Here is a 144,179-nt window from a genome sequence, read left to right on the forward strand (position 1 = left end):
ATGGAGCTCACTGTCCTTTTTGAATAATAATGTGCTGATTTGAGCCTACAATGTATAAACATAAAAAAATATGTTGGCGTCCCAGAAATTCTTCTATGTTAGATTGGCTGCAATTCTGAATCGTGATCACAGTAAAGGGGTTCGCCTTTGACTGGGACAAACTGTGCTATTAGCATCAACAATATGTTGATAGTTTCTCAGAGTGTCGACTGGCATGGGGAATGTACACCGATCTTTTAGTGGTTCAGTGGTGTTGCAAATAGATTGAAGTTTGGTTCTAGTAAAGTCTTGATTTCATGAAATTATAGAAACCCAGAGAAGTGTTCACACTGCTAGAAAATAACGTGATTTCAACTGACTAGCAAAATTAGTTTCTTGAAATATTAAACCAGTTTACAGTACTTACTGGTACATGTATAAAGAAAACAAAACACACAAAGTTTCAGAGAAATTTTAATTTAATATAATAAATAAATAAATGACAAAACCAAAAATCCATCCAAAAGATTTTAAAAAAATGTCTACCACCTCTATAAACCAAGTTACACTACAAGAATTAATTGTTTTAAAAATTCACAAAATTGCACGGTTATGGAAATTTGTATGAAAAATAACAAAATAAATTTCAGATTTGACATTGAGGGCACGGTTTTTCTGCTACCAAAGCTGTATGTCTGTTACAGTCACACCTCTTGGAATTCTTATTTTCAAAACAAAAGTCAAAACTTTCCTGAGAAAATGTAATAGGCAGTTGCAGAATAAAATACCAGGATGTATGACCTTAAGGTCAAACTACCTTTAACAACTACTTAAAAGCTGATTAATACCAACACATTTTCTAGCAAGGATATTGCGCCCTCTATAAATACAACGTGGTTGGGACAGAATACCCAAAATGACACCAAAAAACATCTTTCAATTCAAATAAAAAAATTAAATTTTGAATACTTCAAGGTATGGAACATTGGATGGAAACATTTAAACTTATATTAAATATATTAATATGTTAAAATATGATAATATTTCAGAAGCTTTTACTAAATACTAATTTAAAATTAAAACATGCCTGGGTAAAATATAGCCCAAAATCCCAATTTTAGTGGTATCCACCAAAAATAATATATTGAAATATAATTTATAATTAAATATGCATCTAATATTACATTCAATTTAACATAAGATTTATAACAAGCTTATAAAAACAAAAGTTTTAAATTACTTGACATTAATGGCAGTAATACTTAAAAAGTACCAAAAATAATAAATGATGAAATAATTTGAGAAATATATGTATATGTTATTACTTAAACCTTCACAAAAGTCATGGCAGTTGAAAAACTTAAAGCTGAACCAAAAGCAGAAAATATGAAGACTGTGCCTTAAGGAAGAATGCTACTCATGCATTTGTATACATATGCACATACTTTCACACATATTGCAGTAACAATAATTTGTGTTCGAATCTGTCTATAACTATTTTTTTCCAGTATCAACAGTATAATGATTTTCTAGCTCACTGCCAATTTGTCAAAATATCCTAAAACAAATAAAACAAGCTATATTAATCAATTTTTTTACTTTTCTTCATCCTTATATTTGAGTAGCTTTCTACCATAAAGAACAAGTTATCATGCATCAAATTTTGTGTAAATGTATTTCACACACTATGTTCACATGGGACTCACTTAACATAGGTTAGATGTGTAAATGTATTTCACACACTATGTTCACATGGGACTCACTTAACATAGGTTGGATGTGTAAATGTATTTTACACACTATGTTCACATGGAACTAACATGACATAGGTTAGATGTGTAAATGTATTTCACACACTATGTTCACATGGGACTAACATGACATAGGTTAGATGTGTAAATGTATTTCACACACTATGTTCACATGGGACTCACTTAACATAGGTTGGATGTGTAAATGTATTTTACACACTATGTTCACATGGAACTAACATGACATAGGTTAGATGTGTAAATGTACTTTACACACTATGTTCACATGGGACTCACTGAACAGGTGAGATGTGTCAATGTATTTCACACAAGATATGTAAATGTACTTTACACACTATGTTCACATGGAACTCACATGACATAGGTTAGATGTGTAAATGTACTTTACACACTGTTCACATGGGACTCACATGACATAGGTTAGATATGTAATTGTTCTTTACACACTATGTTCACATGGAAATCACATGACATAGGTTAGATGTGTAAATGTACTTTACACACTGTTCACATGGAACTAACATGACATAGGTTAGATATGTAAATGTACTTTACACACTATGTTCACATGGAAATCACATGACATAGGTTAGATATGTAATTGTACTTTACACTATGTTCACATGGAAATCACATGACATAGGTTAGATGTGTAAATGTACTTTACACACTATGTTCACATGGAAATCACATGACATAGGTTAGATGTGTAAATGTACTTTACACACTATGTTCACATGGAAATCACATGACATAGGTTAGATATGTAATTGTACTTTACACACTATGTTCACATGGAAATCACATGACATAGGTTAGATGTGTAAATGTACTTTACACACTATGTTCACATGGAAATCACACGACGTAGGTTAGATATGTAATTGTACTTTATACACTATGTTCACATGGAAATCACATGACATAGGTTAGATGTGTAAATGTACTTTACACACTGTTCACATGGAACTAACATGACATAGGTTAGATATGTAATTGTACTTTACACACTATGTTCACATGGAAATCACATGACATAGGTTAGATGTGTAAATGTACTTTACACACTATGTTCACATGGAAATCACATGACATAGGTTAGATATGTAAATGTACTTTACACACTATGTTCACATGGAAATCACATGACATAGGTTAGATGTGTAAATGTACTTTACACACTATGTTCACATGGAAATCACATGACGTAGGTTAGATATGTAATTGTACTTTACACACTATGTTCACATGGAACTAACATGACATAGGTTAGATGTGTAAATGTACTTTACACACTATGTTCACATGGAAATCACATGACATAGGTTAGATATGTAATTGTACTTTACACACTATGTTCACATGGAACTAACATGACATAGGTTAGATGTGTAAATGTACTTTACACACTGTTCACATGGGACTCACATGAAATAGGTTAGATGTTTAAATGTACTTTACACACTATGTTCACATGGGACTCACTTAACATAGGTTGGATGTGTAAATGTACTTTACACACTGTTCACATGGGACTCACATGAAATAGGTTAGATGTGTAAATGTACTTTACACACTATGTTCACATGGGACTCACTTAACATAGGTTAGATGTGTAAATGTACTTTACACACTGTTCACATGGGACTCACATGAAATAGGTTAGATGTGTAAATGTACTTTACACACTATGTTCACATGGAAAAGAAACAAATAAATAATAACTTTTCCAGGGAAAAAACTGATATTAATAAATATAAATACATATTAAAATTTGTTTATTAATTTAAATTTGTCCTTAAATGAACTAATTGAATGTAGTATACATCTAAGCTATCCAAGATGCCCTTGATATACAGTTAAGAGTAAATATTTAGAGAAAATTCAAAATCAAGAAACATGATTACATTAAATATTAATATTACTCACATAGAACAAATTACACATAGTATATCAGGATAAAAAATTGCAAAAAAACCCAAACCAACAGATGTAAATTATTTTTTCACTCGACACTCTGGATTGTGTTCTGAGAAAGATATTTTTCATGACAGAAGGCCTTTATTGCTAATATCTCCAATATTCATGGCAGTATGTATGTACAAAAGTATTGTATAACTCATCAGTAGATAATAAAGGAATTACATGTGACATAAAATCAAACCTAGCAAACATTTCTTGAATGATATTCACTGTCAGCAAATGAAACAATATATATTTATTATAAATATTCTTAGAAGAATGTAATTTGCTATTTAGTATTTGATTGTATGAGATCCAGCTACTATTATTTAACCCACATAATTAGGGTATGGTGCAAACCCTATATTATGTACCCCTGATTCACTCAATTATAGCACCAGTCATGCAACCAGATTGGAAATTTGGCACCACATTTCAAAACATTTGAAATAAACCATTTTGAATAACATCAGCGCTTTGTTTACTCCGTTTTCTTTGCCTTTGGGGATTTTTCTGGTTCTTCAAACCTACTTGTCGGCCATGTTTTCGTTATCGGGGATGGTTCTTTCTTCTCTTTACTGCCATTTTTGGCGGTATCTTTTGTAGTGTCTTTTACACTCTGTGATGCCATGGCTTGTTCCATTTTCTGTGATCATGGAGAGTAGAAACCAATGAGTAAATTCTCCTTGACAACAATATTGCCATGGTTACATGGTTTTGATGCAGTGTGATATCATGCCATTGTGTCATGATGTGTATGTGCTTTGGGACAAATATGATGATATCTCAGCAGATTTTGTTATAAATTTCTCTTAGAACTTGGTGTCTGGCTAGAAGCATGCACTGAACATGTACACATAAACATGTGCACTCTTAGAACTTGGTGTGTGGCTAGAAGCATGCACTGAACATGTACACATAAACATGTGCATTCTTAGAACTTGGTGTCTGGCTAGAAGCATGCACTGAACATGTACACATAAACATGTGCACTCTTAGAACTTGGTGTGTGGCTAGAAGCATGCACTGAACATGTACACATAAATATGTGCACTCTTAGAACTTGGTGTCTGGCTAGAAGCATGCACTGAACATGTACACATAAACATGTGCACTCTTAGAACTTGGTGTCTGGCTAGAAGCATGCACTGAACATGTACACATAAACATGTGCACTCTTAGAACTTGGTGTCTGGCTAGAAGCATGCACTGAACATGTACACATAAACATGTGCACTCTTAGAACTTGGTGTGTGGCTAGAAGCATGCACTGAACATGTACACATAAATATGTGCACTCTTAGAACTTGGTGTCTGGCTAGAAGCATGCACTGAACATGTACACATAAACATGTGCACTCTTAGAACTTGGTGTCTGGCTAGAAGCATGCACTGAACATGTACACATAAACATGTGCACTCTTAGAACTTGGTGTCTGGCTAGAAGCATGCACTGAACATGTACACATAAACATGTGCACTCTTAGAACTTGGTGTCTGGCTAGAAGCATGCACTGAACATGTACACATAAACATGTGCACTCTTAGAACTTGGTGTCTGGCTAGAAGCATGCACTGAACATGTACACATAAACATGTGCACTCTTAGAACTTGGTGTCTGGCTAGAAGCATGCACTGAACATGTACACATAAACATGTGCACTCTTAGAACTTGGTGTCTGGCTAGAAGCATGCACTGAACATGTACACATAAACATGTGCACTCTTAGTCAAAGTTTGTGGAATACTTCATAATTGATATGGCAATCATGATATAATATACACTTATTGAAAATTAGTCATGCAATTTTGATTTTAGAATTAATTAAACTGGTTTTTCAGAGTAATACCTTCTGTCTGCACATTGATAAGCAGTTTGCACATACATGTACCTGTGCGATTAATGGAATGTCTGAGTGAAAGTGAATACAAAGTTATAACATTCCAAAAGTGATGTAGTAGTTTGTGCTGTTTAATTTTCAAATTCTGAAAACTGCTGGAATTAATGCTTGACTATATGGAAGGCCATTTAGATAATGCAAAGTACCCCAAATACACAGTTGATGATTAGTGATTATAAACAGTTATAAAAAAGCACTGAAATACGTACACCGTGGCCAACAAATATTGCAAATATGCAGCAACTTTCAATGAGTGGATATATGGTGTAACATTTTGTCTTTGAACTGACACTTTGTGGTAAAACTGTACCTTGAGTGCTGCTCTTCTGTTAAATTCTAGTTTAGCCATTTCAACTGAGACCCAGTGAGGTATGTCAGGAATGGCGTAGGCAACTGCAAACTTCATTGAAAGTATCAGATGCTGCAAACAAACAAACAATAAACAACTGTACTGTACTGACTCTGTGCATCTCAAATACAAATACACTGATTTTAGGCAAACCAAGCTTACACTGATTTTAGGCAAACTAAACTTACACTGATTTTAGGCAAACTAAACTTACACTGATTTCCGTTATTTTACGCTATCTAATATGGTACCTAAAATTCTTGTATTAAAATACACCCAAACCACCATCCTAATCATAACAATTTGTGATCCACAAGTATGTAACAAGTAACTAAAATTACAGCACAGCAATGAACAATGACTGAAGATCATTAAGTGACAGCATCCACATTGTTTTAGGTTGTAGATAAATTAATGCTTTCATTTTGTATCAACATTTTATCAAAATGTAAAGTCACAAGAAATAATGTTGTAAAATTAAAGTACAGTGAACCATTCAGGCCTTTAAAGATGTACTTACCGTACATGATGTGTAATAAAAAAAGTTTTGTAAGTTTAAATTAGATTCAATTTACTCACCTCCATTCCAACCACAAACAATATGATACCGGGAATAGTTATGTCAGGAAACCATCGTTGTACATGTCCAAAGACTCCTAGCAAACAGCAGTTTACAATAACAGCAACAACACCCATCAACTCCATACAGTCCTTCAAACAAAAAGATAATTATGTATTTGCTAATATTGAAATAAATAGTACATTATTTTGTGGAGAAAGAAGAAACTAAAATTCCAAAAGAAGTTCTTAACTTTGTAGCAGATTTATAATACTACATAAAGAGAGTATATGTGATATTCTGTAATATTACAGCTTGAAAACTTGTTCAAAGCTCAGCAATGGGATACGTTGTCATTGTCTCATGCATGCAAACAAATATGCCAAACAAATGTAATTTTTTCAGGATTTCACGGTGTTCAAATCAAACAAATTTCCTGCTATGCAAGTGATGTGATAAATAAATTATTTTTATAGTACATGTTAAAATATATATTAATTTTACAAGGCTTTCACATTTATTTCCCAGTCATAACAAATGATTTGCCAGAAGCATAATTATATCAAACTCCAGTATCAAAAGGACTCAAACATAGCTGAAATGAAAAAAGGAATTAATAGTGTGTTAGTATTGTTTGCATCAGAAACATTTTATTTCATGCTTAACTGTCAAACTCAAATCATGTGTACTTAGTGCAACAGCGCCCTCACACGAAAAGATACATACCTGCCATTTGCCAATGTCTTCAACTCTCTGTCCAAATGGACGTTGCATTCCCCAGCACAGTTTGAATGCATCACTTCGAATCTCAATCACATTATTAGCCAGTGCACACATGCCAGCCATTGGGAATGCAGATGAGAACAAGATGACGTAACCAAACTGAATGAACATCTCAAGATAATCTTCAAAAGTGCCCTATAGACACAGCAAAGTGTGGTTATTTCTAGTGTAAATGTTATTCTAACAAACATCTCATGCATGTGTTAATTTTTCAGCATGTGTGCATCATCACAGTGCAAAGCCACATATTCAGTGTCTTCCAAAAATGACAGTTTAAAACTATTTCTACTATTTAAAACACACCATACTGGATGAGAAATGTATTCCATGTGAGAGAGTGTGCCCAAACACATACAATTGAGTAAATCTAATTCAATATGGTACTGTGTGCATTTCATTGTTGCTTGTAAATGTGTTAGGTGTTTAATCCATTGTGATATCGCATATTATATATCTAAAATCTGACTGAGAAGTGCATGCATGAAACATGCAGACAACACACATAAATAAAAGTTTAGTTGATATAGACATGCTTTATGTGAAATGATTTTTTTAAAAATAATTTTGTAATTTATGCTTTTTGTTTTACATAACAAATACTGCAATACTGGAAGTGTTACATGGTATTTCATTACCTAATTTAATATTATAATGTGTTGCAGGTTCAGGGCCAATACCCTATTGACATTGAGCAATGACATCATTAAATATGGACAATGTTATTTTATTATATTAATTGTTTTAATAAATCATAACCAACAGTTTTCAGGAAATCAAATCTTTATTGTTATGATAACTTAATAATTCTCAAATTTATCAATTTGCCTTTGACAAAACGGCAACACTAGGAGATATTTGCATGCATTAGATTACATTTATTAAAATACTTACTTCATACTTCTTCATAGAGCTCTCTACTTCAGCCTGTGATAACACAGGAGTTGAGCTTGTCGACTGTTTTACATCTTGTACTTTACCATCTGGTGTAAAAAAAAAATATTACAAGAATACAGTATTGTCTAAATTAGAAGCATATCTACAATATATATTAGTATATGTAAAACAATTGTTGCATGTATTGTATACTGAATCTTTAAAATATGTAAGGAATAACCACCCTCAGAGGTGAGATTACCATGAGATTTGGACCACCCTCAGAGGTGAGAATACCATGAGATTTGGACCACTTTCAGGGGTGAGAATACCATGAGATTTGGACCACTCTCAGGGGTGAGAATACCATGAGATTTGGACCACTCTCAGAGGTGAGAATACCATGAGATTTGGACCACCCTCAGGGGTGAGAATACCATGAGATTTGGACCACTCTCAGGGGTGAGAATACCATGAGATTTGGACCACTCTCAGAGGTGAGAATACCATGAGATTTGGACCAATCTCAGGGGTGAGAATATCATGAGATTTGGACCACCCTCAGAGGTGAGAATATCATGAGATTTGGACCACTCTCAGGGGTGAGAATACCATGAGATTTGGACCACTCTCAGGGGTGAGAATACCATGAGATTTGGACCACTCTCAGGGGTGAGAATACCATGAGATTTGGACCACTCTCAGAGGTGAGAATACCATGAGATTTGGACCACTCTCAGGGGTGAGAATACCATGAGATTTGGACCACTCTCAGGGGTGAGAATACCATGAGATTTGGACCACCCTCAGAGGTGAGAATATCATGAGATTTGGACCACTCTCAGGGGTGAGAATACCATGAGATTTGGACCACTCTCAGGGGTGAGAATACCATGAGATTTGGACCACTCTCAGGGGTGAGAATACCATGAGATTTGGACCACTCTCAGAGGTGAGAATACCATGAGATTTGGACCACTCTCAGGGGTGAGAATACCATGAGATTTGGACCACTCTCAGGGGTGAGAATACCATGAGATTTGGACCACTCTCAGGGGTGAGAATACCATGAGATTTGGACCACTCTCAGAGGTGAGAATACCATGAGATTTGGACCACTCTCAGGGGTGAGAATACCATGAGATTTGGACCACTCTCAGAGGTGAGAATACCATGAGATTTGGACCACCCTCAGAGGTGAGAATACCATGAGATTTGAACCACCCTCAGGGCGGAGAATATCATGAGATTTGGACCACTCTCAGGGGTGAGAATACCATGAGATTTGGACCACTTTCAGGGGTGAGAATACCATGAGATTTGGACCACTCTCAGAGGTGAGAATACCATGAGATTTGGACCACCCTCAGGTCTGAGAATACCATGAGATTTGGACCACTTTCAGGGGTGAGAATATCATGAGATTTGGACCACTCTCAGGGGTGAGAATACCATGAGATTTGGACCACTCTCAGAGGTGAGAATACCATGAGATTTGGACCACCCTCAGGTCTGAGAATACCATGAGATTTGGACCACCCTCAGAGGTGAGAATATCATGAGATTTGAACCACCCTCAGAGGTGAGAATACCATGAGATTTGGACCACCCTCAGGTCTGAGAATACCATGAGATTTGGACCACCCTCAGAGGTGAGAATACCATGAGATTTGGACCACTCTCAGGGGTGAGAATACCATGAGATTTGGACCACTTTCAGGGGTGAGAATACCATGAGATTTGGACCACTCTCAGTGGTGAGAATACCATGAGATTTGGACCACTCTCAGAGGTGAGAATACCATGAGATTTGGACCACTCTCAGGGGTGAGAATACCATGAGATTTGGACCACTCTCAGAGGTGAGAATACCATGAGATTTGGACCACCCTCAGAGGTGAGAATACCATGAGATTTGAACCACCCTCAGGGCGGAGAATATCATGAGATTTGGACCACTCTCAGGGGTGAGAATACCATGAGATTTGGACCACTTTCAGGGGTGAGAATACCATGAGATTTGGACCACTTTCAGGGGTGAGATTACCATGAGATTTGGACCACTCTCAGGGGTGAGAATACCATGAGATTTGGACCACTCTCAGAGGTGAGAATACCATGAGATTTGGACCAATCTCAGGGGTGAGAATATCATGAGATTTGGACCACTCTCAGGGGTGAGAATACCATGCGATTTGGACCACTCTCAGGGGTGAGAATACCATGAGATTTGGACCATTTTCAGAGGTGAGAATACCATGAGATTTGGACCACCCTCAGGTCTGAGAATACCATGAGATTTGGACCACCCTCAGAGGTGAGAATATCATGAGATTTGAACCACCCTCAGAGGTGAGAATACCATGAGATTTGGACCACCCTCAGAGGTGAGAATACCATGAGATTTGAACCACCCTCAGGGCGGAGAATATCATGAGATTTGGACCACTCTCAGGGGTGAGAATACCATGAGATTTGGACCACTTTCAGGGGTGAGAATACCATGAGATTTGGACCACTCTCGGAGGTGAGAATACCATGAGATTTGGACCACTCTCAGGGGTGAGAATACCATGAGATTTGGACCACTCTCAGAGGTGAGAATACCATGAGATTTGGACCAATCTCAGGGGTGAGAATATCATGAGATTTGGACCACTCTCAGGGGTGAGAATACCATGCGATTTGGACCACTCTCAGGGGTGAGAATACCATGAGATTTGGACCATTTTCAGAGGTGAGAATACCATGAGATTTGGACCAATCTCAGGGGTGAGAATATCATGAGATTTGGACCACTCTCAGGGGTGAGAATACCATGAGATTTGGACCACTCTCAGAGGTGAGAATACCATGAGATTTGGACCACCCTCAGGTCTGAGAATACCATGAGATTTGGACCACCCTCAGAGGTGAGAATATCATGAGATTTGAACCACCCTCAGAGGTGAGAATACCATGAGATTTGGACCACCCTCAGGTCTGAGAATACCATGAGATTTGGACCACCCTCAGAGGTGAGAATACCATGAGATTTGGACCACTCTCAGGGGTGAGAATACCATGAGATTTGGACCACTCTCAGAGGTGAGAATACCATGAGATTTGGACCACCCTCAGGGGTGAGAATACCATGAGATTTGGACCACTCTCAGAGGTGAGAATACCATGAGATTTGGACCACCCTCAGAGGTGAGAATACCATGAGATTTGGACCACTCTCAGGGGTGAGAATACCATGAGATTTGGACCACTCTCAGAGGTGAGAATACCATGAGATTTGGACCACCCTCAGAGGTGAGAATACCATGAGATTTGAACCACCCTCAGGGCGGAGAATATCATGAGATTTGGACCACTCTCAGGGGTGAGAATACCATGAGATTTGGACCACTCTCAGTGGTGAGAATACCATGAGATTTGGACCACTCTCAGAGGTGAGAATACCATGAGATTTGGACCACTCTCAGGGGTGAGAATACCATGAGATTTGGACCACTCTCAGAGGTGAGAATACCATGAGATTTGGACCACCCTCAGAGGTGAGAATACCATGAGATTTGAACCACCCTCAGGGCGGAGAATATCATGAGATTTGGACCACTCTCAGGGGTGAGAATACCATGAGATTTGGACCACTTTCAGGGGTGAGAATACCATGAGATTTGGACCACTTTCAGGGGTGAGATTACCATGAGATTTGGACCACTCTCAGGGGTGAGAATACCATGAGATTTGGACCACTCTCAGAGGTGAGAATACCATGAGATTTGGACCAATCTCAGGGGTGAGAATATCATGAGATTTGGACCACTCTCAGGGGTGAGAATATCATGAGATTTGGACCACTCTCAGGGGTGAGAATACCATGAGATTTGGACCATTTTCAGAGGTGAGAATACCATGAGATTTGGACCACCCTCAGGTCTGAGAATACCATGAGATTTGGACCACCCTCAGAGGTGAGAATATCATGAGATTTGAACCACCCTCAGAGGTGAGAATACCATGAGATTTGGACCACCCTCAGAGGTGAGAATACCATGAGATTTGGACCACCCTCAGAGGTGAGAATACCATGAGATTTGGACCACTCTCATGGGTGAGAATACCATGAGATTTGGACCACTCTCAGGGGTGAGAATACCATGAGATTTGGACCACTCTCAGAGGTGAGAATACCATGAGATTTGGACCACCCTCAGAGGTGAGAATACCATGAGATTTGGACTACTCTCAGAGGTGAGAATACCATGAGATTTGGACCACTCTCAGGGGTGAGAATACCATGAGATTTGAACCACCCTCAGAGGTGAGAATACCATGAGATTTGGACCACTCTCAGAGATGAAAATACCATGAGATTCAGGTCTGTGTATTGTTTCAGGGTGCACATGTATCAAGTTTCATTATGTGATGATTAATCCTAAAATTTGTGGAAAGCCAAAAAGAAAATTAATAAGCAAATTAGATCATTATAATGGATGTATATAAACCCAAAACTGAAATTGAAATAAGGTGATAAGTACTTGAGATATTGATGTAAAAGTTGAAATTAATATGCAAATATTATTAACCTAAAACCAATCAGGTCTATGCATTGTCCTATGACATGTGTGGAAAAGTGGAAAAGCAGAAAATTTGACTGATCGTTAGGCAAATTAGGAAATTATTATGCATGGATTTTTACCCCAAAACTTAATCACATCTGTCCACAGCATCTATGTATCAAGTTTCATAAAAATCCAATGAGTGGTTCTTATGGTTCTTGAGATATCAGTGGAACAGACGTCTCAGACACACATACAAACACATACATACACACATGCAGACGCACTGATTGCAAAGTCAAAAACCAGCAATGATTTATGATTTTAAGTATATTTTCTATGTACACTCTCTGTTAATGCAATTTACAAACCAAATGACACTGCTACATAATTGAGTAAATGCTTCTGATCATTTCAAGTTTGCACTACTATACCTTTCCCATCACTATCTGCTACATTTTCCTCTGCTTCCTCCTTCTCCATATGTTCTTTTGCCAACTTATAGGTCATTCTGATTGTTTTTATTCTCTCTAAAGCATAAGGCAGCAGTGACTCTTTAACATTTCCTATCACCTGTCGTGTGATCAGTAATGCAGCAAGTTGCTGTAATAAATATAAAATTATAATATGTCACTCTTGTGTCTTATAATTCATAATACAGAACATTATAAATAAACAGATATTAGATATCAATATTAATTCTAATAATCTTATTGGTATTTACACTGATATTGATACTGATCATATTGATACTAATATTAGCAATACCATATTTTCTCTATCAGAAGCACATTTCTAATGAAAGCAAGTTGAAACAAAAGTTGCATATACTAAATAATTAAAACATGTCTTATTGTGACCATACATTCACCTCTGATAATACATATGTCATCATCTAAACATACCTGTCTAAGTCTAGCCATATCTTGTAGATAGAAAGCAATATAGAATAGAGCTAAGAAACCATTAACAAACTGACCCTGTAAAAGAAAAAATAACACTTTAATTATTTCATACATACAATAATAATGAATATATATGAAATATGAATCACATCAATTGCTGGTTCATGAAAACTTTTGTTGTTGATTTGAAAGACACAAACCAACCATGTTATTACCGTAAAATCTGTATTATAATAGAAGTCGCACCTATTATTTTTGAGTAATTGAGAACCAAAAATTCATCATTTCTCATATGTATAGATGCTCTAATAGAAGCTGCATCCCCTCTGTTACATTTTACCATTTTAATAGAAGCTGTGGCTACTAATACAGATATTACAGTAATTTTTACGCTGTCTGTTGAATCTTTCCAGATAAAATACAATAATATTAAAATAAGCTGATATGCTCAATTTTGATGAACTAAAAAATAAATTTTTGGCAAAGGAATAATTGTTAAAATGTAGCTACCACATTTGACTCTATTAGAGTATACATCTGACATACAGCATTAATGAAGATATGATTTATATTTTACATACACTTGAAATTCATAATGGAAATATTATGAGCTTATTACGAAAATACAAAGTATGGCAGTATGGCAATAATATTGACTGTGAATGTCGATGTATTTTTAAAACACTTTTGATTACAATATCATACACAAATTTACAGACAGATGAATTCTATATTTTTGAGGTATATTTCTAAGGAATGGCATCAGAACTGCACCTATGCTTCTTATACTATTCTCTGGTTAATTATCACAAAGAATTACGGCCACGCACAACAAATATCCTGATTTGTCAATTTGTTTTATTGACTAGTTTGCGGGGAAATGCACACCAAACTTTATAGCAATACTTCTAATACTGGTCACTATGACAACATTTAAATCATTAACACAGTAATAATGAGTGTTCCATGAAGGCATCTAAATCAGATCTCACTTACTAGCACTAGCTTGATAATTAACTGATTTTCATAATTTTCCTCAGTTCTGTAATTCTCCATATCATTGAGCCAATAAGCAACCTTCTTATATACATCCTCAGTCACTCCAATAATGACAGCCAATAAGATCTTTGGTAATGTCTTCATCCACCTGCTCATGAATAATTAGCATTGCAATGCATGATGTGATGGTTATATCAACTAAAAATAATGCTATAGACACATATATGTGAAGTGTGGACATCCAGATATCAGGTGAAGAGTGAAATGAAAAAAATTGAGAAATAAATAAATGTAAAAAGTGAAAATGATAGAAAATAAGATCATACCATGCTATCAATGTTGAGAATGGCAGATAGGAAAACCATCTGTGAAAATGAATGAATGAATGTGTCAAATTATATTAAGATGACATGCAAGAAGACAAAGAATAACAGTGATGAGGAATCTCTTCTCCACTTTCTATGAACTTGAATGTTGTGCAAAGAAAATACAAAAATGTTAGAGTTCTCACACACAACCCTGGATCAGCACAACCGTGGATCAGCACAACTGTGGATCAGTACAACCCTGGATTAAGACAACCCTAGATGAGCACAACCCTGGATGAGTACAACCCTGGATGAGTACAACCCTGGATCAGTACAACCCTGGATGAGTACAACCCTGGATCAGTACAACCCTGGATGAGTACAACCCTGGATCAGCACAACCCTGGATCAGTACAGCCCTGGATCAGTACAACCCTGGATCAGCACAACCCTGGATCAGCACAACCCTGGATCAGCACAACCCTGGATCAGCATCAAAAGCTTTTAACCTTTGAATGTAAATTTCAACTTCTGTCACCTTTCACAAAATAAACCTGCATAAGTGTTTTCATGTTTCCATGAAACTATGTTTATTTGGTCAAAAATTTACAATTTGTAGAAAAATCTATTAAAATGTATAAAATCCTGCACCTATATTTTGGCATAAAAAATGATGTGATATGTTGTGGTTTCTCAAAGCATGATTACAAAGTGTTATCAAGCAATAATTCCACCACTAACATACTTACCCTGGGAGATCATCATTTTCTATTGCTTTATTGATGTATTCTTGTAGCTCAAAACAAAACAGCATGCTGGCAAATATCACCAAAATACACAGACATATAACTGGTACTGTTATGCAGTAACGATATAGATTACGCTTTAATGGAGAGAAATGTGGCTCCAGACGACCAGTTATTTCACTTTGACGTAGTTCTCCCTGTACAATAAACAAAAGTTACAAAATTAAAAACTGATGCTCAACAGTGATTCTGCTGTTACAATCACTAAACACACTTTGCTTTGTTACATTGTCACCTATATTAAATCAATATTACAAATTATATTTTACATATAACAGTAAAATTGCCTATTGATTTCAACCTCATAGTATACAAAATTATTACTATTATAATCAAGAAACATGAGCATCTAGTTCAGGAATCCTCATAACCATCAAGATCTGGAATGGTAAGAAGACTGAGACCGGATTGAAATAATACTTATATCAATAAAACAATTGGTGTGGGAATGACACTTAATGAATTACTGTAAATTGCTTTAATTACATGACTTGGCTTAGTAGCGATTATAAATAAATACCTGAAATAATGGCCTAGGTTCGTCAATCAGTTCATCTTTTGTGTCCAGCGTCCCCCATTGATACGCAAGTTCTGCACTCTTCCGTTTCCATGTCTCCAGATACAATGTTGCCCAGACAATGTTAAAAAGAGCAAATATGGCAAAACTTCTATCTTGGCTTGTCTGTAAAAAGATATATTAAATTATGAATAATCATGGAATATCAGTGTTATATCTCAGTTGCTATAAGATTTTCTAAGTCAGTGGGGGTGACAGGGGTTATAGATTGACAGTGGTGGTGACAGGGGTTAAAGGTTGACAGTGGTGGTGACAGGGTTAAATGTTGACAGTGATGGTGACATGGGTTAAAGGTTGACAGTGGTGGTGACAGGGTTAAATGTTGACAGTGATGGGGACATGGGTTAAAAGTTGACAGTGGTGGTGACAGGGGTTAAATGTTGACAGTGATGGTGACATGGGTTAAAGGTTGACAGTGGTGGTGACAGGGGTTAAAAGTTGACAGTGGTGGTGACATGGGTTAAAGGTTGACAGTGATGGTGACATGGGTTAAAGGTTGACAGTGGTGGTGACATGGGTTAAAAGTTGACAGTGGTGGTGACATGGGTTAAAGGTTGACAATGGTGGTGACAGGGGTTAAAGGTTGACAGTGGTGGTGACTGGGGTTAAAAGTTGACAGTGGTGGTGACAGGGTTAAAAGTTGACAGTGGTGGTGACATGGGTTAAAGGTTGACAGTGATGGTGACATGGGTTAAAGGTTGACAGTGATGGTGACAGGGGTTAAAGGTTGACAGTGATGGTGACAGGGGTTAAAGGTTGACAGTGGTGGTGACAGGGGTTAAAGGTTGACAGTGGTGGTGACATGGGTTAAAGGTTGACAGTGATGGTGACATGGGTTAAAGGTTGACAGTGGTGGTGACATGGGTTGAAGGTTGACAGTGATGGTGACAGGGGTTAAAAGTTGACAGTGATGGTGACATGCGTTAAAGGTTGACAGTGATGGTGACAGGGGTTAAAAGTTGACAGTGATGGTGACAAGGGTTAAAAGTTGACAGTGGTGGTGACATGGGATAAAAGGTTGACAGTGGTGGTGACAGGGGTTAAAGATTTACAGTGATAGTGACAGGGATAAAAGGTTGACAGTGGTGGTGACAGGGGATAAAAGGTTGACAGTGGTGGTGACATGGGTTAAAAGGTTGACAGTGGTGGTGACAGGGGTTAAAGGTTGACAGTGGTGGTGACAGGGGTTAAAGATTGACAGTGATAGTGACAGGGATAAAAGGTTGACAGTGGTGGTGACAGGGGATAAAAGGTTGACAGTGGTGGTGACATGGGTTAAAAGGTTGACAGTGGTGGTGACAGGGGTTAAAAGTTGACAGTGATGGTGACAGGGGTTAAAGGTTGACAGTGGTGGTGACAGGGGTTAAAAGTTGACAGTGGTGGTGACATGGGATAAAAGGTTGACAGTGGTGGTGACAGGGGTTAAAAGGTTGACAGTGGTGGTGACATGGGTTAAAGGTTGACAGTGGTGGTGACAGGGGTTAAAGGTTGACAGTGGTGGTGGTGACAGGGGTTAAAGTTTGACAGTGGTGGTGACATGGGTTAAAGGTTGACAGTGGTGTTGTCATGGATTGAAGATTGACAGTGGTGGTGACAGGGGTTAAAGGTTGACAGTGGTGGTGACAGGGGTTAAAGGTTGACAATGGGGTGACGGGTTATGGGTTGACAATAGTGGTGACAGTGGTTAAAGGTTGACAATGGGGTGACAGGGGTTAAAGGTTGACAGTGGTGGTGACATGCGTTAAAGGTTGACAGTGGTGGTGACATACGTTAAAGGTTGACAGTGATGGTGACAGGCGTTAAAGGTTGACAGTGATGGTGACAGGGGTTAAAGGTTGACAGTGGTGGTGACATGGGTTAAAGGTTGACAATGGTGGTGACATGGGTTAAAGGTTGACAGTGGTGGTGGTGACAGGGGTTAAAGTTTGACAGTGATGGTGACAGGGGTTAAAGGTTGACAGTGATGGTGACATGGGTTAAAGGTTGACAGTGGTGGTGACATGGGTTGAAGATTGACAGTGGTGGTGACATGGGTTGAAGATTGACAGTGGTGGTTACAGTGGTTAAAGGTTGACAGTGGTGGTGACAGGGGTTAAAGGTTGACAATGGGGTGACGGGTTATGGGTTGACAATAGTGGTGACAGGGGTTAAAGGTTGACACTGGGGTGACGGGTTATGGGTTGACAATAGTGGTGACAGGGGTTAAAGGTTGACAATGGGGTGACAGGGGTTAAAGGTTGACAGTGGTGGTGACATGCGTTAAAGGTTGACAGTGGTGGTGACATGCGTTAAAAGGTTAACAGTGGTGGTGACAGGGGTTAAAGGTTGACAAAGGTATTTTCAACCGTTGTGTTATTTTGTTAGGTAACAAGATCATTTATGATGTGTAATCAAGGATTCAAATTAGTATAAAGTTGTAAAGAGTTGTAATCAGGTAAGACAAACACAATGATGAAAGTTTAATTTACAATAGGGGGAGTTGAAAGTATTCAACAAATATATACAAAAAATTCAAACACAAGTTATTCCAGCTAACTGTGGTCAAGTGGCAAAAGGTTAAAGGTCAACAATGGCAGTGAAAGGATTCAAGGTTGACAAAAGGGTGCAAGGTTGAAATTGACAATGTTGTTATATGTATAGAGAATACACAAAGATACTTACATCATCATTACCAGTGAATAGCCATAACAATAATCCAAAGAAAGCAGGAAGGAATAATGCAATGGTATAGTGACCTAGCCATGCAAAATACATGGCAATCTTGACACCAAAGTAATCACAGATATCATCTGTAAGAAAAAATCAATTATTCAAATTATGTTAATTGGCTGCAATGTACAAGCATTGCCATATATAGCTGTGATGTAACCATAGTACCATATGTTATTCACATTACCATATATGGCAGAAATGTTATTTTCATTACCATATAATGCAGCAATGTTATTCACATTACCATATATGGCAGAAATGTTATTTTCATTAAAATATAATGCAGCAATGTTATTCACATTACCATATATGGCTGTGATGTTATGCACATTACCATATATGACTGCAATGTTATTCACATTACCATATAAGGCTGTGATGTACAAACATTACCATATATATGACTGCAATGTTTTTCACATTATTATTAATTATTATTAATCCTTTATTTCAGGCCAAAAAAGTCCCATATTAAATACATAACAAACACGAACACTAATAAATACAACGTCTAAGATTAGTCCAAAATTTGGATAAGAAAAAACTGTCAGAGTTGACACAAGTACGAATTAAAGCATTATCGCTCGTAAGTAGACGCTGACTGAAGTTATATAATGCCTTGCGCTGAAGAGATTCAAAGTTGAAAATATTTCTACTCACGCAATTACCACTGGCGCTGCTAGCCCGTTTAAGGCTAAAGACCAATCTTATAGCGTTATTATAAGCCACTCGCACAGTATTCACAATTTGTGTACGATAATCACACCAAACATTCAAACAATATATACTGTATAAATACGTTCTAAATAACAAACACTTAACGTACTCTGAACTTTTTATAAATTTTCGTAAAATAAAATTTGCCCTAGCATAAATACACCGCAATTGTCGCTTCATATCAGCTTCATCCTTGCCATCTGATGACACCATATAACCCAGGTACTTTTTCACTGAGACGAAAACCAGAGGTTTACCATACAAGTACACGCTTGTACACACACATTACCATATATGGCTGTGATGTACAAACATTACCATATATATGGCTGCAATGTTATTTACATTACCATATATGGCTGCAATGTTATTCACATTACCATTATGGCTGTGTTGTATTCACATTACCATGTATGGCTGTGTTGTATTCACATTACCATGTATGGCTGTGTTGTATTCACATTACCATATATAGCTGCAATGTTTTTCACATTACCATATATGGCTGCAATGTTTTTCACATTACCATATATGGCTGCAATGTTATTCACATTACCATGTAAGGTTGCAATGTTATTCACATTACCAGATATGGCTGCAATGTTATTCACATTACCATGTAAGGTTGCAATGTTATTCACATTACCATATATGGCTGCAATGTTATTCACATTGCCATATATGGCTGCAATGTTATTCACATTGCCATATATGGATGTGATGTATTATTACCAAATATGGCTGTGATGTATTCATATTACCATATATGGCTACAATGTTATTCACATTACCATATATGGCTGCAATGTTATTCACAGTGCCATATATGGATGTGATGTATTATAACCAAATATGGCTGTGATGTATTCATATTACCGTATATGGCAGTGATGTACACACAGTATTATATATGGCTACAATGTTATTCACATTAACATATATGGCGGTGATGTGTTCACATTACCATATATGGCTGTGATTTACAAACATTACCATATATATGGCTGCAATGTTTTTCACACTGCCATATATGGCTGCAATGTAATTCACATTACCATGTATGGCTGTGATGTATTGTTACCAAATATGGCTGTGATGTATTCACATTACCATATATGGTTGTGATGTACAAACATTACCATATATGGCTGTGATGTACAAACATTACCATATATGGCTGCAATGTTATTCACATTACCATATACGGCTGCAATGTTATTCACATTACCATATATAGCTGCAATGTTATTCACATTACCATGTATGGCTGTGTTTTATTCACATTACCATGTATGGCTGTGTTGTATTCACATTACCATATATGGCTGTGTTGTATTCACATTGCCATGTATGGCTGTAATGTATTCACATTACCATATATAGCTGCAATGTTATTCACATTACCATGTATGGCTGTGTTGTATTCACATTACCATGTATGGCTGTGTTGTATTCACATTACCATATATGGCTGTGTTGTATTCAGATTAGCATGTATGGCTGTGTTGTATTCACATTGCCATGTATGGCTGTGTTGTATTCACATTACCATGTATGGCTGTGATGTATTCACATTACCATGTATGGCTGTGATGTATTCACATTACCATGTATGGCTGTGATGTATTCACATTGCCATGTATGGCTGTGTTGTATTCACATTACCATACATGTATATGGCTGTGTTGTATTCACATTACCATATATAGCTGCAATGCTTTTCACATTGCCATACATGGCTTTGTTGTATTCACATTACCATGCATGGCTGAAATGTTTTTCACATTGTCATATATGGCTGTGTTGTATTCACATTACCATATATAGCTGTGATGTATTCACATTACCATATATATGGCTGTGATGTATTCACATTACCATGTATGGCTGTGTTGTATTCACATTACCGTATATAGCTGTGATGTATTCACATAACCATGTATGGCTGTGTTGTATTCACATTGCCATATATGGCTGTGTTGTATTCACATTACCATATATAGCTGCAATGTTTTTCACATTGCCATATATGGCTGTGTTGTATTCACATTACCATATATAGCTGCAATGTTATTCACATTACCATGTATGGATGTGTTGTATTCACATTACCATATATAGCTGCAATGTTTTTCACATTGCCATATATGGCTGTGTTTTATTCACATTACCATATATAGCTGTAATGTTATTCACATTACCATGTATGGATGTGTTGTATTCACATTACCATATATAGCTGCAATGTTATTCACATTACCATGTATGGCTGTGTTGTATTCACATTACCATATATGGCTGTGTTGTATTCAGATTGCCATGTATGGCTGTGTTGTATTCACATTGCCATGTATGGCTGTGTTGTATTCACATTACCATGTATGGCTGTGATGTATTCACATTACCATGTATGGCTGTGATGTATTCACATTACCATGTATGGCTGTGATGTATTCACATTCCCATGTATGGCTGTGTTGTATTCACATTACCATACATGTATATGGCTGTGTTGTATTCACATTACCATATATAGCTGCAATGTTTTTCACATTGCCATACATGGCTTTGTTGTATTCACATTACCATGCATGGCTGAAATGTTTTTCACATTGTCATATATGGCTGTGTTGTATTCACATTACCATATATAGCTGTGATGTATTCACATTACCATGTATGGCTGTGTTGTATTCACATTACCATGTATGGCTGTGTTGTATTCACATTACCGTATATAGCTGTGATGTATTCACATAACCATGTATGGCTGTGTTGTATTCACATTGCCATATATGGCCGTGTTGTATTCACATTACCATATATAGCTGCAATGTTTTTCACATTGCCATATATGGCTGTGTTGTATTCACATTACCATATATAGCTGCAATGTTATTCACATTACCATGTATGGATGTGTTGTATTCACATTACCATATATAGCTGCAATGTTTTTCACATTGCCATATATGGCTGTGTTTTATTCACATTACCATATATAGCTGCAATGTTATTCACATTACCATGTATGGATGTGTTGTATTCACATTACCATATATAGCTGCAATGTTATTCACATTACCATGTATGGATGTGTTGTATTCACATTATAATATATAGCTGCAATGTTATTCACATTACCATGTATGGATGTGTTGTATTCACATTACCATATATAGCTGTGATGTATTCACATTACCATATATGGCTGTGTTGTATTCACATTACCATGTATGGCTGTGTTGTATTCACATTACCATGTATGGCTGTGATGTATTCACATTACCATATATAGCTGTGATGTATTCACATTACCATATATGGCTGTGTTGTATTCACATTACCATGTATGGCTGTGTTGTATTCACATTACCATGTATGGCTGTGATGTATTCACATTACCATATATGGCTGTGTTGTATTCATATTACCATGTATGGCTGTGTTGTATTCACATTACCATGTATGGCTGTGATGTATTCACATTACCATATATAGCTGTGATGTATTCACATTACCATATATAGCTGTGATGTATTCACATTACCATATATGGCTGTGTTGTATTCACATTACCATGTATGGCTGTGATGTATTCACATTACCATGTATAGCTGTGATGTATTCACATTACCATGTATGGCTGTGATGTATTCACATTACCATGTATGGCTGTGTTGTATTCACATTACAATATATAGCTGCAATGTTATTCACATTACCATGTATGGATGTGTTGTATTCACATTACCATATATAGCTGTGATGTATTCACATTACCATATATAGCTGTGTTGTATTCACATTACCATGTATGGCTGTGATGTATTCACATTACCATATATGGCTGTGTTGTATTCACATTACCATGTATGGCTGTGTTGTATTCACATTACCATGTATAGCTGTGATGTATTCACATTACCATATATGGCTGTGTTGTATTCACATTACCATGTATGGCTGTGATGTATTCACATTACCATTTTTGGCTGTGATGTATTCACATTACCATGTATGGCTGTGATGCATTCACATTACCATGTATGGCTGTGATGTATTCACATTACCATGTATGGCTGTGATGTATTCACATTACCATGTATGGCTGTGTTGTATTCACATTACAATATATAGCTGCAATGTTATTCACATTACCATGTATGGATGTGTTGTATTCACATTACCATATATAGCTGTGTTGTATTCACATTACCATGTATGGCTGTGATGTATTCACATTACCATATATGGCTGTGTTGTATTCACATTACCATGTATGGCTGTGTTGTATTCACATTACCATGTATAGCTGTGATGTATTCACATTACCATATATGGCTGTGTTGTATTCACATTACCATGTATGGCTGTGATGTATTCACATTACCATTTTTGGCTGTGATGTATTCACATTACCATGTATGGCTGTGATGCATTCACATTACCATGTATAGCTGTGATGTATTCACATTACCATATATGGCTGTGTTGTATTCACATTACCATGTATGGCTGTGATGTATTCACATTACCATTTTTGGCTGTGATGTATTCACATTACCATGTATGGCTGTGATGTATTCACATTACCATTTTTGGCTGTGATGTATTCACATTACCATGTATGGCTGTGATGCATTCACATTACCATTTTTGGCTGTGATGTATTCACATTACCATGTATGGCTGTGATGCATTCACATTACCATGTATGGCTGTGATGTATTCACATTACCATGTATGGCTGTGATGTATTCACATTACCATGTATGGCTGTGATGTATTCACATTACCATGTTTGGCTGTGATGTATTCACATTACCATGTATAGCTGTGATGTATTCACATTGCCATGTATGGCTGTGATGTATTCACATTACCGTATATAGCTGTGATGTATTCACATAACCATATATCGCTGTGATGTATTCACATTGCCATGTATGGCTGTGATGTATTCACATTGCCATGTATGACTGTGTTGTATTCCATGTATGTATGGGGTCTAAAAACTAACTCTACGACGTGATTCTGCGACTCGCCGAATGTCGATTATTGCACTCTGCGACAGGGTCGCAGTGTCACTCTGCAAAGAGCACGATTCCTATTGATTGGTGGGTTGAACAGCGCAAATCCAAATGGTCGATGTTCATCGCATGCCTTATAAAAAATTAAGTTTTAAATGGTAATCAAAGAAAGCTTAGAAAGAACTCCCATGTGCTGAGAGTATTGGAGACACATTAAATATAATTTGAAATTACTTAGCTGAAAACTAGTTATGCAAATCAGAAAATTAACGTGAACAGATTTGATTGTAAAACTAATGAGGTCTGCGCAATGTAACAAAAACTCTATGTACCAAGTTTAATTGAAATGTGATTAGAACCAAAAAATTATGAATTATTATGCTAATTAGGGAAATAATATGAACAGAGTTTTACCCCAAACTAATTAGGTTTGTACATTGTCCTAAAGCATCTTTGTACTAAGTTTCATTAAAATGGAAATTAGTACTTTAGATATCAGTGTGAAAGCTTAAAATTGGTTAATTATGCAAATTGGGTAATTAATATGTACAGATTTTAACCCACAATTATCCAGGTCTGTCTATTGTCCTACAGCATCCATGTATAAACATTCATTGATATGTGATGATTAGTACCTGAGATATCAGTGTGAAAGTTGGAAATTGGTTAATTATGCAAATTAGGTGATTAATATGCACAAATATTTACCAAAAACTAATTGGGTCTCTGCATAATTCTAGATTCATTGAAATGTGATGATTAGTACTTTTAGATATCAGTAGAAAAGCTGAAAATTAATTATGCAAATTAGGTAATTAGTATGCACAATTATTTATCCGAAACAATCAATCTCTGCATAGTCCTTGAGTATGTAAGTACCAAGTTTCATTGAAATGTAATGCTCACTACTTATATCAAAAGCTGAAAATTAATTAATTATGCAAATTAGGTAATTATATGTACTGATATTACCATAAAAACTATCAGGTCTGTGCAGCGTCATATGGCATCTATGTACCAAGTTTCATTGAAATGTGATGATTAGTACTTGAGATATCAGTGGAAAAACCGAAAATTGACTAATCATTATGCAAATTAGGTAATTAGTATCCACGGATTATTACCAAAAACTAATCAAAACCTAGCATTAGTTCAGAGCATCTATGTGCCAAGTTTCATCAAAATCCAATGAGTAGTTGTTTTGATATCAGTGGAACAGTCATGGAACCACTAAAAAATAGCTAATTATCATGCAAATTAGGTAATTAATATGCACGGATTTTTACCAAAAACCAATCAAATCTGCGCATATGTTCAGAGCATCTATGTACCAAGTTTCATCAAAATCCAATGAGTGGTTCTTTAGATATCAGTGGAACAGTCATAGAACAGCTAAAAATTAGCTAATTATCATGCAAATTAGGTAATTAACGAGCATGGATTTTTACCAAAACCTAATCAAAACCTAGCATTAGTTCAGAGCATCTATGTACCAAGTTTCATCAAAATCCAATGAGTGGTTGTTTAGATATCAGTGGAACAGTCATGGAACCACTAAAAAATAGCTAATTATCATGCAAATTAGGTAATTAATATGCACGGATTTTTACCAAAACTAATCAAATCTGCGCATATGTTCAGAGCATCTATGTACTAAGTTTCATTAAAATCCAATGAGTGGTTCTTTAGATATCAGTGGAACAGTCATAGAACAGCTAAAAATTAGCTAATTGTCATGCAAATTAGGTAATTAACGAGCATGGATTTTTACCAAAACCTAATCAAAACCTAGCATTAGTTCAGAGCATTTATGTACCAAGTTTCATCAAAATCCAATGAGTGGTTCTTTAGATATCAGTGGAACAGTCATAGAACAGCTAAAAATTAGCTAATTATCATGCAAATTAGGTAATTAACGAGTATGGATTTTTACCAATGCCTAATCAAATCTGCTCATTGGCCCAGAGCATCTATGCACCAAGTTTCATCAAAAACCGATGTATGGTTCTTGAGATAGCAGTGGAACAGTCGGACACACATACACACACACACACACACACACACACACACACACACACACACACATACAGACACACTAACTGCAAAGACTCCCATTTTGTGCTTCGCACATGGGAGTCAAAAATGGTACGGTAAAAAAAAATTATGTAAACACTATGTACCGGCGACATGCCGCACTGTTCGGTGATCGGCAAGCACATGGAAGACAAATTGTGGGACCAAACAAATGACACATGGTTTACGGTGATCAGACACATCACACCGCTGGCTAGAAAAATTAAATAGTGTAACGTGCATGTTAGTTTTGACTGCCTATTTATGGTGTAATGTTGTAAGGCTTCGTCCTGACGACTATGCTCATTAGCATAGGCGGCAGCTTTTAAGCAAGTGGAACGCGAAGTACTTTTCACGCGTTCTGAAACGAATGTTGTACGTCTGCTTTGACTTTGTTGAGTGCATCAATGAAAATAATTTGCATGCAGTGAAAGAAAATCATTCACGATGTGCAACGTTTTGCCATGACAGCAGTTGTTTGCAATCGTCTGCCTTCGTTTAGATCATAAACGGACTCCAAATCGATCGATTAGCTGGTATTTTAACCAGAAATGAAATACTTTGTAACAGTTGTGAAAAGTAAACAAAAACGGCGTTGTGGTATGAATGGAATTATTTTTGTATCATAATTTTCGAAGTCAGTATTACTGAAAATTACGGTTTATTTTTTTAAATGAACGCCAAATTTCGGTGGTCCATATTGATCTTAATGTAGCGGGAAGAGAAATTTTCTTTTTTTTTCTTGATTTTTCAATAATTGATAAAACGGTTACTTTGTACCTTGATTCGTCATCCCAGCTTTTCGAAACTTTGGAAAGACCAGTGCTCAAACGCTAACACTACTACCGTTTCGTTAATATTTGCATAATGTTTATAACATGTATATGTATACTACCGGTAATACTCTGTTGTTGACGATTCTGATAGAACAGGTGACAAGCTTCCTGTCGCAAACAATGCATATTAATCTAACGTCCATTGTCAGCATTATTATCAGTCAAAACTTCGTCTGAGAAATCGTTTTATTTTCTAAGTCTATATTCTATTTTAATAACACCATCTTACTAACACAATGACGATGTAAAGAAAGAAAGCAAAGACACCAATGACAGACGAGGCAAAGAAAAATCTGCAACTCGGGTCATATTTACTAATTTAGACATGCCTACAGTCTGTTATGATTACAGGACTTTCGCGTTAACCCCTTGTTTACGCAATTTATATTTATTTTTCAAGAATTTTTCATCTAGGTCATATTATGACTAACCTCGCGAGTGGTTTGAAAAGGACAATTAGGCTGAAATATTCGCATCAACGTGAAAGAGTTTCAACTACTTAACCGATGACGACACCGATACGTGAGGCCGTTGAGGGTCGGTGATCAGACGAGGAAGTGAGTACAGGAAATCTGTTGCTCGTCGACATCGGCCAAATAAACAAAGCCATCGTTTTCGTTTATGCAGAGAGCGTGCACCCATCTAATTTTCCGTTCACACTGCCATTTTAGTTTTCTATCTTCAGCAGTAGTTTCAATCCATTCACACAGCTTTACGTTTTTTTTCTCTTAATATTCTTAAACATAGTTGAACTCTGGTGACCTTGCCCTTTGTTATATAATATAATTCCCTTTATCATAGTTTGTTTCAATATTAATATGCATTGTCATAATTAATTTTGAATACAAACAAGTTTTGGGGTTGAACCAACAGTGGGGAATCAGTCTACCGAATGTCCTTGAAAGATGTAAATATCTTACAAAAACATTCAATTTGGTGCCTTATTTGTTTAATTATTTTAAGGAACATAATTTCCAGCTTTATTGAAAGTAATTGAGATATTTTAGAATAAAAACAAATGTCTCATTGCAAAAAAAAAGTGCTGCATTTAGATGTGAATAGATTCATAAAACATGCAAGATAACAGCAAATCTTAACTGGCTTTTGTCCAAGTATTTTGTACAGGTGTATGTCAAAAATGAATGATTCACTGAGACAAATATGAACTGCCTCATTGTGTGACTACTGTATTGTATGAAAAGTAAAAAAAACACCCTTTATGAATAGCTATCATGTTGCAAGCTCTGCTTTGTATGCAAATCAACTTAAATAGTTGGTGTCCAGTGGAGGGAGAAGTCAACAGTACTGTTGCCTCCTGAGAAACTACATCTTCAAACACTGCAGTCTTTGAAGTGCGTTTTTATACTAGTATTATAAAAACTCTATCATTCTGTTCTAATAGCTGAAACATATTCCTGTGAGTTTTCATTTGTCGAATGAACTGTTTGTCAAATACAGAATACATATATTTTAGAATAATTTTCTTTTTAAATTGTGGATGAAATGTTTTGCTTTTAATGTATTTTTTATGTATTGTTTTTGATTTGATAACTTTTGACTAAACAGATTTTCTATTAGCTTCAGATCTTGATCAAAGTTTGGCACCCAGTTCATAGCAGTGCTTATATTGATTTTCTGACATCTTGTTTTCTGTAAAGATTTTATTGGTAGGTTTGCAAATGTGTATCAGACTGTACAATCTCTCCATGAGTTGGTTTTGAAACCCAGTATGGGATTCTGAGATACATTACCAAGGATATTATTACAAGATAAATCACTTGCTTAATTGAACACATACAACAATGCATATTTCCACTGAGATCAGTGACCTTTGATGTGTATCACCAGTGATCAGTCAAGTAGAAACAGTCAAAATATTTTATCAGATTTTCTCAATTTTTGCATGATATTTTCATACAGGACATCTGTTGTTCAAACTCAGGGAAGACTTTATACTGATGAATAAGGTGACCAAGTTTGATAAAGTTTGGAATAGAATTAGTAAAGTTATTATGCACACAATAACAATTATTAACGACGACGACAACGACAACAACAACGACGACAACGCCGGACAAAACTTTTCCCTTAATATACCTTTCCCTTCCATCTTTGATGGTACGGGCAAGGTAATAAAACTATATTGATTGCCTAGAAACAGTTTGACCTGCTACACGCTTCTTTATTTGGGAATTCAAAGTGATGAATATAGTAGTAACAAATTATACTTGCTACTGGAAAAAAAAAAGAACGTAACATCGTGTGAAACGTACTTCGCGCTCTACTCGCTTTAAAGCTGCCGCCTATGGTAATGAGCATAGTTGCGGACGAAGCCTTACAACTTCAAGATGGCGTTAATGTTACCAGCTCCCTGATGTTACACCGTAATAAGGCAGCCAACACCAACGTGCATGTGTTTTGTAACTCTTTTCATCCCCTCCGGGGGATGTTATACATGTTAATTAATCAATGTTAAATACTTGCTGATTACCGAATCGTGCGGCATGTCGTCGGTAAATACTTGTTTACCGTAGTTCGCGAGCAGTCGGCGAAATAACCATTTAAAACTAAACATTTCTATAAGGCATGCTGTGTACCCTTACATCGATCGACCATTGAGATTCGCGCTTTTCAACCAACCAACTAATGGGAATCGTGCTCTTCGCAGTGTGACACTGCGATCCTGTCGCAGAGTGCAATAATCGACATTCGGCGAGTCGGACAATCGCGTCGCAGAGTTTGTTTTTAGACCCCCATACATACCTCTGTATTCACATTACCATATATGGCTGTGATGTATTCACATTACCATATATGGCTGTGATGTTAATCCCATTACCATATATAGCTATGTGTTTGCTGAAAGTGCCCAAGAGTGTCAGAATTTGTAGACTAATCCTGGTCAAAGAAGATTGTAGAAATGCATCAAAAAGTTATTGTGTTGTATGATTATTTTTGATGGAAAACAAATTATATTACATCTGTTAACCTACCGAGTGGCTGTTTCTTGATAAATGCCTGGACCCATGTCTTCCTCAGGACAGCAAGATCATCTGATTGATGAAGTGGGAACACTTGGGATATAATACCATTGGACAACAATTTAGGAACTGTAGACGAGATAAGATATATTGACCACTGAGTCTGTGTCTTTTATATTTTTGTTTTAATATTGAATGAGAAAGCTGAGAGATGTGCGATAAAAAATGATAGTTTCTGTGATGGTTGAGTTAGGATAAATTACTGCTTAGAAGTGGGCGTGGCACTATCCTTACAATACTCATATTTTGTCATTCAAAATATTAAATTCACTCTCAACTCAGGAAGGCATGTAATGTTTGTAAGATTAAAAATAATCAAAAACATAGACAAACCATAGATTGATAAGTACATGTATGTGTATGGTATGAAAAAGGAGACATGGTCACTGGGACACGGAGAATTTAAGATTTACAAATCTTCCCATATAAGTTGCATTTTTTACATAAAATAATAATGGATTTAATTTATTCCAACAAAGAACGAGCTTTCAACACTTTATTTGACATCGATAACTATATAATACAGAATGTAGAATTTGATAACATTCCTTGAAACATGACCTTTGACATATCTAATTAGCATACAAGCAGCTACGGTAATAAATACGCAGGTAGCGTGTAATCTACATCAACAACATCTTAAAATAAACATTTTTTATATAATTAGGTACTCATCTCCGGTATCTGCTGGTATTTACTGGAATTACAACTATTTAGTTTCCTTCTTGCCATATGTATTCATAAGTTGATTGTGCTAACAAACATTTAAATAAAATGTTTTGTAAATGAATTAAAATTAAAAGGTTATAATTGTCCAATTAGAAAAAAATAACAACAAACAAACAAAAGCAATTTATGATTATGTAGCAAAAGTGGTAAGGTGGAACTTCTACTCAGAATGTGCAGTGTGACACAAATAAAGTCAAATTATATATTTTTAATAATAAATTATCATATATCGAATATTGTACCCGAACTTATCAGAAAGTACAATGACGAAAGAATTTTTTAGTTATAAGTACAGTAATAAATACAGGTACACTCCCTGGCCCAACTATCGGACGCTTATCTGAAATTCACAAATTACGGGCAAATAACGACGGGCATTATGGCAAACACGGTATCACACAAAAGCAAAAACACTCTTCTTTCGAAATAACACCGTTTTTTTCCTCAGTGTCTAACGGTGGAAAGTCGGGAGAACGATTACCGTGACGTTGTACTTGCCCATTTGTCGGACATCTTGCCCAAACATCGGACGCTGTTTTTATTCGCCAATATTTGCTACTATTCTGCCGTTTTGAACAAGCGCACGCTCAAATATAATTCTGGGACACCAACTCTCACAAAGTCACACGCAATTTGCATCTACGGTCATTACAACCTCGTTCTAGGGCTCTATTTTTTAAAGACGAAAATAACAGTTTTAAATAAAATCGTTCAGCTAACAGACTAAATTATAATAATATGTACATTGTGTATGACAGAATAATATTAATTACTGTCGAATAAAAACAGCATCCGATGTTCGGGCCAACAAATAGGCAAGTACAACGTCACGGTACATCAGCTCATGGTACGAAAAAATACTTGTGCAACCTTGTTCAAGGACAGTTATTTCAGACTGACTCTTTAGCACCCATTGACACCTGTTAAAATTGACCATTTTGGGTATGGACAAACAAACGTTATTCAAATTATTTTGTAATCAATTTGGTCTCTTGGGCAAGGGTGAAGTCTGATATTCACCAGTTTGAAAAAAAAATCTTTCTATCAAAAGTTCTGTTAAATACAGACATCAATCCACAAGATGATAAGATTAATTTTTTATTAGCAAGAGAATTTGAGATACAGATTTTTCATGCAATTGGTACTCATTTATATCATTTCAGGAAGTGTCCTTGTGTATTTATTTGATAATTCAATGTATTTAGTACTTGCCATTTAAAACCACACTCACACACGCTAAAACACAATAATTTATTTGTATTTTCAATAAACATTAGTTTACGCAATACTACAACGGGTTGAAGAATAGTCAATGACAGATTCTTTAACCTCCTGTAGTAGTGTGTCAATTAATGGTTATTGTCTATGTATATTCTATATTTTTTAAAACTGATTTTTCTTCCAACATTTGAAATGGGCACATACGCATTGTTTTTGTACAGGGAAGGAGTCCATGATAGTGGGAAGGTTATGTTCCATATTTGGGTGCACTCACACACTTTCACTCACACATACAAGAACACAATTGCTGACATCAAATTTATTTATTAATGATTTACTAATGGTTATTGTTCTATGGATAAACTTTAATTTTCAAAACTGATTTTTCTTCCATTAATTCTATAATTTCAGAAATAATTGTTTTTGTTTCCTGAATCTCTGATGCAGGGTCCAGAGTCAGTGTATACGTTGCCGGCAGGACAACCCCTCCTCCTTCACTGTGTACAGGTGGCCATGGAGCGTAGCTTGGTACAGGATTACCTGTAACACAACTGAACATAACAATTTGTTAATGTATATTCATGTAAATACTACTGCAATTGTGGTGATATGTTTATTGAATCGTCTATGTTGATATTAGAGTTGACTTTCACTTAATTTATCTATCACAATCACACTTGATCTCATTTTATCATTGTTTAGGCAATTTAAATTTAATTACCATGTTATATACAATGCCAAGTGCTGTTTTAAGCATGTTGATAGTGCTTTACTGAGTATCATGGGGACATGGCCCATTGGCAAACCTGCCACCTGCCAAAGTTGCAGTTGTCTCTTCTCGTCAGTTATTATGTTATGATACTTAGATGGTATAGTATCAATCCTTGGTACCCATACCATCATGGCATCCTTATCTTTCTTATTGCCATATTCTTGAACCACATCCAGCTGTAATGTATTTGGTGCCCTGACCTGGTAAACATGGTACCTTCAACAAGTAAATATAAACAATTACAAAATCAATTCTGTTATTCTGTCAAATATATTGTAAAATATATGTGCAGCTTATTAACAGTGATCTTATGTGTCCCAGTTGGTTCAAATAAAGTTGGCTGTAGATTTTGGAAGTGATGTAACTTACCCTTTTATAACAGCATTTTCAATAACTATCTTAGACATCTTAATGGTGTTATGACTATGTGAAGATCTGATGAACAGGCACATTAATGTTAGTAAGCCACATATATCATGTAAAATATCAGTCATGTACATTATAACATTAATTATCAATCTACAGTATTATATTGCATTTTTTGAATAGGGAGATTACAGATAAACACACTACCAAGGATGGGATAGATTCAACCAAATATGATATTGTTATTATAAAATGCTAAGTATGAGATTGCATGTAACCAAATTACAAGTAATTTTAAGTTTTTTTAAATAATAATGTGATCAGGCAAAAGAACTGGTTTAAACCAGGGGAAACACCGTGATCAGTTTCCATTAAAGAATAAAAAAATACATTACATTACACATTGCCTGAGTGCAATGGCAATAAGTACACATTATATATACCTACCTATTACATTACTCATTTCATCAGGAGGTTAATGCCGTACAACAATAATCAAACAGAAAAAAACGCATGCGTTTAGTGACTAGACAGACACATGTTAAAACATTCAAATACACTCATGACATATAAAAGCTGAATTTCCTTCCAGAGCGCTTGTATCATGTGTGAGTGGAATGCATGACACATGCATCCACCCATCACAACCTCCTTCATCTTCCTGACACTGAACCCAAATTTGTTCTTTACTGTCCTCCCATGATTGCAGACAAATGGTACATAATGCGTCACTACCCTCTTCTACCACTTTACTATTAATTCGTTGTCGCTTGTTCTGCTCGCGCTTCGCTGCCTTTGCTCGCTTCATACGTTCTATTTCCTCCTTCTCCAACTCCCGCTGTCTCTTTTTTTCTGCTCTATCCTGTCTCTTTTTTTCCGCAGCTTCTACCTTCATCTGTTTTTGAACTGCTTGTTCTTTTAAACGCTGTTGTTTACTGGCTACATCTCTAAGGAATTGGAGGTGCTCTTCTTGTTGAATTTTTAGGGCAGTTGGTCCATTCACAAAATTTGGATATTTAGATGTTTTTTTCATGGGTGCATTTTTTTTTCGCGCTCCAGTAAGTGGATATGTCAGAATACTGGGGAGTGTTGATGCGTGTGACTGATGTGGTGGTGAGTGTCCTTGTGATATTGATGGCTGTTCGTGTGATGTTGATGGCTGCGGTGATGTTGATGGCTGTTTGTGTGATGTTGATGGTTGCAGTGGTGTTGATGGCTGTTTGTGTGATGTTGATGGTTGTTTGTGTGGTGTTGATGGCTGTTCGTGTGATGTTGATGGCTGCGGTGATGTTAATGGCTGTTCGTGTGATGTTGATGGTTGCGGTGGTGTTGATGGCTGTTCGTGTGATGTTGATGGCTGTGGTGATGTTAATGGCTGTTCGTGTGATGTTGATGGTTGCAGTGATGTTAATGGCTGTTCGTGCTGTTGTAGGTAACACTTCTTCCAAATTCTAAATGATGGACTTCCTGGCAAGTTGTATCCTTCTTCAATGCGCTTCCTATATTTTTCTTTTTCTGGTGTGGTAAAACTACTTTCAACAAATTCCAATAAGGAAGGGTCACTTGGGCGTGGTGTGATGGTGTGGTGTGTTGGTGTTATCTGTGTGTCAGTGTGGTCTTCAGTGTTTTCTGCTGCGAATGTCACTGAAGGCTTGAGGAGCGTGTCGCTTATCTTTGATCTATCAACGGGATAGATCCCGCTTCTCACGAAACCATCCGATATATTTTTGGGGCTGGCGCTTTTCATCCAAGCTTGTCGAAATATTCTTGTAAAATTCTTCTTCGTCACTTCTTCTCCAGGGTTGGTTGTCATATATTCCCTTACAGCATGCTCCCATGCTCTTTTCAGTGGAGAAAAGAAACTCACATCAAGAGGTTGCAGAAAGTGAGAAGCATTTGGGAGCAGTCTGTAAAGCAATATATTATGGTCTCGAGCTACTTTGAATGTTTCCATGTCAATGTGTGACTCGTGACCATCAAACAACAGAGCAACTGGTCTTGTGGGTGGTAAGTTTGGAATGAAGTGGTTGGCTAGCCAAGAATAGAATGCCTCCGAATCCATCCAACCGCTCTCTGTAAAATAGCAAGTTGATCCCTCTGTTGCACCTGCTAATGGGTTCCAGGATTTGGGGGGCTGCTTCATTGGGAAAAGGTAGTATGGTGGGATTGAACTACCAGCTGCATTCACTGTAATAAGAGCAGTTATTTGGCCTCGGTTACTTGACACAATCTGAGGAACAGCAAAATTACTCTTTGCTGGCCCCAGTACCTTGCCAGTCTTCACTCGAAGCGAAAAACCACTCTCATCACAGTTCCAAATACATGACGGTTTATCCAACAAATCATGGTCGGACAAAAACATCATGTAATCCCGGAACCAGGCATCAACTTGCTCCTTCGACACTTTCGCGCGCTTCATGTCCAATTTTCTGGTGTTGACCATCTTTACTCGAGGGTTGCGCTTGATGAATTGTCTGTACCATTTGTTGCCGGGTAGATTTGGTGGGTCCATCTTAATAAGAGGAGTTACCTTCTTACTAGTGTCGAGAATCTTTTTAACAGTGTATAGTAGTTGTTTTTTTGACACTCCAAAGCCTCTTTCTGCCATTCCAATAATCCAGTCAGCAACCTGAGTCTCTTCTTCTGTAGTAAGAAAAGGGGGTGGTCCACCGTGTTTGTCAAACTGTGTTCTTCCGGAAACACGGTCTCCAAGTGTGGATCTCTTTATTTCCCATTTTGCTGCTGCCTTCCTGATCGACATCTTCTTTTCGGTAACATCAATGAAGGCACTCTCTAATGCAGATCTAGACATTTTTGACTTACCGGTACTCTGGAATAACAATAAAAAGTCAGATATTAGGAATTGTGTTAATTTAATATCTGCTCATAACCTTTTCGCTGGGTTTAGTATAAATTGAAGAAAATACACAGCAAAGTAAACAAAGAAAAAAGGTGAGTTACATCAGAACCAGAAACTAATCTTTTCATTAGCCTAAAGAATGACCCTTATTGTATAATAATAGGGTTATCACAAAAATGACACAACGTATTAGGAGTTAGTTGATACAATTGCTGTCCTGCCTTAATGAACATTTTGGTATTCTTATAATAATATTAAAAAACAATTCTCACCTGGTGAAACACTTGAAAATACTTGATTGAAAATACTGAAAACAATAAAAACAGTTAATGAGCTTATGTAATTATAATCAGGAAGAGGTGGGTGAAAAATGATTTTGTTAAAGGGGAACAGCTCAATCCCATGGATTGCACCAAAGAATCATGGGACACTATTGTTTATGTTGTTTACAAAGTTGATCTATCTTTTGTTATCCATTGTAATTTTAACTAGAAAAGACATTTGTTTTGAAAGTGTCCATTTAAGACATAAGTGGGATTTTTGAAAGGGTACAGCAGTTTTCATAGCAACAAATATTTAATAGTAGAAAAAAAGTGAAATTTTTATTTGAATTAAAAATTACGACTGACAAAACTACTCACCTGATAAAAAAAACTTACTTGATACTTGATAAAAAAGATACTGAAAAACAATTAAAAGGTTAATTAGCCTATTTAATGACAACAAGATTTTGATTTGAATTTATAATACAAATGAACGAAAATTCTTACCTGAATAAAAAAATTGAAAATACTTTATGAACAAAAACTAGGAAATGGAAAATAAAAAAGGCATGCTGAAAATCAATAAGAAAGAGATTCTCACCTGAATTAAAGATGCTTCAGAATACTTGATAAAAAAAATATAAAAAAGTTACAAAAAATCTGAAAAACAATAATAAAAAATGTTATCAGCTTACGGGATTATAATAGGGGGATTGTTGAAAATTAGGTAATAAAATTTGTGCTCAGACATCTACAGCAGTTTCCATAGTACAAATGAAATGTAATAGAATTAGCAAAAAGTTATAATTCTGACAAACAGAAATTCTTACCTGAATAAAAAGGTTTCAGATAAAAAAATTAAAAAAAGATGCAAAAAATCTGAAAAACAATAATAAAAAATGTTATTAGCTTATGGGATTATAATAGGGGGATCGTTGGAAATTAGATAATAAATTTTGTGCTCAGACATCTACAGCAGTTTCCATAGCAACAAATGAAATGTAATAGAATTAGCAAAAACTTATAATTATGACAAACAGAAATTCTTACCTGAATAAAAAGGTTTCAGATAAAAAAAAACTTTAAAAAAAGATGCAAAAAATCTGAAAAACAATAATAAAAAATGTTATTAGCTTATGGGATTATAATGGGGGGAATCGTTGGAAATTAGGTAATAAAATTTGTGCTCAGACATCTACAGCAGTTTCCATAGCAACAAATGAAATGTAATAGAATTAGCAAAAAGTTATAATTCTGACAAATAGAAATTCTTACCTGAATAAAAGGCTTCAGAATACTTATAAAAAAAACTTGAAAAAAGAGAAAAATCTGAAAAACAATAAAAAATGTTATTACCTTACAGGATTATAATATAATAGACAATATAATCAGTTTCCATAGCCAACAAAATGTAATTGTACACTACAGAAGAAAAGTTATAATTCTGACAAATAGAAATACTCACCTGAATAAAAGGCTTCAGAATACTTATAAAAAAACTTGCAAAAATAGATGTTTGGATAATAATTTCTGAAAAACAAAACAAAAATAATCAACATTTGTCAGTAAATTCTAGATATGGAATGATAAATGCTCATAAACTTCATGTCGGAATAGTAAAAGATGAACTTCCAAATGCACAGCTTAAAATGCTAAGAAAATTCATAGATAAGGAAAGGAATGCAACAAATAACATTTTCTAATACATACTAATGTAAATATTACTAAATTTATCCTCAGAAATTTATAAATTTAAAAAAAAATTTTAGTTTACCAGATTTACCAAAGACAGAAAGCATACAGCAAGTAATAACGAAATGTGGCTTGACTTCTCAGAGAAAACATGTGATAAGAGTAACTAAATTACAAAGATCTCCAACAACTAACAATTATGTAATCTGTCCGACAACTGGGCAAGGACATCGATGCCACAGAGTTTCATATAAAAGTTGCTAAAGTGACTTTCATTTTTTTTTGCGCCAGGGAGTTGATGATGAACACGTAAACTAAATATTATCAATGAAAAAATCATCTAAATGTTGCCGCATTTTTTTTCACACAAACTGAAACTTTGATTTCAGATTTAGCGACCTTGAAAATTGCGACTTTGAGCGTAAGTGAAAAATCTTACCTATTTAGAAAGCTCGTTCAGCAGATGTACGTCTCGATTTAGCGCTAAATAGCAACTGAAACCAATTAGCCTCTTCCCCCAGAATGCCGTAGTGTGTATCATGTGACTATGGGTCACCTGATTTTAAAATAACAACGCAAGCAAGCGAGACCGTCCGATAGTTGGGCCGTCCGATAGTTGGGCCAGGGAGTGTATATGCATGATCACAACACAAAAAAATAAAAGTTTTTTTTTGTATTCTCAGAATGTTTGCTAAACAGACGTATAATAAACATACCGGACACTTTAGACATATATACTCCCTCAATAACCATATAATATACATTGCTACAAATTGGTCTATATTACAATTACTGTCAATTTACTTAATTTCCCCAGGGATGTGAAATTGTGAGTGAGGAATTTCATAAAACGTTGCATCATACACCATTGATACCCTGTCCCTGGGTGAATGTTTGGCACATTTTGTTATCACTGTTTTAATCCATTATAGCCTAAATACAGTAGTCATGTGTTGAACAGTATTGAATAAAAAGCATTTATTTATAGTCCAGAATATGCATCACAGCAAAGCATTGTGCTAACTAAAAATACTCAATGGGGGTCATTTAAAGGTCCATTCCTTTGTACATTACACCTATTACACTCCGTGTATGGTAATTCATGCAATGTAACATATGTGCAGTGTAAGCAGTCAATGGAGGTCATTTAAAGGTCCATTCCTTTGAACATTACACCTATTACACTCTGTGTGTGGTAATTCATGCAATATAACATATGTGCAGTGTAAGCGGTCAATGGAGGTCATTTAAAGGTCTATTCCTTTGTACATTACACCTATTACACTCTGTGTATGGTAATTCATGCAATGTAACATATGTGCAGTGTAAGCGGTCAATGGAGGTCATTTAAAGGTCCATTCCTTTGTACATTACACCTATTAAACTCTGTGTGTGGTAATTCATGCAATCTAACATATGTGCAGTGTAAGCGGTCAATGGAGGTCATTTAAAGGTCCATTCCTTTGTACATTACACCTATTACACTCCGTGTATGGTAATTCATGCAATGTAACATATGTGCAGTGTAAGCGGTCAATGGAGGTCATTTAAAGGTCCATTCCTTTGTACATTACACCTATTACACTCTGTGTGTGGTAATTAATGCAATCTAACATATGTGCAGTGTAAGCGGTCAATGGAGGTCATTTAAAGGTCCATTCCTTTGTACATTACACCTATTACACTCCGTGTATGGTAATTCATGCAATGTAACATATGTGCAGTGTAAGCAGTCAATGGAGGTCATTTAAAGGTCCATTCCTTTGTACATTACACCTATTACACTCTGTGTGTGGTAATTAATGCAATCTAACATATGTGCAGTGTAAGCGGTCAATGGAGGTCATTTAAAGGTCCATTCCTTTGTACATTACACCTATTACACTCCGTGTATGGTAATTCATGCAATGTAACATATGTGCAGTGTAAGCAGTCAATGGAGGTCATTTAAAGGTCCATTCCTTTGTACATTACACCTATTACACTCTGTGTGTGGTAATTCATGCAATATAACATATGTGCAGTGTAAGCGGTCAATGGAGGTCATTTAAAGGTCCATTCCTTTGTACATTACACCTATTACACTCTGTGTATGGTAATTCATGCAATGTAACATATGTGCAGTGTAAGCGGTCAATGGAGGTCATTTAAAGACCCTTTCCTTTGTACATTACACCTATTACACTCTGTGTATGGTAATTCATGCAATCTAACATATGTGCAGTGTAAGCGGGTCAATGGAGGTCATTTAAAAGTCCATTCCTTTGTACATTACACCTATTACCTACACTCCGTGTATGGTAATTCATGCAATCTAACATATGTGCAGTGTAAGCGGTCAATGGAGGTCATTTAAAGGTCCATTCCTTTGTACATTACACCTATTACCTACACTCCGTGTATGGTAATTCATGCAATCTAACATATACATGTATGCAGTGTAAGCGGTCAATGGAGGTCTTTTAAAGGTCCATTCCTTTGTACATTACACCTATTACACTCTGTGTATGGTAATTCATGCAATGTAACATATGTGCAGTGTAAGCAGGCAATGGAGGTCATTTAAAGATCCATTTTGTTGAACATTACACCTATTACACTCCGTGTATGCTATTTCATGCAATGTAACATATGTGCAGTGTAAGCGGTCAATGGAGGTCATTTAAAGATCCATTCCTTTGAACATTACACCTATTACACTCTGTGTATGGTAATTCATGCAATGTAACATATGTGCAGTGTAAGCGGTCAATGGAGGTCATTTAAAGGTCCATTCCTTTGTACATTACACCTATTACACTCTGTGTATGGTAATTCATGCAATCTAACATATGTGCTGTGTAAGTGGTCAATGGAGGTCATTTAAAGGTCTATTCCTTTGTATATTACACCTATTACACTCCGTGTATGGTAATTCATGCAATCTAACATATGTGCAGTGTAAGCGGTCAATGGAGGTCATTTAAAGATCCATTCCTTTGAACATTACACCTATTACACTCTGTGTATGGTAATTCATGCAATCTAACATATGTGCAGTGCAAGCGGTCAATGGAGGTCATTTAAAGGTCCATTCCTTTGTACATTACACCTATTACCTACACTCCGTGTATGGTAATTCATGCAATCTAACATACATGTATGTGCAGTGTAAGCGGTCAATGGAGGTCATTTAAAGATCCATTCCTTTGTACATTACACCTATTACCTACACTCCGTGTATGGTAATTCATGCAATCTAACATATGTGCAGTGTAAGCGGTCAATGGAGGTCATTTAAAGGTTCATTCCTTTGTACATTACACCTATTACACTCTGTGTGGTAATTCATGCAATGTAACATATATGCAGTGTAAGCGGTCAATGGAGGTCTTTTAAAGGTCCATTCCTTTGTACATTACACCTATTACACTCTGTGTATGGTAATTCATGCAATGTAACATATGTGCAGTGTAAGCGGTCAATGGAGGTCATTTAAAGATCCATTCCTTTGTACATTACACCTATTACACTCTGTGAATGGTAATTCATGCAATCTAACATATGTGCAGTGTAAGCGGTCAATGGAGGTCATTTAAAGGTCCATTCCTTTGTACATTACACCTATTACCTACACTCCGTGTATGGTAATTCATGCAATCTAACATATGTGCAGTGTAAGCGGTCAATGGAGGTCATTTAAAGGTCTATTCCTTTGTACATTACACCTATTACACTCTGTGTATGGTAATTCATGCAATGTAACATATGTGCAGTGTAAGCGGTCAATGGAGGTCATTTAAAGGTCCATTCCTTTGTACATTACACCTATTAAACTCTGTGTGTGGTAATTCATGCAATCTAACATATGTGCAGTGTAAGCGGTCAATGGAGGTCATTTAAAGGTCCATTCCTTTGTACATTACACCTATTACACTCCGTGTATGGTAATTCATGCAATGTAACATATGTGCAGTGTAAGCGGTCAATGGAGGTCATTTAAAGGTCCATTCCTTTGTACATTACACCTATTACACTCTGTGTGTGGTAATTAATGCAATCTAACATATGTGCAGTGTAAGCGGTCAATGGAGGTCATTTAAAGGTCCATTCCTTTGTACATTACACCTATTACACTCCGTGTATGGTAATTCATGCAATGTAACATATGTGCAGTGTAAGCAGTCAATGGAGGTCATTTAAAGGTCCATTCCTTTGTACATTACACCTATTACACTCTGTGTGTGGTAATTAATGCAATCTAACATATGTGCAGTGTAAGCGGTCAATGGAGGTCATTTAAAGGTCCATTCCTTTGTACATTACACCTATTACACTCCGTGTATGGTAATTCATGCAATGTAACATATGTGCAGTGTAAGCAGTCAATGGAGGTCATTTAAAGGTCCATTCCTTTGTACATTACACCTATTACACTCTGTGTGTGGTAATTCATGCAATATAACATATGTGCAGTGTAAGCGGTCAATGGAGGTCATTTAAAGGTCCATTCCTTTGTACATTACACCTATTACACTCTGTGTATGGTAATTCATGCAATGTAACATATGTGCAGTGTAAGCGGTCAATGGAGGTCATTTAAAGACCCTTTCCTTTGTACATTACACCTATTACACTCTGTGTATGGTAATTCATGCAATCTAACATATGTGCAGTGTAAGCGGGTCAATGGAGGTCATTTAAAAGTCCATTCCTTTGTACATTACACCTATTACCTACACTCCGTGTATGGTAATTCATGCAATCTAACATATGTGCAGTGTAAGCGGTCAATGGAGGTCTTTTAAAGGTCCATTCCTTTGTACATTACACCTATTACACTCTGTGTATGGTAATTCATGCAATGTAACATATGTGCAGTGTAAGCGGTCAATGGAGATCATTTAAAGATCCATTCCTTTGAACATTACACCTATTACACTCCGTGTATGGTAATTCATGCAATGTAACATATGTGCAGTGTAAGCGGTCAATGGAGGTCATTTAAAGGTCTATTCCTTTGTATATTACACCTATTACACTCCGTGTATGGTAATTCATGCAATCTAACATATGTGCAGTGTAAGCGGTCAATGGAGGTCATTTAAAGATCCATTCCTTTGAACATTACACCTATTACACTCTGTGTATGGTAATTCATGCAATCTAACATATGTGCAGTGTAAGCGGTCAATGGAGGTCATTTAAAGGTCCATTCCTTTGTACATTACACCTATTACCTACACTCCGTGTATGGTAATTCATGCAATCTAACATACATGTATGTGCAGTGTAAGCGGTCAATGGAGGTCATTTAAAGATCCATTCCTTTGTACATTACACCTATTACCTACACTCCGTGTATGGTAATTCATGCAATCTAACATATGTGCAGTGTAAGCGGTCAATGGAGGTCATTTAAAGGTTCATTCCTTTGTACATTACACCTATTACACTCTGTGTGGTAATTCATGCAATGTAACATATATGCAGTGTAAGCGGTCAATGGAGGTCTTTTAAAGGTCCATTCCTTTGTACATTACACCTATTACACTCTGTGTATGGTAATTCATGCAATGTAACATATGTGCAGTGTAAGCGGTCAATGGAGGTCATTTAAAGATCCATTCCTTTGTACATTACACCTATTACACTCTGTGTATGGTAATTCATGCAATCTAACATATGTGCAGTGTAAGCGGTCAATGGAGGTCATTTAAAGATCCATTCCTTTGTACATTACACCTATTACACTCTGTGTATGGTAATTCATGCAATCTAACATATGTGCAGTGTAAGCGGTCAATGGAGGTCATTTAAAGATCCATTCCTTTGTACATTACACCTATTACACTCTGTGTATGGTAATTCATGCAATCTAACATATGTGCAGTGTAAGCGGTCAATGGAGGTCATTTAAAGGTCCATTCCTTTGTACATTACACCTATTACACTCTGTATATGGTAATTCATGCAATGTAACATATGTGCAGTGTAAGCAGTCAATGGAGGTCATTTAAAGGTCCATTCCTTTGTACATTACACCTATTACACTCCGTGTATGGTAATTCATGCAATCTAACATATGTGCAGTGTAAGCGGTCAATGGAGGTCATTTAAAAGTCCATTCCTTTGTACATTACACCTATTACACTCTATGTGTGGTAATTCATGCAATGTAACATATATGCAGTGTAAGCGGTCAATGGAGGTCTTTTAAAGGTCCATTCCTTTGTACATTACACCTATTACACTCTGTGTATGGTAATTCATGCAATGTAACATATGTGCAGTGTAAGCGGTCAATGGAGATCATTTAAAGATCCATTCCTTTGAACATTACACCTATTACACTCCGTGTATGGTAATTCATGCAATGTAACATATGTGCAGTGTAAGCGGTCAATGGAGGTCATTTAAAGGTCCATTCCTTTGTACATTACACCTATTACACTCTGTGTATGGTAATTCATGCAATCTAACATATGTGCTGTGTAAGTGGTCAATGGAGGTCATTTAAAGGTCTATTCATTTGTACATTACACCTATTACACTCTGTGTATGGTAATTCATGCAATGTAACATATGTGCAGTGTAAGCAGGCAATGGAGGTCATTTAAAGGTCCATTCCTTTGAACATTACACCTATTACACTCTGTGTATGGTAATTCATGCAATATAACATATGTACAGTGTAAGCGGTCAATGGAGGTCATTTAAAGGTCCATTCGATTGTACATTACACCTATTACACTCCGTGTATGGTAATTCATGCAATGTAACATATGTGCAGTGTAAGCGGTCAATGGAGATCATTTAAAGGTCCATTCGATTGTACATTACACCTATTACACTCCGTGTATGGTAATTCATGCAATCTAACATATGTGCAGTGTAAGTGGTCAATGGAGATCATTTAAAGATCCATTCCTTTGAACATTACACCTATTACACTCTGTGTATGGTAATTCATGCAATCTAACATATGTGCAGTGTAAGCGGTCAATGGAGGTCATTTAAAGGTCCATTCCTTTGTACATTACACCTATTACCTACACTCCGTGTATGGTAATTCATGCAATCTAACATATGTGCAGTGTAAGCGGTCAATGGAGGTCATTAAAAGGTCCATTCCTTTGTACATTACACCTATTACACTCTATGTGTAGTAATTCATGCAATGTAACATATATGCAGTGTAAGCGGTCAATGGAGGTCTTTTAAAGGTCCATTCCTTTGTACATTACACCTATTACACTCTGTGTATGGTAATTCATGCAATGTAACATATGTGCAGTGTAAGCGGTCAATGGAGATCATTTAAAGATCCATTCCTTTGAACATTACACCTATTACACTCCGTGTATGGTAATTCATGCAATCTAACATATGTGCTGTGTAAGTGGTCAATGGAGGTCATTTAAAGGTCTATTCCTTTGTATATTACACCTATTACACTCTGTGTATGGTAATTCATGCAATGTAACATATGTGCAGTGTAAGCGGTCAATGGAGGTCATTTAAAGGTCCATTCCTTTGTACATTACACCTATTACACTCTGTGTATGGTAATTCATGCAATATAACATATGTGCAGTGTAAGCAGGCAATGGAGGTCATTTAAAGATCCATTCCGTTGAACATTACACCTATTACACTCCGTGTATGGTAATTCATGCAATGTAACATATGTGCAGTGTAAGCGGTCAATGGAGGTCATTTAAAGATCCATTCCTTTGAACATTACACCTATTACACTCTGTGTATGGTAATTCATGCAATGTAACATATGTGCAGTGTAAGCGGTCAATGGAGGTCATTTAAAGATCCATTCCTTTGTACATTACACCTATTACACTCTGTGTATGGTAATTCATGCAATCTAACATATGTGCAGTGTAAGCGGTCAATGGAGGTCATTTAAAAGTCCATTCCTTTGTACATTACACCTATTACACTCTATGTGTGGTAATTCATGCAATGTAACATATATGCAGTGTAAGCGGTCAATGGAGGTCTTTTAAAGGTCCATTCCTTTGTACATTACACCTATTACACTCTGTGTATGGTAATTCATGCAATGTAACATATGTGCAGTGTAAGCGGTCAATGGAGATCATTTAAAGATCCATTCCTTTGAACATTACACCTATTACACTCCGTGTATGGTAATTCATGCAATGTAACATATGTGCAGTGTAAGCGGTCAATGGAGGTCATTTAAAGGTCCATTACTTTGTACATTACACCTATTACACTCTGTGTATGGTAATTCATGCAATCTAACATATGTGCTGTGTAAGTGGTCAATGGAGGTCATTTAAAGGTCTATTCCTTTGTATATTACACCTATTACACTCTGTGTATGGTAATTCATGCAATGTAACATATGTGCAGTGTAAGCGGTCAATGGAGGTCATTTAAAGGTCCATTCCTTTGTACATTACACCTATTACACTCTGTGTATGGTAATTCATGCAATATAACATATGTGCAGTGTAAGCGGTCAATGGAGGTCATTTAAAGATCCATTCTGTTGAACATTACACCTATTACACTCCGTGTATGGTAATTCATGCAATGTAACATATGTGCAGTGTAAGCGGTCAATGGAGGTCATTTAAAGATCCATTCCTTTGAACATTACACCTATTACACTCTGTGTATGGTAATTCATGCAATATAACATATGTACAGTGTAAGCGGTCAATGGAGGTCATTTAAAGGTCCATTCGATTGTACATTACACCTATTACACTCCGTGTATGGTAATTCATGCAATGTAACATATGTGCAGTGTAAGCGGTCAATGGAGATCATTTAAAGGTCCATTCGATTGTACATTACACCTATTACACTCCGTGTATGGTAATTCCTGCAATCTAACATATGTGCAGTGTAAGCGGTCAATGGAGGTCATTTAAAGATCCATTCCTTTGAACATTACACCTATTACACTCTGTGTATGGTAATTCATGCAATCTAACATATGTGCAGTGTAAGCGGTCAATGGAGGTCATTTAAAGGTCCATTCCTTTGTACATTACACCTATTACCTACACTCCGTGTATGGTAATTCATGCAATCTAACATATGTGCAGTGTAAGCGGTCAATGGAGGTCTTTTAAAGGTCCATTCCTTTGTACATTACACCTATTACACTCTGTGTATGGTAATTCATGCAATGTAACATATGTGCAGTGTAAGCGGTCAATGGAGGTCATTTAAAGATCCATTCCTTTGTACATTACACCTATTACCTACACTCCGTGTATGGTAATTCATGCAATCTAACATATGTGCAGTGTAAGCGGTCAATGGAGGTCTTTTAAAGGTCCATTCCTTTGTACATTACACCTATTACACTCCGTGTATGGTAATTCATGCAATCTAACATATGTGCAGTGTAAGCGGTCAATGGAGGTCATTTAAAGATCCATTCCTTTGAACATTACACCTATTACACTCTGTGTATGGTAATTCATGCAATCTAACATATGTGCAGTGTAAGCGGTCAATGGAGGTCATTTAAAAGTCCATTCCTTTGTACATTACACCTATTACACTCTATGTGTGGTAATTCATGCAATGTAACATATGTGCAGTGTAAGCGGTCAATGGAGGTCATTTAAAGGTCCTTTCCTTTGTACATTACACCTATTACACTCTGTGTATGGTAATTCATGCAATATAACATATGTGCAGTGTAAGCGGTCAATGGAGGTCATTTAAAGATCCATTCCTTTGAACATTACACCTATTACACTCTGTGTATGGTAATTCATGCAATGTAACATATGTGCAGTGTAAGCGGTCAATGGAGGTCATTTAAAGGTCCATTCCTTTGTACATTACACCTATTACACTCCGTGTATGGTAATTCATGCAATCTAACATATGTGCAGTGTAAGCGGTCAATGGAGGTCATTTAAAGATCCATTCCGTTGAACATTACACCTATTACACTCCGTGTATGGTAATTCATGCAATGTAACATATGTGCAGTGTAAGCGGTCAATGGAGGTCATTTAAAGGTCCATTCCTTTGTACATTACACCTATTACACTCTGTGTATGGTAATTCATGCAATATAACATATGTGCAGTGTAAGCAGGCAATGGAGGTCATTTAAAGATCCATTTTGTTGAACATTACACCTATTACACTCCGTGTATGCTATTTCATGCAATGTAACATATGTGCAGTGTAAGCGGTCAATGGAGGTCATTTAAAGATCCATTCCTTTGAACATTACACCTATTACACTCTGTGTATGGTAATTCATGCAATGTAACATATGTGCAGTGTAAGCGGTCAATGGAGGTCATTTAAAGATCCATTCCTTTGTACATTACACCTATTACACTCTGTGTATGGTAATTCATGCAATCTAACATATGTGCAGTGTAAGCGGTCAATGGAGGTCATTTAAAGGTCCATTCCTTTGTACATTACACCTATTACCTACACTCCGTGTATGGTAATTCATGCAATCTAACATATGTGCAGTGTAAGCGGTCAATGGAGGTCTTTTAAAGGTCCATTCCTTTGTACATTACACCTATTACACTCTGTGTATGGTAATTCATGCAATGTAACATATGTGCAGTGTAAGCGGTCAATGGAGATCATTTAAAGATCCATTCCTTTGAACATTACACCTATTACACTCCGTGTATGGTAATTCATGCAATCTAACATATGTGCAGTGTAAGCGGTCAATGGAGGTCATTTAAAGATCCATTCCTTTGAACATTACACCTATTACACTCTGTGTATGGTAATTCATGCAATCTAACATATGTGCAGTGTAAGCGGTCAATGGAGGTCATTTAAAAGTCCATTCCTTTGTACATTACACCTATTACACTCTATGTGTGGTAATTCATGCAATGTAACATATGTGCAGTGTAAGCGGTCAATGGAGGTCATTTAAAGGTCCTTTCCTTTGTACATTACACCTATTACACTCTGTGTATGGTAATTCATGCAATATAACATATGTGCAGTGTAAGCGGTCAATGGAGGTCATTTAAAGATCCATTCCTTTGAACATTACACCTATTACACTCTGTGTATGGTAATTCATGCAATGTAACATATGTGCAGTGTAAGCGGTCAATGGAGGTCATTTAAAGGTCCATTCCTTTGTACATTACACCTATTACACTCCGTGTATGGTAATTCATGCAATCTAACATATGTGCAGTGTAAGCGGTCAATGGAGGTCATTTAAAGATCCATTCCGTTGAACATTACACCTATTACACTCCGTGTATGGTAATTCATGCAATGTAACATATGTGCAGTGTAAGCGGTCAATGGAGGTCATTTAAAGGTCCATTCCTTTGTACATTACACCTATTACACTCTGTGTATGGTAATTCATGCAATGTAACATATGTGCAGTGTAAGCAGGCAATGGAGGTCATTTAAAGATCCATTCCTTTGTATATTACACCTATTACACTCTGTGTATGGTAATTCATGCAATGTAACATATGTGCAGTGTAAGCGGTCAATGGAGGTCATTTAAAGGTCTATTCCTTTGTATATTACACCTATTACACTCTGTGTATGGTAATTCATGCAATGTAACATATGTGCAGTGTAAGCGGTCAATGGAGGTCATTTAAAGGTCCATTCCTTTGTACATTACACCTATTACACTCTGTGTATGGTAATTCATGCAATATAACATATGTGCAGTGTAAGCAGGCAATGGAGGTCATTTAAAGATCCATTCCGTTGAACATTACACCTATTACACTCCGTGTATGGTAATTCATGCAATGTAACATATGTGCAGTGTAAGCGGTCAATGGAGGTCATTTAAAGATCCATTCCTTTGAACATTACACCTATTACACTCTGTGTATGGTAATTCATGCAATATAACATATGTACAGTGTAAGCGGTCAATGGAGGTCATTTAAAGGTCCATTCGATTGTACATTACACCTATTACACTCCGTGTATGGTAATTCATGCAATGTAACATATGTGCAGTGTAAGCGGTCAATGGAGATCATTTAAAGGTCCATTCGATTGTACATTACACCTATTACACTCCGTGTATGGTAATTCATGCAATCTAACATATGTACAGTGTAAGCGGTCAATGGAGGTCATTTAAAGGTCCATTCGATTGTACATTACACCTATTACACTCCGTGTATGGTAATTCATGCAATGTAACATATGTGCAGTGTAAGCGGTCAATGGAGATCATTTAAAGGTCCATTCGATTGTACATTACACCTATTACCTACACTCCGTGTATGGTAATTCATGCAATCTAACATATGTGCAGTGTAAGCGGTCAATGGAGGTCATTTAAAGATCAATTCCTTTGTACATTACACCTATTACACTCTATGTGTGGTAATTCATGCAATGTAACATATATGCAGTGTAAGCGGTCAATGGAGGTCATTTAAAGGTCTATTCCTTTGTATATTACACCTATTACACTCTGTGTATGGTAATTCATGCAATGTAACATATGTGCAGTGTAAGCGGTCAATGGAGGTCATTTAAAGGTCCATTCCTTTGTACATTACACCTATTACACTCTGTGTATGGTAATTCATGCAATATAACATATGTGCAGTGTAAGCGGTCAATGGAGGTCATTTAAAGGTCCATTCCTTTGTACATTACACCTATTACACTCCGTGTATGGTAATTCATGCAATCTAACATATGTGCAGTGTCAGCGGTCAATGGAGGTCATTTAAAGATCCATTCCTTTGAACATTACACCTATTACACTCTGTGTATGGTAATTCATGCAATGTAACATATGTGCAGTGTAAGCGGTCAATGGAGATCATTTAAAGGTCCATTCGATTGTACATTACACCTATTACACTCCGTGTATGGTAATTCATGCAATCTAACATATGTGCAGTGTAAGCGGTCAATGGAGGTCATTTAAAGATCCATTTCTTTGAACATTACACCTATTACACTCTGTGTGTGGTAATTCATGCAATCTAACATATGTGCAGTGTAAGCGGTCAATGGAGGTCATTTAAAAGTCCATTCCTTTGTACATTACACCTATTACACTCTATGTGTGGTAATTCATGCAATGTAACATATGTGCAGTGTAAGCGGTCAATGGAGGTCATTTAAAGGTCCATTCCTTTGTACATTACACCTATTACACTCTGTGTATGGTAATTCATGCAATATAACATATGTGCAGTGTAAGCGGTCAATGGAGGTCATTTAAAGATCCATTCCTTTGAACATTACACCTATTACACTCTGTGTATGGTAATTCATGCAATGTAACATATGTGCAGTGTAAGCGGTCAATGGAGGTCATTTAAAGGTCCATTCCTTTGTACATTACACCTATTACACTCCGTGTATGGTAATTCATGCAATCTAACATATGTGCAGTGTAAGCGGTCAATGGAGGTCATTTAAAGATCCATTCCGTTGAACATTACACCTATTACACTCCGTGTATGGTAATTCATGCAATGTAACATATGTGCAGTGTAAGCGGTCAATGGAGGTCATTTAAAGGTCCATTCCTTTGTACATTACACCTATTACACTCTGTGTATGGTAATTCATGCAATCTAACATATGTGCTGTGTAAGTGGTCAATGGAGGTCATTTAAAGGTCTATTCCTTTGTATATTACACCTATTACACTCTGTGTATGGTAATTCATGCAATGTAACGTATGTACAGTGTAAGCGGTCAATGGAGGTCATTTAAAAGTGCATTCCTTTGTACATTACACCTATTACACTCTGTGTATGGTAATTCATACAATGTAACGTATGTGCAGTGTAAGCGGTCAATGGAGGTCATTTAAAGGTCCATTCCTTTGTACATTACACCTATTACTTTCTGTGTATGGTAATTCATGCAATGTAACATATGTGCAGTGTAAGCAGTCAATGGAGGTCATTTAAAGGTCCATTCCTTTGTACATTACACCTATTACACTCTGTGTATGGTAATTCATGCAATGTAACATATGTGTTGTGTAAGTGGTCAATGGAGGTCATTTAAAGGTCTATTCCTTTGTATATTACACATATTACACTCTGTGTATGGTAATTCATGCAATCTAACATATGTACAGTGTAAGCGGTCAATGGAGGTCATTTAAAAGTCCATTCCTTTGTACATTACACCTATTACACTCTGTGTATGGTAAATCATGCAATGTAACGTATGTGCTGTGTAAGCGGTCAATGGAGGTCATTTAAAGGTCCATTCCTTTGTACATTACACCTATTACACTCTGTGTATGGTAATTCATGCAATGTAACATATGTGCAGTGTAAGCAGTCAATGGAGGTCATTTAAAGGTCCATTCCTTTGTACATTACACCTATTACACTCTGTGTATGGTAATTCATGCAATCTAACATATGTGCTGTGTAAGTGGTCAATGGAGGTCATTTAAAGGTCTATTCCTTTGTATATTACACCTATTACACTCTGAGTATGGTAATTCATGCAATCTAACATATGTGCTGTGTAAGTGGTCAATGGAGGTCATTTAAAGGTCCATTCCTTTGTACATTACACCTATTACACTCTGTGTGTGGTAATTCATGCAATGTAACATATGTGCAGTGTAAGCAGTCAATGGAGGTCATTTAAAGGTCCATTCCTTTGTACATTACACCTATTACACTCTGTGTATGGTAATTCATGCAATCTAACATATGTGCTGTGTAAGTGGTCAATGGAGGTCATTTAAAGGTTCATTCCTTTGTATATTACACCTATTACACTCTGAGTATGGTAATTCATGCAATCTAACATATGTGCTGTGTAAGTGGTCAATGGAGGTCATTTAAAGGTCCATTCCTTTGTACATTACACCTATTACACTCTGTGTGTGGTAATTCATGCAATATAACATATGTGCAGTGTAAGCAGTCAATGGAGGTCATTTAAAGGTCCATTCCTTTGTACTATACACCTATTACACTCTGTGTATGGTAATTCATGCAATCTCACATATGTGCAGTGTAAGCAGTCAATGGAGGTCATTTAAAGGTCCATTCCTTTGTACTATACACCTATTACACTCTGTGTATGGTAATTCATGCAATGTAACATATGTACAGTGTAAGCGGTCAATGGAGGTCATTTAGGGATCAAATCACTCAAAAATCAATAACTGCAAAATTTAATTCTTTACATTGACTGTGCAGTGTAATGTGTGCATAGATTTGCATAGACGACAGAGCTCAGTATTAAAATTCCCAACATACCAATTTTACTTCATTCATACATTCATTCAATTATGTATTCATTCATTCATGCAAGAGTCTAAGCTAGGATTATTAAGTCTTAACATACTTCCTGTAAAGCGGTAAAATGATTGATTAGAACGCACACATTCCAATTTATTACTGTCAATCACTTCAATTTAATCAGGAAATTAAATTGTAAAATTATGTAGCAATGGAAATGTCATTGTGTCATATATACAAACAGAGACTTTTACAAAATGTAATCCTTGATCTCACTTCACTCAGATGATCAAATCACAAAAATTTTAAGAGGCGGGGTTCCGTCATAAGTTTTGATCACAAATTAAAAATATATTCATATTATACACTACAATATTCTTACTACTACCAACCACAGAATAAGTAATCAATTTGTGCACAATAATTTCACTGGATTTTAGAATGAACAGGCTTATTTTTTTTAAATAAGGTTCAAGCCAATTTACATTGTATATCATCAGCTTCAAGTTCAAGTTTCCATTATTATGGGTTAATGTGGAAAATTGCGAAAATTTCATATTTTTGAACTGGTACTTATGGTGAAATTATTTTGAATCTCAAAATGTTGCTTGTGACTTTGGATAAAAAAGTTATATATTATTAATCTAAATATTGTTAAAACCTTAAAAAAAATTACATTTAATATAGCAAGTTTTCAGTGCAATAATAATTTGCCATTAAATACAATAGGAAGTGCTTGCCCATAATGCAATGCAATAGGATGGTCAGTAATGCAAAATTTTAATTTGACTTAAACTTAGAACTTTTTTAGAGTGGGATTGCTAAATATATAACCCACTTGGGATGCAATTTCTTGTTTATAAATCACCAGGATTTGAAAGATCTTTGTGATGTATTTTATTTAGCTTTTATGCCGAATTGGAGACTGTGTGTGGATTTAGAGTGCACTGAAAACAGAACACTGTTCACTAGAGCGTAACTCAATAACCTCGTTGTGTAATTTACATATCAAGTGAAGTATTTCTATTATCCCAGCCCATACAAGACAGAATACACCAAAAAAACCTGTAAACAAATAAATCTCTGATTGACTAGTTTGCCAAAATATTTTGAATCCCTTCCTACTGAAATAAAAATTACATTATGATCCACTATAATAAGTGATAGTAAACATTCAACTGGATGCCCACAATTTGGAAGTTGGACTTCTTATTAAACTTGCACATGTGAATCCAGTACTCCTTAACTTGCACATCAAAGACCCCTTAACTTACACATGAATGAGCCTTCAACTTGCATATCCAAGACCCCTTAACTTACACATGAAGGAGCATTCAACTTGCATATCCAGGAACTTCTAACTTGTATACCCTGGACACCTTAACTTGCATATCCAGAGAAATAACCTACACAAGGAAAGAATTAAACTTACCAATTGGCTGACCTTCCACAAATTTTAACTTGGCCAATTTATCACCTTCTTCAGCACGTAGATTATTCAACATGAATAACACAATCTCTTGACGTTCCTGGAACAGCAAAAAACAAACTAAAGATTTTATCAAACCTCCCACCAAAACTACTGATTAACAGAAAGTGTAAAAATATGTATTCTGTGTTCATACTTAGAACTACTGATTGTGGAGATGCTATTATGCAAATTAGTATATTAATATGCAGAGATTTGCGTATAAATTACAGTACCCTTGTAAAAAAATGAATACAAGAATCAGGGAATGTATTGATAACCTGAACAATTTTAAGAAATATAAAAATACCTGAGATGAGAAAAAATCAGCCTGGTTATCAATTCCTTCATAGATGATTTCTTCATCACAACTGAAATCTTTCAAACCACCTCCAAATTCCTCTTTAACTTTCTTTCTGAATCCCAGGTCTTCTGCTCCTTTCATTAAGCTACACAGGTACAAAATTCATATTAGGCAAAAACAGTTGGTTTCCTCTTCTTTTATTATTATTTATCTATTTTTTAATAATTAATTAATAATTTAATAATTTTTGTTCACTCTGCTGCACCTACTAAAGCAGAGTGGCAAAGGCACTACTTGAGAAATCTAGCAACAGAGATTCATCACATAAAATCTGCGAACAGCCATGATGACATTCATTCATACAAAATCTACCGACAACCTCAGTTCAGTTTCCATAATTTTTTTCCCACTTTGTTTATCTAATATGTGTTTACATTACAGCTGCAGCATTTTTGACATTTACAAGGTAATGAAGTAAAACACTTAAAAAGTAATTCCATAAACACTTACTTTTCAAATGTGGCAGTGAGATAAAATCCATACACTCCAGTATTGCTATGGTGACGGACATGTACTCCAATTTGTGGTGTTCTGGATCGCAATCTTGCTAGGACCCACATCAAGGTGTCATCATCTGTTTTCTCTGGAAATGTCATCAAGACATCGCAGTCTTTTGTTGGCACTGTTGACTGCCATAATTTATTAGCTACCACAAACTTACTGGCTTTGGCAAACTTCTTACCGAATAACTTGGCTGTAAAAAAACAAATAGTTCCATGTTAATTAATGTTGGCTGCATCAAGTTGAATGGCAATGCACCAAACACCAAACTATGGTGGCTAATTTGCATGAGAATAAAATAAAATTTGCATATTAGTTTGCAACAATAAAAATAGCTTCAATTCTTTCTTTCTTAAAAATTCTAGCACATCAATCCAGGGTGTTTATATTGTTTACAAGCGACTACCCATGAGCCTTTGCGTTTTTAGCATGTGTTGTTATCATCACTTGGGACTCAATTCCCGGGCGCACACAGGTGACGACCCTCTCGCTTTAAATCAGAAGAAGATATAATGCTTTATGAAAACAAGGGTAGATAATAGATAAGGGAATGCAGGCAACATGCATTTGGGGATCATCATTTTCTGTACAGATTATATTTTTTTTTATTCTGACAAGAAGTCAAAAGTGTTTGAAATTACTACATCAGAATAATTAAAAGAAAACTATTTCAAGCATTGTGTTTATTGCCACAGTGTGTGCCGATTATACCATAGTATACGTAAGGCTTTTCTTTGTTCCACGTCAGCACATGCTTAGAATTTGTAGAATTTTAAGAAAACAAATCTGTAATTCCTGTTTTACTACACTTGTATCTGTTACAAAAACGAAGCTAATGTTTCATCCATACATTCAGTCTGCATGGACAGCTAAGTTTAGTAACCTGTCTACTCTGCTTGTTTTTTTATTTCAAAGTGAATCAAAAGAATCACTTTTACACACCTAAACACTATATGAAATACTCTGTACAGGCATTACAATATGTAAATTATTATAACATAGCCATGTAATTAATGTATATGATATAAACAGGTCATTAAAAATAATACATTTTCAAAATTTATAACTTACAATGATTTTTAACCAACAAATACCCAATCAGGTTCTGCAATATATTTGTACTGTACTATTTTAAAAACTGATAATACAGTTTCTAAACGTTGACACAAACAGCTGCTATGAAAGTAAAGCAACATTTTCAAGCAGTTTCAATCAGTATTTTTGAATTATATTTATGAATTGACCAGTAAAAATTGCAGAATTTGTAAGCAGTGAAAATGCTACTACATTCAAAGTACATAATTCACATAATTTGAGACATATGCAGCCAGTGTATTTTCTGATTTAATCAATAATGTGTAGTATCAGGGATGTTTCTAATACTTTATTTTTGCATGGAATTTATTTTTGCTATTTTCACGGAAGGGATGATTCAGTGAAAATAGAAAATAAAAACCAGCGAATATATATCTTTTTTTCCCCATATTTTACATTCAACTCATCAAAAATCAGTGAAAATAATCTCTATACAAACACCCAGCTAAAATAAAGTACTATAGATGCTAAAAGCTGAATAAGTCTTCTGCTTTGTGTTTCTAGTAGCAGCTACACATAGTGTAGATCATATTACAGTTGAACATCTATCCAATGGAAGTGAAGTATGGCATTTATTTTAGTAAACTAATTGTCAAGAGATATGGTAGAGGCTGACGAACAGGTGCCACCTGTCGATAGATCGTAACTACAAATACTTATCTGCCATAAATTGTTATGCATGGTTAGAAAATGATACAATTAACATCAGATAAACTAATAATTGTTGTAATTTATGAGTCAAGTAAGGATGAGAGGATGATAAAAAACGATTTCCAATGCATAATAAAATATTATTACATCAAAGGTTAGAATGAGATAAGTGTCAGGACCTTTAGTTGCTAGGCAACCATTTGAGATATTATTAATCTTGTAAGCAGGAACTAGGAGTTGTTTTACTTCCATGCATTTGTATGCATTTTATTATAATCATATATCAGCTTTAGTATTCATATTCCCATTCAAAGTTTACAAATTTTCCATAAGTATAAGAAACATATTTTTTATTCATTTACACTAATTTGAAGTGAAACAAAAGATTTGTTTGGCATATTACTGGTATATGTTGAATATCTGTAAGTACTGGTATATATTAAGACATCTCAAACATTCAAACAAATCTATTAAAATAGTGAAAAAAACAGCAGGAAACAGTCCTAGATATAATATGGTCTTTAAATGTGGCCGGGCACCCTTTCTGAAATGGGAATAATAGTGAAGCTTGTTCAGTATCAATACAGAACTGTCTATTACATTAAACTCTGTTTTCGAGATGATATTAAATTTTTTGAATGCGAAATTCAACTTCTATCAAGTATTACATTAATGAGAAATTATGAGCAGCCTGGTAGTCAACACAGATACTACACAAACATGTTGAATCACAATTTTGGCAGGATTTAGGTAAATTTTAACAAATTTTGGTAAAATTTAACAATGCAGAAAGCAAATTAATACATATAGACAAAAACAATGCCATACATTACAAGCTTTCATGCATGCATAAACACTAGACCAGTACAAATATATAATAACTCATGTTGTATACAAGCATCTATCACAATACCAACAGACAACACAATAATAATTCTCAAGCGTATAGTAAAATCCTAATAAATTTCATTATTCATGTTGTCAATTTCATTTACATTCCCAGCATCATTCATGGAGCATGACATCTGTCTATTACGGACATCATTGATATTCCCAACTACCAGCTAATATTTGTATATTTAAATGAATTTAAATATAGATCAGACAACGAACAATAACGACCAACATTTAATAATAATATATTATTGACCTTTGCCTTAACAGAAATGAGGCCCAGAATTCATGCAAAATAAATTTACGTACAATAATACTCAACTTGAACAAAATTTCACAATTCTTATGAATATTAATATATAATTATAAATGCAGACATGACACACCTAGAAGCTCTGACTCAATGGATATTTTAGTTTTACACATAGCATGGGATGTAATGTTGGAGAAAAAAATCTAAAAATTATTCTGTATTTGTAGCTCAATCATTTTTCTCAAAAATAACACTGTTAGGGTTGATATTGATGTAAAAATAAGGCTTGAATTAAGTACAAATTGTGTTAACTGTACAATGTTCAAAGTGGAATGGTGTCAGTGAAAAAGATAACTCGGTTCACTAATATTCTGATAATCAGCTGAATGATATAAAGTTGACAATTTTAGCAAAGAACAATATATATATATATGTGTATACTACAGTCACATGACATATACATAATATAGCAGAACAGATAAATGGTATATTACAGTGTCAGCAAGTATTGTGTTAAAGTGCCACAGGTTTTTTGTCATATCATGTTCAATATGGGCAATGCATACAACAAATTCAAATGAATTGTTCTGTGACAAAACCAATAGTAGACCCCTGATATAGGGTCTATTGATTCTTTATGCTGTGCATGTGAGGATCACCAGGGTACTAGTCTCCGTTAGAAATTAAATAATAATTAAAATAGAAATATGGACAATCAGAGAACGAGTATAATACTACAAAGCAAATGAATTAATTTCATGAGAGTAAAATTTTATGTATGAATTTGTAAATTTAAAGGGCGGTAGTCGTCGCGCCGCGTCCTGTTCAATAAGGGACTCATAGCAACGTACACAACGCGTGTAAAATACATTGTTTAAGTACATGAAATTCGAACACATGCTGCGCGGCGACCACCGTCCTTTAATCTCATCAAATGAAATTGCAAACATTTTATGGTTTATGGAATATTTCAGAGAGTAATGTGTAGCTGCTGATACTGGCACAAGTACAGTAAATAAAAAGTAAATTAGAATTCCAGCATTAGATTCTGATATTGCATGATTCTCTTCATAGTACCGTAAAATCTCTATTAGAAGCCGCATCCCTAATAGAAGTCGCACCCATTCATTTTAAATATTTGAGAACCAAAAATTTACCATTTCTCATATGTGTAGATGCTCTAATAGAAGCCGCATCCCCTGTGTTGTATTGTACCATTTTAATAGAAGCCGCGGCTTATAATACAGATTTTACAGTACTAATACAATCTGATTAAAATCTGATGTAGTGTACGGGCTTTAATTATTTTGGCTATAAACTTATTTTAATTTTATTTTTTATTACTTTTGTTATTAATGCCCTTTTATTTTATTTTATTTTATTTTATTATTTTACTTTGATTTTGTGATTTTTTTAATTCCGCCCTACCTACATCTGAGCCGATGCCTATGTAACGAGATTTCAACGAGACCCACTATCGACGATTTTAGTCAACGAATCACAGACCTCCTTCTATAGCGCACATGATGACGTCACCGGGCGGAGTCGGGTGGCAAACACTCAAATAAAATGGCGGATTATACCGACCGAGAATAACACGGCTTTACGGTAAGTTTATCATTGTCAAATGCAACGAAAGTCATTTTTATGTTAATATTGTGGCTCGAATGGTTCGACTTTAGATCGTTATTTTGCATAGTTATTCTGGGAGTGACGATTTTGTTTCCACCGTTTCGACCGAACACCAGTGTCTTTTTCCAGTCGCCTGCCCTGGAGACGGGTGATGTTTTGTTGAAGATCGGGCCAACATCGTCTACGGTATTGAAGCCGTAGCTGTAAATATTCATCAAATTGTATCAACATTTTGTACATTATACAATAACTCTTTATTAAAGTAATTGAGCTGATTTGGACTGGAATAAAATATTTTTTATTTGGAACACATCGCAATTGATCAGGAAATATTTGTTTGCTCCAATTTTCTGCTTCGATGCCGTGGGCCGGTGACTGTTATACAATTTAAAATCAGTTTGCATTGTTTACTATAGCTGTTTACAGTGTTCTAATCATTACGATTTACTTATTTTTTTGCTTCCATTCTAGATAATTATGCTCAGTGGTGTAAAATTGAAGCGATGACTGAATGAACGAACCTTCGCTGGCGAAGATGTATCTGGAAGTGTACACATTTGTTGGAAGTGAAAAAAATGTTCAATGTAATGACAAAAATTGTAAAATGCTGAGGAATTTCTTTTGCAAATAAAAATATACTAGCAATTTTCTATTAATGGTTTATTCAAGTGGGCAAAATATAATGTACAGAAAGATTGCCCGTAGAGTATCGCTACACTGAAAAGTAAGCAACCGACAGCCTGTATAAAAGGGGGGCTGTGATTGGCTGTTACTTACGCGAGATTTGAACGGGACTTACATAGGCGTCGGATCAGATGTAGGTAGGGCAGAATTAAAAAAAAATCACAAAATCAAAATCAAAGTAAAATAATAAAATAAAAGGGCATTAATAACAAAAGTAATAAAAAATAAAATTAAAATAAGTTTATAGCCAAAATAATTAAAGCCCGTACACTACATCAGATTTTAATCAGATTGAGTACTAATAGTGAAACTCTATATTGAAATAAAAGTCACTATTGTAACAAGATGCAAGCAGTACAATCACAACTTAACCTTACTTACAATGAGCATAGATTTCAAATATTTTATACTTGGTCCATTTGCAAAATAGTATGATCTTAATGACCTTGTTAGGTCAATAATGATTCATGCCTGCAGTAACCCATAGGGCACAACTTCCTATATTCTATGCAGCGAATACAGGAATGTATATTGACATGAATCATGACCCACTTGTATTCTCAGATGAGTAGTGACCATCTTAAAAGCATTAGCTATGTTAGATATGGGTCAACATGTGTCAGTGACAAACATTGTATATTTACACAACTGACTACCACTGAAACCTAGCGAATGTTTAAATGATTTCCTATATTTACATGTTAACAAAATTAATATATATATTTTGTACTGAAACCAATAAGGTGACAAATCTTTTAGGAGACTTTTTATGTCAAAGCTAAATAGCCATTGACAGATTGGCATCTTAAAAGCACAAAGTAAACATACTTTACCAATACTGGTATAAATGGTAATAACTTTTCTGAAGATTCTTTTTAGAATTATCTGTTATTAACGCTTGATACAATAAACATCAATTGCACAATTATAACATGGTTAGTCTGAATCTAGCCATCTGATTGGCTGAAGCAAGGTCTTGTATCCGGCACACTTGGCTTAAATAAATCAAAATCATACGATTGTGAGCACTGTTCATAGTGATTGCGGGTGTATGATCAATTAATCAAAATGAGGAAACCTGGTACAAGTATTAATATGAATCATTATTGCCAAAAATAGTATTACCCATTTTGTGTGAGAATGTGTGCGTTTGCACTGCAGTGCAGCATTCAAATCAAATAAGTGACGTCATTGCTTATGCTCGGTTATTATCTTATGCCAAATATATTAACTTTCTCCAGAGAGGTCTTATATCAAATACCCTCACTTGCTATTTATACCGTTTTAATAAGGCAATATATACATGTAGGTGATAATAAAAACTACTGTATTTTCATATCTATAGTTTTCTCTGCAACTGCTATGTGAATTGATGCTATCATATTTGCTTTTTTAGTGATATTTACATAAATTAATCTATGCTCTATTGTAGGTGTGTGCTTATTTTAGAAATGCACTTCTAATAGAACAAATACAGTCAAATCCTGACAGATGCATTGGGTAAGCCCATCCCCAAAGGGCACACATTTTTTGTGAGAGAGATTCTCAGTACATCATGCAAACTTTTACTGATCTCTAATGATAAGAGCACTCTAAGTAAATATGTATTTCTTTGAGAAATATGCTAAACTAGTCAAATAAATGTCAAAACTGCAGTTTGTGTATGTTAGCACAATACATGTATATGTAATATTTGAACCATATGGTTTATGAAAATTAACATACATATTTCTACTTACATTATAACTTATACAAATGTGAATGAATGATATCCAAAAAGCATGAATGAAATGATCCAAATATTAAATATTTAACAATTACTGTAAAATACTTTATTTTAGCTAAAATTAATTTTCGCTGAAAAGCCATTTTTGGTGTTTTGTTTGGAAATTATTATCACTGACTTTCGATGAGTTGAATGTGAAATATAGCAAAAAAGGTATATTCACTAGATTTTATTTTCACTGAATCATCCCTTCACCGAAAAATAGCAAAAATAAAGTGTTTTACAGTAAATGTTAAATTACGCACTATAAAACATTGTGTACTGTGAGTGTGCATCATAATAACATGACGAAATGTGATTATGTAATATAACAATAATGGATGGAAGTGAAAGGTCAGGTAACACAATGATAGCTCCATATTACAATGTAACATTTGTTATTAATAAAATCCACAAAAACAAGGAAACACAGAAATTACTAGTCATACTACGGTATTCAATTGTCAACATCACTCCACACACACATAGCACTTTGATTAGCATGCTTCTAGGTTCATATTAAGCATTGGAACTATAAGAGAGACACATTTCACCCTTTTTTTCAATTTTTTTTTTTTACATAGTAAAGACTAACATAAACAACAAATAGGGATAATATTTAGTTGATAATAGTAATGGAATGGGGGAGAGTGAAATTATTTAACAGGTTTTATGCTTAAAATAAATGTAATATTTATGGAACGACATTTAAAAATAAATAAATGATATGCTATGATGTATGCAAGGAGTGCCTTACCAAACACAATATTTTCCATTTTCAATTGAGCGAAAATTACACCAATAGGAAAGACACAGGGTTAGCAGGTGGGTAGGCAGGAATTACAACTCAAACTACGCTGAGTAGATGAGCAAAAGGACGGTGACAGCGATAGCAGGGTGGGCGTGGTATACACACTACACAACACATCCAACAAATACGTTCGTTATAATATACCAGCTAACTGTTCAGCCAATTTTTCGTCTATTGCCTTCAACAATTCCATGAAACAACAACTGATCTCCAAATTGGTCCGCTGTAAGCATTCACAACGATGTTGGCAGTTATCTGCTGTTACAGACAGTGTGTCCTATCCATCCCGTCCCCGACAATCGTTGACGCGATTCTGACTGCTCTGACCCCAGCTGTTAAGCTTTATGCAAATTTATGTAAACAACGTTTAAAAAATAGCTTGCTAATGCTCGTCACAAAAATTGAAATTGCAGCATAAATATAGAAACGAAGTCCCCTGCCATGTAAATACAACTGGGATATTCTATTTGATGTGGGTGAAATAGGGCAATAATGGAATGTATCATTGTACGTACTGAACGGTTTAAGTTGTCCATCTTCTAGTCGTGTGGTACTGCTTTCCAGTGCTTTATGTATAAGCTGTTCCATGTTCAAGCTATTCATCTGTCGTCCAGAATTCGTTAAATGACATCGTCAACGCATATGAGCTGCAGAGAACGTCTGATAAATGAAGTGAATAGATTGTCAATGAGATCACTGGTATCATGGGCGCCGCCATCTTGAAGACAACTTACAATTTTAATATGCAAATTAGATAGCCCCCCAGCTCCTGTGGTGTTACTTCACAACTTTTTCACGAATTCTTGAATAAAAGAATAGATCAAATAAAATAAATTGTTAATAAGTGTTGAAATGATAATTTTCATAACATAAAGATACACACGCCATAATATGTCAGATCTATGTCGATGATGTTGTCAACATTTTATGAAATGGATAAATGCAGTCATCAACCAAGTGCTCGCTATAAAAAGGTTTGTTTACAAAAATATTCTTTAATTGATAAAATTAATTAATATTGTTTTAATAAACCGTAATAAAATTACAATTTTGTCTTCGAATGCAATAAGCCTACAGGTATTCAATATGATGGTGGCGCAATCACTATTCAGACTGGGTTCTGCGGATGTCTGTCGTATGGTGGCGTTTCTCAAGTGAACTTACGAGATCAAATAATTTGACCTTACCTACTCCCATATATAGCCAGACCAATCATAAAACATTAGTACAACTTCAAGTCAACCAATCTTTGTAGACTGTCGACAGTCCTTTAAACGCTTTGCGGCATTGGAATAGTGTGAGTTTTATAACACTAAATTCTACATTTTATCGACATTTATTGCCTGATGTAGGTAAAAAGCTAGTTTGTTTCAAACACAGTCTCTCTGTCTATTATTTTGCTTTGTATATCCTCGAGTTATTACATTGAACTGACTGACATAACATTTATTTTGTATATGGTAATTTTGTTATCATTTCATGTTGTTTCTGATTTTTATGAAATCCAAGAATAATATTCACAAAATTTCGAGTGCCAATTCTGGTGACAGTCGGGATGCACCCGAGAATTAAGGTATTTCTCTACCACTAAAACATACTCAGAAATCCTCCAAATCCAAAGAGGGGTGCATGGGTTACAGTAATGTTCAAAATTCTGAAATCAAAATGCTCTATTTGAGTAGTTTACAATTGGTTTCTATGGCAACACATTCTATCATACCTCAACATTGTGTTCTGTAACCTATGATAACAACATTATGTGTAGTATTATTATGACTATATAATGCTGTCATGAAAAATTGGAGAACATTGAATATTAGTATATGTTATCCATGGAATAATGTGTTTACATGAATTCCTTCAAGTTTGAAAAATGTGGGGGGAATGGATGGTTCGATCTTCTCAGTCTCGGTAGTGAGACACGGACACGTCATGTAAACTAGAACTCAATCTCGTTTATTCTTCAACAACATACATAAAGATGTTAACTCGATTATTTTGCACACGTTTTCAATCTCGTCTTCAATTTCAGTTTGGTCGCAAGCAGTGCACTTTCTACCACTGCAAGAAAATTTGTTGTATCGTCCTTTCTCTATTTCTAAATTATGGGCACTAATTCTCAATTTCGTTGATGCTGCTTTATGTTTTGTTACTGTTGTGTCGTCCTTTCTCTATTTCTAAATTATGGGCACTAATTCTCAATTTCGTTGATGGTGCTTTATGTTTTGTTACTGTTGTTGAGTAATTTTCATACTGGCAATTTTTCTTTAGCAGTCTATATGTACGCAGCTTAGTCTTTTGTTTTTCGTGTTTATTATCATCATGCATTTGTTCTTGACTCTTGTTTTCGAATACTGTTTTGAGTTTAAGCTAGCGAGAAGGGAAATTTTCACTTTTTTCTTGATTTTTCAAAAATTGATAAAACGGTTACTTTAGACCTTGATACATCACCCCAGGTTTACAAAAGATCAAAATTGCGAAATAACGTTGCTCAAATTAGTGTTTTAAAACACTAGCAGAAAAGACTACAACTGCCGTTTCGTGGATATTTGCATAGTGTTTATCTTTGGAAGGAATTAAATGATAACATCTTATCTGTATACTCTGTTGTTGACGATTCTGATATAACGGATGATAAGCTTCCAGTTGCAAACAATGCGTGTTTATCTAACGTCCATTGTCAGCATTATTGTCAGTCGAGACTTCGTCGGAGAAACATTGTCATACAGTACTCATTTCGCCCAACCTTCCGCTTTTACATCGACCGCTTATCGCTTAATTTCCGACCACGCGGTCTTGTCCGACCGGAAACCGACCGCATTTTAATCGCGTTTTTTTTTTTCGCTCGCTCGCTCATTGAAAACATTGAACGCTCGCCCCAAACACTGAAAACTGGCACATGGGTGGTCGAAATGGTGGTTTTGATAGTAAAGTGTGAACATACAACTATTATTAACTATTGTTACATTCTGAACGACACTTCAAATCTAATAGTTGTATTACACTTGTATCGTGAAAGCAGCTGAACTGAGACCTCTTGTTACGTGTTTTGGGTGCTTGTTCTAGATGTAATATTATTATATTTATTTTAATGAGACAGTTACGTGAAAAAAGCCTAGGTAACTCCTTTTTACAGAGCAGAGAAACGAGGAAATGTTAGTGATTAATTCCCAAAATAACGATATCGAATTCACATCGGTCCACGTCTGGTAAAATTTGACATTCAATTTTTAAAATTAAGTCACGATCATTGAATGAGCTCGGTCTATACCGTATACTTACCGCAAAAATGTTCCCACAAAAAATATTTTCGACTAAAAACGGCCACATGCCCTGAAAAAATCGAACAGAGCTTGACATGTATGAATAATTTATTGGGCTTAAAAGAAAAACGTGTCAAATTTAGTTATAGCCATAACTATTTGGTGGCCAGTCGATGAACAATTCAAAACTCAGGATTCATACGGAAGTCCTTCAGGGCTGAAAATCATCGACGCTACTCTGGTTTACTTTATTTCACAACTTGCAGAGAAAACTGATTCGCGTGAGCTCTAATGTATCTTAGCCTAGTATTTTCTTTTTGAACTAAGGTCAAATTCCATCAGTTTGTCAAAATAATTTTGACGCCTGTCACAGCAACAAAAAACTATGTGAATCGACGCCGGTGATTGGATTGTACGACGACCCTTCAATTAGCGTCAAATATGCTTTGTTACAACGTCATTGTATGGCTGAGAGACACCTGATCGGAGCACGAACTGGGTAACAGAACCATATTTGTCCGTATTATCAACTGGACTTTGCAAAATAACCACACCCACATTTTCAATCTTTTTTAGCGCAGAAGTTGCCAACAAATGTAAAAAAAAATCGTGAATTTCATGGATTCGAATAAAATAAAGCAAGCGATTGATAAGGATGATTATTAATATTTTCCCCGATGCTCTTCGAATTTTTATTTTTTTTTTATTTCAAGGTAAGAAATGGCTAGTTGAAGTTGCATCGTCTTCAATCACAGGGAGCCCAGGAACTATAATCAACTGTAATACGCAGTCTCTATGAGCGGGGGGGGGGGTATTGGCTGCTATCTAGTGTAAGAAATAGACTATTTCTTACATTAGATACCAGCCGATACCCCCCCCCCCCCCCGCTCATAGAGACAGCGTATTACAGTTGATTATAGTTCCTGGGCTCCCTGTGCTTCAATGCGGTTGTTTCACCGCGAACAACTCTAGCTCTATTTTGGGCATGGTTTAGTTTTGCGATGTAAAATAAAATATATATTAAAATAATAATACTTGATTAATTATTTGGGGTTTCAGCCCACAAATTACGGACATGATCTCCATGAATTACGGTCAATGTTTGTCTTCTCTCGGCTGATTGTCACGGTGTTGATCGACGCCCTTCCTAAACTCAGTATGGAGAAACTAACGGGGATCGACATTCCAAACAAACAATCGAAATTATCAACGAAAGACGAGATTTTTCTAGATATTTACAAACATACTGTCATGACAAATATATGTAAAATTAACAAATACACAAAGGTGTAATATTAGGTTTTATTTTAGGCTTAGAAATATTTTCTTTCACTCAGCCCATGCATGTAACTGCCATTTAGCTTTACGGTCCTTCAGCATCGGGGGAAAACAACAATAATTATACAAAACACATTGCGAAGACTCAACAATCAGGAAAGAAACCCCAGACAACCATGTCGTACTTGTGTTGTATTTCACGTCAGAATATTGTTTAAAATAAAATATTCAGTCCAAGCCAAATCGAGGTCAAAGGGTCAGGTTGCGTGCATATAATTATATATAGTTAAAACAAAAAGTATTTGAACTTTTGTCAGCTGTTCAACATCTATAAAAACCAGAAAGACAATTATAAGACAATGTGAACCTCGGAAATTATTCTGTTAGTCCGAATTTTAAATGCGCGCGAGCGAGCAGGTGGGCGGTGATATTTCGGGGTTTGCGCGGTCGAAAATAAATTGTCCGGTCGAATTCAACGAGCGGTCGCAAAAGCGAGAGAAAAAGATAATTGGAAAGCGGAAGCGGGCGGGAGGTTGTGCGAAAGGAGTACTGTAACTTTGCACAACTTTCTTTTAAATGAGTTTTATTTTCCAAGTCAATATTCTATTTTACTAATACATTTTTTTCTAACGCAATGGCGAAGAAAAGAAAGAAAGCGTTGACAGACGAAGCAAAGAAAAAACTGCCACTCAGTGTCGCACTCTGACACAGCAATTTTTTTTCAAACATCGGCCATTTTGTTTCACCATGAAAACCATTTCATTAGATGTCTTATCAGAGACACTTGAAGGATTAGCTTGTTTGTAAACTGTCGGCGTGTACAGTGGGACAGTAATGTTTGTCAGAGGATTATCCCTCGTTGTTCGTTTGCATAACAATGGAAAACCCGAACGTTCCTGGAGTACGGACTCAAATGCCAGCAGTTTTCTTCATTTTTCACGCTCGAGCTTGAAATTATTCATTATCTGACACTCTTTATGAGTTCTATGATATCAGTGGTTAATATGTTTGGCCATTTTTAGTGTATATTTATAATAATGCAGCAAATCTACAGTGTTTTATTAACCAAAACTGTTTTTCGCGTTTTTCTCGAGTTGAAGTTTTGATCGAGAACGACTCATTGGGACCGCCGCCAAATCAAGTGCGTTCGGACTAGGACATTCAAACTCGCAGTTATCGTTCAAAAGATAATGATGGTGCGAAATATGTCTGGGTTTTTAAAGAAAATGCTTTGTCACAGAATAATAGTCTGTTAAAGGTGCCAAGTATGAAATAATTTGGGGACAAAAAAACAAACCTGCATAGAAATCGGAATAATAGGTCTTTTGATTATCAGAGACGCATTTCAATGGACTTGATTACGGACAATGCATGACGTAAATTTCACCAGGAAATTCCGCAGTGTGCTCTCGCAATCGCGGACTTAGTCATTTTTACAAGGTTCGCCATTTTTGATGTCACGTGATAATTATGTAAACAATGTCTGTCCAGTTTGTGCGAACTTGCACCTCTATACTTAGTCTTTTGATATATATAACCTAAATTACTGTTCTGAACGAGACAACAGACAGAGAATGTTTTATTTAAAAACGTCACAAAACCTTCTCGCTACCTTAATGCAAATTGTGTTGATTAGATTGGTGCACCGTCCCTCGTTGAGGGACGGTGATTGGTGTTATAATTTGGATCATTATTTTCCCATGACTTATTCATTTCCAGATAGTGCAGAATATTTTTGATACCAGATTCCTTTCAAGGAAGCATAAAATATCCTTTGTTATATGGGGCCGTATAAGTTCTTTAGTCAGCCGGGATGAAAACAATGGCATATAAATATAAAAAAAGTATGAAGGGGACACCCGGGTTCGAACCAGGGACCTCTCGATCTGCAGTCGAATGCTCTACCACTGAGCTATATCCCCTAACGTCGTAACTACGATATAATAACATCATTTTTACTACTAGTTATACTATTTGTTTTGTAATGTAATATTTTTCAATAATTTTTTTATTTATACATTTTAGGACATATTATTGCTACTGTTTTTATTAATAATTTTGCTCGATAGTTGATTTTTCCGAAAGTCAATATATGTTTAATGAGTTGTGTATACGCAGAATTAGTCTTGCGAACAATCTCTTGTTCGTTTTTTTATTTTAAAAACAAAACTTGTTTGTTTCACGGTAACCCAGCTTTCGCCATTATACGCTTACATAATATTTGATTTTATTGAAAAAAAATCATCAAAAAACAATAAAGAACCTGTATGCAAGTCTAACGCTGTGTGTATTTAGAACAAAATAAATGCGCTGATTGTGAGTCGCTTTGCCACGTGGCAAAGTACCGTATGGGCGTCAACGCGACCCGGAAGTTATCCTACCGAGGTTAGCTTAAGACAACTCACACTAACACTCTGCTCCGATTTAAAAACATATCGTTGTCATAGTTATTATAGTTTTATTATTATTTACGCCTGTGCCCTAGGTCAGTATGTGAATAGAAAAAATAATAATAATATGAAATTACAATTTCTCTTCAATTTTGAATGCAGGAAAAAAAGAAGGATGCTACACTTTCACTAAGGTAGCGAGACTATTATTTGTGTTGAAAATTACGATTTTCACATTTATTTATTAATTGATGAAATGCACCATACACTTTCATATGATAAAGTCAATATAACATAGAATTTCATGTAAGTTGGTTAAAATATAGATTTTCTGAAGGGAAGCAAGGCAGCCTCAGTAGTGTTTTCCAAAATCAACAACACAGGTTTAATCTGTGTGCCTATAAGTTTCAAAGATAAACTCAAGACAAAGTAATGTTAGGATGTGTTATCAGTAGCTATCTGACACACAATGAGTGTTTCCAAACATTCAAGTGGTTTGTCTCCGCCCCTGTTTGTTTCACAGATTAGTCATTTGCATATGAATGTGTCAGACACAAGGTCACACAGCCACTGAAAAAAAATCATTGATTTTGGTGTTTTCATATGCCGAATTTATCCAATTATAGCTATCCCATTCCTTTATTTTTTTGGTTTCCAATAGCCTTACACATTTGGATGTCCCTACACATGGTAAAACAGACCTTGATGGGAAAACAAATTGATTGTGCCGATAAACAAGCTTGAAAATATTTGCTGTTACTTCATGGACGTTTTCTAGAAGTTTATGTTTTTCAAAATACAAGGTCTTTAACAAAAAATAACGTATACTTATTGTCGTCGGATTAACACCAAATTTTCACAGCTTTAAGGTGACAATGAGAGGAACTTGAATGTGTCCAGACAAACTATTTCATCGATTATTTACCAACGAGTTGTGGTTTGAGTTGGGGGCAATGCGACTAAAACAGTAATTGAAATTCAGGACACTATTTTTTAAAACGCATCGCTTGAATAAAACTAACGAGACACATTCAATTTACCAGACTATTGAACAACTAGGAAAAGTGAAAAAAATACTTCTTATCGCCAGCATAAATGCGTAATTATTTTTTTTACAGAAAAAGTAATTTTTCACCTTTGATCGAGTAACGCGTCGTAGATTGCAGATACGGGCATGCAAAATACACTTGTGAAAAGCTTGAAGTCTGGCGATTCTAAAAATATATACTTTCCCGGGTCTATTTGTAGTCATTTAGTCACAATTAGAAGATGAAAGCAAGTATGCAAATAATAGTCCCGCTACCTCAATTAATAAGTAATTTTGCTAGAAGTAATATAATCAGAGTCGATATCCATTGTACCATTGACATTGTCAGTAGTGTCACGCTCGTACAATACAATGCTCGACTACACAATACAGGTAAAATGAACTGAAAACACAACAAGAGGAAGAATATGTTAATGACCCTCCTGGTCATTTGGGCATCTTCTTCCTTTTTAAGGTAAGGTCAAATTCTTTGAATTTAGAGGGAAATAAATTAAAGTGGAATAACTACACTAGGAATGGGAAGTGTATCAGTTGCAAAGGAGCAACTGAAGATTTATTTCATTTTACTTGTAAAGTTTTTACCAGGATCAAAAGATATTCTTTTTTTAATTTACGGGAAACTTGAAGTTTTACCAAATTTAAGTTTGACTGATGCGTTGGGCGCAATTCACTGAGCTTTAGATTCTCCGTACTTTTTAGTGATACGTTATGTACATTAAACAATACTCTTGGTTGTGAAATAACCATACTATTCAGGAAACTCTTCAAAACCTTGTCACCCGATTCACGTCACAGTCACTTGGGGGCTGAAAATCAATAAATACTAATTTAAAAAAAAAAAAAAAATCATCCGCTATACGTTTATTTATATACGTATAGCGGATGATTTTTTTTTAATTAGTATTTATTGATTTTCAGCCCCAAGTGACTGTGATTCACGTCCACATATAATAATGGGGGAGGGCGTGAATCTGGTTATGCGTCAATTGCGCAACTGATTTGAATGATAATGACAAAGGAATCGCGCAACGGATTAAAAGCCCGGTTTGGCAGAAAAAAAGAAAAGACGGAACGGCAGAGGGTGGACTAGAAGGAGACACGGCAAACGAAGTGCTCCCCTAGCCCCCTTTTTAGTTATTTTGAATAGGGAACTTAGTAGTAATGGTGATTTATTAATTATATTTACTAAATGTTGAAACGTCATAATTCGATGTACTCACGTATATCCAAAAGTACCTCTTGTAAGCGAGTTTAATTCCCGAAATTATCTACACATAGTATTCCCCAATCGGATTCCTAAAAATAACTTATTTGATAGCGAAAGTCAAAAGTACCGACGACAGACCGGTCACATGGTGAGAGTACTTAAAATGAAAATCACGAGACAGGTTTTTGGTTATAAAGTGGGCATGATGTGAAATTCACGAAATTACACGCATTTATCATGAGGGCAGATGGTTTGTTTAACATGCAAATCAGTAAAAATAAAATTTATTCAAATTAAGACCAACAATTTGTCTTACTGCGGTATAAACCAACAAATGAATAAATTTATTGACTAGTACCAATTTAGTTGTCAAACATTGTATGTTTGTTGTTGATATTTATTTATTATTTATAAATTATTTTGTTTTTTTATAATAATATTTATTTCTAGTAAATATTTATTTATTTTCTTGTTTATCATTATTTACTATTATTGTTCATCAATTATGTATGTGTTTATTATTAATTATTGTTTATTTAGATTTGATATAATATAGAATAGAATAGAATAGAATAGAATAGAATAGAATAGAATAGAATAGAATAGAATAGAATAGAATAGAATAGAATAGAATAGAATAGAATAATGCTTTATTACATTCTTAATGAAATCTGACATTTCAGTTTTGGTAATTGTTGTATCAAAGCTTTTTCAAGTTAAAATAAACTACAATTAAACTACACATACAATACAACAATAGATTTCAAATAAACAACAACGAAATCACACTGAAAATATAGCACAACAATACATTAATTGATTTTCACCTGTTCTTTTCTTATTTTGTAGGCTTTCTGTAAGTGTAATTTAATAACTCGAGTATGTTTGGTTTCGGGACAGCGGCAATCCAGATTATAACAGCGCCCTCAGATGATAAAGTGCTGTCGCAATAATACCGCGGTAATTGACAGTCTTTGTTTGACGATTTGTTGTGGTCGTTTTGGCTCGTTTTTTGGGCGTTTGGTTCGTTTTTTGGTCGCGGTTTGACTCGTTTTGGGGTCGTTTCGTAATATGTCTAAGCCCCTTTTAAATTAGTTTATCATTTAGATCGTCTGACTGGCAAACTATTACTTTTCTACTTTCACTTTCTAAATTAGAACCTAGGACATATAAATTTAGAAATAAATTTAGACATTTATAATTTAGCTTTATAAATTGGAATTTAATTTTTATAAATTTACCATTAGACACTTCGGGAACGTAATTTAATACGGAAAGAAAAAAAAAACAGTTATGGCGCAAGGGTCGTCGAGGGCTTAGAAAAGCGCAGTTAGCAGCCGCCGCAATGAAAAACATGGTCACCTGGTAGCTGACGAGGATGTACGTGTGGGTATGCAGCGTTGAAAAATACGCATCACATTTACGCCGGGTGATTGGGGTATGCTGAACATTACCAGAAACGCATTGTCTCCTTCCAGTGGTACACGTGATGTTATTATCACGTGATAACTGATAACCTCTGACCCACATGTTCTCACTTGCGGAAGCTGACACAGAAAACCAGAAACACGTCAGGAGCAAAAACACACCACTTCATTTAATCGGCCTCTCGAGATTGCGAAATTTTAAGCAGTAAGATGTCACATACTAAGACAGTTGTTGTCACAGGTAGGTAGCATGTCATTGGTATTATTGGATACCTTCATTCCGCGTTTCAGTACAGCCTGCGCCTAAATGCAGCAGGGAGATATTATAATTGGAGGTCAAGTCTGAGAAAAGATGCATTACGCTTTCTGTATGATGTACTAGTATCATAATTTCAGCGTGATTCTGATTAGTAGAGAAAAGTGTTAAAGTACGTCTACGAGCCCACAGCCATTGAACCTTCATATCTATTTTACATAAATTCGTAAAATTACTAGCAATCACCAAACCCAACCTGCCCGCACCATGATTTACAAAATGCACACGTGTGTTTACTGACTGAATTTGAGGTGTGTGGGGGTGTGTGTGGGGGGGGGGGGGGCTCAATTCATTCCATTTCATATTTGCCTAATGTGATGCAATGTTATGTATTTGTAAATAAAATAGACAATAGGAGTTTGTTGACATTGTCAGTATGTAGTGCAGTGGCAGAGATGGTAATATTGGTGAGAAACGTATTTGAATACTAGTAGGTAATAAATAGACTGCATGTGAGGAGCATGGTAATGGCAACTAAAACATTTCAAATGTGACAGATATATCAATTTATTGAAAATATTACTGTAAGTTTTAAATTTTAAAGTTTTTAGAAATGCCAAACATGTATGTTGGCACACTTGAAATGCTTGGACGCTATATGAAAATCGGCAACACAGCTGGCTATCTTGGTTTTGAAATGCTTGGACGCTATATGAAAATCGACAACACAGCTGGCTATCTTGGTTTTGAAAGAGTTGATTTTGGCACAACCTAATCAGTTCTCAATTGGTTTGATTTTACAGCTTGACTGTGGTTACAAAAATAATCCACAATTCTTGTTCCATTGTTGCTTGATCTCATTTAAATGATAGAAAAATGAAAAGTTTATTTTTTAAAGGAATATGTTATATAGCATGGTTGTTATGGTGACTGTGCATGTGTGTGTAGTATATTAACATGTGTATAACTCAACATGTAATAAAGAAATGAAATGAAATTGATGGTTGTAAGTGACAACTTTGAACTGCAATAAGTAATTCTGCATAATTATATATATTATTAACCAATGTATCTTGTATTGTTTGTGAAGGATTCATAAGATAAGAACATACCACTGATGTGATAGGTCAATTATAGGTAAATCCAGTTATATTAATCTACTGATTGTTATATGTAATACAGTAGACATACTGTCTCTTGTTTGTTTTTTTCAATGAAATAAAATGTTGTGTGAGTTTATAAATGGTGAATGCCGGGTAACAGTGAAAGGCGGGTAGACTACAAAACAGACAAGACTTGTGACCCTTGTAAACACTCTCCCTCGAAACCAGTGCTAATTGTCAACGGTATGGGGTTCTGTGCATGATGCAATGATTAACAGCTTCATTAATATTCCACCAATCAGTGTTAAGGTCAAAATTGGAGTTAGATTTATATAAACAATCATTTGTCTTGATAGTTTATTAGAAACTGTGATGAAATAGAAATTTTTTGTGAGATTTTTTTTATGATTGCATTGCATAACAGCATTGAAGGTGTTGTTGATGCATTCGCTGCTGATCACGATAGTGTGATAGTGTGATAGTGTACCAATCAGTAGTGCAACGTCCCTAATTTTCTAAATTGTGACTTTCTTCCTGGACTACAAACTTTACATGAATTTCAGTTAACATTCAAGGACCATAGTATCCAATGTTGGGTCTTATGAAAGAACAAATATAGAAAATGCCTACATAAATAGCGATGTGGTTCAGATAGACAACATGAAAGACGATAAGTTCAATTATATATTTAGCAAATCTGAAGGCATAACTGACCTATATTTCTCCACCCATCCTGTGATATGTAAATTATACCAATTTGTGATGGCATTGAAATGCTCATTAATATTACCGTAAAATCTGTATTAGAAGCCGCATCCCTAATAGAAGTTGCACTCATTTTTTTTGAATAATTGAGAACCAAAAATTCATCATTTCTCATATGTGTAGATGCTCTATTAGAAGCCGCATCCCCTCTGTTGCATTGTACCATTTTAATAGAAGCCGTGGTTTCTAATACAGATTTTACAGTAAAGTGCCTGTGAAATGCCCACCCACACGTTTCCCATTTTAGATCAGTGTCCCACTGAAAAGGACAGTTACTGAATTTTGTTGTTGAAAATGATTACTCGTATCTAAGTAAATTTGAGATATTTCTCGTGCTGTAACCATGCCCACCTATCCTGAAACAGTCGACTGTTTCCGGATTTCCAACTCTCGCCGAAGTTAAAGTGTGCCATCAAATGTAAAAATTTGAGAGGAAGCCATATTTGTGTGTTGTACGTACGATATACATTTTTCGATAGTTTTTTGTTTGTTTTTTATTTTATTGTCTATTTTTTTTTTTGAGAGAGAGTTTTTATAAAAAAATAGATTCCGTACCAACCTATGTTCACTGAGGCAGATTTCGGAAAACAGTGTAGTGAAATGCCTAGTAACCTGCTAAATAACGAGACAATTCAGGCGTCAAATTTGATTTTGACAACTTGGCGACATAGGCATAGGTTTCCGTGGAAATAGAAGTTGACCGACTACCATGGTGACAGTGGTCTACACGTTAACTAGCTAGCAAATCCAGCAATACAGCTAAATAGTAAAGAATCAACATATTATTATTATATCCTATTTGTTGTCTTTTTTTTTTTTTAGGACAATGACCTTTCCATTCTGTTAAATCCTGTGAAATGAGATCATCTTCAATTACATATAATACCACACATGGATATCTAAGTTGTATAACCTTAGCTTATATGCCCTTGATATATTATGAATTAAGTTATATTTTAGGTTTTGGACCATTTGGTGAACACAAAGTTAATGCAAGTTATATTTTAGGTTTTGGACCATTTGGTGAACACAAAGTTAATGCAAGTTATATTTTAGGTTTTGGACCATTTGGTGAACACAAAGTTAATGCAAGTTATATTTTAGGTTTTGGACCATTTGGTGAACACAAAGTTAATGCAAGTTATATTTTAGGTTTTGGACCATTTGGTGAACACAAAGTTAATGCAAGTTATATTTTAGGTTTTGGACCATTTGGTGAACACAAAGTTAATGCAAGTTATATTTTAGGTTTTGGACCATTTGGTGAACACAAAGTTAATGCAAGTTATATTTTAGGTTTTGGACCATTTGGTGAACACAAAGTTAATGCAAGTTATATTTTAGGTTTTGGACCATTTGGTGAACACAAAGTTAATGCAAGTTATATTTTAGGTTTTGGACCATTTGGTGAACACAAAGTTAATGCAAGTTATATTTTAGGTTTTGGACCATTTGGTGAACACAAAGTTAATGCAAGTTCAGTGGCGGTACAAGAACTCAAAAAGCTTAATCTTGGTGATGATGTCTCCTTAGTAACCGAAGAAATGCCGGTGATCTATGAAGACATTCAAGAAATTGTCCCGTCTCTATGGAAACAACATCAACCAATAGTAAGCATATGTGATTTAACATCAAATTATATATAATAATGCTTTGTGTAGTGTCACATGACTTGGTATGTTGATACATGTGACTATCCTCAGGGCAGAGCTACATTACAAGACGCACACTACTGTACCGTTTATGTCTATGGGTTCTGTGCAAGCTGGTATGGAATGCCGATCGAAGAGCTGGTGAAAATAGTTAAATTCAATCAAACAGCACAAAATCAACTTTGAAGTAATCCTGGACAACCAAATTTATATATGTTGGACATGCATGGGTAATCTTGTTGCACTGTTCAAAGGAGTCTCAACAACCATCCCAAAGTACCGTTTTCTGAAAGTTTTTGGCCTTTATTTTCATTGTGATGGTTGCAAGGCAGTGAAAATGCCTGTCTGTTCACCCTGAGTATAACAGAATATTGATGTTCATTCCTTTAAGTTTTTTCTTGGTTCTAGCTGCAGTATTGTATTTGCTCTTTTGGCATCAATGTAAATGACAGAGTTGTATCTGTGATTAAAATATTGATAATCCAACATATAATAAATACAAATTTTAATTTATACCTGTTTCTAATAAAGTAAATACAAAATATGTAAAACTTAAACATGAAAGTGTACCTACATTTTGAATTCCTTAAAAGTGGTGCATTTTAGACAACTTCAAATATTATTTTAAATTGATTAATGATATATCAATATGTTGAGCAGAGAATCATGAGATATTTAGTATATTACACTTACTTTGATGATTTTATCATCTGCAGTTGTTGATACATGTAGGCGTGTCAGGGATAGCAGAAGCCATTACGTTAGAAGAACTCGCTCACAACACAGGATATGTACAACGGGATATCAAAATGAAAACGCCCGATACAGGGGTGAGTGTTTTATTGTGTTATGAAAATCATAAAGAATGTGAAATGTATACCAAATTCATATTTAGTGTACCTCATTTAATTTTATCTTAATCAGCTATCCCTAAAATATTCCAGTATTGCATTTTTTCAACAAAACATTCTTTATCATTTAGTGTTGCATAGATGGTGGACCTGACTGTATTATCAGCCGGCTAGACATGGGTGCCGTCTGTGAACACATCAACCAAACCAACTGTGGCATACAAGTAGTGACATCAAAAGATGCTGGCAGGTAAATGTCAATAAGTAATTTGTGACATGAATCATGGCCAAGATACACAAGAATGAAAACATATACATTCTAACATGGGGGGGGGGGGGGGTGATGGGGGCTATGAGTAAAAAATCATAGTCACACATGTATGGATATATTGGTGCTCCTCGGCCAATCACAAATTTGATTGAGGTTTCATTGTGGTCCTTGTTTTCATAACATTGGATCAAGTCTATCCTGTAAACAAAATTAATTTAAGACGACATGAGAATATTGTAATAGAATTCTGTGAAATGCGTTTCAAGAGTTTATATTTTTTTTACTAATAACTCAATGTTTCCCTTCTCTGTAGATACCTGTGTGACTTTTCTTATTATTTATCACTCAGCCAAGACTGTTCATGTGCAGCCTTTGTACATGTTCCACCGCTGGGGAAACCCTACACTGCAAAACAGTTAGCGAAAGGTTTGAAGATGATCATCCAATGTCTACTTAATCAGGTTGTACCTAACAAGATGTGATGGCAATTTCTAGAAAACGTGAAATACATCTATTATTTATCCATTTTTATCAGAAATATCTATCAGTTCATTTTCTATTGATTTATTTAATGCTGATGTCCCCCCCCCCCCACACAGTTTTAATGGTTATACATAACATGTTATGACTGAGACTTGGTGAAAGGTGTACATTTCACATTATGGCCAAGTTTGTGTGACCTAATTATACATAACGAGTTATGACTGAGACTTGGTGAAGGGTGTACATTTCACATTATGACCAAGTTTGTGTGACCTAATTATACATAACGAGTTATTGCTGAGACTTGGTGAAGGGTGTACATTTCACATTATGACCAAGTTTGTGTGACCTAATTATACATAACGAGTTATGACTGAGACTTGGTGAAGGGTGTACATTTCACATTATGACCAAGTTTGTGTGACCTAATTATACATATCGAGTTATTGCTGAGACTTGGTGAAGGGTGTACATTTCACATTATGACCAAGTTTGTGTGACCTAATTATACATAACGAGTTATTGCTGAGACTTGGTGAAGGGTGTACATTTCACATTATGACCAAGTTTGTGTGACCTAATTATACATAACGAGTTATGACTGAGACTTGGTGAAGGGTGTACATTTCACATTATGACCAAGTTTGTGTGACCTAATTATACATAACGAGTTATTGCTGAAACTTGGTGAAGGGTGTACATTATGGCCAAGTTTGTGTGACCTAATTATACATAACGAGTTATTGCTGAAACTTGGTGAAGGGTGTACATTATGGCCAAGTTTGTGTGACCTAATTATACGTAACGAGTTATTGCTGAGACTTGAAGAAGAGTATACATTATGGCCAAGTTTGTGTGACCTAATTATACCGGTACATAACGAGTTATTGCTGAGACTTGGTGAAGGGTGTACATTATGGCCAAGTTTGTGTGACCTAATTATACATAACGAGTTATTGCTGAGACTTGGTGAAGGGTGTACATTATGGCCAAGTTTGTGTGACCTAATTATACATAACGTGTTATGACTGAGATTTGGTGAAGGGTGTACATTATGACCAAGTTTGTGTGACCTAATTATACATAACGAGTTATGACTGAGACTTGGTGAAGGGTGTACATTATGACCAAGTTTGTGTGACCTAATTATACATAACGTGTTATGACTGAGATTTGGTGAAGGGTGTACATTATGACCAAGTTTGTGTGACCTAATTATACATAACGTGTTATGACTGAGACTTGGTGAAGGGTGTACATTATGGCCAAGTTTGTGTGACCTAATTATACATACCGTGTTATGACTGAGATTTGGTGAAGGGTGTACATTATGACCAAGTTTGTGTGACCTAATTATACATAACGAGTTATGACTGAGACTTGGTGAAGGGTGTACATTATGACCAAGTTTGTGTGACCTAATTATACATAACGTGTTATGACTGAGATTTGGTGAAGGGTGTACATTATGACCAAGTTTGTGTGACCTAATTATACATAACGTGTTATGACTGAGACTTGGTGAATTGTGTACATTATGGCCAAGTTTGTGTGACCTAATTATACATAACGTGTTATGACTGAGATTTGGTGAAGGGTGTACATTATGACCAAGTTTGTGTGACCTAATTATACATAACGAGTTATGACTGAGACTTGGTGAAGGGTGTACATTATGACCAAGTTTGTGTGACCTAATTATACATAACGTGTTATGACTGAGATTTGGTGAAGGGTGTACATTATGACCAAGTTTGTGTGACCTAATTATACATAACGTGTTATGACTGAGACTTGGTGAAGGGTGTACATTATGGCCAAGTTTGTGTGACCTAATTATACATAACGTGTTATGACTGAGACTTGGTGAAGGGTGTACATTATGGCTTGACAAGTCCAGTATGCACAGAAGTGAAGACTATATACCATGTCAAACAACAACTGTTGCAGTAAGAAAACCAGTCTTTATTGAGTTAAAAAAGTACATTTGGAAGAAAAGATTTGATAAAGATTCATCTTGTACATATACTACAGACCAGAAAAATAACATTCAGAAATGTTAACCCTGTAGAAGATTATTTGTGTATATATAAGACTATTTAAAAAAAAAAATATTCAAGATATTCTATTTAACAAATGTACAATCATGTCTACAAAATACATTTTCATTTATGTATGTAACAATTAATAAAGAAATAAAACTTTAAAAATGTAATTATTATGTTCATATTGCTATATTTTCATTCTGTTGTCATCCTAAGATTCTAAGCACTGAGATGCAGTTGCTAGGTAACATTCCATATTTATGCTGCTTTATTTCTTTTTTACTTTTCAAATGTTTGCTATGAATATTACTATGATTACACAAATTTAAATTTGATCTATATGTGATTAGAATACACATTGAACTAAAAACTGAATATCCGCATAACCAGATTTTCTGTGCACAATATTTCTATGCAACCATAATGGAATGTATATTATTTCCACATTAACTTGATGCTGCACTTCATGACAAATTGGCACATTTTGTAACTAATTTAGTGTTCGTATTAGTTGTATTTAAATGTGAATCAACATCAGACCTTTTTCTGAATAACTGAAAAACATTTTTGTCAGCAAAAAGTTGTTACTTTTGTGATTTGGAGAAAATGAGGTACATTACAAGAGATGGTCAGTCCAATGGAGGGATTACAGTAACTGTATTGTCTTTCAGATGATTGTATTACAAGAAGTGATCAGTCAAATACAGGGATTACAGTAACTGTATTGTCTATCAGATGATTCTATTACAAGAGGTGGTCAGTCAAATGGAGGTATTACAGTAACTGTATTGTCTATCAGATGGTTGTATTACAAGAGATGGTCAGTCAAATGGAGGTATTACAGTAACTGTATTGTCTATCAGATGGTTGTATTACAAGAGATGGTCAGTCAAATGGAGGGATTACAGTAACTGTATTGTCTATCAGATGGTTGTATTACAAGAAGTGATCAGTCAAATGGAGGGATGACAGTAACTGTATTGTCTATAAGATGGTTACATTACAAGAGGTGGTCAGTCAAATGAAGGGATTACGGTAACTGTATTGTCTATCAGATGGTTGTATCAGTCAAATGGAGGGATTACAGTAACTGTATTGTCTATAAGATGGTTACATTACAAGAGGTGGTCAGTCAAATGATCGTATTACAGTAACTGTATTGTCTATCAGATGGTTGTATTACAAGAAGTGATCAGTCAAATGGAGGTATTACAGTAACTGTATTGTCTATCAGATGGTTGTATTACAAGAGGTGGTCAGTCAAATGAAGGGATTACAGTAACTGTATTGTCTATCAGATGGTTGTATTGCAAGAAGTGATCAGTCAAATGGAGGTATTACAGTAACTGTATTGTCTATCAGATGGTTGTATTACAAGAAGTGATCAGTCAAATGGAGGGATTACAGTAACTGTATTGTCTATCAAGATGATTACGTTACAAGATGTGGTCAGTCAAATGAAGGGATTACAGTAACTGTATTGTCTATCAGATGGTTGTATTACAAGAAGTGATCAGTCAAATGGAGGGATTACAGTAACTGTATTGTCTATAAGATGGTTACATTACAAGAGGTGGTCAGTCAAATGAAGGGATTACAGTAACTGTATTGTCTATCAAGATGATTACGTTACAAGATGTGGTCAGTCAAATGAAGGGATTACAGTAACTGTATTGTCTATCAGATGGTTGTATTACAAGAAGTGATCAGTCAAATGGAGGGATTACAGTAACTGTATTGTCTATAAGATGGTTACATTACAAGAGGTGGTCAGTCAAATGGAGGTATTACAGTAACTGTATTGTCTATCAGATGGTTGTATTACAAGAGGTGGTCAGTCAAATGAAGGGATTACAGTAACTGTATTGTCTATCAGATGGTTGTATTGCAAGAAGTGATCAGTCAAATGGAGGTATTACAGTAACTGTATTGTCTATAAGATGGTTGTATTACAAGAAGTGATCAGTCAAATGGAGGGATTACAGTAACTGTATTGTCTATAAGATGGTTACATTACAAGAGGTGGTCAGTCTCCTGATTAAAGTACACAATTTAGCAAATATGATATCAACAAAATTCAAACTGCTGACTCGGTTCAACTCATTCTGTCATACAATACACAAAATAGAAATAAAACTACAATCCATGAATACCAACGTACATTTTTTTTAAAAAGTGAAATCAAAATAACGAAAAGCTTAACATTGTATTTACAATAATAATAATTCAGTAATTGTTTGTTTTTTTTATCGAAATTATTGGAAATTCTAAACTTGCAGTGGTCATTGAGAAATCATATTTAATAACTGTTCCACGCCAATGTAAGGAAAATAATACGATGACTGGGGCTTTCTCAAGTACTTTTTTCAGCACTTCTTGTAATGGACACTGCCCTCTTGATATGTTGTTACAACTTAAAGTAGCTCATATAAGAGTAAGTTTGCTTCCAGAATTCAACATTAATCACAAATTCTTAAGAAAATACAAAGAAGATATCTGAATTTTGATCAGGTTATCATTACTAAACATGAATTCAATTCCATACTGTCACAAACAAGTGTCATCATGCATCACATATGGGGCTTATGTTGAACATGTTGAGTTGTGACAATGGTGGTGCTGTAGCACATTGTATGTGTCAATATGAGGCTTATGTTGAACATGTTGAGTTGTGACAATAGCAGTGCTGCAGCACATTGTACAGGTCACATATGGGCTTATGTTGAACATGTTGAGTTGTGACAATGGTGGTGCTGTAGCACATTGTATGTGTCAATATGAGGCTTATGTTGAACATGTCATGTTGTGACAATGGCGGTGCTGCAGCATACATTGTATGTGTCACATATGGGGCTTATGTTGAACATGTGGAGTTGTGACAATGGCGGTGCTGCAGCATACATTGTATGTGTTACATATGGGGCTTATTTTGAACATGTCAAGTTGTGACAATGGCGGTGCTGCAGCACACATTGTATGTGCCACATATGGGGCTTATGTTGAACATGTCAAGTTGTGACAATGGTGGTGCTGTAGCACATTGTATGTGTCAATATGAGGCTTATGTTGAACATGTCGAGTTGTGACAATGGCGGTGCTGCAGCATACATTGTATGTGTCACATATGGGGCTTATGTTGAACATGTCGAGTTGTGACAATGGCGGTGCTGCAGCATACATTGTATGTGTTACATATGGGGCTTATTTTGAACATGGCAAGTTGTGACAATGGCGGTGCTGCAGCACACATTGTATGTGCCACATATGGGGCTTATGTTGAACAAGTTGAGTTGTGACAATGGCGGTGCTGCAGCACACATTGTATGTGTCACATAAGGGGCTTATGTTGAACAAGTTGAGTTGTGACAATGGCGGTGCTGCAGCATACATTGTATGTGTCACATATGGGGCTTATGTTGAACATGTCGAGTTGTGACAATGGCGGTGCTGCAGCATACATTGTATGTGTTACATATGGGGCTTATTTTGAACATGGCAAGTTGTGACAATGGCGGTGCTGCAGCACACATTGTATGTGCCACATATGGGGCTTATGTTGAACAAGTTGAGTTGTGACAATGGCGGTGCTGCAGCACACATTGTATGTGTCACATATGGGGCTTATTTTGAACATGTCGAGTTGTGACTGGTGGTGCTGCAGCACACATTGTATGTGTCACATATGGGGCTTATGTTGAACAAGTTGAGTTGTGACAATGGCGGTGCTGCAGCACACATTGTATGTGTTACATATGGGGCTTATTTTGAACATGTCAAGTTGTGACAATGGCGGTGCTGTAGCACACATTGTATGTGTCACATAAGGGGCTTATGTTGAACAAGTTGAGTTGTGACAATGGTGGTGCTGCAGCACACATTGTATGTGTCAATATGAGGCTTATTTTGAACATGTCGAGTTGTGACTGGTGGTGCTGCAGCACACATTGTATGTGTCACATATGGGGCTTATGTTGAACAAGTTGAGTTGTGACAATGGCGGTGCTGCAGCACACATTGTATGTGTTACATATGGGGCTTATTTTGAACATGTCAAGTTGTGACAATGGCGGTGCTGTAGCACACATTGTATGTGTCACATAAGGGGCTTATGTTGAACAAGTTGAGTTGTGACAATGGTGGTGCTGCAGCACACATTGTATGTGTCACATATGGGGCTTATTTTGAACATGTCGAGTTGTGACTGGTGGTGCTGCAGCACACATTGTATGTGTCACATAAGGGGCTTATGTTGAACAAGTTGAGTTGTGACAATGGCGGTGCTGCAGCATACATTGTATGTGTCACATATGGGGCTTATGTTGAACATGTCGAGTTGTGACAATGGCGGTGCTGCAGCATACATTGTATGTGTTACATATGGGGCTTATTTTGAACATGGCAAGTTGTGACAATGGCGGTGCTGCAGCACCCATTGTATGTGCCACATATGGGGCTTATGTTGAACAAGTTGAGTTGTGACAATGGCGGTGCTGCAGCACACATTGTATGTGTCACATATGGGGCTTATGTTGAACAAGTTGAGTTGTGACAATGGCGGTGCTGCAGCACACATTGTATGTGTTACATATGGGGCTTATTTTGAACATGTCAAGTTGTGACAATGGTGGTGCTGCAGCATACATTGTATGTGTCACATATGGGGCTTATTTTGAACATGTCAAGTTGTGACAATGGCGGTGCTGTAGCACACATTGTATGTGTCACATAAGGGGCTTATGTTGAACAAGTTGAGTTGTGACAATGGTGGTGCTGCAGCACACATTGTATGTGTCACATATGGGGCTTATTTTGAACATGTCGAGTTGTGACTGGTGGTGCTGCAGCACACATTGTATGTGTCACATATGGGGCTTATGTTGAACATGTTGAGTTGTGACAATGACGATACTGCAGCACACATTGTATGTGTTTCATTAGACTGGCAAAGTTGGAACTTCTTTTTTGTACAAAAAGAAATAATTTATTGTTCCTTTATTCATTTTAGCGTGATCGCGAAAACTAACCTGACCGCTAAAGAAATCCCGACTGGACTCATCTGCAGGCATTTGACTGCTATTAATTATTCATGATGTCATTGATTATTCATGAGTGGGTGAAATTGAACTTGATCTTTTAAAGGTTGATTTGATTTGATCGCAGAGATGGATACTTTAACTTTTTAAGTGCAAAGGCGATACTTTCATCCATGTTTACTGAAAACATTTAAATGTTCAGTGTATATAAGTAGTCTTTCAAAATCGCCGGGACCTCAGAAGTGAAAGGTCACGTACATTAACATAAATAAGATATGGCATATACAGCTGCACTCTGATTCGTTGTCAATACTAGTCAACAACTTTTAAATAGCATAATCACCGGAGTGATTCTGCTTTGATTTTCACTCCAACGCAGGGGGTTGCTTGCAGATGCGTCCAGTCAGGATTTGTTTCACAGTCATGCTAGTTTTAGCGATCATGTTAAAAAGGCTAAATTGACAATAAATCATATTTTTGTTTGTAAAACAAAAAAGAAGTCCCGACTTTGCCAGTCTAGTGTTTCATGCAAGTCCCATGTTGATCTGTAAAACTGTGGGTGCATTCTCAGCTGAAGATTACCTTGTAGAATGGAATGCTATTTATGACTATTTCATGTGATATTCTGTTGGGTATTTCAAAAGTCACCTGATCAGCTATGAACAAAGATGATCTATTAATGAAAACAAACCTCTGTTGTCATAATTTAATGAATATTGATAGTAGATATGAATATTCATAAACACTAATTTGCATAGTTTCTGTCACTTATTATTTGAAAGTAAATCTAATGTGGTGAATCATGGCATTTTCTTTTTTCCAGATTCTAAACTTGGATCAAATGCAGAAAATTGTTATATAACAATGAGAAAAATGATAAAATGCACCCAGGACCAACTGGTCTAAATCAGCTTCAGTGTGCCAATTCAGGGGAAAAAAATACATTTTTTTCTCAAAATTCAGCAAACATATTTGGCTTTTTTTCAGTATTTTCAAAAGTATTCTTTTAAAAAATTAAGACTTTGTTCATTTAAGTATTTGGTTTGTGGGAATTTTACATGTATCTTCCAATTTCAAAAGGATTGTGGAATGATTTGTGAACAAGTTTTAAATGGTAAGTATTCATGGCAACAAATTTACACCAAATGAAAGTTCAAACTAGAATGCTGGAAAAACTAAATTAAAAAAAAAACTTAGTAAAAGTTTACTAATAATTTAACTAATAAATTGTTTTCCCACATGACATTTAGAAGAACTATATAGTTTCCGTTATAAGAATAATGAGGCAGTTTATACTGACAAATATCAAGCAGAAATGTTCAGCTCACAATTTTCATTTAAATAAAATATAGATTAAAAAACAAAGTAAGTTGCAACAAATTAATAGTTACTAATATTTAAAAACAATAACATGGGGTAAAATAAATTTAGCGATGTTTCTGAAATGTTGACAACACAACACTGACTATGATAAGGTGATGACATTGTTGATGGCTATTTAACAATGTTCTGGATAATGTTAATAACTTTGTTGATGACATTGTTGACAGTTTAACAATGTTCATGATAATGTTAATAACAAGGTTGATGACTATTTAACAATGTTCTGGATAATGTTAATAACATTGTTGATGACATTGTTGACAGTTTAACAATGTTCATGATAATGTTAACAATGTTCATGATAATGTTAATAACAAGGTTGATGACTATTTAACAATGTTCTGGATAATGTTAATAACATTGTTGATGACATTGTTGACAGTTTAACAATGTTCATGATAATATTAATAACAAGGTTGATGACTATTTAACAATGTTCTGGATAATGTTAATAACTTTGTTGATGACATTGTTGACAGTTTAACAATGTTCGTGATAATGTTAACAATGTTCATGATAATGTTAATAACATTGTTGATGGCAATGTAGATGCGAATGGTTAAATAAAAAAATTGAAATACATGTAAATCCACCCAGAGAAAAACATATTATCAAAGTCTAGTATTAAAAGTACACATAAATAACATAACATTGACAAGAAACTATTAACCACCACCAAACATCACATTCTTATTATGGATGGTTAAATCTAAAACAAGTTCATGCTTGCTGATGTTACATAAAAGAAATAATATATTCTAGCAATGTGTATATAATACAACAATAAACATTTTGAAATAAATAAATAAAATTAGGTAAAAATAGATGAAAAATACATGTTACAGGGCCAAAGCCAGGTTAACCATAAAATTTGCCAATCAGTTGAGGACTTTTCAAACCACCTACACAATAATCAAGTATAGATTACTTCTCTATGTTCAACAATATTTGTAATAATATTATAATTAATGAATGAAATGAGTGGGTGACTATTATTGCTTTTTAACATTCAAAACTTAAATAAAATGGTTTCACAGCCTGAGTACAATATTTAGATTTTATTTATGTCAGACTGATGGCAGAATTATGGATGCTGCCCTCTTGTGAGACAGATGGTTTCGGTGAAACCTTGTTGGTTCTGAGCCCTACTGCCAGTCAGGTATTTTGGTTACTCTGATTGCTGTAGGGTCGGTCATTTGACGTTGTTTGCTCAACATCAGAATCATCTGAAGCATCCGCATGTTTAAATCCATCATAATTTTGGCCCAAAATGTGATGTTCAGACAAACTGTCAGGTCGAGTTGAAGCCTGACTGGGGATTCTATTTCTTGCCTCTTCATCGTCATGTAATCGACTCTCAGTGCGGCTATCAGACAGGCTCCTTTCATCATCACCCATATAGTCACTTCTTCTACCACGTCGAGATCCCATCCTGCCTGATGTGATCAGCTCACCGTACCCTTCTTGATGCGAGAAAGCGTAGCTAGAACCTGGTCTGGAGGTCGAAGGTCGCTTTGTGATCTTTGTCAAACGCACATCACTAGACTTCAATTTATGTTTTTGTTGTAGCAATCTAATGCGTTGAGCGAGGGACGGCTTGACATCGAAGAGCAAGGCACGTTTGGCAGCAACAGGACCAAATACAATAACTACGACCAGTAAAAAACTCAACCAGAATGCAGGCAATCTGACTACATGCCGTAAAGTACCCACATATGTGAATGCAGTTCCAAATGCTTCATACAAAGGATCTGAATACATCAAGAATACCAGTACCCAATACACTACAATGCTTCCCCATATAACTATATGGTTAAGAATGGTCCAATAGGCGGTATCAAGGGCAATCTAAAAAATAAACAAACAAGAAACTTTGGCATAATTAAAATTATCATGTATCAGATCTTTAGTAATGTTTCTCAAAAAATTGACTGACCATCACTACTTGCCATTACAAGTGACTGACCATCACTACTTGCCATTACAAGTGACTGACCATCACTACTTGCCATTACAAGTGACTGGCCATCACAAGTGACTGGCCATCACTACTTGCCATTACAAGTGACTGGCCATCACTACTTGCTATTACAAGTGACTGGCCATCACTACTTGCTATTACAAGTGACTGGCCATCACTACTTGCCATTACAAGTGACTGGCCATTACTACTTGCCATTACAAGTGACTGGCCATTACTACTTGCCATTACAAGTGACTGGCCATCACTACTTGCCATTACAAGTGACTGGCCATCACTACTTGCCATTACAAGTGACTGGCCATCACTACTTGCTATTACAAGTGACTGGCCATCACTACTTGCCATTACAAGTGACTGACCATCACTACTTGCCATTACAAGTGACTGGCCATCACAAGTGACTGGCCATCACTACTTGCCATTACAAGTGACTGGCCATCACTACTTGCTATTACAAGTGACTGGCCATCACTACTTGCTATTACAAGTGACTGGCCATCACTACTTGCCATTACAAGTGACTGGCCATTACTACTTGCCATTACAAGTGACTGGCCATTACTACTTGCCATTACAAGTGACTGGCCATCACTACTTGCTATTACAAGTGACTGGCCATCACTACTTGCCATTACAAGTGACTGGCCATCACTACTTGCCATTACAAGTGACTGGCCATCACTACTTGCTATTACAAGTGACTGGCCATCACTACTTGCCATTACAAGTGACTGGCCATCACTACTTGCCATTACAAGTAACTGGCTATCACTACTTACCATTACAAGTGACTGGCCATCACTACTTGCTATTACAAGTGACTGGCCATCACTACTTGCCATCACAAGTGACTGGCCATCACTACTTGCCATTACAAGTGACTGGCCATCACTACTTGCTATTACAAGTGACTGGCCATCACTACTTGCTATTACAAGTGACTGGCCATCACTACTTGCCATCACAAGTGATTGGACATCACTACTTGCCATTACAAGTGACTGGCCATCACAAGTGACTGGCCATCACTACTTGCCATTACAAGTGACTGGCCATCACTACTTGCTATTACAAGTGACTGGCCATTACTACTTGCCATTACAAGTAACTGGCCATCACTACTTGCCATTACAAGTGACTGGCCATTACTACTTGCCATTACAAGTGACTGGCCATCACTACTTGCCATTACAAGTGACTGGCCATCACTACTTGCCATTACAAGTGACTGGCCATCACTACTTGCCATTACAAGTGACTGGCCATCACTACTTGCCATTACAAGTGACTGGTCATTACTACTTGCCATTACAAGTGACTGGCCATCACTACTTGCCATTACAAGTGACTGGCCATAACTACTTGCTATTACAAGTGACTGGCCATTACTACTTGCCATTACAAGTAACTGGCCATCACTACTTGCCATTACAAGTGGCTGGCCACCACTACTTGCCATTACAAGTGACTGGCCATCACTACTTGCCATTACAAGTGACTGGCCATTACAATTGACTGGCCCTCACTACTTGCCATTACAAGTGACTGGCCATCACTACTTGCCATTACAAGTGACTGGCCATCACTACTTGCCATTACAAGTGACTGGCCATCACTACTTGCCATTACAAGTGACTGGCCATTACTACTTGCCATTACAAGTGACTGGCCATTACTACTTGCCATTACAAGTGACTTGCCATCACTACTTGCCATTACAAGTGACTGGCCATCACTACTTGCCATTACAGGTAACTGGCCATCACTACTTGCCATTACAAGTGACTGGCCATCACTACTTGCCATTACAAGTGACTGGCCATCACTACTTGCTATTACAAGTGACTGGCCATCACTACTTGCCATTACAAGTGACTGGCCATCACTACTTACCATTACAAGTGACTGGCCATCACTACTTGCTATTACAAGTGACTGGCCATCACTACTTGCCATCACAAGTGACTGGCCATCACTACTTGCCATTACAAGTGACTGGCCATCACTACTTGCTATTACAAGTGACTGGCCATCACTACTTGCTATTACAAGTGACTGGCCATCAGTACTTGCCATCACAAGTGATTGGCCATCACTACTTGCCATTACAAGTGACTGGCCATCACTACTTGCCATTACAAGTAACTGGCCATTACTACTTGCCATTACAAGTAACTGGCCATCACTACTTGCCATTACAAGTGACTGGTCATTACTACTTGCCATTACAAGTGACTGGCCATCACTACTTGCCATTACAAGTGACTGGCCATCACTACTTGCCATTACAAGTGACTGGCCATTACTACTTGCCATTACAAGTAACTGGCCATCACTACTTGCCATTACAAGTGGCTGGCCACCATTACTTGCCATTACAAGTGATTGGCCATCACTACTTGCCATTACAAGTGACTGGCCATCACAAGTGACTGGCCATCACTACTTGCCATTACAAGTGACTGGCCATCACTACTTGCTATTACAAGTGACTGGCCATTACTACTTGCCATTACAAGTAACTGGCCATCACTACTTGCCATTACAAGTGACTGGCCATTACTACTTGCCATTACAAGTGACTGGCCATCACTACTTGCCATTACAAGTGACTGGCCATCACTACTTGCCATTACAAGTAACTGGTCATTACTACTTGCCATTACAAGTGACTGGCCATCACTACTTGCCATTACAAGTGACTGGCCATCACTACTTGCCATTACAAGTGACTGGCCATAACTACTTGCTATTACAAGTAACTGGCCATCACTACTTGCCATTACAAGTGGCTGGCCACCATTACTTGCCATTAGAAGTGACTGGCCATCACTACTTGCTATTACAAGTGACTGGCCATCACTACTTGCCATTACAAGTGACTGGCCATTACAATTGACTGGCCCTCACTACTTGCCATTACAAGTGACTGGCCATTACTACTTGCCATTACAAGTGACTGGCCATTACTACTTGCCATTACAAGTGACTGGCCATCACTACTTGCCATTACAAATGACTGGCCATCACTACTTGCCATTACAAGTGACTGGCCATCACTACTTGCCATTACAAGTGACTGGCCATTACTACTTGCCATTACAAGTGACTGGCCATTACTACTTGCCATTACAAGTGACTGGCCATCACTACTTGCCATTACAAGTGACTGGCCATTACAAGTGACTGGCCATTACTACTTGCTATTACAAGTGACTGGCCATCACTACTTGCCATTACAAGTGACTGGCCATCACTACTTGCCATTACAAGTGACTGGCCATCACTACTTGCCATTACAAGTGACTGGCCATCACTACTTGCCATTACAAGTGACTGGCCATCACTACTTGCCATTACAAGTGACTGGCCATCACTACTTGCTATTACAAGTAACTGGCCATCACTACTTGCCATTATTGTCAATCACACAATGTTTTTTCAAAAATATTGATCAAGATGTGTGAATTATGTCTATTTGGGTCAAAATTAATAAAGAAACAAAAAAAAAACAATATTTAAAATGTTGAATCAAATCTTGATAGAATAAATTGTAGTGTGGAAAGGGTTAAAAACTAGTGGGTCTAGTGGGTCCTATATTAAATAAAGCTTCTGTTACATTTTGAGAGCATCCCTAACTTACCTGTAAAGTGACAATCATAACAAGAAGAGTAGCAATGGTAGAACCGAGAATGAACTGACCATCCATCACTGACCCATCGGGCGCAATATTATCTTTATAGGCACCTATATATGCAAATTAGTAGATTATGCAAATGAGTATGCTGTGTTATACACAGTAATTATGTAGTGCAGATAAATGTATATACAAAGGGTATGCTGCTGACATAAAAGATCACTTTAAAATCATATATTACTCAGTTCAAATGAATATGATTTAACTGCACACTAAATCTATTTGTTATAATATATTTTTTGCTTAATATGCATGACCTTACATGGCTATACATCCTGGTATTTCTCACAATGTAAACAATGAACTTGACATAAATCATCATTTCGATATTTATAAATTGTAAAAATTACGTACCATATGGTATGAAAAATAAGACCAAAGATGTTAATGCACCGTGCATCATACTCTTGAAGAACACAAGTCGATTAAATCCCTGATTTTTCTGACCTGGTATGTATAATTTGGGATATCGGATGGAGTTGGTGGCACTGACATCCTGTGATATGGGAAATACGCATATTAACATTACACACAATATTTGATAATAGAAATATGTAAATTGTGGAAAATATTTGAAGATTCAACCAGGATATGAATAACTGCAGATCATAATAATAAGCATGAATCACTTGCATCAAATCATGATTCAAAATCATACACATTGGGCATGAAGGGTAAGCTGAATATTGTTTAAATATGTGAATGTTTAAGACATACTTTCCACAGAATGACAAAGAAAGAGTCAAAACATAAATTATCTCCAAGTGCAAATTCAAAACCAGTGATGTGTACAATGTATGTAAGAGATCATTTGTGAAATCAACGATTAAAATGATACAACTGGGCAGTGATGTAAATAGAATAATAGGATTAATACACTATAACATCTGAGATACACTATAAATAGATATACTACTATATTTAATACTACATTGATATACATAGCATTATCAAAGATATAATATGCTATTGGCAGTGATATAAATGAACAATATACTATGGAAATGGGTGATACTACATGTAAAACTGATTGTGTTGTAAAAACAGTATACTCAAGAGATATACCACAAGTATATCCATGCTACCCCCAGCAGTGATGTAATTACAATATACTTTAAAAATATTTCAAAACCCCACCTGATCAAAGATACCAAGTGCTATAACAGGCATTGATGTAAATACAATATTGTATAAGGTTATGAACCACTGGTCATAGACAGTCTGTAGAAAAACATACAAAATAGATAAATGTGAATTCAAATATTTGGAGAGAAAAAGAAGACAATCACATCATCAATGTGAAAACAATAATGTGGATGAAAAGATACAGTAAAATATCATCTAATAGTACAACTAAATTATGAACACGAGAATAAAACTGAATAAACAACATGTAATATTAATGAATGAGGAAACACACATGTGGATAAGTATCCATGATAAATAAATAATAAATGGGGTGAGAGAACTCAGCAATTCAGCAAATGTGATAGTAGGTAATTTTGCATAATGCTACATGTGGTGGTAAGTGTAAAAACAAATAACAAAATGTGATATGCACATGCCTGGATAAGTGAAGAGCAGCGTAATCAAGCTCATAAACGGTGAGTGAAATTTTAGATTAACAGATTAAGGGTTGGCTAATTCAAAAGTACGAATCTTATCACCTAAAAATGTATTGAGAACATTTTGATGATTTTTCAATTTAATACCAGTACATGTCAAAGATTTCAGGAACACACACTAATATTAAGTTTAGATCTTTGTACAGATATTTTGAATATTTATATTTATCTTACCTGTGCTGAAAATCCACAGAAAAAAGCATACCAGAAATGACACAATGTAAATGCAAAATTCTTGTAGAAAAAATAATCTAAAAATTTGCACAATCTGACATAAGACCATCGACCATGAACCAATAGAAGCCTCTCTAGATATCTGCACAGAAGTTAAGAATTCAAATTTGAATATACGATTCTGTCAAACTGAACTGCACCCTCAAGTGGCAATATAGTGAATAACTTTGTTTTTTTTTAACATAGTATTTTCAACTTTACAATTGTATGTTTTTTTCTGGCATTACTCTCCATGTAACATGGGTAATAAAAGGATATTTAAACTGTGCAAAAGAGAAATCGCTGGCCATCACTGCTTGCATGCCTTCCTGTCCACTTATGCCAACACCAATATGTGCAGCTGAAAAAAGAAAAAACAACATGAATGTGAAATTCCTTGAACCTTAACTTGGACCAAAAAAAAACAAATCATGTCAAAATTAAAAAAAAATGAAATACAAAAATGTTTATGTTCTTTCTATAATAAAGTAAAGTGGCAATGAGTGATTAAAACAATGAATTATTATGTTTGAATTACTGATTAAACCCCACAACCTTCAGTACAGACTAGCACTAGTACTCCAATAGTTCATGACCTGTGACCAAATCATCTTATTTTATTATTTCTCATAGTGATCACAATAATCAATGGGAGGTGGTTTTCATATACTATAACATATATACTGTAACAATGTCATTTTGTATTTCAAAAAAAATTACATGTTTTTTTTTTTTTCCAATCACTGCATTGCAAACCAACTGTAATGTTTATTTTTGTATTCCCCTTAAGGGACTGTGACTGTTAATAAGAGGTAATAAAGTAAATATGAAATGAACAATATTTATAATGGTATGCAATTGATATGTGATGCAGTACCCAGTTGAAATGTGAGATGATTATAAAACCTCAAGACATAAGTACATTTCAAGAAATACTTATGCAAATGAATGACTGAGTAAATGAACTGGTCATGCTGTGTTTCTAATGTTCTAATGACTGAGTAAATGAACTGGTCATGCTGTGTTTCGAATGTTCTAATGACTGAGTAAATGAACTGGTCATGCTGTGTTTCTAATGTTCTAATGACTGAGTAAATGAACTGGTCATGCTGTGTTTCTAATGTTCTAATGACTGAGTAAATGAACTGGTCATGCTGTGTTTCTAATGTTCTAATGACTGAATAAATGAACTGGTCATGCTGTGTTTCTAATGTTCTAATGACTGAGTAAATGAACTGGTCATGCTGTGTTTCTAATGTTCTAATGACTGAGTAAATGAACTGGTCATGCTGTGTTTCTAATGTTCTAATGACTGAGTAAATGAACTGGTCATGCTGTGTTTCTAATGTTCTAATGACTGAGTAAATGAACTGGTCATGCTGTGTTTCTAATGTTCTAATGACTGAGTAAATGAACTGGTCATGCTGTGTTTCTAATGTTCTAATGACTGAGTAAATGAACTGGTCATGCTGTGTTTCTAATGTTCTAATGACTGAGTAAATGAACTGGTCATGCTGTGTTTCTAATGTTCTAATGACTGAGTAAATGAACTGGTCATGCTGTGTTTCTAATGTTCTAACGACTGAGTAAATGAACTGGTCATGCTGTGTTTCTAATGTTCTAATGACTGAGTAAATGAACTGGTCATGCTGCGTTTCTAATGTTCTAAAGACTGAGTAAATGAACTGGTCATGCTGTGTTTCTAATGTTCTAATGACTGAGTAAATGAACTGGTCATGCTGTGTTTCTAATGTTCTAATGACTGAGTAAATGAACTGGTCATGCTGTGTTTCTAATGTTCTAATGACTGAGTAAATGAACTGGTCATGCTGTGTTTCTAATGTTCTAACGACTGAGTAAATGAACTGGTCATGCTGTGTTTCTAATGTTCTAATGACTGAGTAAATGAACTGGTCATGCTGCGTTTCTAATGTTCTAATGACTGAGTAAATGAACTGGTCATGCTGTGTTTCTAATGTTCTAATGACTGAGTAAATGAACTGGTCATGCTGTGTTTCTAATGTTCTAATGACTGAGTAAATGAACTGGTCATGCTGTGTTTCTAATGTTCTAATGACTGAGTAAATGAACTGGTCATGCTGTGTTTCTAATGTTCTAATGACTGAGTAAATGAACTGGTCATGCTGTGTTTCTAATGTTCTAATGACTGAGTAAATGAACTGGTCATGCTGTGTTTCTAATGTTCTAATGACTAAGTAAATGAACTGGTCATGCTGTGTTTCTAATGTTCTAATGACTGAGTAAATGAACTGGTCATGCTGTGTTTTTTGTAGGCCATATGTAGTATGTGTTTTGAAGTAGAGTGATAACCTTGCTTACTTTTTTTTCAATTTAAACTTTACTATTGTTAATACCGACAAGGGTCTACAAGTGTTCAGTGATATTATTGGACAGAACAAGTATTTTTGATGTATATAGAAAACTTTGCATCACATATCACTTGATATCTCAGTCACACACTTATTGATTATTCACGCTATTCTCATAGTACTCACTTTTAATCATGCTTACATCATTGGCACCATCACCAATTGCTAATGTCACAGCTTTCTTGTACTTCTTAACCAAATCAACAACCATAGCCTTCTGCAATGGTGTCACACGACAGCATATGACTGCTTTACACATGCTGGCTGCATCCAAGAAATCCTTCTCTAATTCAGGTAATAGCGCATAGGCCTGATAGAAACATTGTTATTAGATCGATAAGAGAAAGTAAAAAAGAAGTAAAAAAATGTTTCAATGTTTGTGAGCTTGTTTGAGACAATTCTCAGACCTTGCCTTGCATCACAGGTTGTACATGCCAAACTATGACCACACATAACTAGAGCAAACTATTCTGAACATTAATTACCAAGCTATAACTCATGATGCCCGGTACAAACTATAATACTGTACATCCAATACAAAGCTATAACTCATGATGCCCGGTACAAACTATAATACTGTACATCCAATACAAAGCTATGACCAATGATAACTAGACCAAACTGTTCTGTACATCACATACAAAGCTATGACCAATGATAACTAGGCCAAACTGTTCTGTATATCACACAAAGCTATGACCAATGATAACTAGGCCAAACTGTTTTGTACATCACATACAAAGCTATGACCAATGATAACTAGACCAAACTGTTCTGTACATCGCATACAAAGCTATGACCAATGATAACTAGGCCAAACTGTTCTGTATATCACATACAAAGCTATGACCAATGATAACAAGATCAAACTGTTCTGTACATCACATACAAAGCTATGACCAATGATAACTAGACCAAACTGTTCTGTACATCACTTACCAAACTATGACCACTGATAACTTGACCAAACTGTTCTGTACATCACATACAAAGCTATGACCAATGATAACTAGACCAAACTGTTCTGTACATTACATACAAAGCTATGACCAATGATAACAAGATCAAGCTGTTCTGTATATCACACACAAAGCTATGACCACTGATAACTTGACCAAACTGTTCTGTATATCACACACAAAGCTATGACCAATGATAACTAGGCCAAACTGTTCTGTATATCACACACAAAGCTATGACCAATGATAACTAGACCAAACTGTTCTGTACATCACTTACCAAACTATGACCAATGATAACTAGACCAAACTGTTCTGTATATCACATACAAAGCTATGACCAATGATAACTAGACCAAACTGTTCTGTACATCACATACAAAGCTATGACCAATGATAACAAGATCAAACTGTTCTGTACATCACATACAAAGCTATGACCAATGATAACAAGATCAAACTGTTCTGTACATCACATACAAAGCTATGACCAATGATAACTAGACCAAACTGTTCTGTACATCACTTACCAAACTATGACCAATGATAACTTGACCAAACTGTTCTGTACATCACATACAAAGCTATGACCAATGATAACTAGGCCAAACTGTTCTGTATATCACACACAAAGCTATGACCAATGATAACTAGACCAAACTGTTCTGTACATCACATACAAAGCTATGACCAATGATAACAAGATCAAACTGTTCTGTACATCACATACAAAGCTATGACCAATGATAACAAGATCAAACTGTTCTGTACATCACATACAAAGCTATGACCAATGATAACAAGATCAAACTGTTCTGTACATCACATACAAAGCTATGACCAATGATAACTAGACCAAACTGTTCTGTACATCACTTACCAAACTATGACCACTGATAACTTGACCAAACTGTTCTGTACATCACTTACCAAACTATGACCAATGATAACTAGACCAAACTGTTCTGTACATCACATACAAAGCTATGACCAATGATAACAAGATCAAACTGTTCTGTACATCACATACAAAGCTATGACCAATGATAACTAGACCAAACTGTTCTGTACATCACTTACCAAACTATGACCACTGATAACTTGACCAAACTGTTCTGTACATCACATACAAAGCTATGACCAATGATAACTAGACCAAACTGTTCTGTACATCACTTACCAAACTATGACCAATGATAACTAGACCAAACTGTTCTGTACATCACTTACCAAACTACATTTTGTATGACCACTGATAACTTGACCAAACTGTTCTGTACATCACATACAAAGCTATGACCAATGATAACTAGACCAAACTGTTCTGTACATCACTTACCAAACTATGACCACTGATAACAAGAGCAAACTCATAAACTCCTTCAAAGTCTTCAACATTTTTCTTCTTAAAAGTGACATGATCTTCATCATCGTCATCATCACTATCTTCAGCCTTTAGACCAACAACAGCGCGTAGTTCAGTCAAAACTTTGCTGAGTTCTTGTTTGACCAATAATTCCTCATTGGCTGATATAATAAACACTTTATTCATTTCGTTGGTTAGTAGTCGACATGAGTAACCAATATTGATAGCAGTTTCTTGTTTATCACCTGTCAGAACCCAGATTTTAATATTTGCCTGAAAACACATGAATCAAATTTTAATTTTCACAGAATATCACATATTATATATTATCACCTGTCAGCACCCAGATTTTAATATTTGCCTGAAAACACATGAATCAAATTTTAATTTTCACAGAATATCACATATTATATATTATACATCTGACTCCATTTGTAAAACTCCATACAGATGAGTTAAAGTGTTACCAAATTGTGTTATCACATTTATGTCACATTTGACATCAGACGTAGAGACAGTGTAGGACATGACTGAAATAGCTAAATTAGCCATATAATCTTGTATTGTTCAGTATATAATTAGCTAAATTAGCCATATAATCTTGTAGTGTTCAGTTACATAAGAAACATTCCCCCTTAGTGTTCACACAGGTTAGTCAAATTAGCCACACAAATAGGTAGACCTCTTACATTAGCTAAATTAGCAGAAACATTCCCCCTTAGTGTTCACACAGGTTAGTCAAATTAGCCACACAAATAGGTAGACCTCTTACATTAGCTAAATTAGCAGAAACATTCCCCCTTAGTGTTCACACAGGTTAGTCAAATTAGCCACACAAATAGGTAGATCACTTACATTAGCTAAATTAGCAGAAACATTCCCCCTTAGTGTTCACACAGGTTAGTCAAATTAGCCACACAAATAGGTAGACCTCTTACATTAGCTAGATTAGCAGAAACATTCCCCCTTAGTGTTCACACAGGTTAGTCAAATTAGCCACACAAATAGGTAGACCTCTTACATTAGCTAAATTAGCAGAAACATTCCCCCTTAGTGTTCACATAGGTTAGTCAAATTAGCCACACAAATAGGTAGATCACTTACATTAGCTAAATTAGCAGAAACATTCCCCCTTAGTGTTCACACAGGTTAGTCAAATTAGCCACACAAATAGGTAGACCTCTTACATTAGCTAAATTAGCAGAAACATTCCCCCTTAGTGTTCACACAGGTTAGTCAAATTAGCCACACAAATAGGTAGATCACTTACATTAGCTAAATTAGCAGAAACATTCCCCCTTAGTGTTCACACAGGTTAGTCAAATTAGCCACACAAATAGGTAGACCTCTTACATTAGCTAAATTAGCAGAAACATTCCCCCTTAGTGTTCACACAGGTTAGTCAAATTAGCCACACAAATAGGTAAATCACTTACATTAGCTAAATTAGCCACAACATTAGGAACATTGTCTTGTAGTTTATCTTCAATAGCTGTGGCACCAATTAGAATCATATCCCTCTCTATTTCATCATAGACATTAGACACTTTCTCTTCTCTGTTTTCCAGAGATGTACTGAAAACAAATACAACAATATTTCAAAAACCATGGCATGATAATTTTAATAATCTTCAACTTCAGATTTTATACTTACATCCATATCAGTTTCAAAAATAATAACTTCTATCACATAAAAAGTACATCCATAAAACATCATAAAAACAAATACCTTCTTATACACCCCTAGGTGGCAATGTTACAAATCACCCATTTTGATCGGGTACTGACTGTTAAACAATAGAAACTATATAATAACCCTTTCTTGCTGATTTTATCCACCCAAAATATTGATTTGAATGTTTTCTGTAAATTTTCAACCAGACATAAATTAAGGAAATAATTCATTGGAAAGCAAAATACACTAAATGTGTTATTTGAATTACCGATAGTGAACACAGCGCCAAACCAAATAAAAGATTACAGGTGACTGTTGTACCAATCCATGATTGGTAGGTCAGAGTTCAACTGGATTGAACACTAAAAAGTGATCAACCCAGTACCCTCAGGGTCAGTGTGTCACATACTTAACATGAAAGGTCAAAGCCATATTCCAAGATTCTTTCACTAACAGATGTGACTTTAATATTGAAAATGGCATGTTTGACTGGACCTTTGTTTAAATGCCAGGATACCATATTGAATTGTCATTTGATAATATGGCCACTAAGTCACGTAGTCCCAAACATGAATGTGGATTATGTGGCATACTGCATTATGTATAAATGCAATGAAAAAATGTCAGGAGAGACAACAGTGACATAGTTATCTGAAACAAAAATATAATTTGAAAAATGCATTTTTTTTTAAAGGTTGACGTCTTAATGGAAACAAAACTATTCTGTAATGTGTGAGAACAATGGTGACAAAGTTAGTGAAAAGACTTACTTGGCTAAGTGATGTTTTCTCTTCCACTCTTGAAAATATCCTTCATCTATGTCTTTCATTGCAAGGCACAATGTACGCAAACCTTCAGTTGCAAATTCCTGTAATAAAATAAAGAACATTTGTGAAAAGTTAAAAATGCACAGAATCCAACAATGATTGCCAGAAAACAGCTGCCAGATGGTCATTTTGAATCAGAGGTGTAAAACATCACATGCATTACAATCTGAAAAGATCCAGTTGTGAAACAGCACACAAAGGGATGGTTTGAGTTCTCTTGTATGAAATGACTGTCAGTAACCTATTGAATTGAAATGCAAAGCAAAGCAAAATGATATGCATCAATAAGTCATCATGATATTACTTTAAATAAAAATTAATCCAATTAAATCCAGTGATTTACATAATGTTTGCACCATGCTATCAGGGGAAGACAGCCATGCATGAAAACATACATTGTATTTATAACTGTTGTAGCAATGAAATTTGAATTTTGTTCAGGAAATAAGCATTCTTGTGATTGACAACAACAGATGTTATATTTCATCTGTGCTCAACAACATTCACTGATTATATCAATACTATTTTTAGTAAGGTCACATAAGTGTGACAAATTTTATTGTATGTATTTGTCCAATATAATTATTGTTTGACTTCTCCACCAGAGAAACTGAAAAAGATGTCTTTAAATGAGTAAGTATATTATTACATGAATGATAGGCCTACAAACAAAATGCAGATCAATTTCTTTTTGAAATTGAGGAAGGAATGAATTTTTTTTATTTTAAAAGTGTCATAAAAATGCTTTTATTCTCTAACATATCACCTGCTAGGAGTCTCCACTGAAATGAATCGGAATCAAATTTATTCACCATAATTTCTATACAATTCAGACAAATAGACATTTTTAACTGCTGTGTGTGACTACCAGAAATATGAATATTTGTTCTCTGGGTCTAGTAGCAATGAATAATATTATATTATATTACTATATGCACATAAACTGCGTATGTATGCTTGATATTGAACTTAACTAGTCATGTGACATTGTGTCATGTGACATTGTGTCATGCTGATAAAGTGGAGTTCAATCAGCATCCAAGCAGAGTTTGAAATGTCAACTGCATCTGATTAACCATCTAGCATCATCTGAGGGCAGTTTTCTTCATCACAGTGAAAACACAGCATATAAATAGTGTACTCAGTATAAATAATTTCACACTACGACACCATATAGTATTCAATGTTCAAGATCTGCCTCAATTGGGTATTGTGTGCATTATGTAATGCACTTGATGTGATGTTTGAATATCTGAATGTAAACCACTTATCACAGACATGAAATAAATACAGATTGGTTCTACACTCACACTAAAACGTTCAATAATTATACTAGGAGTCATATTGAGGTGTTCTACACTCACACTAAAACGTTCAATAATTATACTAGGAGTCATATTGAGGTGTTCTTCACTCACACTGGGGTGTTCAATATTTAGACTAGGAGTCATATTGAGGTGTTCTTCACTCACACTGTGGTGTTCAATATTTACACTAGGAGTCATATTGAGGTGTTCTACACTCACACTGAGGTGTTCAATATTTACACTAGGTGTCATATTGAGGTGTTCTACACTCACACTAAAAGGTTCAATAATTATACTAGGAGTCATATTGAGGTGTTCTACACTCACACTAAAACATTCAATATTTACACTAGGAGTCATACTGAGGTGTTCTACACTCACACTAAAACGTTCAATAATTATACTAGGAGTCATATTGAGGTGTTCTACACTCACACTAAAACATTCAATAATTATATTAGGAGTCATATTGAGGTGTTCTTCACTCACACTAAAACGTTCAATAATTATACTAGGAGTCATATTGAGGTGTTCTACACTCACACTAAAACATTCAATAATTATATTAGGAGTCATATTGAGGTGTTCTACACTCACACTAAAACGTTCAATAATTATACTAGGAGTCATATTGAGGTGTTCTACACTCACACTAAAACATTCAATAATTATATTAGGAGTCATATTGAGGTGTTCTTCACTCACACTAAAACATTCAATAATTATACTAGGAGTCATATTGAGGTGTTCTACACTCACACTAAAACATTCAATAATTATATTAGGAGTCATATTGAGGTGTTCTTCACTCACACTAAAACGTTCAATAATTATATTAGGAGTCATATTGAGGTGTTCTTCACTCACACTAAAACGTTCAATAATTATACTAGGAGTCATATTGAGGTGTTCTACACTCACACTAAAACATTCAAGAATTATACTAGGAGTCATATTGAGGTGTTCTACACTCACACTAAAATGTTCAATAATTATACTAGGAGTCATATTGAGGTGTTCTTCACTTACACTAAAACGTTCAATAATTATACTAGGAGTCATATTGAGGTGTTCTACACTCACACTAAAACATTCAATAATTATATTAGGAGTCATATTGAGGTGTTCTTCACTCACACTAAAACGTTCAATAATTATATTAAGAGTCATATTGAGGTGTTCTTCACTCACACTAAAACGTTCAATAATTATACTAGGAGTCATATTGAGGTGTTCTTCACGCACACTAAAACGTTCAATAATTATACTAGGAGTCATATTGAGGTGTTCTACACTCACACTAAAACATTCAATAATTATATTAGGAGTCATATTGAGGTGTTCTTCACTCACACTAAAACGTTCAATAATTATACAAGGAGTCATATTGAAGTGTTCTTCACTCACACTAAAACGTTCAATAATTATACTAGGAGTCATATTGAGGTGTTCTACACTCACACTAAAACGTTCAATAATTATACTAGGAGTCATATTGAGGTGTTCTTCACTCACACTAAAACGTTCAATAATTATACTAGGAGTCATATTGAGGTGTTCTACACTCACACTAAAACATTCAATAATTATACTAGGAGTCATATTGAGGTGTTCTACACTCACACTAAAACGTTCAATAATTATATTAGGAGTCATATTGAGGTGTTCTTCACTCACACTAAAACGTTCAATAATTATACTAGGAGTCATATTGAGGTGTTCTACACTCACACTAAAACGTTCAATAATTATACAAGGAGTCATATTGAGGTGTTCTACACTCACACTAAAACGTTCAATAATTATACTAGGAGTCATATTGAGGTGTTCTACACTCACACTAAAACATTCAATAATTATATTAGGAGTCATATTGAGGTGTTCTACACTCACACTAAAACGTTCAATAATTATACTAGGAGTCATATTGAGGTGTTCTTCACTCACACTAAAACGTTCAATAATTATACTAGGAGTCATATAGAGGTGTTCTACACTCACACTAAAACGTTCAATAATTATACTAGGAGTCATATTGAGGTGTTCTACACTCACACTAAAACATTCAATAATTATACTAGGAGTCATATTGAGGTGTTCTTCACTTACAATAAAACGTTCAATAATTATACTAGGAGTCATATTGAGGTGTTCTACACTCACACTAAAACATTCAATAATTATATTAGGAGTCATATTGAGGTGTTCTTCACTCACACTAAAACGTTCAATAATTATATTAAGAGTCATATTGAGGTGTTCTTCACTCACACTAAAACGTTCAATAATTATACTAGGAGTCATATTGAGGTGTTCTTCACGCACACTAAAACGTTCAATAATTATACTAGGAGTCATATTGAGGTGTTCTACACTCACACTAAAACATTCAATAATTATATTAGGAGTCATATTGAGGTGTTCTTCACTCACACTAAAACGTTCAATAATTATACAAGGAGTCATATTGAGGTGTTCTTCACTCACACTAAAACGTTCAATAATTATACTAGGAGTCATATTGAGGTGTTCTACACTCACACTAAAACATTCAATAATTATACTAGGAGTCATATTGAGGTGTTCTACACTCACACTAAAACGTTCAATAATTATACAAGGAGTCATATAGAGGTGTTCTACACTCACACTAAAACGTTCAATAATTATACTAGGAGTCATATTGAGGTGTTCTACACTCACACTAAAACATTCAATAATTATACTAGGAGTCATATTGAGGTGTTCTTCACTTACAATAAAACGTTCAATAATTATACTAGGAGTCATATTGAGGTGTTCTACACTCACACTAAAACATTCAATAATTATATTAGGAGTCATATTGAGGTGTTCTTCACTCACACTAAAACGTTCAATAATTATATTAAGAGTCATATTGAGGTGTTCTTCACTCACACTAAAACGTTCAATAATTATACTAGGAGTCATATTGAGGTGTTCTTCACGCACACTAAAACGTTCAATAATTATACTAGGAGTCATATTGAGGTGTTCTACACTCACACTAAAACATTCAATAATTATATTAGGAGTCATATTGAGGTGTTCTACACTCACACTAAAACGTTCAATAATTATACTAGGAGTCATATTGAGGTGTTCTTCACTCACACTAAAACGTTCAATAATTATACTAGGAGTCATATTGAGGTGTTCTACACTCACACTAAAACATTCAATAATTATACTAGGAGTCATATTGAGGTGTTCTACACTCACACTAAAACGTTCAATAATTATATTAGGAGTCATATTGAGGTGTTCTTCACTCACACTAAAACGTTCAATAATTATACTAGGAGTCATATTGAGGTGTTCTACACTCACACTAAAACGTTCAATAATTATACAAGGAGTCATATTGAGGTGTTCTACACTCACACTAAAACGTTCAATAATTATACTAGGAGTCATATTGAGGTGTTCTACACTCACACTAAAACATTCAATAATTATATTAGGAGTCATATTGAGGTGTTCTACACTCACACTAAAACGTTCAATAATTATACTAGGAGTCATATTGAGGTGTTCTTCACTCACACTAAAACGTTCAATAATTATACTAGGAGTCATATTGAGGTGTTCTTCACTCACACTAAAACGTTCAATAATTATACTAGGAGTCATATAGAGGTGTTCTACACTCACACTAAAACATTCAATAATTATACTAGGAGTCATATTGAGGTGTTCTACACTCACACTAAAACATTCAATAATTATACTAGGAGTCATATTGAGGTGTTCTTCACTCACACTAAAACATTCAATAATTATACTAGGAGTCATATTGAGGTGTTCTACACTCACACTAAAACATTCAATAATTATACTAGGAGTCATATTGAGGTGTTCTACACTCACACTAAAACATTCAATAATTATACTAGGAGTCATATTGAGGTGTTCTTCACTCACACTAAAACATTCAATAATTATACTAGGAGTCATATTGAGGTGTTCTACACTCACACTAAAACATTCAATAATTATACTAGGAGTCATATTGAGGTGTTCTACACTCACACTAAAACGTTCAATAATTATATTAGGAGTCATATTGAGGTGTTCTTCACTCACACTGAGGTGTTCAATATTTACACTAGGATTCATATTGAGGTGTTCTACACTCACACTAAAACGTTCAATATTTACACTAGGAGTCATATTAAGGTGTTCTTCACTCACACTAAAACATTCAATAATTATACTAGGAGTCATATTGAGGTGTTCTTCACTCACACTGGGGTGTTCAATATTTACACTTGGTGTCATATTGAGGTGTTCTACACTCACACTGGGGTGTTCAATATTTACACTAGGAGTCATATTGAGGTGTTCTATACTCACACTGAGGTGTTCAATATTTACACTAGGAGTCATATTGAGGTGTTCTTCACTCACACTGAGGTGTTCAATATTTACACTAGGAGTCATATTGAGGTGTTCTTCACTCACACTAAAACGTTCAATATTTACACTAGGAGTCATATTGAGGTGTTCTTCACTCACACTGGGGTGTTCAATATTTACACTTGGTGTCATATTGAGGTGTTCTACACTCACACTGGGGTGTTCAATATTTACACTAGGAGTCATATTGAGGTGTTCTACACTCACACTGAGATGTTCAATATTTACACTTGGTGTCATATTGAGGTGTTCTACACTCACACTGAAGTGTTCAATATTTACACAAGGTGTCATATTGAGGTGTTCTACACTCACACTAAAACATTCAATAATTATACAAGGAGTCATATTGAGGTGTTCTACACTCACACTAAAACGTTCAATAATTATACTAGGAGTCATATTGAGGTGTTCTACACTCACACTAAAACATTCAATAATTATATTAGGAGTCATATTGAGGTGTTCTACACTCACACTAAAACGTTCAATAATTATACTAGGAGTCATATTGAGGTGTTCTTCACTCACACTAAAACGTTCAATAATTATACTAGGAGTCATATTGAGGTGTTCTTCACTCACACTAAAACGTTCAATAATTATACTAGGAGTCATATAGAGGTGTTCTACACTCACACTAAAACATTCAATAATTATACTAGGAGTCATATTGAGGTGTTCTACACTCACACTAAAACATTCAATAATTATACTAGGAGTCATATTGAGGTGTTCTTCACTCACACTGGGGTGTTCAATATTTACACTAGGAGTCATATTGAGGTGTTCTTCACTCACACTAAAATGTTCAATAATTATACTAGGAGTCATATTGAGGTGTTCTTCACTCACACTAAAACGTTCAATAATTATATTAAGAGTCATATTGAAGTGTTCTTCACTCACACTAAAACATTCAATAATTATACTAGGAGTCATATTGAGGTGTTCTTCACTCACACTGGGGTGTTCAATATTTACACTAGGAGTCATATTGAGGTGTTCTACACTCACACTGAGATGTTCAATATTTACACTTGGTGTCATATTGAGGTGTTCTACACTCACACTGAAGTGTTCAATATTTACACAAAGTGTCATATTGAGGTGTTCTACACTCACACTAAAACATTCAATAATTATACAAGGAGTCATATTGAGGTGTTCTTCACTCACACTAAAACGTTCAATAATTATACTAGGAGTCATATAGAGGTGTTCTACACTCACACTAAAACATTCAATAATTATACTAGGAGTCATATTGAGGTGTTCTACACTCACACTAAAACATTCAATAATTATACTAGGAGTCATATTGAGGTGTTCTACACTCACACTAAAACATTCAATAATTATACTAGGAGTCATATTGAGGTGTTCTTCACTCACACTAAAACATTCAATAATTATACTAGGAGTCATATTGAGGTGTTCTACACTCACACTAAAACATTCAATAATTATACTAGGAGTCATATTGAGGTGTTCTACACTCACACTAAAACGTTCAATAATTATATTAGGAGTCATATTGAGGTGTTCTTCACTCACACTGAGGTGTTCAATATTTACACTAGGATTCATATTGAGGTGTTCTACACTCACACTAAAACGTTCAATATTTACACTAGGAGTCATATTAAGGTGTTCTTCACTCACACTAAAACATTCAATAATTATACTAGGAGTCATATTGAGGTGTTCTTCACTCACACTGGGGTGTTCAATATTTACACTTGGTGTCATATTGAGGTGTTCTACACTCACACTGGGGTGTTCAATATTTACACTAGGAGTCATATTGAGGTGTTCTATACTCACACTGAGGTGTTCAATATTTACACTAGGAGTCATATTGAGGTGTTCTTCACTCACACTGAGGTGTTCAATATTTACACTAGGAGTCATATTGAGGTGTTCTTCACTCACACTAAAACGTTCAATATTTACACTAGGAGTCATATTGAGGTGTTCTTCACTCACACTGGGGTGTTCAATATTTACACTTGGTGTCATATTGAGGTGTTCTACACTCACACTGGGGTGTTCAATATTTACACTAGGAGTCATATTGAGGTGTTCTACACTCACACTGAGATGTTCAATATTTACACTTGGTGTCATATTGAGGTGTTCTACACTCACACTGAAGTGTTCAATATTTACACAAGGTGTCATATTGAGGTGTTCTGCACTCACACTGAGGTGTTCAATATTTACACTAGGTGTCATATTGAGGTGTTCTACACTCACACTGAGGTGTTCAATATTTACACTAGGTGTCATATTGAGATGTTTTTCCACGCACACTGAGGTGTTCAATATTGGCAGATTAAAAGTGTGCAAAGTATTTATGATTCTCAGTAATTCCAAGTCATTGAAAATGACACAGTTCCCGTAAAATTTTTGAAAGTTCTCTTTGTGCTCGTCATATTAAAGCGGAGGGGTTGTCGTGAGCGTGTCCTTGAAACTTGAGTTCCAAGTGGTGTATACAACAGATTGTTTATTTACATCAAAACACGTGTTCCATGTAGTAATAATATGGCCAAAAATTATAACAGCCGCTATTCGGCCATCTTTGATCTGATTATGAAACACACTGATATGTATGATGTATGTGCCAAATACGAGCGAAAATGGTACATAAACTGTGGAAATATAGTAGTAAGGCCAAAAAGTCAAATGGCTGTCAATCGGCCATCCTTGACCAGATTTTGAAACAAATTGTCATGGACATGCATCCTAACATGTATAAAGTACATATATGTGCCAAATTTGAATGAAAACTGACAGAGCACCTCCAAGATACCGCATAAAAAAAAACAAGATGCCTGCTAGTCAACTATCTTTGATCCAATTGCAAAATAAATCATCATGGACATGTATCCTAACATGTATAATCTATGTACAAAGATTGAATGACAACTGACAAAGCATGTCCAAAATACAAAATTTTCAAAAAACAAGATGGCTGCCAGTCGGCCATTTTGAATCGAATCACTAAACCACTGCATGTGCATATGTCCCACATAAGGTACTAGGTACATGCAAAGAATGAACGGAATCGGTCCACAGGATTCTGAAATATGACTCTGCACAGACTAACACACGGACGGACGGACACACGAACGGATGGACAGACTCAGGAACTCACGGACAGTCGGGGACATGTATTATAACATGTATGATCTATGTACTAAATTTGAATGAAAACTGACAAAGCATGTCCAAAATACAACATTTTCAAAAAACAAGATGGCTGCCAGTCGGCCATTTTGAATCAAATCGCCAAACCACTGCATGTGCATATGTCCCACATAAAGTACTAGGCACATGCAAAGAATGAACGGAATCGGTCCAAGGGATTCTGAGATATGACTCCGGACGGACGCACTGACGCACAGACGGACGGAGACCGAATTATAAGTCCCCGTTTTCGGACTTCGTCTGAACAGGGACTAACAAGCAGTATGGTGTTCACAATGTTTCCTGTTTTAAACAGTGTTCATAAATGTGTTCAATTTTGACAATGAAATAATCAGTATAAGGTGTTTATTAATTGTTTTCAGTGTTTACAAGAGGTGTTCAGTAGTTATGTTTAGTGTTTACAATAACGTGTTCAGTGTTGACTGCGAGATGAAATTACTTACATTAAGGTGTTCTTGTGTTACCTGGCAAATGTGTTTACACTGTGGACTTAGTCTTTCTAGTATAACAGAATCAGCTCCTTTACAATATAGACGTATTCTGTTGTTGTACCTCAATATTACTGACATTCTCTTCCTCACATTGTTGAAATCCAAGATGGCTAGAAGTTCAAAGATCTCTTCATTCTTATCAACTTCAATTGTAATGGTGCTGGGAGTTCGGTGCTGAAAAAAATAAGAAATACACTTTCTAAACATTTGAAACAAACCATTTGTTTTTTCTTGGTAGACAAGTGATTGTTTTACAGTGAACTGCTTCTTATAAGAAATTTTACAAGAAGCTAATTTTTATGAATAAACAAGCAGCCTGTCGGCTGAGATAGCTCTGCTGTTAGCAAGGCACATTTCAATTAAAGAACTGAATATATCATTAGAAAATGAACAATATGTATAGTATCAAAGCAATCAGACTTGCAGTTTTCAACAAGAATTCAAAAATATCACTTTTCACCAAAAATTACAAAAATAATCATCAAAATTAGATAATTAAAGATATCATCATGAAATTTACAAATCTGAGAGAGGTCCACATGTAGTACCTATATATGTAATATCAAAGCAATTGGACTTGCGGTTTTTAACAAGAAGTCGAAAATATCACTTTTTACCAAAAATGACAAAAATATTCATCAAAATTAGAGAATTGAAGATATCATCATGAAATGAACAAATTTGAGAGTGGTCCACATGTAGTACCTATATATGTAATATCAAAGCAATTGGACTTGTGGTTTTTAACAAGAAGTTGAAAATATCACTTTTACCAAAAATGACAAAAATATTCACCAAAATTAGAGAATTAAAGATATCATTACAAAATGAACAAATCTGAGAGAGATCCACATGTTGTACCTATATATGTAATATCAAAGCAATTGGACTTGCAGTTTTTAACAAGAAGTCGAAAATATCACTTTTTATCAAAAATTACAAAAATATTCACCAAAATTAGAGAATTGAAGATATGATCATGAAATGAAAAAATCTGGAAGAGGTCTACCCAAGGTACATATACACCAAGTATCAAAACATTCAGGCTTGTAGTTTTCAAGAAGAAGCCAAAAAAAATAAAACAGTGACACAGACGTCGGACGCCAGACGACAACGGACAATCACTCATACGATAAGCTCCGCTCGACAAAGTCGACAGCAGAGCTTAAAAGGATTCAGACTTGCTCGCTCCAAAAAGTACATTCATCTATACCTCTGTGAGAGATTTTCCAGGAAATGTTATTCCATACAACCTAGAATCCATGGCTTTCTGAGAACTCTACAATACAGGCATAGAACTGTCAGCTTTTGATATTAATATTGATTGGAAAAGCTATCTGGTGCAAACAATGTCAACTTTTGTAGATTATGTGATATTTGTAAGTATCATTTAATAAGATCACATGAGGAGAGTATATGATGAAGCAAGTCTATACAGTGGATAATTAGCTGAATATGACACAACACTAGGTAAAGTTTAAGTCTTGCAGAGATCGAAAGTGCATAGATTCTAGACTATTATTTTGTCATGCAAATTTATAATTAATTAATTAATAAAGAAGCATTATATATTCTTACATCATATTACTTTTCCTTACCAGGTGGTAAAAATGAAAAAAAAAACATTGTTTCTATTGAAGTTTTAACAATAACATGTCATTTGAATAATTAATCCTTATGAAATTATTTAAAATTACGCGTGCAAAATATCCTAAAATAACCCAAAATATGAAATGATTTCAGTAATTCACGGGTGAAGAAAACTGCCAAGTAAATTACAATCTGGGTGTAATATCAGTTGTAGGCAATTTGTTGTGCTCTCCCTGAGGGACACAAAGTTGAGAATGGCACGTATAACAAGCATATTATAGTGATATAGTTTGAATAGTTTGTCCCTTGGGAGTATATATGTTTCTTTTATTATAACACAGGGATTCAGTGTTCTCAATAGACATTAGGAAAAAAAATAGCCTAAAAGCAATCTAGAATTTAAAATTTTTATTTCGACCCCTTCACCCTGTGTGAGTATGTGTCTATGTTCATGTTAGTCCTTTCACCATGTGTGAGTTTGTGTTTATGTTCATGTCAGTCGCTTCACCATGTGTGAGTATGTGTTTATGTTCATATCACTCCCTTCACCCTGTGTGAGTATGTGTTTATGTTCATGTGTATCCCTTCACCCTGTGTGAGTATGTGTTTATGTTCATGTGTATCCCTTAATTGTGAGCATGTGTCTATGTTCATGTCGCTCCCTTCACCATGTGTGAGTATGTGTTTATGTTCATGTCAGTCCCTTCACCCTGTGTGAGTATATGTTTATGTTCATGTCGCTCCCTTCACCATGTGTGAGTATGTGTTTATGTTCATGTCGCTCCCTTCACCATGTGTGAGTATGTGTCTAAGTTCATGTTGGCCTCTTCACCATGTGTGAGTATGTGTTTATGTTCATGTGTATCCCTTAACCGTGAGCATGTGTCTATGTTCATGTTGGCCTCTTGACCATGTGTGAGTATGTCTTTATGTTCATGTCAGTCGCTTCACCATGTGTGAGTTATGTTTATGTTCATGTCAGTCCCTTCACCATGTGTGAGTATGTGTTTATGTTCATGTCGCTCCCTTCACCATGTGTGAGTATGTGTTTATGTCACTCCATTAACCCTGTGTTTGTGTGTGAATCGGGTGATTGCAAACATGAAACAATCAGGTAACCCTTTTGAAAGTTATCTTTCGTCACCTTTGACAAAATAATTTCCGCCATATTTTGAAAATGTTGTGCAAGATGTGTTAGCAATTGAAAATGATGTCTATTTAGTTCGAAATGAAAAAAAAATCATACATTAAAAAACAAAACATAAAAGTATATATGTTTCTTTTATTATAACACAGGGATTCAGTGTTCTCAATAGACATTAGGAAAAAAAATAGCCTAAAAGCAATCTAGAATTTAAAATTTTTATTTCGACCCCTTCACCCTGTGTGAGTATGTGTCTATGTTCATGTCATTCCCTTCACCCTGTGTGAGTATGTGTTTGTGTTCATGTCATTCCCTTCACCATGTGTGAGTATGTGTTTATGTTCATGTCATTCCCTTCACCATGTGTGAGTATGTGTTTATGTTCATGTCGCTCCCTTCACCATGTGTGAGTATGTGTCTATGTTCATGTTGGCCTCTTCACCATGTGTGAGTATGTGTTTATGTTCATGTCAGTCGCTTCAATGTGTGTGAGTATGTGTTTATGTTCATGTGTATCCCTTAACCGTGAGTATGTGTCTATGTTTATTTTGGCCTCTTCACCATGTGTGAGTATGTGTTTATGTTCATGTCAGTCGCTTCACCATGTGTGAGTGATGATTATGTTCATGTCAGCCCCTTCACCATGTGTGAGTATGTGTTTATGTTCATGTCGCTCCCTTCACCATGTGTGAGTATGTGTCTATGTTCATGTTGGCCTCTTCACCATGTGTGAGTATGTGTTTATGTTCATGTCAGTCGCTTCAATGTGTGTGAGTATGTGTTTATGTTCATGTGTATCCCTTAACCGTGAGTATGTGTCTATGTTTATTTTGGCCTCTTCACCATGTGTGAGTATGTGTTTATGTTCATGTCAGTCGCTTCACCATGTGTGAGTGATGATTATGTTCATGTCAGCCCCTTCACTATGTGTGAGTATGTGTTTATGTTTATGTCAGTCCCTTAACCGTGTGTGAGTTTGTGTTTATGTTCATGTCAGTCCCTTCACCATATGTGAGTATGTGTTTATGTTCATATCAGTCCCTTCACCATGTGTGAGTATGTGTTTATGTTAATGTCAGTCCCTTCACCATGTGTGAGTATGTGTTTATGTTCATGTCAGTCCCTTCACCATGTGTGAGTATGTGTCTATGTTCATGTCAGCCCCTTCACCATGTGTGAGTATGTGTCTATGTTCATGTCGCTCAATTCACTATGTGTGAGTATGTGTTTATGTTCATGTCAGTCCCCTCGCCGTGTGTTAGTATGTGCTTATGTTTATGTCAGTCCCTTCACCGTGTGTGAGTATGTGTTTATGTTCATGTTGCTCCATTCACCATGTGTCAGTATTTGCTTATGTTCATGTTGCTCCCTTCACCATGTGTGAGTATGTGTCTATGTTCATGTTGTCCTCCTCACCATGTGTGAGTATGTGTTTATGTTCATGTCAGTCGCTTAAACGTGTGTGAGTATGTGTTTATGTTCATGTGTATCCCTCAACCGTGAGCATGTGTCTATGTTCATGTTGTCCTCCTCACCATGTGTGAGTATGTGTTTATGTTCATGTCAGTCCTTTCACCATGTGTGAGTTTGTGTTTATGTTCATGTCAGTCGCTTCACAATGTGTGAGTTATGTTTATGTTCATGTCAGTCGCTTCACCATGTGTGAGTATGTGTTTATGTTCATGTCAGTCGCTTCACCATGTGTGAGTTATGTTTATGTTCATGTCAGTCCTTTCACCATGTGTGAGTATGTGTTTATGTTTATGTCAGTCCCTTCACTATGTGTGAGTATGTGTTTATGTTCATATCAGTCACTTCACAATGTGTGAGTACGTGTTTATGTCCATGTCGGTCAATTCACCATGAGTGAGTATGTGCTTATGTTCATGGCAGTCCCTCCAACGTGCGTGAGTATGTGTTTATGTTCATGTGTATCCCTTAACCGTGAGCATGTGTCTATGTTCATGTTGGCCTCTTCACCATGTGTGAGTATGTGTTTATGTTCATGTCAGTCCCTTAACCGTGTGTGAGTTTGTGTTTATGTTCATGTCAGTCCCTTCACCATATGTGAGTATGTGTTTATGTTCATATCAGTCCCTTCACCATGTGTGAGTATGTGTTTATGTTAATGTCAGTCCCTTCACCATGTGTGAGTATGTGTTTATGTTCATGTCAGTCCCTTCACCATGTGTGAGTATGTGTCTATGTTCATGTTGCTCCATTCACCATGTGTCAGTATTTGCTTATGTTCATGTTGCTCCCTTCACCATGTGTGAGTATGTGTCTATGTTCATGTTGTCCTCCTCACCATGTGTGAGTATGTGTTTATGTTCATGTCAGTCGCTTAAACGTGTGTGAGTATGTGTTTATGTTCATGTGTATCCCTCAACCGTGAGCATGTGTCTATGTTCATGTTGTCCTCCTCACCATGTGTGAGTATGTGTTTATGTTCATGTCAGTCCTTTCACCATGTGTGAGTTTGTGTTTATGTTCATGTCAGTCGCTTCACAATGTGTGAGTTATGTTTATGTTCATGTCAGTCGCTTCACCATGTGTGAGTATGTGTTTATGTTCATGTCAGTCGCTTCACCATGTGTGAGTTATGTTTATGTTCATGTCAGTCCTTTCACCATGTGTGAGTATGTGTTTATGTTTATGTCAGTCCCTTCACTATGTGTGAGTATGTGTTTATGTTCATATCAGTCACTTCACAATGTGTGAGTACGTGTTTATGTCCATGTCGGTCAATTCACCATGAGTGAGTATGTGCTTATGTTCATGGCAGTCCCTCCAACGTGCGTGAGTATGTGTTTATGTTCATGTGTATCCCTTAACCGTGAGCATGTGTCTATGTTCATGTTGGTCTCTTCACCATGTGTGAGTATGTGTTTATGTTCATGTCAGTCCCTTCACCATGTGTGAGTATGTGTTTATGTTCATGTCAGTCCCTTCACCATGTGTGAATATTTGTCTATGTTCATGTCGCCCCTTCACTATGTGTAAGTATGTGTTTATGTTTATGTCAGTCCCTTAACCGTGTGTGAGTTTGTGTTTATGTTCATGTCAGTCCCTTCACCATATGTGAGTATGTGTTTATGTTCATGTCAGCCCCTTCACCATGTGTGAGTATGTGTTTATGTTCATGTCAGCCCCTTCACCATGTGTGAGTATATGTTTATGTTCATGTCAGTCCCTTCACCATGTGTGAATATTTGTCTATGTTCATGTCGCCCCTTCACTATGTGTGAGTATGTGTTTATGTTTATGTCAGTCCCTTAACCGTGTGTGAATATTTGTCTATGTTCATGTCAGCCCCTTCACCATATGTGAGTATGTGTTTATGTTCATGTCAACCCCTTCACCATGTGTGAGTATGTGTTTATGTTCATGTCAGTCCCTTCACCATGTGTGAATATTTGTCTATGTTTATGTCAGTCCCTTAACCGTGTGTGAATATTTGTCTATGTTCATGTCAGCCCATTCACCATATGTGAGTATGTGTTTATGTTCATGTCAGCCCCTTCACCATGTGTGAGTATGTGTTTATGTTCATGTCAGCCCCTTCACCATGTGTGAGTATGTGTTTATGTTTATGTCAGTCCCTTAACCGTGTGTGAATATTTGTCTATGTTCATGTCAGCCCCTTCACCATATGTGAGTATGTGTTTATGTTCATGTCAGCCCCTTCACCATGTGTATGTGTTTATGTTCATGTCAGCCCCTTCACCATGTGTGAGTATGTGTTTATGTTCATGTCATTCCCTTCACCATGTGTGAGTATGTGTTTATGTTCATGTCGCTCCCTTCACCATGTGTGAGTATGTGTTTATGTTTATGTCAGTCCCTTAACCGTGTGTGAATATTTGTCTATGTTCATGTCAGCCCCTTCACCATATGTGAGTATGTGTTTATGTTCATGTCAGCCCCTTCACCATGTGTGAGTATGTGTTTATGTTCATGTCAGTCCCTTCACCATGTGTGAGTATGTGTCTATGTTCATGTCAGCCCCTTCACCATGTGTGAGTATGTGTCTATGTTCATGTCGCTCCCTTCACTATGTGTGAGTATGTGTTTATGTTCATGTCAGTCCCTTCGCCGTGTGTTAGTATGTGCTTATGTTTATGTCAGTCCCTTCACCGTGTGTGAGTATGTGTTTATGTTCATGTTGCTCCATTCACCATGTGTCAGTATTTGCTTATGTTCATGTTGCTCCCTTCACCATGTGTGAGTATGTGTTTATGTTCATGTCAGTCCCTTCACCCTGTGTGAGTATGTGTTTATGTTCATGTCAGTCCCTTCACCATGTGTGAGTATGTGTTTATGTTCATGTCGCTCCCTTCACCATGTGTGAGTATGTGTCTATGTCACTCCATTAACCCTGTGTTTGTGTGTGAATCGGGTGATTGCAAACATGAAACAATTAGGTAACCCTTTTGAAAGTTATCTTTCATCACCTTTGACAAAATAATTTCCGCCATATTTTGAAAATGTTGTGCAAGATGTGTTAGCAATTGAAAATGATGTCTATTTAGTTCGAAATGAAAAAAAAATCATACATTAAAAAACAAAACATAAAAAATTGTGAATAGTTGCACAAAAAATATGGCATTTAAAGGATTAACAAGCAGCCTGTCGGCAGAGATAGCTCTGCTGCTAGCAATGCACATTTCAATTAGAAAATTGAAGATATCATTAGAAAATGAACAAATCTGAAAGAGATCTATCTGAGGTACCTACATGTATAACATCAAAGCAATCGGATTTGCAGTTTTTAACAAGGAGTCAAAAATATTACTTTTTATCAAAAATGCCAAAAATATTCATCAAAATTAGAGATTTAAAGATATCATAATGAAATGAACAAATCTGAGAGAAGTCTGCCCAAAGTACATATACACCAAGTATCAAAGCAATAAAGTAAAAAGTAGACACAGACGAGGACGGACAATCACTTATATGATAAGCTCCGCTTGACGAAGCCGACAGCAAGAGCTAATAAAAGTGACAGGATTACATGTACATTGTTGTACATATTTACTTGCAGGTTAAATCAATTAAAAGTCTAAGTTTACAATTAATGTTTTTAATTTGTATAATACCCTTACCCTGAAAACAAAACCAAAATTTCGAGCAGCACCAACAAGAGCAGCCTCATCTGGTGACTGTGCTTGATACTCAAGTTCATCTGAAAATAGAAGCAATTGAGAAACATGTGATATACAAAATATTTCTACAGAATTATTAAATTGAGAATTTGTGCTTATAAGTAAAAATGACATAGGAGTAAGTTGACATATGACCTGCTTACCATTGTCATTGTATTCTGCCATGACAGTATGACATAAAGCCAATAAACGCAAAAATGCCCAGCAGTGTTTATCGCCTTGATCGATGAGACGATTCAGTTTCTTATCATACCATTTGAATTTTCCATCATACCACTGATTGTGATTGAATTCTACAGGAACTGAATGCTGCAATACAAATAATAGTTTAATTTCATTTTATTTCAACATTACCAATTGTCTTTGTGAGAAATTAACAACAGCTAGGTAGGCCACCATGTCTACAAGGCATCATTTTTCAGACTTCTTTCATATTTTACAAATTGAAAACTCACACAATCCAAGGTCAGATAAAGAGTTAATTAACAGTCAAATGTAATATAGTCACCTCATTAATTTCAATGGGACGTCCCTGCTTATTCAGCATTTCACCAAACTTCCTACCTCCAATACTGCACTTGTTAAATGTCATTTTATTCTGTGAAAAAAACATAGTATATTGACTCGTTAAAAAAAAAGCATACCGAGTACGGTACTTAATTGTGATTCAGTATTTTTGAGAAAAGTGTCATCACCATACACATCATAATGTACAGTAATAGAAACATTACATTTTAAAACATTTAAAATTAGAGCATTTGAGGCTGGTATTTGTGGTGGATAGAATAAGTGATGACATGTAGGCATGAGTGGCGACCCCACCGGCCGAACAGCATCAGACCCCACTAACACCTGACAGAATAGTGTATGTTTCATCTGGAAGATCAATACTGCAAATTTGAAAAGTAACACCTTCAATCAATGCCGTAAATTTGCCAGCACCTTATCACACATTATACCAACAAACAAATAGACTCTGTCGTGAATTGTTACTCTCTGATGGCTGTCACTATCTGACGTTCCTGCAATTTAATTGGTACAAACAAAAAATCATTGGAGGAAGTGAAAAACTACATCTTTCTGTCAGATGAGTGTTGGGTTTGGAGCACAGCGGAGCGTGCAACTCACACGACCTCATCAGGTCTGTACTTAAACTCATTCAAACTTGACATTGGACACCAGGATGGAGGGGGGGATGATGTCACACCTATGTAACATATATCATACGCTGTGCTTGTAAAAATTGTACTTTAATTTCTATTTTGATTTTCGTGGTGCTCACTTTAAACTAAAAAATTCCCCTTACCAACTGAAAATCTACTTCTAGACCTATTTAATTTATTTTAGATTTAAAATAGTTATCCTATCCTGGACACGTTGGTTTTTAAGAATTGTGTTCCATTCTTAATCCAAGTTTTAAAATTCAAAGTAATTTTTGTTCTTCTTTTTTAGAATTGCATCTCCAAGAGAAGCACACATAAACATACAGCTATATTGAGAACATTTTTAAATGTAATTTTACTTACACATGATGGTGTACATATATGGGTCAACATTGTGATTTGAGTAAGCACCCACAATTGGACAATTTGGCCATGAAGACATACATGGTTAGGCATGCAAAATGTAGGAACTTTTTGGTTCCTGAAACACAGTATTTGCTTTCAGTTGAAATAAACGATGAAATCTACATACCTGAGTTAAAGTACCCGTTTTGTCTGAAAAGATATACTCAATCTGTCCGAGTTCTTCATTCAATGTGGTGGTTCTAGCTTTGGCTGGAGTGTCTTTTTGTTGATCATACATACTTTTATCCCAGTTAATCCAAAGACTTTGGGATAATCTGATCATTTCAACACTGTATTGAGTGAAATAAACATAGTTAAACTCTGGTGACCTTGCCCTTTGTTATATAATATTATTTATGCATTGTCATAATTAATTTTGATTACAAACAAGTTTTGGGGTTGACCCAACAGTGGGGAATCAGTCTACCGAATGTCCTTAAAAGATGTAAATATCTTACAAAAAATTGGTGCCTTATTTGTTTAATTATTTTAAGGGACATAACTTCCAGCTTTATTCAAAGTTATTCAGACATTTTAGTATAAAAACAAATGGCTCATTGCAGAAAAAAAGTGCTGCATTTAGATGTGAATAGATTCATAAAACATGCAAGATAACAGAAAATCTTAGCAGGCTTTTGTCCAAGTATTTTGTACAGGTGTATGTCAAAAATTAATGATTCACTGAGACAAATATGAACTGCCTTATTATATTCATTGTGTGACTATTGTATTATATTAAAAGTAAAAAAAAAACACCCTTTATGAATAGCTATCATGTTGCAAGCTCTGCTTTGTATGCAAATCAACTTCAATAGTTAGTTGGTGTCCTGTGGAGAGAGAAGTCAACAGTACTGTTGCCTCCTGAGAAACTACATCTTCAAACACTGCAATCTTCTTTTCTTTTCAATATGTGGATGAAATGTTTTGCTTTTTATGTATTTTTTATATATTGTTTTCGATTTGATAACTTTGAACTAAACAGATTTTCTATTAGTTTCAGATCTTGATCAAAGTTTGGCACCCAGTTCATAGGAGTGCTTATATTGATTTTCTGACATCTTGTTTTCTGTAAAGATTTTATTGGTAGGTTTGCAAATGTGTAGAGACTGTGCAAAAAATCTCTCCATGAGTTGGTTTTGAAACCCAGTATAGTATTCCCATGGGATTTGGGAGATACATTACCAAGAATATTATTACAAAATAAATGATTTACTTCATTGAACACATATAACAATGCATATTCCCACTGAGATCAGTGACCTTTGATGAGTATCACCAGTGATCAGTCAAGTAGAAACAGTAAAAATATTTTATCAGATTTTCTCAATTTTTGCATAATATTTTCATACAGGACATCTGTTGTTCAAATTCAGGGAAGACTTTATACTGATGAATAAGGTGACTAAGTTTGATGAAGTTAAGAATAGAATTAGTAAAGTTATTGTGCACACAATAACAATTATTAACAATGACGCCAACGACAACGCAGGACAACATTTTTTCCCTTACCTTTCCCTTCCATCTTTGATGGTACGGGCAAGGTAAAAATGAATTTTATTTTCTATCCAAGGTTCAACTGGTTTTATCATTTGATCAAAGAATTAGAATATTTCAGTGGATATAAAATTTTAGACATGGATGATATCTTGTTAGCAAAAGGGGATTGTACAGCTATTCACAATCAATATGCAGTGCAAGTGATTTTACTATAATACCAGTTCTTCAGGCATCTAAGTGGCCTTTGAAATTCATAAAATGTTAGTCTAGTGGGAAAACATATGATCCTCCACACATCTATTATGAATACATTTTGTGTCAAATTAAACAAAAATAACTTCGACATTGTTCAAAAATAACAGTTAATGCCAAACCTACACTGCATGTCAAATTTGGAGACAAGCTAATACAACAATACAAGTCAGAACAAGGAACTGATTCAATTCTGAATAGGATCAATTATTGGAAGGCAATAAATATTAAGACTTACGTGACATAAAGTGATATAGGCACAAGTGTATTCAGTACAATGATATATGAGAGGAAATTGAGGGCAGCCACTGAAACCGCTTTATCTGTATAACTCTCCCAAGGTAGATATACTTGAAAATAATAACCAGTGTAAGCTTCCCAATAACCACATGATATGGAACATACCAAACAGAGACTAAACAACAACGCAAAAATCTGAAAAAAATGATGAACTTTACATGAAAACTGACTATACTTCTGATAATTTACCATTCTGGGTTTTTTAGCAACCCAATGTAATTCAAAGAACAAAGTTTTTGACAAATATTGAATATTTATACTAGGTATATCGTTAACTTTTTCTAAAATATACATAGCTACAGGTATATACAGTTGTAATTTTCCTTTTTTTGTTTTTTAATGTATTTTTTACTAGGTATAAACACAAAGATGTGGCACATTGGTACAATATAAGTTTCAAGGTACAGTCAAAGACTGACTACACAACAAAGATACTATCATAGGAACAGCATACATACCGGTTACACTATTTTCAGTCAAAATGTTGGTGCAACAATTTTTAAATTTTTATGTATTTTACTACAATTTATTTGTACCATTTGGACCAAATGGACATACACGCAATTTAACATTGAATAAGACACCAATCAAACAAATATGGACAAAAATTATGGAGGTTTGATTTGTGAAAAGTGTGCAAAAGTCTAGATGTCTTTTTCAACCGAGTGGACAGGAATGAAACATCTATAATCACTCAGATGCTGGTCACTCAGAATCTAAAATAATTGTTCATGGTACTCACAAATAAAACAATTTTATTCATGAGTTTTTCAATGCTAGTTCTCTTGAATTTTGCCTGGCCACTGTTCTGCATTTGTTTTGTTTCTTTGCCAGCATACACGACTAATCCAATCATCCACTTGGTGTTACGGAGTACACACCCCCTCAGAACCATCAAGTCACTGTTTAGAGAGAACTTTTCACCTCTCCATTCCATTACACCTTCATACTTCTCCAAGTTGTTATTGGGAGGTTCACAGCGAATTTCACCTGATGGTTAAGATAGCAAGAGAGATAGCAAGAGACTGTCACAAGATGTTATTGGAAGGTTCACAGTGAATTTCACCTGATGGTTAAGATAGCAAAGGACTGTCACAAGATGTTATTGGAAGGTTCACAGTGAATTTCACCTGATGGTTAAGATAGCAAAGGACTGTCACAAGATGTTATTGGGAGGTTCACAGTGAATTTCACCTGATGGTTAAGATAGCAAAGGACTCTCACAAGTTGTTATTGGAAGATTCACAGTGAATTTCACCTGATGGTTAAGATAGCAAAGGACAGTCACAAGTTGTTATTGGAAGGTTTACAGTGAATTTCATCTGATGGTTAAGATAGCAAAGGACTGTCACAAGATGTTATTGGAAGGTTCACAGTCAATTTCACCTGATGGTTAAGATAGCAAAGGACTGTCACAAGTTGTTATTGGGAGGTTCACAGTGAATTTCACCTGATGGTTAAGATAGCAAAGGACTGTCACAAGTTGTTATTGGAAGGTTCACAGTCAATTTCACCTGATGGTTAAGATAGCAAAGGACTCTCACAAGTTGTTATTGGGAGGTTCACAGCGAAGTTCACCTAATGGTTAAGATAGCAGAGGACTGTCACAAGTTGTTATTGGGAGGTTCACAGCGAAGTTCACCTAATGGTTAAGATAGCAAAGGACAGTCACAAGTTGTTATTGGGAGGTTCACAGTGAATTTTACCTAATGGTTAAGATAACAAGAGACTGTTACAAGTTGTTATTGGAAGGTTCACAGTCAATTTCACCTGATGGTTAAGATAGCAAAGGACTGTCACAAGTTGTTATTGGGAGGTTCACAGTGAATTTCACCTGATGGTTAAGATAACAAGAGACTGTTACAAAGTTGTTATTGGAAGGTTCACAGTCAATTTCACCTGATGGTTAAGATAGCAAAGGACTGTCACAAGTTGTTATTGGGAGGTTCACAGTGAATTTCACCTGATGGTTAAGATAGCAGAGGACTGTCACAAGTTGTTATTGGGAGGTTCACAGCGAAGTTCACCTAATGGTTAAGATAGCAAAGGACAGTCACAAGTTGTTATTGGGAGGTTCACAGTGAATTTCACCTGATGGTTAAGATAGCAAAGGACTGTCACAAGATGTTATTGGAAGGTTCACAGTGAATTTCACCTGATGGTTAAGATAGCAAAGGACTGTCACAAGTTGTTATTGGAAGGTTCACAGTGAATTTCACCTGATGGTTAAGATAGCAAAGGACTGTCACAAGTTGTTATTGGGAGGTTCACAGTGAATTTCATCTGATGGTTAAGATAGCAAAGGACTGTCACAAGTTGTTATTGGAAGGTTCACAGTGAATTTCACCTGATGGTTAAGATAGCAAAGGACTGTCACAAGTTGTTATTGGGAGGTTCACAGTGAATTTCACCTGATGGTTAAGATAGCAAAGGACTGTCACAAGTTGTTATTGGGAGGTTCACAGTGAATTTCACCTGATGGTTAAGATAGCAAAGGACTGTCACAAGTTGTTATTGGAAGGTTCACAGTGAATTTCATCTGATGGTTAAGATAGCAAAGGACAGTCACAAGTTGTTATTGGGAGGTTCACAGTGAATTTCACCTGATGGTTAAGATAGCAAAGGACTGTCACAAGTTGTTATTGGAAGGTTCACAGTGAATTTCACCTGATGGTTAAGATAGCAAAGGACTGTCACAAGTTGTTATTGGGAGGTTCACAGTGAATTTCATCTGATGGTTAAGATAGCAAAGGACTGTCACAAGTTGTTATTGGAAGGTTCACAGTGAATTTCACCTGATGGTTAAGATAGCAAAGGACTGTCACAAGTTGTTATTGGGAGGTTCACAGTGAATTTCACCTGATGGTTAAGATAGCAAAGGACTGTCACAAGTTGTTATTGGGAGGTTCACAGTGAATTTCACCTGATGGTTAAGATAGCAAAGGACTGTCACAAGTTGTTATTGGAAGGTTCACAGTGAATTTCACCTGATGGTTAAGATAGCAAAGGACTGTCACAAGATGTTATTGGAAGGTTCACAGTGAATTTCATCTGATGGTTAAGATAGCAAAGGACTGTCACAAGATGTTATTGGGAGGTTCACAGTCAATTTCACCTGATGGTTAAGATAGCAAAGGACAGTCACAAGTTGTTATTGGGAGGTTCACAGTGAATTTCACCTGATGGTTAAGATAGCAAAGGACTGTCACAAGATGTTATTGGGAGGTTCACAGTCAATTTCACCTAATGGTTAAGATAGCAAAGGACAGTCACAAGTTGTTATTGGGAGGTTCACAGTGAATTTCACCTGATGGTTAAGATAGCAAAGGACTGTCACAAGTTGTTATTGGAAGGTTCACAGTGAATTTCACCTGATGGTTAAGATAGCAAAGGACTGTCACAAGTTGTTATTGGAAGGTTCACAGTGAATTTCACCTGATGGTTAAGATAGCAAAGGACTGTCACAAGATGTTATTGGAAGGTTCACAGTGAATTTCACCTGATGGTTAAGATAGCAAAGGACTGTCACAAGTTGTTATTGGGAGGTTCACAGTGAATTTCACCTGATGGTTAAGATAGCAAAGGCAGGGCTTGAAAATTACGGTAGCCCGATCGCTCGGGCTAATGAATTTGCTTGCCGGACCATTCAGTTATGAACGTTACTAGTCCGACGGACTGCCTGAAAAAAATCACTTTTTTTAATTAATTTGTCATCTGGTTCGTGTAACAGCAGTTTTTCGGTTAAACCCATCAGTTTGGTTGCCCTAATTAGCAATTTTTGCCCAGATAACGCGAGAAAATATTACAACGAATACTTCCGTATTCCATAAACTCACTGCGCATGTATAGTATCAGATGACCTATTCAATGACATCACGGCATGGAGTACCTTGAAACCGTCCCAATGTTGCACATGTAAGCCATTTTGAAACAGTCAAATGTTTTACCACGTGTTGCCTGATGAACTGTGACCTTGTATATGTCATTTTGTAAGCACTGCGATGCAACGAACATTGACAAGTCTATGGGCTAAAGTCCCAAAAAATGACGAACCAGGCCTTGGTATGCAGACTGAAGTGTCTTCAGCAGTTGTAGGACAACATTTAGAGTTTGACAAAAACTCCAATGAGCCTCAACCGTCGACGGCCGCACTGCCAACTCCTACATCAACGTCATCAGGTGAAAATTGTGGAGATACGGTAACGCTAACGCGTGACCAAAAATATGACAGGCACAAAAGGAAACGTCATTTCATTCCGGCATGGTCTGATGAACGCCCATGGATAAGTCATAAAGATGATGTCATGTTTTGCATTTATTGTAAGCAATACCCTGATTTGGCCGATAAAAGCAGTCCGCTATTTAAAGGGACAACAAACTTCCGGTTGGATCCATTGAAATCACATGAAAAAACAAAAGAACACATGGCATGTACTCGTCGCTATTTTCGTGATGTTGGGGCAAAAAAAGTTGCAGAAAAAAACTACCAGGCTAACATGTGCCCAAATCTGTTGACAGAAACCCCTATAGGCAAGGCAGTAACAAAATTAAATGTCGATCAGAGGGAGAAACTGAGAAAGTTATTTAGAACTGCTTATGCAATTGCGAAAAGAGGAAAACCATTTTCTGACTTTGAAATGATGTGTGAAGTTCAGGAGCTAAATGGCCTACAAATAGGAGAAAATTATAGAAATATAGCCAGCTTTAAAATGTTTCTAAATTCTATTGTTGAATGTCTGAAGAAAATTATACAAGATGAGATAATGGAGGTTAACTTTCTTAGCATTCTTGGTGATGGGTCAACTGATGCAGCTGTGATAGAGCAGGAGATTGTTTTTCTGAGATATGTGAATCCCACTGATAGCATGCCAGTATGTAGACAAGTTGATATTGTACCACTAGAAGCAGCAAATTCTGATGGTATTTTGCAAGCATTGGATACTGGGTTATCACAGGTTGGACTTAGTTTTGAAAAACTCAAGCCTGATAATGAGGAAATTAAGCAAAGCTTGGTAATGGCTAATTTTGATGGTGCGTCAGTGAATTTTGGTAATAAAAATGGTGTTACAAAAAAATTAACTGACATAAATCCTGCCCTGATATCCTTACAGTGCATTGCTCATAAATTAGAGCTAGCAGTTCTAGATGCTAACAAAGATAATCTGGCTGTCATGGGTAATTTTGAGGAAACCCTGAAAGGACTTTTCATGTTTTACCACTACTCACCTAAAAGAAGAAGAGAGCTGAAAGACATTTCTGATGTTTTGGAACATGACCTGTCTCACATAAGCGGAGTGAAGCAAGTACGCTGGCTATCCAGTAAGGAGCGAGCAGTAAAAGCTATCAAGAACAATTATGAGGCTGTTGTGACTCACCTGGAACATGCTAGTACAGATCAAAATTCCAGTACTGATAATTCAAGCCGTGCAAAGGGCTACCACAGAACTATCACTGCAATCAAGTTTGTAAGACTGCTCCATTTCCTGCTTGATTACTTACCTATATTAGCAAATCTATCCAAGGTATTCCAAGAGGAGAAACTTTTAATAATGGAAATACCAGACAGACTAGAAGAGACTTACCTGGCATTGAATGCATTAAAAGCATATCCTGGCAAGAATATGAATGAGTTCAATGACAATTTCAATGATGAAACACTGATGTTTGGTAACATTAAACTTCACAAGTCACAGGGAAGACAACCGAGTAGTGCATTTGATGCAACATACATAGACAAAGTTGTTGACAGCACAATAAAGTACATTAAAAAACGGTTTGAAATATTGGAGGAAAAGCCAATTTCACTTCTCATGATATTTAACTTTCAGAAGTGGCCAATAGATAACCAACTTCTAGCTGCATATGGTAACGATGAGCTTTCACAACTACTTATGGATTACCTACACACATATTTTTCAGAAGGTGAGAGAGATAGAATTATTCATCAGTGGCCTGCATTGAAGGTACATTGCAGACAATGGCGTACAGCAAAACTTGTAAATATATATAGCTTGATGTTGCAAATAAAGCCGCCTCATCTGACTGATATGCTGAAACTTGTAGAATTTGTAATGGCTGTGTCACCCAGTACAGCCAGCTGTGAGAGAGCTTTCTCAAAGCAGAACATCATTAAAACTCAGCTAAGAACTTCACTGACACAGGAGTCTCTACGCAATCAGTTAATGATCATGCTTGAAGGGCCTGCACTGAAGGACTTTAATCCAGATAGTAGCATAACCCAATGGCTAGAGAGCAGTATTCGCAAGAGACACATTTGTGGACATAAATTAAAAAATAAAGTAAATACGGATGATCAAATTGATAACATATTATTGGACAGTTCTTCAAAGTTAGATTCATAAGTAAATACCAAATGCACATTAAAAAATACAATACTGTATGTACACTGTGTCATAATAATAAAAATTGATGACAATAATATTGAGGGCTAGTGATTTCTTGGGCAGGGCTAGTTGATTATCTTAGTGACCCGTCCTGGGCTAGTGGGTTTTCATAAAAAATTTCAAGCCCTGAAAGGACTGTCACAAGATGTTATTGGAAGGTTCACAGTGAATTTCACCTGATGGTTAAGATAGCAAAGGACTGTCACAAGTTGTTATTAAAAGGTTCACAGTGAATTTCACCTGATGGTTAAGATAGCAGAGGACTGTCACAAGTTGTTATTGGAAGGTTCACAGTGAATTTCACCTGATGGTTAAGATAGCAAAGGACTGTCACAAGTTGTTATTGGGAGGTTCACAGTGAATTTCACCTGATGGTTAAGATAGCAGAGGACTGTCACAAGATGTTATTGGGAGGTTCACAGTGAATTTCACCTGATGGTTAAGATAGCAGAGGACTGTCACAAGATGTTATTGGGAGGTTCACAGTGAATTTCACCTGATGGTTAAGATAGCAAAGGACTGTCACAAGTTGTTATTGGGAGGTTCACAGTGAATTTCACCTGATGGTTAAGATAGCAAAGGACAGTCACAAGTTGTTATTGGGAGGTTCACAGTGAATTTCACCTGATGGTTAAGATAGCAAAGGACTGTCACAAGATGTTATTGGGAGGTTCACAGTCAATTTCACCTAATGGTTAAGATAGCAAAGGACAGTCACAAGTTGTTATTGGGAGGTTCACAGTGAATTTCACCTGATGGTTAAGATAGCAAAGGACTGTCACAAGTTGTTATTGGAAGGTTCACAGTGAATTTCACCTGATGGTTAAGATAGCAAAGGACTGTCACAAGTTGTTATTGGAAGGTTCAAAGTCAATTTCACCTAATGGTTAAGATAGCAAAGGACTGTCACAAGATGTTATTGGAAGGTTCACAGTGAATTTCACCTGATGGTTAAGATAGCAAAGGACAGTCACAAGTTGTTATTGGAAGGTTCACAGTGAATTTCACCTGATGGTTAAGATAGCAAAGGACTGTCACAAGTTGTTATTGGAAGGTTCACAGTGAATTTCACCTGATGGTTAAGATAGCAAAGGACTGTCACAAGATGTTATTGGAAGGTTCACAGTGAATTTCACCTGATGGTTAAGATAGCAAAGGACTGTCACAAGTTGTTATTGGGAGGTTCACAGTGAATTTCACCTGATGGTTAAGATAGCAAAGGACTGTCACAAGATGTTATTGGAAGGTTCACAGTGAATTTCACCTGATGGTTAAGATAGCAAAGGACTGTCACAAGTTATTATTGGAAGGTTCACAGTGAATTTCACCTGATGGTTAAGATAGCAACGGACTGTCACAAGTTGTTATTGGGTGGTTCACAGTGAATTTCACCTGATGGTTAAGATAGCAAAGGACTGTCACAAGTTGTTATTGGGAGGTTCACAGTGAATTTCATCTGATGGTTAAGATAACAAAGGACTGTCACAAGTTGTTATTGGAAGGTTCACAGTGAATTTCACCTGATGGTTAAGATAGCAAAGGACTGTCACAAGATGTTATTGGAAGGTTCACAGTGAATTTCACCTGATGGTTAAGATAGCAAAGGACTGTCACAAGTTGTTATTGGGAGGTTCACAGTGAATTTCACCTGATGGTTAAGATAGCAAAGGACTGTCACAAGTTGTTATTGGGAGGTTCACAGTGAATTTCACCTGATGGTTAAGATAGCAAAGGACAGTCACAAGTTGTTATTGGGAGGTTCACAGTGAATTTCACCTGATGGTTAAGATAGCAAAGGACTGTCACAAGATGTTATTGGGAGGTTCACAGTGAATTTCACCTAATGGTTAAGATAGCAAAGGACAGTCACAAGTTGTTATTGGGAGGTTCACAGTGAATTTCACCTGATGGTTAAGATAGCAAAGGACTGTCACAAGTTGTTATTGGAAGGTTCAAAGTCAATTTCACCTAATGGTTAAGATAGCAAAGGACTGTCACAAGATGTTATTGGAAGGTTCACAGTGAATTTCACCTGATGGTTAAGATAGCAAAGGACTGTCACAAGTTGTTATTGGGAGGTTCAAAGTCAATTTCACCTAATGGTTAAGATAGCAAAGGACTGTCACAAGATGTTATTGGAAGGTTCACAGTGAATTTCACCTGATGGTTAAGATAGCAAAGGACTGTCACAAGTTGTTATTGGAAGGTTCACAGTGAATTTCACCTGATGGTTAAGATAGCAAAGGACTGTCACAAGATGTTATTGGAAGGTTCACAGTGAATTTCACCTGATGGTTAAGATAGCAAAGGACTGTCACAAGATGTTATTGGAAGGTTCACAGTGAATTTCACCTGATGGTTAAGATAGCAAAGGACTGTCACAAGTTGTTATTGGAAGGTTCACAGTGAATTTCACCTGATGGTTAAGATAGCAAAGGACTGTCACAAGTTGTTATTGGGAGGTTCACAGTGAATTTCACCTGATGGTTAAGATAGCAAAGGACTGTCACAAGATGTTATTGGGAGGTTCACAGTGAATTTCACCTGATGGTTAAGATAGCAAAGGACTGTCACAAGATGTTATTGGAAGGTTCACAGTGAATTTCACCTGATGGTTAAGATAGCAAAGGACTGTCACAAGTTGTTATTGGAAGGTTCACAGTGAATTTCACCTGATGGTTAAGATAGCAAAGGACTGTCACAAGATGTTATTGGAAGGTTCACAGTGAATTTCACCTGATGGTTAAGATAGCAAAGGACTGTCACAAGATGTTATTGGGAGGTTCACAGTGAATTTCACCTGATGGTTAAGATAGCAAAGGACTGTCACAAGATGTTATTGGAAGGTTCACAGTGAATTTCACCTGATGGTTAAGATAGCAAAGGACTGTCACAAGTTGTTATTGGAAGGTTCACAGTGAATTTCACCTGATGGTTAAGATAGCAAAGGACTGTCACAAGATGTTATTGGAAAATTCACAGTTAATTTCACCTGATGGTTAAGATAGCAAAGGACTGTCACAAGTTGTTATTGGGAGGTTCACAGTGAATTTCACCTGATGGTTAAGATAGCAAAGGACTGTCACAAGATGTTATTGGAAGGTTCACAGTGAATTTCACCTGATGGTTAAGATAGCAAAGGACTGTCACAAGTTGTTATTGGAAGGTTCACAGTGAATTTCACCTGATGGTTAAGATAGCAAAGGACTGTCACAAGTTGTTATTGGAAGGTTCACAGTGAATTTCACCTGATGGTTAAGATAGCAAAGGACTGTCACAAGTTGTTATTGGAAGGTTCACAGTGAATTTCACCTGATGGTTAAGATAGCAAAGGACTGTCACAAGATGTTATTGGAAGGTTCACAGTGAATTTCACCTGATGGTTAAGATAGCAAAGGACTGTCACAAGTTGTTATTGGGAGGTTCACAGTGAATTTCACCTGATGGTTAAGATAGCAAAGGACTGTCACAAGTTGTTATTGGGAGGTTCACAGCGAAGTTCACCTAATGGTTAAGATAGCAAAGGACTGTCACAAGTTGTTATTGGGAGGTTCACAGTGAATTTCACCTGATGGTTAAGATAGCAAAGGACTGTCACAAGTTGTTATTGGGAGGTTCACAGTGAATTTCACCTGATGGTTAAGATAGCAAAGGACTGTCACAAGTTGTTATTGGAAGGTTCACAGTGAATTTCACCTGATGGTTAAGATAGCAAAGGACTGTCACAAGTTGTTATTGGGAGGTTCACAGTGAATTTCACCTGATGGTTAAGATAGCAAAGGACTGTCACAAGTTGTTATTGGGAGGTTCACAGTCAATTTCACCTGATGGTACAGATAGCAAGAGACTGTCACAAGTTGTTATTGGAAGGTTCATAGGGGTACAAGTAATAATGAAATAATATTTTAAGAATGTAATATATACTTACAGTTAAATTGAGAGAGTAACTTCAAATCATCTCCAAGCGATGTTGTTTCTGTTAAAGCCTGCTTCACTTTCAAGTTGGTTTCACTGAAAGCAAATAATTTAGTAAGAGAATATGCTATGTTATTGCCCTCATTTCTATCATTAGTTAGACAATATGCTATGTTATTGCCTTCATTTCTATCATTAGTTAGACAATATGCTATGTTATTGCCCTCATAGATATCATTAGTTAGACAATATGCTATGTTATTGCCCTCATAGATATCTTTAGTTAGACAATATGCTATGTTATTGCCCTCATAGATATCATTAGTTAGACAATATGCTATGTTATTGCCCTCATTTATATCATTAGTTAGACAATATGCGATGTTATTGCCCCATACTATCATTAGTTAGACAATATGCTATGTTATTGCCCTAATTTCTATCATTAGTTAGACAATATGCTATGTTATTGCCCTCATTTATATCATTAGTTAGACAATATGCTATGTTATTGCCCTCATTTCTATCATTAGTTAGACAATATGCTATGTTATTGCCCTCATTTCTGTCATTAGTTAGACAATATGCTATGTTATTGCCCTCATTTATATCATTAGTTAGACAATATGCTATGTTATTACTCTCATTTCTATCATTAGTTAGACAATATGCTATGTTATTGCCCTCATTTCTATCATTAGTTAGACAATATGCTATGTTATTGCCTTCATTTATATCATTAGTTAGACAATATGCTATGCTATTGCCCTCATTTCTATCATTAGTTAGACAATATGCTATGTTATTGCCCTCATACTATCATTAGTTAGACAATATGCTATGTTATTGCCCTCATTTCTATCATTAGTTAGACAATATGCTATGTTATTGCCCTCATTTCTATCATTAGTTAGACAATATGCTATGTTATTGCCCTCATTTCTATCATTAGTTAGACAATGTGCTATGTTATTGCCCTCATTTCTATCATTAGTTAGACAATATGCTATGTTATTGCCCTCATTTATATCATTAGCTAGACAATATGCTATGTTATTGCCCTCATACTATCATTAGTTAGACAATATGCTATGTTATTGCCCTCATTTCTATCATTAGCTAGACAATATGCTATGTTATTGCCCTCATAGATATCTTTAGTTAGACAATATGCTATGTTATTGCCCTCATTTCTATCATTAGTTAGACAATATGCTATGTTATTGCCCTCATAGATATCTTTAGTTAGACAATATGCTATGTTATTGCCCTCATTTCTATCATTAGTTAGACAATATGCTATGTTATTGCCCTCATTTATATCATTAGTTAGACAATATGCGATGTTATTGCCCCATACTATCATTAGTTAGACAATATGCTATGTTATTGCCCTAATTTCTATCATTAGTTAGACAATATGCTATGTTATTGCCCTCATTTATATCATTAGTTAGACAATATGCTATGTTATTGCCCTCATTTCTATCATTAGTTAGACAATATGCTATGTTATTGCCCTCATTTCTGTCATTAGTTAGACAATATGCTATGTTATTACTCTCATTTCTATCATTAGTTAGACAATATGCTATGTTATTGCCCTCATTTCTATCATTAGTTAGACAATATGCTATGTTATTGCCTTCATTTATATCATTAGTTAGACAATATGCTATGCTATTGCCCTCATTTCTATCATTAGTTAGACAATATGCTATGTTATTGCCCTCATACTATCATTAGTTAGACAATATGCTATGTTATTGCCCTCATTTCTATCATTAGTTAGACAATATGCTATGTTATTGCCCTCATTTCTATCATTAGTTAGACAATATGCTATGTTATTGCCCTCATTTCTATCATTAGTTAGACAATGTGCTATGTTATTGCCCTCATTTCTATCATTAGTTAGACAATATGCTATGTTATTGCCCTCATTTATATCATTAGCTAGACAATATGCTATGTTATTGCCCTCATACTATCATTAGTTAGACAATATGCTGTTATTGCCCTCATTTCTATCATTAGCTAGACAATATGCTATGTTATTGCCCTCATACTATCATTAGTTAGACAATATGCCATGTTATTGCCTTCATTCCTATCATTAGTTAGACAATATGCTATGTTATTGCCTTCATTCCTATCATTAGTTATGCAATATGCTATGTTATTGCCCTCATACTATCATTAGTTATGCAATATGCTATGTTATTGCCCTCATACTATCATTAGTTATGCAATATGCTATGTTATTGCCTTCATTCCTATCATTAGTTAGACAATATGCTATGTTATTGCCTTCATTCCTATCATTAGTTATGCAATATGCTATGTTATTGCCCTCATACTATCATTAGTTATGCAATATGCTATGTTATTGCCTTCATTCCTATCATTAGTTAGACAATATGCTATGTTATTGCCTTCATTCCTATCATTAGTTATGCAATATGCTATGTTATTGCCCTCATACTATCATTAGTTATGCAATATGCTATGTTATTGCCTTCATTCCTATCATTAGTTAGACAATATGCTATGTTATTGCCCTCATACTATCATTAGTTATGCAATATGCTATGTTATTGCCCTCATACTATCATTAGTTAGACAATATGCTATGTTATTGCCTTCATTCCTATCATTAGTTAGACAATATGCGATGTTATTGCCCTCATACTATCATTAGTTAGACAATATGCTATGTTATTGCCCTCATTCCTATCATTAGTTATGCAATATGCTATGTTATTGCCTTCATTCCTATCATTAGTTAGACAATATGCTATGTTATTGCCCTCATACTATCATTAGTTAGACAATATGCTATGTTATTGCCCTCATACTATCATTAGTTATGCAATATGCTATGTTATTGCCCTCATTCCTATCATTAGTTAGACAATATGCTATGTTATTGCCCTCATACTATCATTAGTTAGACAATATGCTATGTTATTGCCTTCATTCCTATCATTAGTTAGACAATATGCTATGTTATTGCCCTCATACTATCATTAGTTATGCAATATGCTATGTTATTGCCTTCATTTCTATCATTAGTTAGACAATATGCTATGCTATTGCCCTCATACTATCATTAGTTATGCAATATGCTATGTTATTGCCTTCATTTCTATCATTAGTTAGACAATATGCTATGTTATTGCCTTCATTCCTATCATTAGTTAGACAATATGCTATGTTATTGCCCTCATACTATCATTAGTTATGCAATATGCTATGTTATTGCCTTCATTCCTATCATTAGTTAGACAATATGCTATGTTATTGCTTTCATTCCTATCATTAGTTAGACAATATGCTATGTTATTGCCCTCATACTATCATTAGTTAGACAATATGCTATGTTATTGCCCTCATAGCTATCATTATATTTAAAATAATATCATACTATAAAGTTGACCTTTGACCTACCCATCAAGATCAGCTGTTTCTATGTAAGTTAAACAGTGTGGTTCACTGCTACTAAGAACTAAGACATCAGCAGGTACGGGTTGGTTATTCTCTAGTTTCAAAATATTTCCAACCTGTATCTTCTGCCATTTACATCTGCTCAATCTGCAATGTACAGTAGAATGTGAAATTGGATTTGAACACTGACATACAGCAAACATCAAACAATTGGTGTTCTGTGCAACATCTGTTATGTCATGTGTTTATTTATGTGAATATGTGGTTCTGTACAACACCTAGCATGAAACTCTTAAACTATTAATTAGTACACCCACTTCATTGGTGCTATATAACATTTAGTGTGAATTGATATATGACAGGAAAGACATGTTGGAACTACTGATATTGTACATAATTCTATAAAACAATATGGCAGCCAGTCAAGGAATTATGAATCCAATCAAGAAACAAAATTACATGCCTCAGGGTCCACGATTTTCATGTTTTGAATTCAATCAGTTAATGAGTAATTGAAATTCATTTCCAGAATATATGACCTGATGTGTGATGTATGTGTGAAGTTTAAACTTGATTGGTCCAGACATGTACGAGATATAGCACCATGGAACTACATTTCTTAAAACAAGATGACCGCCAAACAGTCATTTTGGATTTGATTGCGACAAAATGAATGTATGTTTGTCTGATATGATGTATCCGTGAAGTTTAAACTTGAGTCATGTTTAATTTATAAACCTATTCTAAAGGTCTAGACATTCTGATTTTATTGTTGTAGCTTTGTTGGGATATTTGCACTGAAAGCACATTAAAGTGTGATAATTTTGTCAGGATTGGTCACATGGTTTTATGGTCATATTGAATTGTCTTTCAACAGAAAGTATTTTTTTTACCGATGCCTCAGTTATTCTATTTCTTCAAAATATCTCTCAATTGAACCTAAAAAAATTATTAGTCAAAGTTAGTTAATGTGATTTCATTGCCATCTTCGATTTTTGGCAAAAATTACCAAAAGTTTGTTAATCACGAATTAAATCAATTTGATGTTTTGTATATAACATGTATTACACAGCTTCAAGAAAAAATAAAATTCTTTCGATTAGTCACATGGTTTGGATTTCTGGCAAAATTACCACAATTTTTCTCATGACTGCTTCAACCGATCAATTTGATATTTTGTATATACATGTACATGTAATATGTATGGCTAATATTCTTACAAGGAAAATAACATAATTCTGTAACAAATGAACACATCAGAGCAATTTATAGTGAAAAACTTACCTTAAGAGGTAAAAAAAGCTATTTAGGGTGACCTATTATTCTGTGATATTTTTTGTTGTACAATATATATATGGGGGGGGGGGGTGATGCACATAATATTTACTTGCCCTGTGGGCAGTTGTACAATGTAGTAATGTTACATGTAGTATCAGATAAGCATAGCTAAACTTTAACACAATTTTATTTTTATTTTCACAGCCTCTATTGCTGCTGGTCATTTAAACATATATATATGACAAACAGGAAATTGAAAATGAAAAACATTTTCTTCTCAATTGTAATTTATACAAGAAGGAACGAGAAATCATGATCAACAATATTAAATACAATAAAAGCAACATGGGGACGGATGACGAACAACTTACAGATATACTAAAAGGTAAAAATGACAAAACAATCATTGAACTAGGAAAATTCATCCACACTTGTTTCAAATTACGACAAGAAAAAATCTTAAAATGCCAGATGCCTCAACCAACCACCAAATAATTTAATTTTTTTTTTCTCTTTTTTCTTTTTTCTTTATTCAAATGTCTGTGAATGTCTTGTGTTTTTTTGTTTGCTATCTTTTTGTATTACTCTATTGTATTTTTTCAACTAAGATCCCACTCCGGGATACGGTTTCAATAAAGATTATTATTATTATTATATAATGTTAGTTCAATAGCAAACAAAATGACATGAGTCAGCCATTTTGAATCAAAACATGAATCAAATGACACCATGTATAATGTAGTTGTAAAGTTTGTTTGCAATCACTCAATGTATGTCAGAGACATGGCTCTAGAACAGCATTTGTATTCAGCTATGTTGAATCCAATCTGAAAAAACATTATGGTCCTGTTTACAAGAAAAGAAATTTATGAACTTACCTGTCCTCCTTCAAGATTTCAGCTTCTCTATTGTTGACAAGATTATCATTTTTGTGTCTTTTCTGTAACAAATTTAGTACAATATTAAGTTCAGAATGCTCAGTTTGTTCATCTCAATTTATTTATTCTATATTGAGTCAATTATGATTGCCTTTCACAAAATTAAATTAATTCTGTATTTTTTCAAAACTTTTAATCCAGACCCGAAATTTAGTCCAAATTAACGAAGCAATTATGGAAAAATACATTCAATTTAGCAAAATGTTGCATTAATATTTGATTGAAAAAAAAAATAAAAAAAACAGTCAGATGGAGACATGTACAGCTATTGATTCACAGTTTGATATTTTACTCAGACAATCAGCTGACATCTGTCGTCTACTCGTAACAATGGCAACAAGCTATAATCAGGCAGGTTTTTTTTGTTATCAAACAATATAAAGAATGAAATTGATGGTGATGACGCTGAAAGTATTGGTTCGTATGCTAGTCTGTGAAGAAATATGACAGATGGAATGGATTTATCAAAATGTGAATTTGTAAACTTATCTGTTCTATATTGGCGAGGATTACAGACATGATTGAACATTTTATGAGGTACTTCTATACTGGTAATACTAAAAATTAAATTTTAATAATTGACTATTTTGCTGGAAACCTTTATAATAGCGTTAGTCACAAATTCAAGATTTGACATAACCAGCATGTGAAACAAATGTAGACTTGTGTAAATGATCTTTCTAACCATATATATGTTATTTTTTTGTTACATTCTTGCAGTATTTTAGCAGTTTGACCTGAATTCCACAGAACAAAATATTGCTGCAAAATTACATCAGTTATAAATATGCCTTTCGTTATTCTAGGTTTGTTTGTTTGTTTGAATCAAACAACTTTATGAATAATCATGATGTGAAAATGACGCAATTCAAATTAATGATATTTATAAATCTGAATAAGTACATGTAACATGATACTTACGACATCATCATAACCATCTTTGACGGCTGTAACAGTCAATACAAACACAAGAGGTAGAAGGGTAGTTATGGGGTTCAATGATGAAACCCATGGCAATAACTAGAAATAAAACAAGACAAAAATACAATGTAGCGAGTGTCAGAATATGCTAATAAATCAAAGACTATAGGTCCAGTCGGTTCAGAGAAGAACAAGTCAATTTGTGTCACCTTTCACAAAATAAACCCACCTATTAAAATCAGGCATGTTTTCTTTCCTCAATTTTGCATGCTCACCCTTGTAGCTTTTTAATTTAAGATAAAATGAGAAAGTGACTACAGGAGGACACTCACTTCCTGTTTCAAGCTGCATACTAGACAAAATTCCTTCCAAGAAAATGTCATTGTCATGTTATTTGTATTTATGCTTCTGTATAACAACATGAACCAACATGAACATCATGTTGACATCAATTGCAAAATTAATTAAAATAAAAAATATATGACAAATTAAAAACTTCTTCCTACCTGTCTACCTACCTTTTGTTTTCACTGATACTATAACACTATTATTTTATTTGACTTCAAAACCAAACTCATTGACAAATTATGAAAAAAAGAAATGTGCACAATTGTGACATTCAAGGAGTGAATTGTTTTGCCAATCACTTACCTGGAGCACAAGTAGAAAAAGAAAATAGGCATTAGCAACTCTTTGAAACTGTTCAAATAAATTGATTGGCAGGAATGTAATGATATTATACTTGGCAGTCTTGATGTAATTGTCCTATTGAAATAAAATAAACAAATTAAATATTGGAATTATCAACTTTTGGTATTTATGTTCAAGCCATTTGTATAAATGTGCTAATGTGTCAATGACAAATACGCTAATGTGTCAATGACAAATACGCTAATGTGTCAATGACAAATACGCTAATGTGTCAATGACAAATACGCTAATGTGTCAATGACAAATACGCTGATGTGTCAATGACAAATACGCTAATGTGTCAATGGAAAGTGTTTGATCAAGTCAACGAATGTGTTACATTTCAACAATGTACATGTGTCAATATGACAAGTATGCGTACCTCATCAATGAGTTTGTAAAAGTGTCAATGAGAAGTGTTCTCTGTCAGTATGTGATCCCTGTCAATGATGAATGTGTAAAAATGTGAGTGGTGAATGTGTTACCCATCCATGGCTATGTTTTCATGTCAATGATGAGTATGCATCAACAACAAATATGTGTGTACGTCAATGAGCATGTAAATGAATCAGTGATGGATATGTGAATAAGTAAATGCAAATGCATCAAAGACAAATGTATTTCCAGTCAATGACTATGTAAATGCATTTACGATGAATATAACATAACAAATACGTGTACATGTCAAATCCAAATATGTGTTCCCTGTTGATAATGAATCAATGAATATATACGATAGTATGAGTATCAACTCAAACATCACTGTGTTTAAATCAGTATTCTCAGAACAACATCAGATAATGTGGTTGATTTATTAATTGATTTTAGAGTATCACAGGTCATCCATCAGCATTGCTCTTTATTACCGGTATATACTTTGTAAAATACACACATAGCTTATCAAATGGTTCAATTTTATTTCATTATATACATTTATGTACAAATGTAAGGCTTTTCCATTTTGTAAAATCTTAATTACTGAGAAAATTTACAAATTAAGAGATGAAAATAAATATGCATTTTAATAATAATGCGAAAAGTAGTGAAATTATGTATTATATAAATTACTGCTATTTATTAGTTTACCATATTAATACACAAACAATTATTTTGATTATCACACAAACATTTTGAAACATTTTGTATCATTGACCATTTCATTGAAACCATTTTTGAAACATTTTGTGTCATTGACCATTTCATTGAAACCATTTTTGAAACATTTTGTATCATTGACCATTTCATTGAAACCATTTTTGAAATATTTTGTATCATTGACCATTTCATTGAAACCATTTTTGAAATATTTTGTATCATTGACAATTTCATTGAAACCATTTTTGAAATATTTTGTTCTTTACAAATAACCTAAAATTAGTAAATCTAGAAAATTTCTGGAGATATAATGGCCTGCAATAAATTGCAATTTGCATAAATTATAGTTATGATCAATTTGTATTCAACTCATTTAGTGTAGACATACTGATTGGAAATCTGAGTGATGCCAATAAAATTATATTATGTGACACATTTAAACGGTCGGTCAGTCAGGAAGAAAACATTAATAAAATACAAATGAGAGCACTGAATGATTGATGTTTGCAAAATAGAAAATTTTGAATGCTTGAAATAAAGTCCAAGAATGGATAGAGATGTGATAGATAATGGCTGTCTTGTAATACAGGTCACAGTGACCTTGCATGCATGGATTCACAGCTGACTAACTTGGGAAATGAATTTACTACTCCGCATACATATGTATCCAAGTGAATCAAGTGATCAATTCTATACACACACTTATTATTAAAAGTTGTCTAAAAGAAATTTTTTTAGGTGGAAGGAGGAAGTTTTGGTTCCTATACATTTTATGTACATAAGCTAACAGACATTTATAATGAGTAAAAAAAGATCTGTCATCTTGAATCAAGTTTTGAACATCTAACCAAATATGCATCTTGCAAAGTTTGATTGAGATCATCTGAGTCATCTCTGAGAACCAAAAAGTAATATTCCATGTAAAGTAATAATTTTACTTATATTTAATCTAGAAAAATCAAGTGAGACTTTCCAGAAATTTGTCAAGATTTTATTCTGATTACTAAAATATATTTTATGACAAAGTGAGAAATTGGTGTCTCTTATATTTTTTCTTTTAATTAATGAGTTAAAACAAGTAAATGATAATGAGAGTGTTTACAAAAGTGGCATATAACAATAGAAAAGATGGAATGAGCTTTACTATTATTTAATTGTGAAAAAGATTACAATATAATTATTCAGTTCTGGGATAATTTTTTTTAATTTGGCTAGATTTTCAGAATATGAAGACAAAAATGATTTTTTTTGAAAAAAGTTATGACTCATAATAACAAGTTCATTACTAACTATCTTACAAATTAAATGTCTTTTTGAAAAATGTTTTGACTAGTAACATTGACAAGCTCATTACT

General features: G+C 35.5%; 5 protein-coding genes, 1 long non-coding RNA gene and 1 other non-coding gene across 9 annotated transcripts in view; 3 read left to right on the plus strand and 4 right to left on the minus strand.

The window, feature by feature from the left end:
• Positions 1 to 440: 440 nt before the first annotated feature.
• On the minus strand, positions 441 to 64,411 carry LOC100369555 (anoctamin-8-like). Of its 2 annotated transcripts, none has more exons than XM_085507253.1 (17): positions 64,123 to 64,411; positions 56,143 to 56,386; positions 55,639 to 55,777; positions 55,293 to 55,389; positions 30,689 to 30,805; positions 18,986 to 19,113; positions 16,268 to 16,429; positions 15,691 to 15,884; positions 14,960 to 14,998; positions 14,631 to 14,781; positions 13,635 to 13,709; positions 13,164 to 13,332; positions 8,198 to 8,286; positions 7,250 to 7,441; positions 6,544 to 6,675; positions 5,926 to 6,036; positions 441 to 4,359 (listed from the first exon to the last, which is right to left on the minus strand). In XM_085507253.1, the coding sequence occupies exons 1-17, from the start codon at positions 64,169 to 64,171 to the stop codon at positions 4,195 to 4,197; spliced, it is 2,253 nt and encodes a 750-aa protein (XP_085363379.1). In that variant the 5' UTR covers positions 64,172 to 64,411; the 3' UTR covers positions 441 to 4,194. The 2 variants fall into 2 exon arrangements, with proteins under 2 accessions (XP_085363379.1, XP_085363380.1); XM_085507254.1 differs by having other exon boundaries at positions 63,925 to 64,411.
• On the minus strand, positions 32,995 to 37,618 carry LOC146735248 (uncharacterized). The gene is made up of 7 exons (XM_085506823.1): positions 37,549 to 37,618; positions 37,326 to 37,365; positions 36,957 to 36,991; positions 34,463 to 36,654; positions 33,828 to 33,893; positions 33,408 to 33,674; positions 32,995 to 33,237 (listed from the first exon to the last, which is right to left on the minus strand). Exons 4-7 carry the CDS (start codon positions 36,634 to 36,636, stop codon positions 33,039 to 33,041), a joined length of 2,706 nt encoding a protein of 901 aa, XP_085362949.1. The 5' UTR covers positions 36,637 to 36,654; positions 36,957 to 36,991; positions 37,326 to 37,365; positions 37,549 to 37,618; the 3' UTR covers positions 32,995 to 33,038.
• On the plus strand, positions 60,364 to 61,363 carry LOC146735249 (uncharacterized). Its single transcript, XR_014931342.1, has 2 exons — positions 60,364 to 60,694; positions 61,190 to 61,363. It is a non-coding gene; the product is annotated as an uncharacterized LOC146735249 (long non-coding RNA).
• Positions 64,412 to 70,369: 5,958 nt separating the features above from the next.
• Positions 70,370 to 70,441, minus strand: TRNAC-GCA (transfer RNA cysteine (anticodon GCA)). The gene has a single exon. It is a non-coding gene; the product is annotated as a tRNA-Cys (tRNA).
• A 4,251-nt stretch (positions 70,442 to 74,692) lies between these two features.
• On the plus strand, positions 74,693 to 82,187 carry LOC100369705 (pyroglutamyl-peptidase 1-like). 2 transcript variants are annotated; one of them, XM_002731333.4, is made up of 5 exons: positions 74,693 to 74,832; positions 78,156 to 78,325; positions 79,084 to 79,197; positions 79,350 to 79,468; positions 79,803 to 82,187. In XM_002731333.4, the coding sequence occupies exons 1-5, from the start codon at positions 74,802 to 74,804 to the stop codon at positions 79,969 to 79,971; spliced, it is 603 nt and encodes a 200-aa protein (XP_002731379.1). In that variant the 5' UTR covers positions 74,693 to 74,801; the 3' UTR covers positions 79,972 to 82,187. The 2 variants fall into 2 exon arrangements, with proteins under 2 accessions (XP_002731379.1, XP_085363381.1); XM_085507255.1 differs by having other exon boundaries at positions 79,839 to 82,187.
• A 5,539-nt stretch (positions 82,188 to 87,726) lies between these two features.
• The window catches only part of LOC102802328 (putative phospholipid-transporting ATPase IM), a 112,190-nt gene continuing 55,737 nt past the window's right edge, over positions 87,727 to 144,179 (minus strand). Inside the window, exons 4-25 of the mRNA XM_085507257.1 lie at positions 141,691 to 141,804; positions 141,040 to 141,138; positions 140,059 to 140,120; positions 137,906 to 138,049; positions 134,469 to 134,551; positions 124,879 to 125,126; positions 124,075 to 124,271; positions 122,215 to 122,377; positions 121,028 to 121,117; positions 120,663 to 120,828; positions 120,460 to 120,539; positions 112,573 to 112,794; positions 103,113 to 103,210; positions 102,104 to 102,242; positions 100,641 to 100,940; positions 98,469 to 98,652; positions 96,235 to 96,313; positions 95,914 to 96,058; positions 95,252 to 95,335; positions 94,469 to 94,610; positions 94,061 to 94,164; positions 87,727 to 90,281 (exon numbers count right to left, since the gene is read on the minus strand). Of these exons, the coding sequence (XP_085363383.1) occupies positions 89,589 to 90,281; positions 94,061 to 94,164; positions 94,469 to 94,610; positions 95,252 to 95,335; positions 95,914 to 96,058; positions 96,235 to 96,313; positions 98,469 to 98,652; positions 100,641 to 100,940; positions 102,104 to 102,242; positions 103,113 to 103,210; positions 112,573 to 112,794; positions 120,460 to 120,539; positions 120,663 to 120,828; positions 121,028 to 121,117; positions 122,215 to 122,377; positions 124,075 to 124,271; positions 124,879 to 125,126; positions 134,469 to 134,551; positions 137,906 to 138,049; positions 140,059 to 140,120; positions 141,040 to 141,138; positions 141,691 to 141,804 (3,636 nt within the window). The 3' untranslated portion in view covers positions 87,727 to 89,588. The remainder of the gene's footprint in view (positions 90,282 to 94,060; positions 94,165 to 94,468; positions 94,611 to 95,251; positions 95,336 to 95,913; positions 96,059 to 96,234; positions 96,314 to 98,468; positions 98,653 to 100,640; positions 100,941 to 102,103; positions 102,243 to 103,112; positions 103,211 to 112,572; positions 112,795 to 120,459; positions 120,540 to 120,662; positions 120,829 to 121,027; positions 121,118 to 122,214; positions 122,378 to 124,074; positions 124,272 to 124,878; positions 125,127 to 134,468; positions 134,552 to 137,905; positions 138,050 to 140,058; positions 140,121 to 141,039; positions 141,139 to 141,690; positions 141,805 to 144,179) is intronic.
• On the plus strand, positions 129,290 to 130,575 carry LOC146735250 (zinc finger protein 862-like). Its single transcript, XM_085507256.1, has one exon. It carries the CDS (start codon positions 129,308 to 129,310, stop codon positions 130,496 to 130,498), a length of 1,191 nt encoding a protein of 396 aa, XP_085363382.1. The 5' UTR covers positions 129,290 to 129,307; the 3' UTR covers positions 130,499 to 130,575.

This window comes from Saccoglossus kowalevskii, chromosome 13 (genome assembly GCF_978046115.1).
Source record: "Saccoglossus kowalevskii chromosome 13, keSacKowa6.1, whole genome shotgun sequence".
In the NCBI taxonomy this organism is placed as follows: domain Eukaryota; kingdom Metazoa; phylum Hemichordata; class Enteropneusta; family Harrimaniidae; genus Saccoglossus; species Saccoglossus kowalevskii.

Excerpts from the sequence above, each read along its gene's own strand:
- LOC146735250 (XM_085507256.1), top strand. The coding sequence starts at position 129,308 with ATGGGTAATTTTGAGGAAACCCTGAAAGGACTTTTCATGTTTTACCAC.
- LOC100369705 (XM_002731333.4), top strand. The coding sequence starts at position 74,802 with ATGTCACATACTAAGACAGTTGTTGTCACAG. Across the intron at positions 74,833-78,155 it reads TAAGACAGTTGTTGTCACAG|GTTTTGGACCATTTGGTGAA; the intron begins GTAGGTAGCATG and ends GTTATATTTTAG. Across the intron at positions 79,469-79,802 it reads ACATCAAAAGATGCTGGCAG|ATACCTGTGTGACTTTTCTT; the intron begins GTAAATGTCAAT and ends CCTTCTCTGTAG.
- LOC146735248 (XM_085506823.1), bottom strand. The coding sequence starts at position 36,636 with ATGTCTAGATCTGCATTAGAGAGTGCCTTCATTGATGTTACCGAAAAG. Across the intron at positions 33,894-34,462 it reads GATGAAGGAGGTTGTGATGG|ATCTTCACATAGTCATAACA; the intron begins GTGGATGCATGT and ends CCTGTTCATCAG. Across the intron at positions 33,675-33,827 it reads GAAAATGCTGTTATAAAAGG|GTACCATGTTTACCAGGTCA; the intron begins GTAAGTTACATC and ends TACTTGTTGAAG.
- LOC100369555 (XM_085507253.1), bottom strand. The coding sequence starts at position 64,171 with ATGGAATTGTTGAAGGCAATAGACGAAAAATTGGCTGAACAGTTAGCT. Across the intron at positions 56,387-64,122 it reads ATTGGCTGAACAGTTAGCTG|CCAAGTTATTCGGTAAGAAG; the intron begins GTATATTATAAC and ends GTTTTTTTACAG. Across the intron at positions 7,442-8,197 it reads GCTCTATGAAGAAGTATGAA|GGCACTTTTGAAGATTATCT; the intron begins GTAAGTATTTTA and ends CTGTGTCTATAG.